The sequence below is a fragment of the Oryzias latipes genome, chromosome 3 (assembly GCF_002234675.1).
Source record: "Oryzias latipes chromosome 3, ASM223467v1".
In the NCBI taxonomy this organism is placed as follows: domain Eukaryota; kingdom Metazoa; phylum Chordata; class Actinopteri; order Beloniformes; family Adrianichthyidae; genus Oryzias; species Oryzias latipes.
Window position 1 is genome coordinate 24,246,579 of NC_019861.2, and position 141,541 is coordinate 24,388,119.

The 141,541-nt window shown below is 38.6% G+C and overlaps 8 protein-coding genes and 1 long non-coding RNA gene across 17 annotated transcripts in view; 5 read left to right on the forward strand and 4 right to left on the reverse strand.

Annotated features, from left to right (window-relative positions):
• tspan15 (tetraspanin 15) overlaps window positions 1-31,246 on the forward strand; it is a 37,276-nt gene extending 6,030 nt beyond the window's left edge. Inside the window, exons 3-8 of the mRNA XM_023953536.1 lie at window positions 3,176-3,250; window positions 6,488-6,583; window positions 19,808-19,924; window positions 20,626-20,676; window positions 20,947-21,054; window positions 29,487-31,246. Coding sequence (XP_023809304.1) covers window positions 3,176-3,250; window positions 6,488-6,583; window positions 19,808-19,924; window positions 20,626-20,676; window positions 20,947-21,054; window positions 29,487-29,615 — 576 coding nt within the window. The 3' untranslated portion in view covers window positions 29,616-31,246. The remainder of the gene's footprint in view (window positions 1-3,175; window positions 3,251-6,487; window positions 6,584-19,807; window positions 19,925-20,625; window positions 20,677-20,946; window positions 21,055-29,486) is intronic.
• Window positions 31,247-50,100: 18,854 nt separating this feature from the next.
• LOC105357354 (kinesin-like protein KIF28P) lies at window positions 50,101-67,501 on the forward strand. The gene is made up of 25 exons (XM_023951120.1): window positions 50,101-50,175; window positions 50,855-51,046; window positions 51,467-51,517; window positions 51,596-51,787; window positions 52,862-52,981; window positions 54,489-54,596; window positions 54,991-55,145; window positions 55,221-55,332; window positions 55,410-55,477; window positions 55,630-55,960; window positions 56,052-56,142; window positions 56,975-57,035; window positions 57,171-57,294; window positions 57,369-57,504; window positions 57,588-57,706; window positions 57,790-57,897; window positions 57,977-58,069; window positions 58,509-58,649; window positions 58,730-58,800; window positions 58,878-59,012; window positions 59,985-60,151; window positions 60,376-60,470; window positions 66,139-66,253; window positions 66,367-66,500; window positions 66,663-67,501. Exons 1-25 carry the CDS (start codon window positions 50,101-50,103, stop codon window positions 66,819-66,821), a joined length of 3,153 nt encoding a protein of 1,050 aa, XP_023806888.1. The 3' UTR covers window positions 66,822-67,501.
• LOC101165135 lies at window positions 54,503-55,477 on the forward strand. The gene is made up of 3 exons (XR_002872978.1): window positions 54,503-54,596; window positions 54,991-55,332; window positions 55,410-55,477. It is a non-coding gene; the product is annotated as an uncharacterized LOC101165135 (long non-coding RNA).
• An 807-nt stretch (window positions 67,502-68,308) lies between the features above and the next one.
• Window positions 68,309-83,155, forward strand: dna2 (DNA replication helicase/nuclease 2). 2 transcript variants are annotated; one of them, XM_020699502.2, is made up of 25 exons: window positions 68,309-68,807; window positions 71,603-71,668; window positions 72,347-73,190; window positions 73,839-73,932; window positions 74,085-74,234; window positions 74,510-74,693; window positions 74,813-74,961; window positions 75,130-75,252; window positions 75,339-75,579; window positions 75,666-75,780; window positions 76,844-77,000; window positions 77,178-77,366; window positions 77,442-77,684; window positions 78,362-78,475; window positions 78,557-78,666; window positions 78,780-78,889; window positions 78,963-79,091; window positions 79,234-79,326; window positions 79,675-79,868; window positions 79,990-80,079; window positions 80,684-80,897; window positions 81,634-81,723; window positions 81,823-82,008; window positions 82,140-82,286; window positions 82,392-83,155. In XM_020699502.2, exons 2-25 carry the CDS (start codon window positions 71,603-71,605, stop codon window positions 82,443-82,445), a joined length of 4,086 nt encoding a protein of 1,361 aa, XP_020555161.1. In that variant the 5' UTR covers window positions 68,309-68,807; the 3' UTR covers window positions 82,446-83,155. The 2 variants fall into 2 exon arrangements, with proteins under 2 accessions (XP_020555161.1, XP_011490514.1); XM_011492212.3 differs by lacking the exon at window positions 68,309-68,807 and adding an exon at window positions 71,035-71,351.
• A 792-nt stretch (window positions 83,156-83,947) lies between these two features.
• Window positions 83,948-89,484, reverse strand: pbld (phenazine biosynthesis like protein domain containing). Its single transcript, XM_023953537.1, has 10 exons — window positions 89,083-89,484; window positions 88,370-88,469; window positions 87,723-87,821; window positions 86,179-86,288; window positions 85,890-85,919; window positions 85,714-85,802; window positions 84,893-84,984; window positions 84,630-84,713; window positions 84,320-84,382; window positions 83,948-84,187 (listed from the first exon to the last, which is right to left on the reverse strand). The coding sequence occupies exons 1-10, from the start codon at window positions 89,164-89,166 to the stop codon at window positions 84,075-84,077; spliced, it is 864 nt and encodes a 287-aa protein (XP_023809305.1). The 5' UTR covers window positions 89,167-89,484; the 3' UTR covers window positions 83,948-84,074.
• Window positions 89,485-90,007: 523 nt separating this feature from the next.
• LOC101157356 (heterogeneous nuclear ribonucleoprotein H) lies at window positions 90,008-97,650 on the forward strand. Of its 3 annotated transcripts, none has more exons than XM_004067246.4 (11): window positions 90,008-90,107; window positions 90,719-90,811; window positions 91,758-91,913; window positions 92,064-92,207; window positions 93,003-93,141; window positions 93,878-94,077; window positions 94,289-94,384; window positions 94,485-94,600; window positions 96,272-96,407; window positions 96,614-96,667; window positions 96,758-97,650. In XM_004067246.4, exons 2-11 carry the CDS (start codon window positions 90,724-90,726, stop codon window positions 96,823-96,825), a joined length of 1,197 nt encoding a protein of 398 aa, XP_004067294.1. In that variant the 5' UTR covers window positions 90,008-90,107; window positions 90,719-90,723; the 3' UTR covers window positions 96,826-97,650. The 3 variants fall into 3 exon arrangements, with proteins under 3 accessions (XP_004067294.1, XP_020555177.1, XP_020555180.1); XM_020699518.2 differs by having other exon boundaries at window positions 91,809-91,913; XM_020699521.1 differs by lacking the exon at window positions 90,008-90,107 and having other exon boundaries at window positions 90,719-90,792.
• Window positions 97,651-97,778: 128 nt separating this feature from the next.
• rufy2 (RUN and FYVE domain containing 2) lies at window positions 97,779-115,106 on the reverse strand. Of its 4 annotated transcripts, none has more exons than XM_011492228.3 (20): window positions 114,812-115,106; window positions 113,575-113,839; window positions 110,260-110,433; window positions 110,020-110,137; window positions 109,240-109,341; window positions 109,033-109,156; window positions 108,249-108,313; window positions 108,097-108,162; window positions 107,934-108,003; window positions 107,742-107,843; window positions 107,541-107,657; window positions 107,360-107,452; window positions 107,152-107,232; window positions 105,682-105,779; window positions 101,438-101,557; window positions 101,147-101,276; window positions 100,973-101,067; window positions 99,847-99,895; window positions 99,686-99,766; window positions 97,779-99,418 (listed from the first exon to the last, which is right to left on the reverse strand). In XM_011492228.3, exons 2-20 carry the CDS (start codon window positions 113,648-113,650, stop codon window positions 99,275-99,277), a joined length of 1,905 nt encoding a protein of 634 aa, XP_011490530.1. In that variant the 5' UTR covers window positions 113,651-113,839; window positions 114,812-115,106; the 3' UTR covers window positions 97,779-99,274. The 4 variants fall into 4 exon arrangements, with proteins under 4 accessions (XP_011490530.1, XP_011490535.1, XP_011490522.1 ...); XM_011492233.3 differs by having other exon boundaries at window positions 107,158-107,232; window positions 114,812-115,105; XM_011492220.3 differs by lacking the exons at window positions 113,575-113,839; window positions 114,812-115,106 and adding an exon at window positions 112,110-112,816.
• Window positions 115,107-118,351: 3,245 nt separating this feature from the next.
• Window positions 118,352-120,767, reverse strand: LOC105357329 (transcription factor Adf-1). 2 transcript variants are annotated; one of them, XM_011492250.3, is made up of 3 exons: window positions 120,334-120,767; window positions 119,437-119,517; window positions 118,352-119,214 (listed from the first exon to the last, which is right to left on the reverse strand). In XM_011492250.3, exons 1-3 carry the CDS (start codon window positions 120,670-120,672, stop codon window positions 118,891-118,893), a joined length of 744 nt encoding a protein of 247 aa, XP_011490552.1. In that variant the 5' UTR covers window positions 120,673-120,767; the 3' UTR covers window positions 118,352-118,890. The 2 variants fall into 2 exon arrangements, with proteins under 2 accessions (XP_011490552.1, XP_023809307.1); XM_023953539.1 differs by lacking the exon at window positions 119,437-119,517.
• A 20,738-nt stretch (window positions 120,768-141,505) lies between these two features.
• Window positions 141,506-141,541, reverse strand: part of fam120b (family with sequence similarity 120B) — a 15,828-nt gene continuing 15,792 nt past the window's right edge. For both annotated transcript variants that reach the window (XM_020699529.2, XM_020699525.2), the window contains one exon: window positions 141,506-141,541. This exon is cut by the window's right edge and continues 1,225 nt beyond it. The gene's annotated coding sequence lies outside the window, so the exon portion shown is untranslated.

The window sequence follows — 141,541 nt, forward strand, 5'->3', positions numbered from 1 at the left end:
TGTTTGTCTTTAATAATTCTTAAATGTCATTATTTCTATTCATTTCAGTAACTGTTTCACCCTAATCATTTGCATTTTCTAAACATTAAAAATCCTTTGGCTTGAGCCTTTTATTAAACAGTTTAATTAAATTTCTTAGTTTTCTAACAGAATTTTGATGAGATGTCTTGTTCATAGCTCTCTTACAGGCTCTCTTACAGGAGTATTAACTTAATCAAATAGTCACAACTTCACCTTTACTACACCCAGCAGGTTCCTTTAAAACAAAATTGCAGGGAAACATTAATTTAATAATATTTACATTCATCTTCAATAAGACAAGTGAATTTAGAAAAGTGAATAGTGAATTTCCCCATCGTGGGATAAAGTTATCTAATCTAATCAAAACAACTCTAAAATTATAAAAATAAAGGTTTTCCTGTGTCAAATACAATGTAAAAAATTGATTTTTTTACTCAGAACTTTTATCCCTTTTTCCCACAAAACTTTTTCAGTAGAAAAGTACTGAGTACTTTTTAACAGAAGGAATTACGGTTTGTAAAATTAGAAAAAACAATTTTTTGTTTTTGTTGGAGAGCATTTAAACAGATGGATGATGGGAAGTAGGGGCGGGCCTACTTCACACCAACAGTCCCACCCACAACTCTGAAGTAAATTTGTAATGAGCTCCTGCCGCTTTGCAGAAACTATGTCTTAGAAAATGACTCAGGTTTTTTGATTTAGCTAAAAACAGCATAATCATAATTAAAACCACTGGGAGCACTTAAAAATAGATCAGAGTGTGACTTTAACAGTGAGTGGAAAAAATAGCTGAAATGTTCTTCTAGTATAATTGTTGATCAGACCTGCCTGACAGTTTAAAAGACATTTCCGTTTCTGTACCCTCAGCATGGAGCAGCCTCAGTGCTGGGATGTTGGCGAGTTTACTTGAGTACAGTTGCTTAAGGCCCTTCCCAAGCATTCCCTTTAGATTAGGGTAACAACTCTGATCTGGTTATCTGAAATGCTTAACTTCAGTCTTGTTTCACTGTTTTCTTGAGTAACAACCTGCATGCTCAGGGCCATTGTCTTGCTACATGACCCACTTTCTTGTGAGATTCACCTCCAGTACAGATGTCCAGCACCAGTAAAGCACACATGGAGCTCTAAGCAGACATCATTTCTGAACTGAGGCCTAATAGAAACAAAGCTAACATTAAACTATAGGAAAGAACACTATATATTTTGCTGCCTATGATGTCAGTGAAGTGATAAAATATTCCAAATATAAAATGGTTGCATAAATCTATAGTTTATATTCATTCATTCATTCATTCATCTTCTTGAACGTTTTTCCCTTTCTGGGTCACGCGGGTTGCCGGAGCCTATCCCGGCCACTCGGGCGTAGGCAAGGGATGCTCTGGACTGGTCGCCAGTCTGTCGCAGGGTAGAATATCCTCAATCACACGTCCATTCACTCTCACAGTCACACCTATGGACAATTTAGAGTTGCCAATCAACCTATGAAGCATGTTTTTGGACAGTGGGAGGAAGCCGGAGATCCCGGAGAGAACCCACGCATGCACGGGGAGAACATGCAAACTCCACACAGAAAGGTCCTCCCTATAGTTTATATGTCAGCATTAAATTTACTGCATTGACTTTGGTTTTAGTGTTCGGGACAGTATGGAGATTGGCACATGAGGATTTGTATTTGCTTTTCACAAGGGCTTCTTGAAGAAATTGAAAGAAAGTAGTTACTCTGATGAGAGACAACACTAAGCAAGCAGGGAGAAGCTGAGGGGAGTTTGTTTATCGTGAACAGCCAGCCTGCAGCTTTAGTCATGGAATCATATAGTTGATTGTCCTCCTATTTCAGCACTGACTTTTAAAGTTTATTAAAAGAGAACATTTTTAGACGGCTTTAATTATGCGTTAATTCTGATAATGCACATGTCAAAGGCCATTAACCCACTTATACCATGGTCACTTACAAAATAAATAAATATTCAATCAGTTTTTAGTGCTTTATTATTGTTATTTTTTCTTTTTGGATCGCTTTTTTCACACAAAAAACTGTTTGTTACATTTAGCTGCGGAGTGGCAACGCACTCTGCCGCTCTGATCTACGATCTTCACTGCAACAGAAAAGGAAAGCGATTTACAAGCTGAACGTCACGATGGTTGTTTTAAATAAGCCAGCGCAGTGATATGGAACATTTAAGCTATGTAATCGGAACTTCTTTTTTAGCCGTGGTATCGCTGTGTTATATCACTTTTTATACCATGGTCCGGGTGAATACTTGATACTGATTGGCTGCTGGGTGTGCATTAAAAAGTGATATTGTACAGTGATAACCGCATGCCTAATAAAGGAGTTCCGGTCACATAGCATAAATGTTCCATATCACTACGCTTGGCTTTTTCTTTAAAACTACCTTTTGCTTCATCATCTGGACAAAAACAAGCAGCAAGAGGTGAACTTTCTCTCTGATCTGATGCTCTATGCTGATCATGACGATCAGCATAGAGCATAGAGATATCGTTTTCTTTGCCGCTGCAGTCGAGGTCCGCGCCGGCTGAGCCGGCAAGGGGCATGTTGTCACAGTTGTCACGGTTGTCACGTGACAATGCGTAACAAATGGTCCGCTTTTTGTGAAAGAAGTGATCCAAACCAAAAAAATAACAAGAATAAAGTACTAACAGCGGAATATTTATTTCATTTGTAAGTGACCATAAGCGGGTCAAAGGAAGAAGGAGGAAAGAAGTCAGATCTGCAGCCCATTGTCATTAATGGGTCGGGTGTGAAGAGAGTACAAAGCTTCAAGGACCTTGGTGGGCACATTGATGAAGTCCTCAGATGGAGCTCAAACACTACAGAGGTAATGAAAAAGGCCCAACAGCGTCTTCACTTCCTGAGGATCCTCAGGAGGGTCAACCTGAAGAAAGAGCTGCTGGTTGCTGGTTCAGGCGTCCACGTCGTGCTTTAATTTCTGTTAATGCAAACTTCGTCGGCCATTAACCCTTACTTAATCCACATCCAGCAGCCAATCAGAATCGAGTATTCATCCAGACCATGATATAGCATTAATTAAGCCAAGTTACTGAAGTGCATGTGTAAAGACCCTCTGTGATGCACCTGTCTGACACATCAAATAATTTCATATATATGTATTCTGTTGTTGTTTTGTTTCAGTTCATGTATACCCTGGCAGTGTGTTTAGTCGTGCAGCTGCTTGGTGGAATCGTGGTATTGGTGCTTCGCACCCAGGTGAGCTCAACTCCTTTATCAGTTCCTGAATCCTCATACCTGAATCCTGCAAAAAAATCTGTTTGTTTGCTTTTTGTTTTTACATTTTACGACATTTTTATAGTAAGCATTTTGAGTAACCTTTTCGAAATTGCACTGTTTGAAACAGCAGATACATGAATCTCTGAGTTTTTTGTTTTGTTTTTAATTTTATTTTTTATTTTCTTAAGCCAGACCATGAACGAACATGAATGAACACAGGTCAGCCAACAGGACCTAAAGGTTACCATTTGCTGATATTGAATACTCAATCCAGTAAACTCAGCTACTATGATCCTTCGCCAATCCATTGTAGAGCTTTATTGCAGATGTTTACACTATTAAACAGCAAATATCTCTATTCTGTAAGGAGTTTTCAACATAAAACAGGATCACTTTAAGAATATGGAACCAAACGGCCATTCCAATTAACTTAGAAAACATTTTTAAGGTGAGCAACAACTTTATCCTTTATTCTACTAGTATTTGAGTGGCAAATCTCTTGATAAATACATCGTTTTGACATGACCACAAACCTCTGAGAATTGGGAGGAATCAGATAAATGTGCTAATCCGATCTGACAAGTTTACACGCACTTTATCTGATGATCACAAAACGTGTCTGTTTTTGTCTGGACAATACTTGTATGTTTGGTGAGGGGTGTTTAAGAGTCTCTTTTGTGAATTTTTATTCTTTTTAAAATGTAGTCCCATCTGCATTATGAAAGAGACCGCTATGATCTTGGAAATACCCTAACATGGAAGCTGATGGGCATGAAGAGTATGTGATATGTGTTAAAAAAGAAGAGATCAGCCCCTTGTCTTTCACTGAAATTGTGATTATGCCCCTTTCAATAGATAAAAAGATACCGTCTATACAAATATCAGATTATTGGGGGAAGATTTTGATGTTTTTATCAGATTTTTCATAATCAGATTATTTCCAATATCTGAAGGGGAAATGGATTCTCTTTTTTTAGGTGATTTATTTAAAAAATCAGATTACTTAAGAAAATAAATTTGGTATTCACTCCCATTGCCAAGCTAAAACTTCTTGTACTTTTACTTGGAATACATTTCAAAGTTGCATACAAAGTACAAATAACACTTCCCCAAAATGTGCCCATTTCTAAAAACAGCTTAGTTTTTTCTTAAATGTTTCATTTTTTTTATTTTTAATCTGTAAAGATCCAACTTCTTTTTTTACCTATAGGCTAATAACACATTTACAAAGTGTCTTAGTTGATAAGGGACTGTGTTGAGCTTCAGTGGTTTTCAAAGGTATCCCAGAGGTTTTTGGATTGCGATGACACGGCAGTCTTTCATGCAGTACCGCCTGAGGTTGTGGAATCACGCACATCCAACTGTGCTTTCTGGTTTCGTTCTTTGTGTTCCCTCAACTCTCTGGATTGCTTAAAATGTCAGTCACTTCAGGTGATAAAAGACTGAATCTCTTGGCAGTTTCGGACTGAGGAGTTTGTTTGTGCTTTATTATTTTCTAGTTAAACCAGTCGATGGTTCTTTTCATAAAGTGCTGAAACCTAACTTCCTCCCTCAGAAAGACAAAGAGCTGCATTTCCTGCGCTTTTGCGCCTGGGGCAGTTAGTCATTATTGCTTTCTATGTAACACAGCAGGCCTGGACTGTGCTGGCCAAATGCTCTGACAACTGTATTGAGGTAAAAGCACAAAGGAAAAAGACCCTCTAACATGAATTGAAACATGATTGTAACATTTGTTTTGATAGTTTTGGTTTATTTTCCACATAAATAAACCAAATACACATAATGAACTGAAAAATGTATTTCTTTTTCCTAATTTATGAGTTTCCTAAAATGGAAACATGCTGACCATTGCCACAAAAAATAGTACTATTGTCAAAAAAACATGTTTAAATAAGTGAAATTAGTTGTTTGTTTGTTTTTTAGTAGGGATGGTTTTTATCAGATTTGCTCCTGTCAGATCTGCAGTGTCCTGGTGAAGTCTTTGTCTAGAGCCATTAGTCTCACAGCTTGAGAAGAGAAAAGGCATTTTCTTCTAATCTGGTAGGAGTCATGTAGTTCATTATTCAGAAGGTTTTGAACAAAAATGTAATTTTATAAAGTGGACAGGAAGCTGGACATGTACATATAAAGATTGAACAGACTTGAGCTATTATCCTTTCTAAAAATGGGTGTGCATTAAGCATAATGCAGAAAAAAAATTCTAAGTCTTTTTGGAAACTGAAAAGCATAATACAGTTAATGGTTTGTAAAATTACTGAATGACGTCTTAACTTTCTATGATTTGAGTCATTCCTGAGAAGTTTTTCATGTATTGTACAATTTTAGATGCGATTATGTTGACATAACTACAATTACCTATTGTCTATTACTGAGAGAAATAAATTTGTCTATAATTAGTCTTTGAGAAGCAGGTCTAATGTCTTAAAACCTAAGCTGTGTCAAAGAGAAAAAAATCAAGTCTTGTTTCTGCCTTTTGTTTTTGTCTAATTATCTCTTTAAATAACTGTTGCTTGTGCAGTAATAAAAGTATCTTGGTAATCATTACTTGTTTTTGTCTTTCAAAGAAAATGACAATTATGTCTATACATGAGAGGGATCATAAAAGTCAAACATAACAAATGATGGTGGCATAAATATTACTCCGTACTACAAAGGAACTTCAGACAAAACTTCAGACAAAAGATGCAAAAGCATTAAAAAAAATGATTCTGTTATAGTTTTAACTACCTGGGTTTAATTCTCCTGATATATATTAACCTGTCCAGCTAACGGCATCTGCCTACAGCAGCAGGAACTATCCAGCCATGTACGATCACAGGGGTTAAGTTACTTTTGCTGTTGTTTTCACTTTTTATTCCCCCATTTCCTTGAGAATAAATTTGAATAAACTCTTAATTCTCATGACGGTTTTACAGTACTGTCAAATAAACTTGCTCTATCAAAAAGTCATTTAGTTCAGTGTTTGGTAATATGCTCAGGTTTTACAATCTGCCGTTAAAAAATGCAGTTTTGGAGACGGACTTCACAGTGACGCCAGAATGAGGCTGCTGGATGTGAGCGTTTTTATGTGCATTGATATTCCAGTTGAGTGTCTCTGGCATCTTCTTCTATCACAGGTCTCGTTTCCGTAGCTTTTAGATTGTATATATTCAGACTTCAGCAGTGGTATAACCTTAGTGCCGTTCAGACAAAATAACACGTTTTCTTTTCTTATAGACAACGGAGGTATTTAGCAAGGTTGCCCGGAAGGGCATGAAGAACTACTATGATGACCTGGACTTCAAAAACATCATGGACTATGTTCAAAAGAAGGTAAGGAGACGCTCCTTTCAATTTCTCTAGTCAATGTAAAGTGGCGAGAACAGAGGAGAACCAGGAGAAGCTACTTGGTATGTCTTTGCATTTAAAACCATATTACTGTCAATATCGATGAAACTCTGTGGTGGTGTCATGGAGTGCCATTACACCTTCTACCCAGTAGGTGGAGATGACCAAAGATGTGTTGTAGCATTTATTTTGTAAGCGGCAGAAGAAGATTAAAGGTGGATCTTGTTAACTGAGCAGGCTTTTTTTTTTTAACAACACAACATATTGGCGACAAGGAATGGCTTGGCTGGGAATTTTGCTGCCCCTGTAGAGCTGTGATGGTGTGGAATTTTTGATCACCGCGGTGATGAACCAACAGTGGGCACTGTGTCGCCGTTAACCGCAGCCCCCCCCCCCAAAAAAAACACACAAAATTCCCTGGCAACCACGTCGTAAATTCTTTATTAACAAATAACAGTAACAACTAACTACTACCTATCTAACTAATGAACTAACTATATAGACTATGACTATGTGTATGTGTGTCAGCACGATGCGTGTGTAGGAGGAAGGAGCGCACACAAGTGTGTTGGGGTGCGTGTTGATTCCTCTGCAGCGGACCGCTCTCGAGCTGCACGCGAGTTTCACCTGTGCTCTCTGGTACAGACATCTTCTCAGAATATTGTATATTGTCCAGTAACAAACAGACTGCAGACACTTTGTCACCTTTCCGGCAGCCATGAGCCTGACACCCATGAAGAACCCCGCCTTTGTTTATACAGAGACGTTGCTGCACAAAATAGTTCTCAAACAAAACATGTAGTTATATTCATCGCACTCTAACAGTGCGTGTTCATGTTTGGTGTTACAGAGTGAAGGAGAACAGTAATAACCCCCCCCCCACACACACACACAAAATCCTCTGGCGGGCGGCCGTGTCGCGCACTCAAGAACGCACGCAGCTTGTAATGGAAATAAATACAATTGAAATGAATAATTAAAATGCAGTAAATTAGTCGTGTTTCCTCGCGAAACGGAAACTTCTGTTGTAGAATGAGGATGTGTGTGTGCTGCTGAAACCCTGAGCGCTGGTGTGTGCAAGTAGAGGGAGCGTGTGCAGCGAGCAGCTCAAGAGGCTAGAGGCGCGGCACAGGGAGTGAAGGAGAACAGTAATAAAAGGTTTCCCCCAGAAGCCCTTGAAGTCTGAACACAGGACTAGCAGAAAAAGTAAATTATCAGCAAAGATGAATGTGTTCAATGTGTTTATTGATGTTCCAATCACGCCCCATATGCAGAACTTTAAAAACAAAAGAAAGTGCGGTGATGCGGTTATCGTCAAACCCCTATGCCTCTGCATTCCTACAGAAAACTGGTGTAATCGAACTGTAATCGAATCGTACTTGTTTAAGAAGAGGACGGAACCAGCCTTAACAGCAGTCTGATGTGCAAAGTCTCTATGCGTGCACCTGAGGGACTTACAATTACTGTTGACCTCCTGGTTGATACTGTATCTGCAGTTTCCATTCTCCCTATGTGCCTGTACCAGAAACATTATTGTCAAATCCCACTTACCACAGCAATAAGAAGATTAGTTACTTACTTAGGAGAGCCTATTTCTGTATTGGGCTGCTTGGAACTGACAGTGACTAATGGGACAAGCTGTGCCATAAACGTGGATATGGTGTCAACTGGAAACCCGTTAAAGGGCTTGGATCTTTTCAATGCTCTGAACCTAGTTATCAAAGATGGCCGGGTCAGTGCAGCAGTGCTTTCTCCAGCTGTGCCTTCTACTTTAACACATTCTTCGGTCTCTGTACAGTACACAGCTTCTGCCAACAACCTCGAGGAATCCCAAAATAGTTCTGACCAACTGGGACTAGTGACAGGTCTTGAGAACGTTGTTGGTTGACTGTTTGTCTGGTTTACCTGTCTCTCCTCCTCCACCACACGACGAGTTGGACATGGTAGCACTGGTGGCTAATGTGGACTTTGCTGCTGTCACCAAAGACCAGTTGATCCAGGCCTGCCTGGACTGTCCTGTGTTGCAACAGGTTATAGTTTATCTTCATGATGGCTGACCACGTAATGCAAAAGCTCTTTTAACCTACAATCGCATCCAAGCAGACCTGCCTGAAAAAGATGCTTACCTGATCCGTGGATCCCATCGTCTTGTCATTCCCACAGCTCTGCGATCTCAGCTTATACAGCTGGCTCACGACACACACCTAGGTATTGTTGGGACCAAACAAATTCTGAGAGCTCTATTGTTGGCCTGGTATGCATGTTGACGTGGAAGCTGCCTTTTTGAAGCATTAATACTTATTAGTATTGACTGTTTTCTCAACAAAGTTTGTGTTTGTTACTTGGAACAAAACATTTTTCTAACCCTGGCACTATAGAAACCATAAAATTTGATTAAAAACTTTTGACATTTTGGGCAATTTTTTTTCTTCACACCTTTCTGGGGAACCCAGTTTTTCTCTTGTGTTGACCTCTTGCTGACAATTTACCAAGAAGGTTGATTGAGAATATCTTCCAAAATTTAATGATAACCTAAAGACTCATGATAGAAAACATGACTTCAGATTTATGGATTTGTGTGTCTAAAGCAGGTTTGTTTGGTTCAAAGCTGAACTCTGAGCCAAAAACTTTATACAGTGATCAAAGACGACTGATCAAACAGCAAACTGAATGGCCTCCACTGACTGGCACTGTCTGAGCAAAGGCTGTTTGCTTTGTATGTGCATGTTATAATGGAACACAAACAGTTCTGTGAGCAGAAAATATATTATTGTAATGGAACATTTCTGATCTGTAAGCTGTTTGATCTTCATATAGCTCAGATAGATCCACGTTCCGGTTTTCAGCTGCTCAATTTGTTGTTGTCATTTCCCTTTTAGCTGCTTCTACAGTAATGTGTGTGCTTGAAGGACTTAGAAGAGGCTGTGTAAAAACACCTTCAATTCATTTAGCTTCAAATGAGGGATATGGATGTTGTGTCCCAGCTGTGCACCGGTTTGCTGGAGTAAACATGGGTTTTGCCACTCTGTCCTAAATTTATTTTCATTGCTCCATAGTACTCTATTTAGTTTCCTGTGGGAAAGAAAACAAATAATGTTACTCAACTGAAATAAAAAATCTGTCCTTTTTTGGTTTAGCTTACAGTACTTATGTGTGTGTGTCGATGCTGAAAGTAGCGTAAAAAAATTATTTACCTTTAAGGTGATGGCACAGGGCTAATCAGCTTAAGCCCCTTTCTCAGTAATGAAAGGACTAAAATTAAAGAACATGACATTTGTACTAAAACTGACTCTGTGATTTAGGGGCCACTAAATCAACTTAAAGCGGAATATGAAAACAAAAATCCTGCTTCTTTAAAGGAACACAACCTTTTATAAAAGATAGCAACATGCATTACTGCTATAGGATAAACTGAGGTGCACTTTGAAAAGGATGATAAATCTGTGTCCTATTGATAGGTGCAACTAATTTAAAGTGACATATGGTCCTTTTCATAATAGAAAAAGTACAAGGGGCCCTCCTCTCATAACCTGCTATACAAGGTAAAATACATTTTTGATGGTCTCTCCAGCATCCCAAAAGATGCAAACGAGAGCTGTGTGCTCCTTCAGGGCGATAGCTTTCCTCTGGCAGATCTCATTCTATGTGTCTTGTGTTTCTGTGCACGAGTTTTGGAAGTAATTACATATCATACAACAAATCATACAGCATCCAGATGATCATTAAATTCAAGTTGCATTTCTGCTTTAATGTAGCAGGTGTTGTAGGTGATACGTGTTCATTAAAAGCATAGGTTTTTGCAGAATGCAGAATCAATTATTTTCCTCTGCTGTGGAAATCTGTGGTTTGAATGTGCTATCGCATTGATGCAGGCTAAAGAGGAGATGTCTGGCTTCAGGCAGAGTGTGTGTTGGAGCAGGGTAAAACTGAAAGCAGATGCACAGTCGCAGTGTTGAACAACTCAATTAGTTTCTTTCCTGCTGTTGAATTTGTCGACTTTTGGTGATTTTTCACTAAAAATAAATCTATACTAGCACAAAGTTCCAACAGACTTTTGAAAATTTTACACAAAGATTTGAAGAGCAGCGGTTGGTCTAAATGGAAATCTTAATACCAGGTTTATGAGTGAAGCTCAAATTAGAAAAATGTTTTCTTCATCAACATTGGGGCATTTAAAGTTTCTCAAAACAAACATCTAGGCCGGTCAGGTGGTCGGTTGGCAGCTGGACTGTCTGGAATCCATAAAAGACCAGAACAGGTTCTGCTGCACACACTGCATCTTTGGGATGCAAAGGAGCACGTCCAGCTAAAGACTTTTGTCCCTGGAATGACAGACTCAGAAGGTCTTTTGTTCCATCTGCAATAAGACTGTCAATTCCTTTGAGGCAGAGGAAAAAAAGAAAGTTCCATCCACTAAGAAGAAAAATGTTTTTGTTTTAAACCACACTAAACGTCTTTTGATCTATTGTACAAGCGTTTCCAGTTGTTTTCTAGGACATAGTTTAGTAGTTCATTAAAAAATCACTGTTTGTATGGAGTAAGCCCACCTCCACTTTCCATTATCCATCTGTTTACACACTCCATCTAGCTTACAGCCCCTCACAACCCCAACCTAACATAATGGTTGCAACAAAAATGGCAAGCAATATTGGAGCTATCCAACCGTAAAGTTTTGAGCCAGATGCCAGTTCAGATGAAGAAAGCAAAGACGTACATGGATCAATTCATCGGAATGGAGAGGAGCAGTAAGCTTGAGGCTTGTCAATTGTAGCTTTTACATAACAGCTACAAGCTTTTTCCAATGGCTTTTTTTTTTCTGTGTGCATCTGATTCACAACGACTATATAGAGAAATACTTTTCTTTATCTATGTCTTCAATCATTGGGAAAATGCCACAAAAACAGGTTAAGAAAACACCAAAAAAACAAGTTTTCATGAGTGTGGATCTTTAAATGTGAATAGTTTGTGTAAACTTTAGGGTCTGCTAATCTATGAGTTATAAGCACTAGCGCTATAAATCTGAATCTAAACCTGACCTAAAACTGGTGCCTGTATAACATAACCGGGATGAACTTTATAGAAGTGTCTTTGTCTCTTCTGAGGCATTCTTTTAAGGTGTCATGTATGAAACCCAGCCTTGATTGTTAAAGTCTGCCTTGAAGTTCGTAAGCCTTGCAATCTTTTTATTGATATATATATATATACATTTACTAGACGATAGCTAAACTTTAGCTTTAGTGAAGTATAAAAAAAAAAAATTAACCCTTGTGCTATCCTAGGGACTTTAACATTGGGAGTTGGGTCATCTAGACCCACTAGACAGGGCGCTGAACCTTTTTTCTTCAATGATTTGTGATCTTCACTGGTGTCCATGGATTACATGAACTCTTTCCACCTTTATCCACCTTTGTCATGGTAGGGAGAACAGGTAACTGTAAGGGTGGGGTCTTCTAAGATAGCATAAGGGTTAACTAATACCCTTTTTTATTCCCTATTGGGGTTTAAGAAAGTATTTTTGAATTTAATTGAAATTGATTTAAAAATATTTTGCCAAAGCTGGTCTTTTTCAACTTTAACATTCATCAAAATCCAATTCAACTGGTAAAAAAATGTATCCCAGCACGTTTTTTTATTTCTATAGGAAAACATTTAAATACTTTGCATTTAACCTTTAAGAGGATGTTAGAAGGGTTTGGATTTTTCTCAAAAATCGGCAAATAAATGGGGAAGAATTTGACTCTAGAAATTACAGTTCCTTTTTAAAAACAAAAAACTTTTAATCCTGCTTTTTCTTACGTTTTCTTTTGTGGTTCGGGGGTTTCAACATCCCAACATTTTAAAACAAACACTATTTTCGATATGATGGAAAACTCTTTGCTAGAATATTTTCTCGTTATCCTCTAAAGCTCCTGGCTGTCTCAAGTGTTATGCAGCAGAATTGAATTTAAGCATTTCCCACACGACTCAGAGGAAACCATATGAGCAGAACTTTGACTAGGAGAGTGGGAATAATGACAGGAATTTCAATGCAGCACTTTGTGTGTTTTGATTAAATTGCAAATATTCAGACAACTAGAAGATGTATTTATTTTCTGCTGAATCCTCACTTGAGTGTTATGATTTGCCGAGTATAAACCATCTATTCAAGTGATTTTCCTAGTTTTTACGTAGGAGTTCCTTCTTGAACTTTTTTTATGTTAATGTGTATTCTATCTCCCATCAAGCTCTAGACAGCCTCAAAGAAAATCATTTTTGGCTATTTGCATTTCATATCAGGTATGTGTCATGTCATCTTTCAGCTGAATCATTTTCTGTGAATAAAATGGGTCAGATTAACATCCTCTGGGAGATGTTAAATAATTACAAAAAAAGTCATCAGGAATAAAATCTCTTTTAATTCTGCCCTAAAAGTAGAATGTGTCTGTTTGATGCTCTGCATAATTAGCAGTGCATGTTTTCTGTCAAGTTCTTAAATAAAACTATTAAGCTTTTGTGTAACACATGATTTTCCCCATAGTAACACTTCATTATTATAGCAACTCTCTCTCTCTCTCTCTCTCTCTCTCTCTCTCTCTCTCTCTCTCTCTCTCTCTCTCTCTCTCTCTCTCTCTCTCTCTCTCTCTCTCTCTCTCTCTCTCTCTCTCTCTCTCTCTCTCTCTCTCTCTCTCTCTCTCTCTCTCTCTCTCTCTCTCTCTCTCTCTCTCTCTCTCTCTCTCTCTCTCTCTCTCTCTCTCTCTCTCTCTCTCTCTCTCTCTCTCTCTCTCTCTCTCTCTCTCTCTCTCTCTCTCTCTCTCTCTCTCTCTCTCTCTCTCTCTCTCTCTCTCTCTCTCTCTCTCTCTCTCTCTCTCTCTTCTCTCTCTCTCTCTCTCTCTCTCTCTCTCTCTCTCTCTCTCTCTCTCTCTCTCTCTCTCTCTCTCTCTCTCTCTCTCTCTCTCTCTCTCTCTCTCTCTCTCTCTCTCTAAAAATAAATAAATCACCTGTTCCCACTATGACAGATAAGGCAATTATTGGTCTGTCTCGTACAGAAACCAGGCACAAGAACAAAGATCCAACATTTTAAATGCTGCCACTGCAACCAACAGCAAAGAGGAAGATTTGAGCACTGAAACTTAGAGGAGGAAGTGTTGATTGAAAAGCACAAATACAGATTTAAACACCAACATCTGAATGTAAGCGGGAACACTTGGAATATGGCAGAAAAGGTTTTTAAGGAAAGCATAATAATAACTGAAATAACGTTAGAGGGAGACGGTGGCTGGATAGCTTAATTGGCTGCATGCAGGACTGATGCACGAGAAACCAGGGTTTGTTTCCCAGGGGGCGTGAGGAGCTGAATCCAGCGTGGGTCCTTAGGCAAGACCCTTCATGCTACTTCCTAACTATGTACCACGAGGGGGCCCGGTTCTGGGTCTCCCTGTGCCGGTCCCCACCCTGGATATAATACAGGGTTGTGTTAGGAAGGGCATTTGGTGTAAAACTCTTTTGAGGTCAGTGAAAGCTGATCTGCTGTGGCGACCGTTGAGGGGATATGCTGAAAGGTGAACAACAATGTTAAAGAGAGATCTCTAAATTTAAAACTACAACACTAAATATAGATAATGATCTCTTCTCATATGTTTGTCAGAAACCTCAATTCTGACCTTTTTATAACATGTCTATTGTTAGACATATAAGATAATTTTGGGTCTCTTTTAAATAATTCACAGTTTTTACAGTTAATTGAAAACAATAAAGGGCTATATTGTTCCTCCTGCAACTAAGGAATAGATTAAATACAGTATTTATTCCCTCCTTGGTACTAAAGAAAGGTTGTCCAGTTATTCTTGAATGGCCATTTAGATCTTTCTGTATTGTTTTCTCAGCCAGAGACTTTTCTCAGAAGTGAAAAATGCAATTTAAAAACAGAAAATTTCTAAACCATAAATGTATAAAAGAAAGGAAGAGAATGCCTCTTGAGAAGAATATCTAGCTGACTAATGGACCTTTTTCTCCAGTGGCCATGCCTGCATCTGTCTTCAGCACAGCGGAAGAGGAGGCTGCCACAATTACAGTGTCAGATTAATCAAACGGGAAATTTTAATAAAGACAAATGTCTTAGTGCACCAAACCAGTTGGTCCATTTTTTTGTTTTTAAATTTGAAAAGATGTTGGTAATGGTTAGTAAGGTGGCACACTGCCTCATAATCATTTTATAGCTGGAGGGTATGCTATTTATTAGTTTATTCTGTTGCTACATGAGTCACTTTTTTTGATATATAGAGCAAGGGATCTTATAGTTCTGCAAAAATCAAAGCCATTGAGACATTTGAACTGACACTTAATTTCCTGTACGGCATGGCTGTTGGACATAAATGTGATCCATTGTTTTTCTAAGTTAATTTTTTGCTTCCTATTTCAAAAGGTGACGTTTTGACAGAACAATATAATGAACAGGACATTTTTTATCAGTGACAAAATGATTGCTTCACATTAAAAGTAGAGGATCAGGTTTAGTGTTTGAAAACAAATTTTTATATACACAGATGAAAAAGATCATAAAGTTTTGAGTCATTAGTTTTGTTTAGAAGAAATGCTTCCCAGCAAGACTTAAATGTAACTAAATCCAATTTAAAGCTCTGCGGTTTGCATTTCAATAAACCACAAGACTTGAGGAAGAATACCTTTTTTGAAATATTACTTGAATGGGTATATTTAATTAATATATATATTCACAACTAGGGATCACCGTTTATTGCAGAAAAGCAAAACCTTTGTACCTGCCAAAGAGTAAACAAATGTACACAGAAATTTAATCTCAATCATGTGCAGTTTTCTTTTCTTTGTCATTCATTGTTAGTTTTGTCTTTCTCTTCGGCTTTTCCCATCAGGGGTCGCCACAGCGAATCATCCTTTTCCACCTCACTCTATCATGGACATCTTCTACCCTAACATTAGCCAACTTCTTGTCCTCTGTTAAGACATCCATATATCTCCTCTTTGGCCGTCCTCTTGCCCTCCTGCCAGGCAGCTCCATCTCCAACATCCTTCTACCAATGTATCCACTGTCCCTCCTCTGAACATGTCCAAACCATCTCAGTCTGGCTTCTCTGACTTTGTCGCTAACACAGGCAACATGAGCCGTCCCTCTGATGTACTCGTTCCTTATCCTGTCTAACCTGGTCACTCCTAAGGAGAACCTCAACATCTTCATCTCCGCTACCTCCATATCAGCCTCTTGTCTCTGTCTCACTGCTACCGTCTCTAACCCATAGAGCAGAGCTGGTCTCACCACTGTCTTGTACACCTTTCCTTTGAGTCTTGCTGACAATCTTCTGTCACACAACACTCCTGACACTTTCCTCCAACCGCTCCAACCTGCCTGCACTCGCCTCTTCACCTCTTTTCCACACTCCCCATCACACTGAACTGTTGACCCCAAGTACTTAAACTCCTGCACCTTCTCCACCTCAGCCCCTTGTAACCTAACGCTTCCACCTTGATCCCTCTCGTTCAGACACATGTATTCTGTCTTACTACGACTGACCTTCATGCCTCTTCTTTCCAGAGCAAACCTCCACCTCTCTAGCTGTTCCTCCACCTGCTCTCTACTCTCACTGCAAATTACAATGTCATCCGCAAACATCATTGTCCAGGGAGATTCCTGTCTTACCTCGTCTGTCAGCCTGTCCATCAGCATAGCAAACAAAAAAGGACTCAAAGCTGATCCTTGGTGTAGTTCCACTTCCACCTTGAACTCCTCTGTCTGACCTACAGCACATCTCACCACCGTCATACTTCTCTCATACATGTCCTGAACTACTCTGACATACTTCTCTGCCACTCCAGACGACCTCATACAGTACCACAGCTCCTCCCTCGGCACCCTGTCATATGCCTTCTCTAAATCTACGAACGCACAATGCAGCTCCTTCTGACCATCTCTGTACTTTTCCATCAACATTCTCAAAGCAAAAATGGCATCAGTGGTGCTCTTACGGGGCATGAAACCATACTGCTGCTCACAAATCTCCACCTTCTTCATAAGCCTGGCTTCCACTACTCTTTCCCACAGCTTCATTGTGTGGCTCATCAACTTTATTCCTCTATAGTTGCTGCAGTTCTGCATGTCACCCTTGTTCTTGAAGATCGGGACCAGAACGCTTCTCCTCCATTCCTCAGGCATCTTCTCACTCTCTAGAACCCTATTGAACAACTTCGTTAGAAACTCCACTGCTGTCTCTCCTAAGCACTTCCATACCTCCACAGGTAGGTCATCAGCTCCACTATATGGGAGGAAAAACTGTTTCAAGGAAGGTCTTACAACCTACGAGCAGAATATAAAAAGTATTTGTACTGGTACCACTGGAATGCAACCAAATCCTATCTTTGAGTGACTTTCAACAGTCTCACAGCTTAATCCAGGAACATCAGTTATAATTTAAAGGGTAAATCCTGTTTGTTTCAAGATCGGTTTTCTGTTCGCCTAATAAGACCTGTAGGATTTTTGCCAGGTCTTTTTTAATGTTGTTAATGGGATGTGATCATCTCTGAAGAATGAGACACTTTATTAGCCTGTTATTAAGCAGTGTTCTCTTCTGAGCCTCATAGGTCCTGATTTATTTGTTTGTTCTACACAACCGTCCATCCATTAGGCAGCAGGTGATTGCAACACTGACAGTCTTTCAGTCAACTGTTGAAATGGATTATCCACTGTGTTACTTTAGATCTTCTGCTATCCTGGCTGACAAGAGCTCTGTTTTGTTGCTAATACTCTAGTCAATTCCAGACCTACACAGTAAGAGTTTCACATCATTTTTCACACAAATATCTACAGTGAACAAGTCTGTCATGTTTATTAAAAACTTCAGCATATATATATATATATATATATATATATATATATATATATATATATATATATATATATATATATATATATATATATATATATATATATATATATATATATATGATGGATTTTTAAAATGATTTTCTGTTGTTTTTGTGGCAACAGGAGTTTATTCTTCGATCTGTCGTCAGTCTGTCAAGTGAAATGAATGCTGAGAAGAAGGGATGCCCACGCTTTGAGCCAGCTGCCCACACAGTCAATCTAACTGACTGATAACCCGTTAATAGCAGGAACCCATGTCATTTGAGCCAATTGTTTTTCATGTTTATTTCTGAGTATTTTCATTTCAAAAAATATTATCAACCAGTTAAGATTAGAGCAAAGAAGGAAAATCTTGAAGATCCACAAGTTTTAGGTCATTTTTTGAGCAGTATCCCCACAACTCTGAAGAAGCCTGAAAATCTAAAATGTCACCATGAAACACTGCTCCTCCTGGTTTTTGATCTTTGTGGTTTCTGTCAAAAGTGTATTGTTTTTGCTGCTTTGTCACTCTTTTTTTTTATTTGACTTCTGACCCATTGCTGTTGGGGTGGGAGGGAAAAGCTCTGCAGACTGCAGACACGAAAGGAACAACATCTTGGCAGACAGGCGTCTTATCAGCATACTGATTACAATGCGTGGTGAAGAGCCACCTCATATTTATTCATTTATTCCTCGTAAGTCTTTATCTCCTGCCTCATCCGATCTTTCTTCCTCACATTCTCCCTCAATAAAATGATTATATGAAAAAGTAACAATCAATCTGAGCCAATACTGTGGAATTGAGGACTTTCTGTAACGCTTTTGCATTCTGATGCGGATTTATAAACAAACTGAAAGAGTACATGTTCTAGTTTTCTGTAGTGGATATTCCATATTTATATGGAATGAGCTGTGCATTGAAATAATTGGTTTGCACAAGTTTGTCACATCTTTACCTTTTCTCCTACTTCCCATTATCTATGTGTAACCCATGGATGTTACTGTAACGCTTAAAGTTCCCCCCTAAAAAGGCAAATCTCCTAAACAAACATGACTAACAAAAATGTTGCTAATCCCAAACCTTAAAGACCGTAACAGAGCAGCAAAATAAAGGGTAAAGCAATACAAATGTATTGATCATTTACGACTTGATTTGAGAAAAGATGAGTTAAAAACAAAGCCAACCATTTTTCTCAAAGAAAAAATCAAAGCTTCTCGTCTTCCATAACTAGTTTTATCTGAGCTCATTTAGTCTTCCCTTAAATAATGATGTTTTCCTTTACCCGAGGGATTGCATCTAATGATGAAAAAGGCAACCAAAAACAATCCTTTGGTGTTATCATTTTGTGGGCTTAGAAACATAAAACAGCCTTAATTTCTTGTTAATGGCTTCAAGGTTTAATGATTTTGGAGGAAACAATTCTTTTTCTATTTTTTTTCTTTTAAATGTTGACTGAGTGTGAAATAAAAGCTTCCCACTGGAAGGATTGGACAGTAGAATCAGGCTTTGTTGTAAACAGTTTGAGATTTGTTATACTTTACAGTGTTCTGTATCAACAAATGAACAACTTGAGTAGTGCATTAAGAGATGCTTAAAATAGAGAATAAAACATGCACACAAGCAATCCCATGCCATGTTTTTTGTTGATTTTATGTTTTTTGTGTTTTTTTTCTCACGATGGAGGACATATATAAAGAAAATTAAGCATAAAACTGCATTTCTGAGTGTGTTTGTTTATTCAAATCATTTTAAATCGCAAGCAGACGAAAAAAATGTGGTGGGAAAAAGCTTGTATCTGTGATGTACAAACTCCAGTTGACAGGCCTCAGGCTCCCTGCTCCGCTCCCTTCTGATGGATCCACTTGCAGACAAATAGATCCATGTATGTCTTCATTTTCCTCGTCTGAGCTGGCATCTGGCTCTAAACTCTAAAGCTGCTGGACAGCAGAGATATTTTTTGTTGCACCGCTAACGTTAGCTCGGAGTTGTGAGTGGTTATAAGCTAGCGAGAGGGGGTGTAAACAAAGGGATGATGGGAAATAAGTTAGGCTTACTCCACCTCCACAACTCGAAGGGCAATTTCTGACGAATTCATGCTGCTCTGCAGAAATGATGTCTTAGAAAATGGCACAGGTTTTTTTTGACTAAAAACTGCATAATCCCAATTAAAAGACCGCTGAGAACGTTTTTACAAAAGATGAAAAGATGATTGTAGTGGGACTTTAAAAATCTTCCATACTTGGTTCCAGCACAGCAAAAATAATGTTTACTGTGCTGTTGTGGATTCACATTTTACCATCTATCCTATCACTTTTGAGCTGTTTCTTTAAACCCTGCTTTGAATTTCTGTCTCTGACAGTTTCGCTGTTGTGGGGCACAAGATTTTAAGGACTGGAAAGTCAATATGTATCACAACTGCTCTGCACCCGGCCCGCTGGCCTGTGGAGTCCCGCACACCTGCTGTTTCACTTCTAAGGTAGGCCTTACCACCACAGCACTACATATATTCAAGGTTTTTTTTTTAGTAATTCTTATAATATTTAACATTTTATAATTTAAAAACACAAACCACTCAAAGGTTTTAAGTTTTACGCTCAAAACAGTGTTGTGCTTAGATTAATGGCACAAAAATCACTCCATAAATGTCTTATTTGAAGCTAGTTAGTAGCTTTCTTGTACAGTGGTCATTTATCGTGTATTACGCTAAAAGAATATCCAGCAAGAGACATAATCTGCAAAGTATACAACTTTATTATTATTTTTGTAATATATCTATTTTACGGTGTAAAACCCTTCAATGCAAACTATATGCACTTTTCTTAGACAAGCATTAACATTTAAACACTTCTTTCGGCTTGAATACTCAATGTTCAAACCTTTATAGAAAAATAAGTCCAGTACAGCCTAGAAATCACATAATTACCAGTATGCAGATTGTAAAGTTTTATTTTTTTTTTAATAAAAAGGCTTCATAAACTGTCGAGTTCACTTGCGATTATGGTGCTTATGGTTTAAACACTTATGGTTGGTTTTTCATGGACAGTCCACCTCCTGTTGTGCTTCTGCAGATAATCTTCCACAAAGTTCCCCTCCTGATAGCTCCATGTTATACAGCACATACACAGTTCTGTTTCTCTTTTAACGCTGTCCTCCTCTGTTGTCTGTTCTTTCTAATAGCCTGGTGAAGTGGTAAACACCTTTTGTGGCTACAAAGCTTTGGAAAAAGAGGTAAGGGCTCAGTCAGCCTCCATACACTCCTTAAAGCAGAACACTTGCTTTAAGAATCTTGAAGATTCTGCCGATGCTTCCCCCTCGTACTGTGGCAGTTGTCTTTGTCACCATAGCCTTACAGAGTATTTTCCAGCATACCAAAGGACAAGTTTAACCTAAAACTGCAGCAAGTTTAATCAATAAATTGAATATAATCCATTTTTGTGAAAGCAAAGCTTTCATTGTCTCTTTTTCCTGTTCATTCCTAAACACATGGCATTCTTGCAGCACCCTGATAACATCTACGTCGTGGGCTGCACTGATGCGTTCCTGTCGTGGGTGAAAGATAACTTCGTACTTGCAGGAGGATTTTTGTTGGGGATCTTAGTGCCTCAGGTACGTCCATCAGTAAATATGAATATGAACTCCTAACATATTTAGCTCTATTATTGAAATGCGATGTCTGACCTTTTTTCAAAAAGCCCTTTTTTCTGTTTTTATTTGAAACATGAGCTGTTAAATTTGTCTTAAAGTACAAATAAAAAAATGTTCTAAAGGATTTTAACCAACTTTTTAAAACTTTTACACAAGTTGGAAGCCACAAACAAGTTGTGGTTTAAATCCAACCGATTGCTTCGATGTTGAGCCCAGAGTGTCTTCTTTAAATCATGTGACTGTCACACAGCAATGCAGAACCTGCTGGCATGTTCACATCTGTGAAAGATTAATTGAGTGCACTAGGACTTTAACAACTTAAGAGCCTCTATATATATCAGTCTGTGATGCCACGCGGGGGACTAAATTTCAAAAGGTGTTAATATCCTCCTCTCGATCATACCTATCAACTTCACACCATCGACAGGGTAAAGTAATAGGTGAAAATCAAAGTGGACCTTTTTTTTTTTTCTAGAAGAAAACAAACAAAAAGCAATTTCTTTAAATGGTCCAAACTCATAAAGAATAATCTATGTCAACGTTGAGTCTCTCCAATCTGAGGTCACCACTGAACATCAAGGCCGTGTCACTACGTACATTTTGCACGTATTCCACTGTTGAAAATTGGTCATACGTGAATATACGTGGAAAAAGTGAGAAATGCTGTGGTCTAAATTTTCCCACTTGTATCACGAATGAGCCATACGAAAATCCCCGGGGGAAGTCCAAATAAACCAAGCAAAGAACTCTTAAATCAATGTAGAACATGAACTGTGCGGGATTATTGCGCTGTTTATTTGGAATTCAGTAGTGATCTGTGCGTCAGTTACGTAATTTTGACATATGTGCGCCGCAAACGTGCATACATGCAGAAAAAGTCTGCTAGATATAAGTGGACGTATGTGGAACGGTTGTGGAAAGCCACAAATTTGTGTATCCATCTTGCAAGAATCACGCAAAGTTGCGTAAGATTTACGTAAGCGTTGCTTATAAACGATGAAAAATATGCATAAACTATGAGGGGCCGTATAAGACATTATTTATTCTGAACCATTCACATTCATACATTCTTGCTCTCACAGTCATATATACTCTCTTTCGCATACATATATTCTCTTACGCATCCATATATTCTCTCTCTCACATTCATACATTCTTGCTCTCACAGTCATATATACTCTCTTTCGCATACATATATTCTCTTACGCATCCATATATTCTCTCTCTCACATTCATACATTCTTGCTCTCACAGTCATATATACTCTCTTTCGCATACATATATTCTCACTTGCACATCCATATATTCTCTCTCTCGCATGCATATATATTCTCTTACGCATTCATATATTCTCACTTGCACATCCATATATTCTCTCTCTCGCATGCATATATATTACTTTACACATACATACATTCTCACTCTCATTGTCACTCTTAAAAAAGAATGTATGTATGTGAAAGACAAGTATATATGAACGTGTGAGGAAGAGTTTATATGTGTGTGAGAGAGGAGTATGCATGAAACGGAAGTTACTTTGCATGAAAAGGAAGGCACTTTGAATGAAAAGGAAGGCACTTTGAATGAAACGGAAGGCAGATGATTTCTCGTACTCTGATTGGACGAGAGGCCGCCACCTCCCATTTTGAACAGACGCTAACACGAACCAATAAGAAGGCCATCGGAACCTTAAGAAATATTTTATCTTCACCTCAAGTGGTCACAAATCTGTCTGCATCTCTAGAGACACAAAGGAATGTCTCAAATACCAATAATGGTAATAGAAGTGCCACCGAAACAGAAAATCCGTATCCACCTTATTCCTAGCCCCCATGAGCCTTAGCGTGAATTATGGGCGACACTTCCTGTAGACGCTGGAACACGCATTTACATTAAAACAAATTCCTCTTGTTTTCGATCCATAACTACATATAAATGTGGGAAAACCAGCTGTCAATCTCATTTTGAAACAGAGAACGGATACTTTGATTATTCCTGCTAGCTGAAAAACATACCTTTCCACAACACAAGTCTGTTAATTTGGGATTTCTTGCTTGTTCATGTTAGCGTCTGCACTGTAATCCCTAGCGAGTTGACTGAACTTAAAAATTATTTTGTAACAGATTACGCAACAGTTAAGTTATATTATTAAAACTTTTAAGTTAACATTTATTAAAATTCATATTGTCAGTTGGCTTACATTTGTATTATTTCATATAAAAAATATTAAGATTCCTCAACTTATAAAAGAGAGATTATTTACTTAAAGTTTTTAATATTTTCCAACTAAAAAACGCTTTAACTAACTATATTTTTATATTACTCAACTCATAAAATATGTAAAATTCACTCAAATGCTTTATAAATTCTTTAACTCATTAAATGTGTAGCATTGAAAATATTTAAAATTCTTCAGCTTAAAATGTATTCTAAACAGAGATATTGATACTGCCCCACTACATTTTAAAGGCTAACATTGATAAAAACCAACAAACGTGAAGGCCACACAATAGTGATTGCTTAATACACTTTTTTTAATTGCTCTTTAAAAAAAAGCACAAATATCAAGAGGATGAAGAAACAATAAGTGCAATAAAACTGCATTATAAGAGTGCCACACAACATATTGACAAAAAGAGTTGGTTTTGTATTTTACGGCAGAAAAAGCAAATGATCACAACAAAACACATTAGTTACATAACACTTAAACCAACAAATAGTCCATTCTGGAAGACTCACTCAACGAAACATTCTTCAGCGTCAATAAATGTCCTTTCAGTGGTTTGCTGTCCTCAAGGCTCAAGACAGCATTCTGAATAAATATGAAGGCAAGTTCAAGTTTTTTGGGGTGCTGTAGGTCCAGAGCATAGATGTCCCCGAAGAGTTAGAAGAGATTAGTCAGCCAGATCTGTGGGACCACTGACGGCAGCATCCGGAGCGTCACCACGACAACTGAAAAGATACCCACAGCAGTGTCTGTGAGGTCTGGTATTCTGGAAAATACAAAACAAAAAACACAGATGAGTTCAGACCCTCAAAGATATTCATCACACTAATGTCCAAAACTGACATTCCTGCCATCTGTCAATAGGAATCTTTTCATGCTAACATTCTGTTAGCTTTTAATCAACTGGCTATGATGTTTTAAGGACCAACTCCAATTAAAATTGTGTTTTTAAAAAGTTCTTTAGCATTTTTCTGAAGGAGGACATTTATAAAATAATTTAAGACTAAAGCTTCATTTTTCTTTATTCAAATAATGATGGATCAGGAGCAGAAAAGATAAACGAAACTCCACTCCTTCCAATCAGGAGTCCCTGATGTTCGCCTTTCATCTTCCGTCTCAGTTTTAAAACCATTTAAAAATATCACTCAGTTTACAAACTACAAACAATTGCCCTATTTATTATGTCACTCAATAAAATCTCAATCAATATTAAAGGATTAGTGAAAACCATTGACAGGGAGTCGTGTGCACTTACTGTACAGGTCTTGAAGAAGTTGGAGGCATCTTCATGCAGATAAACAGGAAGTGCAAGGAGGACAAGTGCCCGTCTCATGTTCACGTCACGCTGGTCCTAAAAGAATAAAAAGAAATATCCATTACCATTGAAGCAAATGCAGAGCAAACACTTCCAATATTTACTTAAGGAACTTTAAGAAATAATAAAATGATACCTTTTCTAGATGTCTATTTCTAGTAAGAGGACAATACAGTGTTTATGTCATGATCCACTTCAGGTCAAAGACCCAAAGTCATTTGAAGGCAAGTTCCACCGTGGCTTCTTACAGCTGTTTACAAATGATTTGTTATCCGTTTTTGAATTATGCACATTAGAAATTCACCTGGAGGTCATAAATCCTAACCAAGCTGGCCAGTTCCTGTCTGTTTTGGTCGACTTAGTCTCAGAAAAGGGCAGCTTTAAGTTACACAAACATGTAAAAACTGCACAATTTCCTCTGACTGCATCTACTCTACATAAATCCATTTCAGATCTTGACAGATGAGTTTTCATGGTTTCAAATGATGGAATGGTGCTAATGCAACATCATTTTATTATTGTAATATACTGTCATAAAGACATGACAATATTCCAAAGTGTCTCCACATACATGGCAGTGGAAACACTTTGGAATATTGGCTATGTAGTACTGCAGTATTATATGTAGTACTGCATAGTGCCAAAGTAACAGAACACAACTTGCACCTCCATTCCATTGTGCCACCTTCAGCCTGCAATCTAAATATGTTTAGTTAAATTGTAAATAATTTCAGCTCTATTTAGACCTTTGGCTAGTTAAAATGTGCATAAATGTTTCCATGCTGCCGTATAAATCTAATAATGGTAATAGTTCAGGATGAATGTATTAAATAAGTATAAAACTCACCCACTGACAGGTCTTTTCTGGTGAAATGGTGACTTTCTGGTGAACTTTCTGAAGTTCAGTATCTGAAAAAGTCCAAAAGAGATTTTTCAATGTTAAAAAATGTTTCAATTATATTCTGATCAAAAAACATTTATTGCACTACACAACCTATTGCATTTTTTGTTTTTTTAAAATAGCTCTAGACAAATAACTGAGACAAGTTACCTGGCTGGCCTTGGCGTCTACCTGGAGGTGAAACACTGAACACTCTGTAGTTCGGTACCTGAACACAACACGAGCACGTTGATTAATTTATTTTTACAAAAACCTTTTTTATAACGGAGATCAGTGATTTATAAAAGCTTAAAGCTGCATTCAAAACCCAATGCTTCCATGTAGCAACCAGGCTTAAAACTGTTGGCGGTAGCTCCTCCCACACAACCGTTAGAGGCTTTGAGTGACATTTTTGGACAAATGTCCAGCAGCAAACTTTAGCCACAGACAGAGGCCTCCAACGCGAATTTCACACGCGGATCATGTTTAGTGTGATTGCAGCATAAAAGATCATTTCTACCTCTGAAAAAAAAAAAACCTCATCACTGTCGTAACTTACGGGCAGAAATGCATTTTGGGTTTGGCTCGCCATACGTCTGCTATGACAAACTAATCATGTATACATTTCCACATTAATCTCTAAAACAATCATAACACACATATGTTTAAACAACAGTAAACCACATTTACGGTAGTATAAGAGCATTTTTAAAGCATTCATTCATAAACCATGAACGATACTTACCAAATTAAATCAGGGCTGAAGACAAGACGGCACCATCAGCGATGAGGCGGATGAAAAAAAAAAACCCGAGGTTGGGGCGTCTTGAAGCGGGACGAAATCGCAACGCTTTGCAGAAAAATAAAATGCTCGACTTTCAATTTCAAACGTCGCATACTCGCATTCGGCAAATCCAACATGGCCACCTGAGCTAACGTAGAGAAAACGAAAGACCCTCCCACCAGTACGTGATGACGTCATAACGCTACTTCACGGATCTTAAAATTTTGAGTGCCAGATACAAATAAGCTTTAAAATATTTAGCACTGTTAAGTTAAATTTGAAAAAATCTTGATAGAGCTTAATACTTTATAGTTGAATCAACTACAAAATGACATTTAAGTTGTGTAACCTTAATAGTTATGAGTCAGTACAAGTGATATGGTTTAGAGTGTGTTCAAAATGGGAGGTGGCGGCCTCTCGTCCAATCAGAGCACGAGAAATCATCTGCCTTCCGTTTCATTCAAAGTGCCTTCCTTTTCATTCAAAGTGCCTTCCTTTTCATGCAAAGTAACTTCCGTTTCATGCATACTCCTCTCTCACACACACATATAAACTCTTCCTCACACGTTCATATATACTTGTCTTTCACATACATACATTCTTTTTTAAGAGTGTCAATGAGAGTGAGAATGTATGTATGTGTAAAGTAATATATATGCATGCGAGAGAGAGAATATATGGATGTGCAAGTGAGAATATATGAATGCGTAAGAGAATATATATGCATGCGAGAGAGAGAATATATGGATGTGCAAGTGAGAATATATGTATGCGAAAGAGAGTATATATGACTGTGAGAGCAAGAATGTATGAATGTGAATGGTTCAGAATAAATAATGTCTTATACGGCCCCTCATAATAAACTGTGTAATTTTCTTCCGACCCAAAATTTTGAACAGCTCAAAATTCACGTAAAGATCCGCTGGCCCAAACCTTCGACAGACGTCTGCGTACATCAACGAATGACGATCGCAAGAAACGCATATGAGTTATGTGTATCACAAAAGACCAAAATTTCATCCATGGACAACGTGCAAAATGTACGTAGTGGCTGTGTGACACGGCCTTTAGTCTGGCTTTAATGACCTTTTCCCAAACTGTCCCTCTGATTTAGTAACTCCCAGAGAGAACGTCTACTTCTTCAAATTTTTCTTCAGTTTCTCTAAACCAGTCATCATCGCTGCCCTTTTCAAAAATATTTTCATGCTTACCGGTGGTGTTGTCCCACCTGACATTTTCAGTTAACCTGCTTTCTTCTCTGTTTTTATCCCACTTCATTTGTTCCTTTGGGTTCTAAAATCCTCCATCTCCCTCAGGCCTTCTTAGAAGCAAACCAACCATTATTTTCTCCAGAGCTTGCCTCTCTGCTGTAGAGTTTCCTCCACTAAAACATTATTCTACATGGAAATCCCTTTCTAACCTCATCTTTCAGTCTGTCCGTCACCACAACAAACAAGAGGGAGCTGCAAGCCGATTGTTGGTGCAGTCTCACCTGCACCCTGAACTCCTCTGTCACACCTGCAGCACATCTCCCCACTGTCTTACAGCTCCCATACATGCCCTGAACTAGGGCTGCACGATATGAGGAAAACTCGTGATATGCGATATTGGTGATTAATATTGCGATAACGATATAATTCGCGGTATGTAAACAAACAGCAAAACAACCAAAAACATCATTTCCATTTCACTGCAACAGTTTAAAAACTCTACTCCAAATGACCCTTGTCGACGTATGAGGCAAACATCAAACATAAAAGGGCTCATCTGATTGATCAACAACGTAAACGGGTCCTTCCGATTGGTTAAATGCATAAAGGGATTTATTTCATTTGTTCAATATTTCAAGATGCCATGAGATTGTTTTAGCACATTTAAGGTAACCATTTATTGCGATATTCGCCGTCTTTTGTGGTATGGATATTGCACAGCTTAATGTCGCGATAACGATAAATTTGCGGTATATTGTGCAGGCCTACCCTGAACAATTCCAACGTACTTCTCTGTCATTCCTCAAATAAACCTCAGCTCCTCAGTACAGTCAAAATCAGTGTTTTTCACCTAATTCTCAAAGCAAGATTTAACAGGTGGTTCTCTTTCTAACTATGCTGCTGCTTAGATGCGCACTCCTGGCCTAAGCTTAAATTTTACTACTCTTTCTTATAACTTCTTTATTTGTAACTATATACAGTTTCTTAAAGTTGGAGAGAATATTTAAAGTAAAACATTTTAATTTAAAAGGTCATTCATCTGTCTTAAAGCTGCTAGATCCCATATCACTATTACATTTTTGTGTTTGGAATATGTCTCGTTTCTAGCTTTTCTTTTTTTTATGTTCCACTCATTTGACGTTGTAGGTAAAGGAGATGGGGATTTTTTTTTTTATTTACATTATAGAGTCATACAACTCTGGAATCAGTTATTTTGAAAGGTGTAAGTGTCTAATGTTGGCTATCTGGACTGTAAGAACTAGAGATGCCACAATTCTCAGTTTAAGTGTTGCACCATAGAATCGAATCATGGGAAAAGTGAATCATTGCATCCCAACTGCATACCAGTATGCTTACGTTGAAAGTCTCAAACAATTGTTGGGATACATTTAAGGAGGATTTACTATTTGTTTTATTGCATTACATCAGGCTTAGTATGAGCCAACTCTAGCTTTTTCTTCAAAGTTGCTTTTTTGCAAATTAAAAAAAAGTTAGTTTTTTGTACAAATCCAATACAACAAATCGATACAACAAATCCTATATCAAACTGGAATAAAACTGTGACCCAAAAAGCAAGGTTTCGACCTATTGCTGGGGAAAGTGAATTGTTGCATTCCTAGTAATAACCCTAGTAAAGACCTGTGCTCAATTTTAGAAAGCATCATAAGGCTATTGGTCCTCTCTTTAGTCCACTTAAAAGATCCTCTCATTTGATTAACATCATGTTCCCTGTTTCCAAAGTAGGTAAAAAAGAGACATTTCCATCACAGATGTATAAGTAAATGAAGCCCTGCTTGTGTATTATACAATATTTATTGGTTTGTTGATGCTTAAGTACTTGTCACGCTGTAAGAGAGATTCTTCAAATTAAAATATTCAAAGATGCGTTCATATGCAGATTGACCACTTTGCCAAAAAAAGAACGTAAAGTCATTCTTATCATATCTATTTACGTGTTTGCTTCTGTTTCTTTGCAGATATTCGGCATTGTTTGCAGCTGGCTTTATATCCCGAAAACCAGGGATTTTGAGTATAGCGGTGATAGAGATCCAAAAGGTATCTTAAAAATGTTCCTCCCAGTTAAGAGTACAAACACTGATCCTTGATATGTTCAGTGTAGAGACAGTGGGGGTTTTGTGAGAGTTTAATATTCTCTCTCTAAATTCTGTGTTTTCTGTTGTATTGATATTTTTCAATTTAAAAGGGCAAATAAAAGTGTGCTTTTCAGCTGCATTTTGCCTTAAACCACCTCAGGGATTTACCAAAAATACCAAAACAACCAATGTCTACCTGTTTGTATACCGTTCCTGTCTATCGACACTATGGTGCCACCTGTGATGCTGTTTTAAAGACCAAAACTTCAAACAACATAGTTTCTGATAAGGTTTTAAACTTTTTCTTCTTTTTTTTTACTTTTTACTGGTGTCGATATGACCATGCTCACAGGGATACGCTGATGCCACTGTATAATCATAAAATCTAATATTCCATAAAAGTATAGTTTCTGGCCTTATATAGAAGATGACTGACAATTTACAAAATAAACTTCTTTATCTGATGAATTTTTATCAGTCTTTGGTTAAAACACACTACAGTGACTATGCAGCAGGAATTCGTTGTTTTGCATGCATAAACAAAAGCATTGCAGGGTTGAGAAGCAAAACTATGCAAAGAAAATGTGTCGTTATAGAAATGTGTCGTCATAGAAACCCATTTGGTGAAACAAACATCATATGTTCTTAACACCTTTAAAAATTATACTTTACAGGTTGCCTTAATATACCTCCTCCTGTATTTTGTAGTAGTTTCATGTTGACGACGTAACTGAAAATGTTAAAGTTTGTGTGTGGGTTTTTTGTTGTTGTTGTTGTTTTTTTACTGTAACCTTTGGGGATTGTGGGGCGTTTGTTGCTTGGATAGATGTAGAAGGGTTACTTGTTTTGGGGATCTTAAGTTTGGTGTAAGTTTTAATCATTTTAAGTTTGATTTTACTTTTCAGTTTTGATGCAAACATTTAACAACAACCTTAAAACAAACTGTGACATACTTTTTTTAAAATTAGACTTCAGTCAAGCATGAGAAGAACTCCTGAATAGTAAGGCTGCATATTGGTGTTGATCATAACATCAATATTTGCTCAACAACTCAACTCGTGTGGTCTGTGAGCAAAACAGCAGTTAACCGTCCTGCTTTAAAACTAAAGAAAATGAATGAAAGTTGTAGATTTTTTTGAAATTCTGCATAAGTATGTCTATTCCCCAAATTAGACTTCTTAATATGACAATATTTAATCTGCTTTTAGATAGACAAATTAAAAAAATAATTTAAAAGAAATGTTTAATTGACATGGAAATATATTAAATATCTATTCTGTAAAAGTTCATATGCAAATGATATGCTTGCTGTGAAATATGCTGAAAATGTGTTTAGAGTATTCTTCTGGTGGTTAAAGCACTTCCATTTGGATCAAATTGTTAGTTTTTATCAATACTTTTCTGACCTGAGTAATTCTGTATATCAACTGTTAAATGACTGTATGTGGAGGAGCTACAGCCTCTTCATCTAGTCATCATCAGTCTGAACATGTAATTAAGTTTTATTTTTACTTTTTATGGTGGAAGATAAAATCATTAAAGCGGTTGAAAATTGCTGTTTTCTTTCTTTGAGTTGTCATTTCTGTAAAAGAATATTTAGTGTTTGGACACAGTAAATAAATGATGGATGACATCACACTGTGTGCTTTGGAGATCCGGCCTCATCTTTGTTTTATAAGAGTTTGTACATTTTTCATGTGAAGGTGCATACCTTGTATGTTGACAAAACTGCAAATGGAAAATAAAAGTAGAAAAAATAAACATAAAATCCTTTAAATGATTCCAGAGCCCCAAATGACTTTTGGGGCTCTGGAATCTTTTCAAACAGCTCTTTTCATAGGAAGATTTTGTAATAATAACCTGCAAAATGATTAAAACTCTTAGTTTAAATCTGGTTTAGGTTGAAGAGAGAGAATTACATTTGCCATCTGTGCTCCATCTCTGCAGTTTTTGGCTCTGAATTAAACATCTTCAATTGTTTTAGTCAGAAGTGCGATGAGCAGGAAGCATCAGTGATTTGGTCTTCATCTTTGTCGCTTCTTTCACTCCTGCTTCTCTGAGGACCTCCTGCTAAATGGGGGCCCATTAAAATTTTACTTTGGCCACCATCAAAAGATTGGAAAAGAAGTTGTTTTCCTCCATCACAAACGGGGAAGGCAGATGCTTTGGTGATCCGTTTTGAAAGAAGTCGTGTCACACTAGCATCCTTTATAAAAGAAGGGACAACTACGAAACTTGTCAACTTTTAGCAGAGAAAAGTCAGGCCATCTTTGAAGAGTACTCCTATGCTGGCACAATAGCTGAAACAGTTTGTGGAGGAAGGAATTGGGAAAACTGAAACTACTTTTGGTTCAGACTGGTCATCGGCTGTACGTGATGCATTGTCTTGTTAGTCCAATTGCTTGATTTTCGTCAATCTAACAACTGTGAAGCATTGATCCCACACAGATAAATATGGACAAACATGATCTTTGTGTGAAGTCTGTTTCTGTCACATTCATTCTGGCACCGTTTTGTGCAACTCTGTCATTTAGAAACATTAACTGCTGTTCTGGCAGTGACAAGCTCCCCGACCGCCGTCTCTTGAGTGGAGAAAAAGTAATCTCAGTTTCTGTAAATCACTTTTTCTTTGCCCATCTCCTGCTCAATCTGACAGAAAGTCCTCTCCTCCACTTTCACCCTTTCTCTGCAGCTGTTCCCCCTAGATTATACCAGCAGACACAATTACGAGAAGGGCGGATCAGAAGAGGGTTCTGCCAGGCGCGTGGGCCACCCTTATATGACTGCACGGTGCACGTTTACAGGAGCACAAAGCGTTCTCTGTAAATCAAACTTTTCACTGGTGGTCGCCACTTTTACAGTTTGCAGGTTTTCTTTTGTGTGGGTCATGTCATCATTTACTTCTCTTGCATTTTCTGCCCAATGAAGTTAGTTTTTAATTGATCTCTAATTAACCTAAGTTTAGAGATTAAAACAATTAAATCTTTTCTAATGTAATATTAAAATTGCGTAAAAAAGATTTAAGAAGCATTTGAAGAAGAACGACCAATTAATTGCTTTTACCTTGAATTACTGGAGAAAATACAGAGGTGTACACTATGCAGCAATAGCCGACATTGTCCTCAGGACATTCTGCTGCAGCTTTGAAATGATTGCTAAGACGGTTTGCTGTCAAACCCCACAGTGCCAATCTCCTCCCACCGCCTTCACCTTTTTAATAGACCTGCTGAATGAAGCTAATGGTCCGAGCAGCGCTTTCTAAATGATTTAATCCCGTTGACAGTGACGATCATTTAAATTCAAATCAGATTAAGGGGATGGGAGTTAAAAAGATCACAGTTGACACATAAAATTGAGCAGTCAATCCGTTTGGCTGGTGAAATACACTGTGAAACAGCCCATAACTCTCAAATGTCACATTTTATAATGGGATGGTAAAGTACATACATAAGATAATGGGCTCTGTAATATCGGCTTGTAGTGGTTGCATTTAATCAGAAGCCTAACAAGGACAATTTCTTTTGTTTGTTTTCTTAGAGAAAGGGAGATTTAGGTACTTCAGGATATTTTTTTTTTCCCAAAATAAATCCTAAAATATTGTGGGGTGGGGGGGTGGGGGGGGGATCATTTTATTCTAGTTTACTCAGGTATTTCTGCAGAGGAATCATGGAGTCTCACCTCAGTCATTTTACTTTGTAAACTGTTAAAGATGTATTTACTGTTTGTAGCTAATATATCCTGAATAAAGCTTTGTCTTTAAAAGTGTTACATGAATGCACAAGTACGCAAAAACTACACTGACCGAAAATATAAACGCAACACTTTTGTTATTGCTCCCATTTTTTATGGTATGAACTCAAAGATGTGAAACATTTTCCACATACACAAAATAACCAGTTCTCTGAAATATTGTTCACAAATCTGTCTAAATCTGTGATAGTGAGCACTTCTCCTTTGCCAAGACAATCCATCCCACCTCACAGGTGTGCCATATCAAGATGCTGATTAGACAGCATGATTATTGCACAGGTGTGCCTTAGACTGGCCACAAGAAAAGGCCACTCTGAAATCTTCAGTTTTGTTTTATTGAGGGGTCAGGGGACTCAGACAACCAGTCAGTATCTGGTGTGACCACCATTTTGCTCATGAAGTGCGACACATCTCCTTCGCATAGAGTTGATCAGGTTGTCTATTGTGGCCTGTGGAATGTTGGTCCACTCTTCTCAAATGGCTGTGCGAAGTTGCTGGATATTGGCAGGAACTGGAACACGCTGTTGTATACGCGGATCCAGAGCATCCCAATCATGCTCAATGGGTGACATCTCCGGTGAGTATGCTGGCCATGCAAGAACTGGGATGTTTTCAGCTACCAAGAATTGTGTACAGATCCTTGCAACATGGGGCCGTGCATTATCATGCTGCAACATGAGGTGATGTTGTTGGATGTACGGCACAACAATGGGCCCCAGGATCTCGTCACGGTATCTCTGTACATTCAAAATGCCATCAATGAAATGTACCTGTGTTCTTCGCCCTTAACATATGCCTGCCCATACCATAACCCCACCACCACCGTGGGCTACTCGATCCACAACATTGACATCAGAAAACCACTCACCCACACGACGCCACACACGCTGTCTGCCATCTGCCCTGAACAGTGTAAACCGGGATTCATCCGTGAAGAGAACACCTCTCCAACGTGCCAGACGCCATTGCATGTGAGCATTTGCCCACTCAAGTCGGTTACGACAAGGAACTGGAGTGAGGTCGAGACCTCGATGAGGACGACGAGCATGCGGATGAGCTTTCCTGAGACGGTTTCTGACAGTTTGTGCAGAAATTCTGTGGTTATGCAAACCCATTGTTTCAGCAGCTGTCCGAGTGGCTGGTCTCAGGCGATCTTGGAGGTGGACATGCTGGATGTGGAGGTCTTGGGCTGGTGTAGTTACACATGGTCTGCGGTTGAGGCAGATTTTTAATGAACTCCTGTCGCTCTGCAGAAAATATGTCCTAGAAAACAAGACAGATTTTTTTTAATTCACCTAAAAACAGCATAATCATAATTAAAAGACCACTGGGAACGCTTTTACAATAGATCAAAAGATGATCAGAGTGGGACTTCAAATTTGTTGACTGTGGATACTTTTTACCCAAAACTACAGGTTGGTTACAGAATCTTGTGCATTAAAAAAGCTTTTCTGAGCATTTTAAAAAAAAATGTAATAGAATATTAAGTATTAAGTAATTCTTTAAACTCGAGATGGTTGCTTTTAAATGAACGCACCACACCTGAGCATCTGTGACTTTATGCAGATTCTCCAGAGGCTCTGAAAATCTGGGGTTTATGGTTAATTCTGACATAATTTGCAGGCAGATCTCTTCAAAAATGTTCGTTTTTTGAATCTGAAATCAGCCAATACAGATATTTGATTTTGTCTGAAATGATGAATGTCCCAACTTCACCAGAGTTCAAAGTGATTCTGTTTCTTTGGATTGTCCTGTCCTTGTCCTATTCTGCAGTTTTCCTGGTTGCTGAGTGTCTGTATTCAGTTCAAACAAGGCATATCTCAAATGTATGCTTTTGCAAAGCTAATGCACAGTTCTGCTTTTGTACACACATACAACTACATACAGTATACTGGACAATGTTTCACACAAGTGTTTTCAGTTGTATGTTAAGCCACAGCCAAGCAGGAAAACCAGCAGCAGAGATTTTGAAAAGCTGTGGTGTCTCTCATCATTCTGGAAACGGCTACAAAGCAATTTTCAAACAATTTAAAGTCTTTGCTTTTACAGAGATGAATATTATCTATGAAAAACATGACAGACAGCTCTAAGTTGTCCCAGGTGGTGCACATCCCTACATATTCATGGCAAGAACTGACAATGCCGTGATCAAAGTACCTGCAAAAACACCCGGGAGCGACACGTCTACCACTCTGCAGGTGTCGTTTAGCATGGCAAATGTTCAGATCTAAATGGTACTGAGAGGGGAGAAAACACCTGAGCAAAGACCGTTCATTTTGAAAGAAACCTTATTCAATTTCTCATAACTTTTGACTGTTGGACTTTTGATGCACAGGGGCCAAAAAGTAAGTGTTGGCTGAAGAGCTGGTTTCAAATGTGTGCCAGAATTATGATGATTTTGACTTATTTTTACTACCAAAAGATGCACTATATGAACTGAAAGACTGTCCACTAAAAACGTATTTATCCTGAAATCTGCGGAAAAAAGCTATAGATTTAATGGACAAATCAATTAATCAATTAAGTAGTTTTAAGCACTTCCCATGCAAAGCAGCTCATTGTGCTTTACAATGAAAAACAAAGAGACAAAAAAATTAAAATGAAAACCAACCCACCCCTTTGCCCTTCCTTCTCCCTTCCATTGACAGATACACCCCATGCCCTCACACACAATGAATGCAGGTGCGAAAGCATCACTATAGTCATAAAAGAGGCATATGGCTTTGCTGTGAGGAGACAGTATATAGGAATTTATTTATACCCGGAGCCAAAGCAGCCACAAAACATGGCCACAGTCCCAACCCGCACCGGACAGCAACAGAGTTCACTCCGCAGCCGGCATGAGGCTAAGTGCTGGAACCACAGACCAAACTGGAAAGTTCTGGTACAAAAGATATTGAAACAATGGAGCTAAAATCATAATAATAATATCAATTTTAAAATGGGTACGTGAAATGAATTTAAATTTCATAAAACTAAAATAAAAATAAAACTAATTATTTATTTATAAGATACAAAGATATTTTTTAGAATATTCTAAATACAGCATCAGTCTTTAGGTCATTTTCTGCTAAATTTGCCCTTTAAATATGCAGAAAAAACAGAAGCATAAAACTTCATAGTCAAACTCTGAATATGTTTGTATATTGTATATGTAATGTTATATGAATGTCACAAGTCATTTTGTGAAAAGCTAAAAACAATCCATAAATTAGCTCTGGTCTTTTACTCACAAAGAAGTTAATAAACACAAGTCACATTCCAAAGGACATTTCCTTTCCTTCAATTCTGCAGAACATAAGTCAGAGTAATAAATATTAGGAAGAAAGTGTAAACATTCAATGCCAAATTAGATTTACTGTGTTGCCTCATTGCTGACCATCTGGCTCTCTCTCTTAGGACCACATCCTCTCCAAAGCCCCGCCCGTCCATATTTGACCCATTACAGTTTGCCTACGGGCCAAAATGCTTCTGCTTTGCACCTGAGCCTGGCACATCTGGAGAAAGTGGGCACCCATGGACCACGCTGTTTGTTGACTTCAGCTGACTGTTTTATACAGCCATGTTGTTCATATAGACTGCCGCTGCATATTTGCCTCCAATCACATCATTGGGTTTACAAAGGAAACAGCTGTCTCATCCTGAACAACAACAGTCTGCCCTACAGGGAAGAGATGAAGCGGGTGGAGGCCTGAGGCATAAATACAGCTAATCCTAACTGCTGAAGCAACCATGTTTGACTTCAGGAGCGACCAGGTCCGTCACACGACACTTGTCGTTGAAGCTGAGGAGGTGGACAGCAGCAGTGGATTTGGTGCATAAATGATCTGCCAGGTGCAGATAACATACTGTTGATTGGTCTCTATACACACATCTCCTCTTGGTAAATGGGGAGTGCTTCTGCACTTTGGTGTGTAATAAGGAGAGTGCACCTTCTTCTCTCATCTTTTTCTCTTCCGATGCTACTCCATCTGGTTTGGCAACGGCAGAAACTCAAACAGGGAATCAGTGCAGAGAGGGGTGAAAGCAGCAGAGGTTATCGTGGCTCCCTTTGCATTAATTAAAAACTTTGCACATAAAAACCTGACTACTGGCTGCTGCTTTCCCAAGGATTTCCCCTACCCTTATCCTGAACTATGCTACCTGCTGCCCTGCGGCAAGAGGATTCATTTGCTTCTTTCCTTTAAAAAACAATGAGATCTCACAGGAGAAGAGATTATTGATGGGAACCTTAAAGTCCCACTCCAATCACCTTCTGATCTATTGTAAAAGTGTTCCAGTGGTCTTTTAATTATGATGAGGCCATTTTTAGCACAAAAAAACTCTGTCAATTTCTATGACATAGTTTCTGCAGGGTAGCTGGAGTGCATTAGTAATTCGCCTCTGGGTTGTGGGCGGGACCGTTGCTGGGGAGAAGGCCTGCGCTCATTTCCTATCATCCATTCGTTTACTTTCTCTTCTGCTAGCTTACAGCCCCTCAGACTCCCAACCTAACATTAATGGTGCAGCAAAAATGTTGAGCAAGGTTGGAGCTATCCAGCTTGACAGTTCTGAGCCAGATGTCAGCTCAGACGAGGAAAACAAAGGCGCACATGGATCTATTTGTCTGCAAGTGGATGCATTAGTATGGATCAGAGCAGGGTGTATGGGTCCGCCTGCTGTAGTTTGTACATAACAACCACAAGCTTTTTCAAATGGCACATTTTCGTCTGCTCCTGAATCGCCACGATTTGAATGAAGAAATACTCAGAAACACAACTTTAATCTTTCAATTCAGCACAAAGCACTCAGTTGGTTTTGTCTATATTTATGTGACAGGAGTTTCTCTGTCCATCTTGGTCAGTTTTCTTCCTCAGAGGCTCCGCTCAAACAAGGTGTGCCCTAGGGCTCAGTTTTAGGCCCTCTTTTATTCTCACTTTCCCTGTTGTCTCTGGGGTCCATTTTTAGGAAGCACACTGTGTCGTTCCACTGCTACGCAGATGACAACCAGATCTAACATCTGGTGGAGCTGGGTGTCTTAGCAATCTATAGAAGTGCTTAGCAGGCATCAAATCTTGGATGGAGCTTAACCTCCTATGTCTAAATGAAAAACTGACCTCCTGACAGGTTGCTGTGGTCGTGTTGGCTCCCTGGACCCTTCAGATGCTCCTTGCATTAGGAATCTCCGGGTACACTTTGACAGGCATTTTAAATTTGACAATCAGGGTCATTGCAGTATTCCAGCCTGTTTTCTATCACGTGAGACTAATCAGCAAAATTAAGCCTTATTTTCCTTGTCGTGCTCTGGAACAAGTGATCCATGCTCTGATCTTTTCCAGGCTGGGCTCCGCTGTCTCCAGCTGGTTCAAAATTCAGCAGCCTGCCTGTTCACGCGGACCAGACGGTGCAAGCATATTACTCATATATTACGCTCTCTTCACGGGCTGCCTGTGTCCTTTAGAATTGATTTTAAGATTTTACTTCTGGTATTTAAATGCTTGAATGATCTGGCATCTCAGTTTCTTTTACGGACCTTTTACATCTTTATCGTCCACGTCAAGTCCTAAGATCTGAAGATCAAATGCTCTTAGCGGTTCCCAGGACTCGGCTTGTGACTCTGGGAGACAGAGCCTTTTTGGCTGCAGCTCCCAAACACTGGAAACACTGCTTTCCCCTTTTCTGTGAGGTCTTCCACTTCCCTTAGTGGTTTTAAGACACTCCAGTGAGCAGATCTAGATGAACAGCTTGTTATTATTATTTATCTTATTTTCATTGTTTTATTGCTTTTATTGTTAAATTGATGTTATTGTTATTGTTTCTTTATTGTTTAATATTTATATTTTATTTTATTTTCAGCACTTTGCTTGCCTCTGCTTTTATAAGTGGTCTACAAATAATAAATTGATTGGTTGAAGTATGTCCTCCATCATGAGAAAAATGATGTGAAAAACACCAAAAACACAATTTTTCATCAGAGTGGTCTTTAAGTGACTTAATGAATAAAATGGGGGGGGGGGGGGGGATTTGAAAAAACTATCACAACATAAAAATACATCTAAATAGAAAAAGTCCAGTCTGAAAGCAAATGAAAACCATGCTAACTAAAGGAGCTTCTGAATAGGAGCAACATGATTCACTAAAACTAAGAATGAACAATAAATCTAGACACCAGAAACTCAAACTATACACTGAATGATGTTTCAGAGCAAACCAAAGGCAAAGCCAGGCTACAACTTGTATAATGAAACAAAAAATATCATAGAATCAGTTCCATTTTCAGAAACTAATGGCTCCTTCTGAGGTCCTGGCCAAGCAGCTTTCACCTGCAACTAGAAACTAGAGTTGCTGAACGAAGATGATAGATGGTAAGGTGTGGATGTTCAGTGTCACTTTGTGTTTCAGACCCAGAGAACTGAAGGATGGAAGCTCTGGGTTGTGATCTAGTCAGCATAAAATGGTCTGTTTAATGTGGATTTACATTTAAATACATTTGGAATATTGCATGTTTTTCCAAAACCTACTTTTTTGCATTGCATGCTGCAAGTGGCTGTTATCAAGATGATTTACAGTTCTTTAAAAGCATCCTTTAATCTGCACGTCTGCTCTGGTGCTCTCATTTTTGCCCCGTGTTTAAAAATATGACACAGTGTTGTGAAAAATTACATCCTGTGAAACACGCCTAGACACTTACTGAAAGTGCTTTATTTAGCTGAGTATGAGTGCAATAGCTGTATTAAAAGGTTATCCCCATTCTTCTATTTTATTTAAACTTTTTCTTGTTTTTTTTTTCCCTTAGAAGTTTAGTTTTGCAAAGGTCCCCTTCCCAGATCATTGTCTGAGGAATGACAGCTATTTCATTAACATTTCTGGTGACATTTTCAGCTCACGAATTGTTTTATCCCACCCTACTCTCCTCAGCTGACATCGGAGAAGCTCTAAATGTGATCATTTCTGATTAAAATACTGAAAAATTAATCCCTTTGATTTTTTGTCCTTTGTGCTCTGCTAGAGAGGTCTGTGCAAAGGGGATTGTTATCTCTGTTCTCCACAAATTTAATGAAACCTCTTTTTGACACTCTTCTCAATTTTAATATCAAATGTAGTTTACATTTTTTTTAAATAACTTCTCATGATAAAAGGCAAACATAGCATGGGACATGCAGAAGTCTGGATGGCCCTGTTACGCAATTTTTCCACTTTAAGAGTAATATAAAACACACAGAAAATGTAGTTTTGAGCTCCTAAAACGATTTTTATTTGTATTTCATCTACTGAAAATGTGCTTTTAAGAGCATTTGCTTCTTTTTTATGTCAAATTAGGAAATAATTTGTTATGGTTGAACAAGAGAATTTCATTTTTAGGATTAAAAAAACATCAGGAATTGCTCCTAAGGTATTATGTGCCATGTTTGTAGTGTACTGCAATGCTTCTTTTTTTTCTAATTCAGTTATTTATAAAGACTCTTTCCAGCTCCTGCTTAAGACACTACATTTCCTGCTTTCCTGTGTCATCCTCTGCCCCACCCTCATGCAGTTCATCCAAGTCCACAAACTTTTTCCTTTGAGACTCACTTTGATTAAGTTTTTGTGTTCATCCTGTACTGTCTTCAGTCAGGTAAGCTCCAAAAAAGCAGTTAGGAGTCGTGCCACAGAGTCCAGAGGTAGCAGGAAATTATGTTTGCTTTCTTTATTACACTCTCACAGTGTTTTGACCCGCCAGACTGCACTTCCTTGCCAAACATGTTCAAGTCATACTGGGTGAAAGGGGCTAAAGAAAAGATTTTCCAATAAATGTGGGAAAAAAATGAATTTTTCATATTAATCTGATAATTTCATGTGTAATTTTTCAAATTGATCTAACTTTTGCTTATATTTTTTCATAATTACTCAAACTCCATCCAGCTTTATTCAATTTAGTTGTTTATCAATTAAAGATCTGGCATTTTGTAGTTACATTTATTTATAACTGTAACTATTGGAAATTTCCTCTTGAGTTGTTACGAGATGTAAAATCGACCCTATTCATAGGAGAACGCCATAATATTTACTCTGAAATTAGCAGAATAAGCATGACCAAATTGATGCTTGTACTCGATAGGAGGCATTTAAAGCAGAAATTAGAGCAGAAATTATCAGCTTCACAAAAGCAAAAAGAAAACAAGAATGAATGGAATTGGAAACAGTTGAGCGACAAATTACACTGCTGGAACAAGAATTGTACTGCAATTATAGTCAGGATAGAGCCTACAAACTACAAATTTGTCCATGGACAAAGTTGCAAAAAAATTAATGTGGTTAAAACAATCCTATTTTGGTTGTTAAGATTTGTCTATTCTCCTTTTTTCTCCTGACATTGAGTTGGAGGTGTGTTCCAGGTAGGATCAACTCAACAGCTGCAGGGGGCAGTATAGAGAGAATGTGAGTCCTACCCTACCAGGCAGGTGGAGGTAGGAAGAAGTATAAAATTAGGTGACAGTGTGCAGGTGAGGGTTTTGTCTGGCAGTCATGCTCCTGAGAAGCAAACATTTCAATGCTTGGATGACTTCGGTGACGCCATTGGAATGTTTAGTTCAATTTCATTTTTATTTTCTGATATTTGTGGGAACAGTATTCAACAAGTAAAATAGTTAAATGGCACAATATTGGTAAGTTTAAAATAACAGTATTCTCTTAACATACATTTCTGATATCTGTTTAATTATGTTCTGTTTAATTTAAGGTTATCAATCTCTCATCCATTCTTTGTGGAAAATAGAATAAGTTAAATGAGTGGAGTTGTCCAGCGTCATCTGTTGTCTCCTGAGCCATTTGAGTTAGACAGGCATTGAAAATGAGAAGAAATAACTCGACATTGATCAAGAGGAAGAATTTGAAATACTATTGGCTTGGCGAATCAGGAAAAGGCAATCAGACAGAGCCATCAACTGCATCACAACATCTGGAGGTGACATAAGTACAAATCCAACAGAGATTAATAGGAGTTTTTATGACCTTTTATAACAGGGTTCACCAACCTTTTTGAGACCGAGGGCTATTTTGTGGGCACCAAGTGGTATGAAGGGCGCCACTAAAAACCTCCTAGCCCCCCCCCCCCCCCCCCCAAAAAAAAAAAAACACAATTTGAGGACTTCCTTTTGTGTGCCCTATTTTTATTTGCTCATTTTACACACAAAAACATGCATGAATTTTCTAGTCTCGTATTACAGGGGGGGGTCAAACTCAGTTGCAGAGGGAGCCTAATTTCAAAACAGACTTTAGGTTGCAGCCGAACAAGATAAATATTTATTGAACACACTAAAGCTAAACTTTTAAACCTTTAAAACTTTAACTTAATTTTAACTTTTTAAACATAAATGTAAATAAAAACAGACAGGAATATTAATCCTCACATTAATGAATTACTCAACCACCTCAACCTATTCTCAAAATCTTTACATTACATGAATCATAAGAATGTCCAGAAATTGTGTAATTTATTTGATCTATTTAAACTTTTGTAATAGACCCTTACTTTTAGTGATTATTTTTTAAGTTATATTTGTTTACATATTTGGGTTTTCTTTGTCTACCTTTATCTCAGAATTGATATTGTTGTCATTGACAGACATGCCGTGGTTGTTTGTTGAATATTTGCTTCAATAAAAAAAAAAAAGATTTTTTTTTTGGGTGCATTCCCTGAGGGCGCCATAAGGGGTGCTCGCGGGCGCACTGGCGCCCGCGGGCACAGGGTTGGTGACCCCTGTTTTATAAACATTTGAATGTTCAAATAACTGGCCAAATCAAAACTCTTTTCTAAATAATTTTAAATTCCAAACTTTAACAAAACATGCAGAGTGGTAACGCACTTGGGCCAAGTGGCTTCCCTGTTGAATTCTACAAGAAGTTTGGAGAAAAACTTCTGGCCCCTTTATTGGCAATGTATGAAGATTCTTACACTAAAGGTACTCTGCCTCCATCCCTGAGACTCGCAATTATGACTTTAATTTTAAAACAGAATAAACCACCACTTTTTAGATGTATAAGCTTGATGGGCTCTGACATCAAAAGAGTTTGCCAGGCTTTGGCCAGAAGTTTGGAGTCACATCTTACAGACATTACTGATAATGACCAGAATGGTTTCATTAAAAATAGATATTGATTTCATAACATTTGCTGCGTCCTAAACATAATGCACAGCAAATAAGACTAAACATACAGCTATATTGTCATTAGATGCACGTCAAGCATTTGATAGGCTTAAGTGGGGATTTCTTTTTAATGTACTTCCGTGGTACAGAATTGTGGAAAACTTTCTGAAATGGATGAGGCTTTTATATATAAAGATCCTACTGCTGAGATATTGACCAATAATATTATCTCCCAACCATTTGCCGTTTGTTTGGCTATTGAGTTCCTAGCTATGGCCATAAGAACTCACAAAGGAAGTCAATCTAATTAAATTAATTGAATTCTTTGAACATATATCGAAGTATAAAATAAACAACATAGATAAAATATGTGGCATTTTTCTTACTCTCTGCTTCCATGCACCACATTGGTCCAATCTAGACACAATCTCTGAAAATAAGCAAAAACCAGCAGTTTTTCTTTGTCCAAAGTTGACTTCCAGAAGTTGTATGTTTTATCCTGTTTGCGAAAATACAGACTTCAACAGCAACACACTTCACACACAATCATGTTGGCAAATCTTGCCAATAAATATGCTGAAAGGGATCAGGAGGTCAGTTTTTTCAGGTATGCAGGACCTTTACAAATGGAGCCACTAACGAGTATGCAAAGATCTAATTATCTCCCTGTCTTTCCATCTTCCCCCTTTTTCTTTCTTTAATTCAGTAATTTGGTGCTGACCTTTTGCAGGGAATAGTGATGCAATGCTTCTGCATTTGTAAAGCAACAAAAAAAAACTGAAAAGTTGATGAAAGGCAGGGTCTTATTGTGTCATATAAACAAAGCAATACAGCTTGGTAATTGCAGCCCTTTAGATCATACTCCATGCATCGCATTGGTTGGTGAAAAGTAAATTAAAGGTTCTTGTAATCTGTGTGAGATGCAGCATCCACTCTTTGGCAAGATGGAGGAGTATCATCAGCAGCAACCTGCCTTCTCTGCAGCAAATTCATTATCAGAGGGCCGAGAAGACGGTCGGTTACCCTCTGAAATTCAGGCTCTGTTATTAATGAGGCTCTTGAAAGAACAGGACCAATCTTCTGCAACGATATATACAGATGCTTCCAACCGACAAACGCTAAGGTAGTGAAAATAAATTATTTGGATTGTTCAATAAAACAAACACTAATCAGTCATTCATTATCAGTCAGAGGTATAGACTCTAATCATGTTCAATCACTTCAGATTGAAATGAGACAAAATCAAGTATGGTTCTGGACATGCGACTTCATTTTTTTTTGCCTGAGCCTTTGAACTTCAAAAGACATGACACCATTCTAAGTTCAGCATTTGAGCTCATAGCTCTTGAGGAGTAGGAGTGTAGCTTCCACCCTGCAGAGCATCTTTCCTTTTTCTGTCTTCCCTTTTTCTCCACATATGTTTGCTCCATGTATTTGATCTTTTTCTCTTGCCTGAGACATGTTAGCATCTGCTACATTGAAGATTGTTTCCAAAACAGGGCCTCGCTGAGCAGAAAGTCAATTTTGTTTTTTCACACACAGTGCCTCAACGATTATCAATCTGCTGGAGCCACTGGTGTTTTGGAGACAAAGCCGTGGGGACCACCAGGATTAAACCACTCAGGGCATTTTGATGTTGATCTCACACCTGAACCCAGTCGTGTCCATTTTGTAACCTGCTTGAATTTAACACCTTGAGCAGAAATCTGCAGGCACGTTAGCCTCCTGCATCCTTCAGATGAGGATTTTTAAATCAATTTCAAACTCACTTTGGGTTTCCAAAAAAAATAAGGCAGTCTGGCGTTTCAACCATGACTGATTGAGTCTATCATGAGTCAATTTTGGCAGCCAGTAAGCCTAGAATTGGGAATTATTGTACTGGATTGTTACATTTTCTTTTTATAACTTTCAACTTGTGGCACTATTTTTTTCTGTGGTTTGATCTTCACTACATTTGACTTTATGTGATACATTTTGAAAAACTTGCTGAATCATCAAAGATGATTTACTCACTTTGATGCAATTACAGACCTGCACCCATCCTATCCTATCATGCACCGACTGTCTGTCCTCATCTGTTTTCACTATAGAATGCCCTCAACTCCAAGTCAAATCTTACGGCTGTGGTCAGAAGCTTAAGGTTTCTAATTTGAAGTGAGAATTTATCGTTCCAAATGTCACAATAAGGCAAAGCCAATAATGGGTTAGTGCAATTCCCATTTTTATGCTTTACACGATTTCCTGTCCTTTCTGCCAGATGACATGACAGGTCATCTCAGAGGCATCTCTGCTTGAATGACAGGAAAACATCTTAACTTTATCTTTCAAGGACAGAAATCTGAACCTCTCTTGTCAGCACTTCTGTGCATCTCAACTTTAGCATCAGCTTGGAATCTTCAAGAGTTTTATTGATTTTTACCCATCTTCTACAAATACCATCTTACCTTTCCGGACATTCAGGCATATCTGAACTGTCATGGTTGTGCTCCAGCCTCATTAGTAATTCACATCAGCTGTGACACCTCCTATTTATTCTGTCTCTGACCCTTGTGCAAGAGTGTATTGAGCCACAGCCTTTAGTGGTAGCCTTGCTGTTATCATGAGTTAGACCCTGTTTGGATTTTTTTTTTTTTTTTTTTACTAAAACTTGTTTTTGAGACATGGCCTGTGTTAGCTTTGCCCTATTCCTGGATGGGGTTTATTGTGCTTCATTCCTGAACATATCATCTGCATTGGATTCCTTGTGGATGGTTTGTCCCTGACCTATTGTTGATCATCTGTTATCAGCCTCTCTCATCACCTCCTTCATGGCCCTGCTTCTCTGCCTTTTGGAGCTACTAAAGTCCCTCTTTTCCATTTCTGAGGCTGCCCTATGCTTATTGGAGGAACTTCCTGCTGTTCTCCAAGCTCAACTAGATGCTTTGTATTTGCCTGAGCCATTAAAACTTTTCAATCTTATCAGGTGTTTCTCGTAACTTTGGGAGTTAGACATGCGTTACAAGAATGTACCTATCAATGTATCAATCTAAACTCTTGGCTTGATTGTCCTATTTTTATTTTTCTAAATGCCCAGGTGAGCTGACTGATTACCAGCACACTTTAGGTAGCTGCTCTTATCCGGTTTAAAACGCCCTGTCAGGTTCCTTCAGAGTGGTCAACTCAACAGCACAACTTTCTTGCCGACCACCCTCTTCCATGTCTTTAACTCCTTGTACTCTGGGGGTCCCTTTGCCACACAGAAAACAATCACAATGGTGGAATCATCCGTGCCGCTCTACACTCTAGATGTCTGCTGTGACATTTCTTATGAAAAAAAAAAATTCTGAAAGGATTCAAATTTAAAGGACTTGATCCTGACTTTTTATGCAGTTTAAGTTTGAGTCACTTTGGATAAAAACATTTAATAAATGACTTAATGTAATTGTAAGCCCCTGAAGGTCAGTTGTTCTGGTCCAAGTCTCACTCTCTGTGCTCCATTACCTACAAATATGTATAAAATTTCTGCAGTCTTTGATTTGTTTTAATTTTTTAAAATCTGAGTGCATTTGTGTTTTTTCTGTCTTCTCTGTACCCCAAGTTTTTAGGTGGCATGACCAATGACTGATATTTATTCTGTCACTGCAGGTTTCCTCCTGTTAGCAGACAGTCTTCTCCACAGTCCTGTATGTGAATGCTTTACCAAAAACCAAAAAAGGAAAAACTTGATTGATGCATTTCGTTTGTACTTAGCCTATAACACACATGATGACATCAACGTAACAGAACATCAGAAATGTGTTCTGTGGTCTACTTGGTTAGTGGTGCCAGAACCTGTAGATGTTGTCATTTCTTTTAATCCATTTGCTTTTTTATTTTAAATAGCACCTTGTTAGGAATTTGGCTCTAAATCTTTAACAAATGATAATTACATAAAGTAAGTTTTCATGGAAATGTGTTTGTTGCTTTACTAACAATTGTGTTTTTAGTAAACAATCACCAAACTGCACCGAATCCAGAAGAGGAGGTATCCCACTTCTGGCAGCTTGTCTAAGATTTACACGGCCTCTCACTCGCCGACATCTGTTACATTCTCCAGACCCCTGCAACCCTGAACAGGATGAAGCGTGGAAATAAATGAATTTCCACTAAACATTATGTATATCCTGGAGCATCCCAGGTGACGCTCGACACAGCAGAAACAGACCTGTTCCTGCCCTCGTTGAAACGTGACATGAGTGATCAGACATTCTTGTTTCATTCACATAGTTTCACTTGAATGTTTACCTTTTATATTACATGTAATGCTAGCTCCCTCTGTTTAAAGAAAGATGATAAAACCCCAAAACCCATCAGAGGGGTAACATCAAACCCTGTCCTGAGTACCTGACATTAAAGAGCCCATGGATTTAACACTGCATTAATAAAATAATATTCCTGTCACATATTCATGCATAAAATAACTGATATGTATAAAAAAAAGCAAATTAAGAAGTACCTGACAGAAATACAGAAGAACCTTTTTGATTTTGCTGTAGTGTTTTACACCAAAGAAACCTGGTAAAATAACAAATATGAAGGTTAAAAGTAAAGGTCTGTGTGTTTAGCGTGTGAACGGACAAATTCTTTTTATACAGTAAAAAATTGAAAAACAGATTCAGTGGATTTTCAGTAGAAGAGTCTGTCAGACTGGCATTTGAGGTTTACATGGTGACAGTCATGGAGTCTGTTCTCCTGTGTGTGGGCCCCTCACCTAAATGTTATTGTGTGGCAGCACAGAAATAGAGGGCTTTTTATCCTCTTGTCTAAACAGAAAGTCTGTGCGTTGACTTTCTGGGGTTTTTCAGAGGTTTGCAGAATTAAAAGGGAATCCAGCTTCACCACTCAACAATCAAACAGCTGTTTCTTCAAAATTCATAATCTTTTTTATTTTGTCATTATTTTTACTAATTTTATAAATAAAATGATGTTAAATGTTTACTTTTGCAACAATTTTTTTTTTATACCTGACAGTTTATCTGTTGCTACAGTTACTGTTCCTCATAATGGGAATATGACAAATGATTTAAAAAGGAGGGGGAGAAACAAGCCTCCCACACAGACTTTGGTTTAACTCGTGTATATACTGCCATCATCTGTTCTGCCTCTGCAAATGCCACTTCATTCTGTTTCTGCTGTGGCACACTTGACAGATTTATAGTCACTATAGAAAGCAGACATATAAAATGAATTCAAAGATTTTGAGCTAAAACATATTTCTAAAGAATAACTGTACATTATCTGAACACAGAGTATGACATTAAGACTTGTCCTGTTTCCTTTCTGAGGGACCACATCACCCCACATTCAAACTTGTGTAGATTTGTTCCCCATGCATTTCGGAATTCATTAGAATATCCTTTACTTGTTTATAAAAGCTGATGTGGCCTTGCTTCCTCCCAAGAGTTTTTGTGATCTTGCTGTTTCTTATAGCTTCTCAGGTATTTAGACTCCTGGTCAAGGACACCTGAACCTCCCCACATGTTTTAATCTCTTATTTTTTTTAAACTCAAATATATTTATATAATTATGAGCATGGTTTTGAATTGGCAGGTGGGTGGACCAAACTTTACTTGTTGACAAATTGTTTGGTTGCTTGTTAACCAAAGTGGCAGTAAAAAATGTTAAGGTGGATGGTGCAAACTCTTGTCAATATGACTATCCCAAAGCATGCTACTGTTTTTGTCCTGAAAAATCCAAAAGGTGATAAGATTATCCAAATATGCAAAAAACCCCTTAGGCTCCAAAATAACCATAATTTTTGGGTTTGTAACAATTTATTTTACTAACAATTTGATTCGTTTGTGGTTGTTGATACAACTCACTTTACTATAGTAAAAATAACCTTCTTACCGAAGTGGATTATGATCTATTTCTTTAATTTTGAAACAAATTTTTTTTTTTTTTGAAACAAAATTTTAAATCAATCGTCACACCCTTATTGATTTAGCAATTACTCGAAAGCAAAAACACAAATTATTTTTTTTTTTATATTGGAAATAAATTCAGGCATCAAGTGGTTAAAAGTGCAGGAATTGTGCATTATGGCTAAAAGATATCTGGTTAGTCACAACAGTACCTAACACTTTTTGAGTCAAAATGATTAAATATAATTTAAACAGCTGTGGTCGCTTCTAAATTACTCCACTTTTGCTGCTACTTTTCTTAAACGTGTTTTGAAGTGTAGTGGGAAATGTTTCAATCGTTGAACAGACATGAAGCTGTAAGTGTCTTTCTTACAGGGATCTGTTTCTCTTCCATAATTTATAGCCTTAGAGAGGGTGAAAGTGAAACCATCACATCTGCAATGCTTCACTCAGGAAAAGGAGAAAGTGAACATATTCAGAAGTGATAATTGATTTTTCTTGTGTGTTTTTTATTTGCATTGGAGTTAACTGTTTGTGGGTCTTTTTCTGCTGAGATTTCCAGCAGAAGTTGGTATAAAAGCAAGGCTTTGAGCGAACTGACCTGCTCTCAGTTTGTTCCCTGTGAGTGGGTTTGCACCAGCCTTCCTGTCATTCAGCTGCAGCGGCTCCGTGGCAACCTGACGCAGGGTTGTGTGTCTCTTTGTGAGGAAGCTGACCTCTTTCTGCCCGTCTGATGTGCTGAAGCCTGCCAGTGGAATCATGAGAGCTAAAGACCCAAACAAACACAGTAATGACTGTGTAAAAGTGGCCGTCAGAGTCCGCCCATTCAACAAGGTCAGTGGGTTGTATTTTTGCTGTGGGAAGTTATTTTTTAACTGTCAGATTTATAGTTTTATAGTATGTACAGTTAGATTTCTGATATGTAAAACTGCGGGATGCAGAAAGATGATCTTTTTACCTTGAAAACAATAAAATAATAACATATTGACAACTTGTTAAAAAAGAAACTTTAAAAAAAAACTATTTACCTCTTTTATTTTGGTCTTCCAAACCTTTTCCAAGTCAGGGGCTTTTAAGACCCTTTTTTGTATTTTAATGAGCATAAAGATGTTGTTCTCCTAAAACAAAAGTCAAGTAGTCATTAAGCAGCAGATGTTTTATCATGATGAAACTCAGTTATCGTTTACTGCCCAAGTTACCTTTAGCTGCTCCAGTGTTAAACATCACACCACACCTCGCTTAAGTATCAATATTCCTCTTCCTCTTTTGTGAGCCTAGGGGATTAAAGGGGATGATAAATTTAAAATACAAGCAAATAACCTAAAAGTTATTTGCTTTACCGTTGAAATTTAACTCTATGAACTGCACTTTTCACGTAACAAAATGCAATATACCTCCCAGTTCTTTCAGTATCTCAGATGTTGAAAGTGAGGATAATATTTACTGAAATGTTTGGTTAAATCAAACCAAAATCTTTAATTAAATGCTGTTCATTGACAACTTTTCCTAACAGAGGGAGAGGGATGCAGGCAGTCGCTGCATCATCTCCATGGTGTCCACCTCCATCAGCATCCAGGACCCGCGGGATTCTCAGAACCAGCGCTCATTCAGTTTTGATTATACCTACTGGTCTCACAGCGGCTTCATTAGAGATTACAGCGGCCTGTATGTTCCTGAGGAGCTGGGGGGGCGATACGCTGACCAGGTCAGTTTCAACACAACCTGGAAACATCAGTCTCAGGGTCATACAGAAAACACGTCAAAACTATTTGATTGATTATAATATTTAATTTAAAAAATACTCTATAAAAATGAGGTTTCTGCTTTTTTTTCTGACCAACACAAAACCAAATATAAGATAGAGATTAGATATAATAAGATTTATTTTAAAAAGTCCTCATAATAATAATAATTTAGAGCTGAAATGGCAGTAACAGGGTAAATTTAAGTGCTCAGATTATGGACAACATTGCAAAACAGAACTGAAACTTAAAAAACTATTTGGGGTGAATTAAAAACAAAACTAAAATTTATTTAATGTACTGAACAGATAGGGTAATTATTAACAGATTCATATTACATGCAAAAGTTTAGAAACATTAATTCAATACTTCCCTTCTTCCAGGACAGGGTGTTTCAGGACTTGGGACAGGGAATACTGGAAAATGCACTGCAGGTAGGAACCACTGAGTGTTTTAAATGATGATCTGTGGAGCAGATTGCTCAAACTAATAGAATAAAATAATTCCTGCAGGGATACAACTCCACCTTGTTGGCTTACGGGCAGACCGGCTCTGGAAAGAGTTATTCGATGATGGGGTATGGGCCCAACAAAGGCCTGGTTCCTAAACTCTGTGATCGTCTGTTTCAGGCATTTGGAGAAACCCAAGACAGTAGACAATGTCAGGTACTAAACACTGTGGTGGAAACAGAAATCTTAAAGTCCCACTCCAATCATCTTTTGATCTATTTTAAACGCATTCCCAGTGGTCTTTTAGTTACAAATATGTTTTTTTAGGCAAAATCCTAAAAACTGTCATCTTCTAGGACATAGTTTCTGCAGAGCGGCAGTAGTTCAATAGAAATTTACCTCTGAGTTTTGGGCGTGACTGTTGGTGCGGAGTAAGCCTGCCTTGACTTCCCATCATCCATGTGTTTATACACTCTTCTGCTAGCTTACAGCCCCTCACAACCCCAGCCTAACAACAAAAATGGCGAGCAATATCTGAGCTATCAAGCTCTCCAGATGCCAGCTCAGACGAGGAAAATGAAGGCGTACATGGATGTATTTGTCTACCAGCATATGTATCAGAATGGAGCAGAGCAGGGAGCTTGTGGCTCACTGACTGTAGCACCTACATCACCGCTACAAGCTTCTTCCAACTGCATTTTTCGTCTCCTCCTGATTCACAACAATTTGAATAAAAAAATCCTCAGAATCGCAATTTTAAGCTTAATTTTCTTTATAGATGTCCTTCATCATGAGAAAAATGGCTTAACCCTTGTGCTATCCTATGACCCCACCCTTAAATTGACGTGTTATTCCGACCATGACAAAGGCGGATAAAGGTGGAAAGATTTCATGTAATCCATGGACACCAGTGAAGATCACAAATCACTGAAGAAAAAAGGTTCAGAGCAATTTCTAGTGGGTCTAGATGACCCAACTCCTAATGTTAAAGTGCCCAGGATGGCACAAGGGAACACGTTCAAAACACCAAAAGCACAATTTTCGTTGGAGTGGGTCTTTAAAGGAGGCTCTCTCGAACTGACTTGTAATAGTTGCTCATAAAAAAGTGTTGTTTTTGGTTCTTACAGGTCTTTTTCAGTATGTTGGAAATTTATAATGAGCAGGTACGGATGCAGATTCTTTTCTGTTGTCATTCTGGCTTAGTACAAAAAATGCTTGTGCTGCATTGTCACTTCCCTTTGTGGCCTCCCCTTTTCAGTGGCTTCATTTTTCTTACATTCCTTCTAGTGATAGTTATCTGGCCAATGATCCCTTCCTCTTTCTGTCCAGGTGGTTGACTTGCTGTCTCGTGGCTCTAGAACTCCAGGCGGGCTGAGAGTGAGAGAAGAACAGCAGAGAGGTTTCTATGTGGAAGGGCTTCGTAAAATTCCCTGTGAGAGTGCAACGCAGGTGCACAAGAAGAAAGAAGTATTTAGACATGGGGTGGGCAAACTACAGCCTGGGGGCCACAAATAAACTATTTTATCTGATACACCAGACGGAAAAAAATTAAACAAATTATTCACAACCCTTGTTAGTGTTTTTGTTCCCCTGTATTTCTGGTGTCTCCCCATAGATGGAGCTCTACGAATACATTGACCTTTGTTTAGCTGCAGAGACTTATTCTGCATTCATGGGGAGTTGGAAGATTTGTTGTTTTTCTGAAATTCATGTGTGTTTTCTGAGTTTGACAGACATTTCTTTAAAATGATTTCTACACCTCTAGAACGCAGCATTTCTCTAAATTTGCGTTTTTCCCTAAACAACATCAACCCAATGGGGCAATTGGCACTAAAATGAGAAGAAGAGTCAAAGTTTTAAAATAGAAACTCTAAAATGTTCTAATTTAAAACATACATATATTAATTTCTAATAACATTAAACATGTTTTCTTCCAGATTCCTTGGTGCTTCTTTTCTCTTATGAGTTGGGCTACCAAAACATAAATCTGCTCCTGGTCTGGTCATTCTGTCAGAACTTTTTGTGGCCAACAAGTAAAAAGGTTACCCTTGATTTAGACATTTAATTGAACATAGGGCAGTTATCAAATATAAATATCCGTCTTTTAGTTCAATTGCAGCTTGGTCAGCTGTACAAAAATTTAAGAAGGCAGATTTAAGTCACCTGCTCAGTCTACATTTTTTCTGAGCAAAAACAAGTATACCTACAGGCTGGGTTTAGCTTTGCAGGAGTTTTTTTCTGTTGAAAATGTGAGGATTGTGCTCTTTTGTTTTCTTGGTGTTTTTTGGTTGTATTTTCTTGGTTTTTCTTCTTGTTTTATGTTCCCCCTAGTCACTCCAGATTCAAGTTTTTTATTATCCACTGCTGTTTTCACTGAAGTTAATGATCTTTAGTCTATTTAAGTGTCTTGTTTTTCACGTAATGCTTGTCAAGTCACCCGCTTTGTCACAAATTTTGCTTCTTTCTTGGTTCACAATTTGTTCTTGTTCTATTGTTACACATTTAAGTTCCAGGCATGAGCCTGATCTCATACATTTTGGGCCCTACTCCCCCTCTTCCACCAGTTTGGTCTGTGTTGTTTCTTTGCCCAAATTTCTGTTTTGTATTGTGGCTTGCAAACACAAAAGGATCAACAGTTTGTATGCAGAAGTATAAAATCCAATTTAAAGTGAGAGCTAAATGTTGTTGGAAAAAAAACATTTGTCAACAAAGCATTATTTTTTTATTAAATAATCAAGAGGACTGACTTTATTTTTAATAAGCTAAGCATATTTGCTCAGTGCTGTGTTGTGTATGATCTGGCTTTTTGTCAATTTTCTTTTTTCTCTGGAGACTTTAACTTTAAACTTAAAAAAGCTAACAACCACCTTTCTTTGTTCTCATAAGAAATGGTTTAAACTCATTGACAGTTATGTCTTAAATTGTGATAACAGACACGACTAACATGTTTCTGTAGGTGGAGCAGTTAATGGAACAGGGGACCAGGACTAGAACCACGGCAGCCACACATATGAATGCCAACAGCAGTCGCTCTCATATGCTCATTATTCTCCAGCTAAAACAGGTAAAGTTTCAATTTCATTTTTCATTTTTACAACAAAAGGCCTGTCAGAAACGGAGTAATAATCAGAGGATGTTTATGTTTTTATCTCCTTATTTTTTTTATCCTCTTGGATAAAAGGTGTAATTTCTTAAACATAAAAAACTAAGACCACATGAATCTTTTAAAATACTTTTTCTGTTATGGAACCATCCTTGATGAGAGTCTTCACAGAGTTCTGCTAACAGTTTGAGAAGGTGGCTGGATACTAACAAGGAAGAAATCCCTTTACATACGTTTGAAATTCTTTAAAAAGTGTTGATCCTCTTCTTTTCCTGATTTTCTAGTTATTTTGCATGTTTGTGAAGGTTGTATCATAATGAACAATACTGAAAAAAATGACCGAAACTCTTGCCAGATCTTCTCCAAAGAGAGTATCACGAAGCAGTCCAATGTTAACCTGGTGGACTTGGCCGGCAGTGAACGGCAGCGGTCATCTGGGTCAGAAGCTGACAGGCTCAAAGAGGGCACAGCCATCAACCTGAGCCTCACCACCCTGGGCAACGTCATCAGGTTGGTCCTCTGTTTGATCCTATGAAATGAAACTCGGGGTTTCAGCATAGTTCACACTCTTTGTTGTTCCTCCAGTGCTCTGGCTGACCTGGCGGTGGGAAAGAAGGTTGTCCACATTCCTTACAGAGACTCAGTCCTTACTAAGCTGTTGCAGTCCGCACTGGGAGGCAACAGTCGGACTGTCATGGTACTGTAAAGGAAATATTCATAGCTTTAAAAAAGATCATCAATAGACTTAAATTGTTTGTTCTGTTCCCCTTGAAGATTGCTACTTTGAGCCCAGCTGATATTTGCTATGATGAGTCCCTCTCCACCCTGCGCTATGCAGAGAGGTACAAACATCATCCACACTCCTCAGACTTCAGTGTTTTATAGGAATCATTCATTTTCCACCTTTTTTGCCTCACTTTTAAACATTTGGGTTTATCCTTAACTTCATTGTCTGTGTTTATCTTCATTTCATCACTACACCCCTTCACTTTAGAGCAAAGCGTATCCAGAACCGGGCAGTGGTGAATGAAAGCCCCACTGAGCGCATCATTAAGGAGCTGAAGGCCGAGAACGCCAGACTGCTCCAGCGACTGAGCCGGATGGACCACGAGGGGCGCCGAGGCAGCGACGAAACCAGTAAGAGGCGAAGTCAGAAGACGGCAGGTGGAGGTGTGGAAGGTCTTCATGCATGTTTGTCCTTAGAGGAGCTTCGCCAGCTGCTGACCCACAATGAGCTTCAGATCAGAGCCATTCAGACTCTGTGGGAACAACACCTGCAGGAGGCGCTGAAAGACTGGGAGCAACAATATGCTAACATCACACAGGTACTCTTTTCACCCTTAAAATGTTGGCCCTCTTTGCAAGAGTTGTCAATGTAAAATAAAGATTGTCCACTTTTCCTTTTTGAACTGCCAGGAAAGGCGGATGATGCAGATGCATCCTTACATCCTAAACATCAATGAGGATGCTCAGCTGTCAGGAGTTGTGAAGCTTTTCATCCAAGAGGGTTCGTCCCACCTGCTATTCATTTTAATTTGAGGCAATGGGATGTCAAGTAATGCATGCTGTGATTAACGTGTGCAATCAGCTGGCCCTTTGAATATACACTCTGCAAAAGACAGATCACAGGAAATGCATAGTTGTCTTAAAAAAAAAAAGTTTTTTAGCGGAAATAGTATTTAATGACTCCATCACCCGAATGGATCACTCTATTACAAAGCTAATTACTAAAAACTCAATATTTTGGTGTAATTAAAAAGGAACACTAATCTATATTTTAAAATAGGCAAAGTATTTGACAAAAACAATCCTCAATGCAAGAATAAGCACATGCTGGTATGACTTCAAGAGTCATTTGACCCTGTGCTTGAAATATACAAAGCACTCTCTGTGTTGCGTCGTAGACTAGCCCTTGTGAAATCGAACCGATTCTATTTTAAAAGACAATGACATCTCTATCCTCTTATCCAACATGTTTGCACAGATATAAGTCACATATTTGTAGTGCAGTAAGGCTATGGTGGCTCAATACTAATACATGATTTTTTTGTGCATCAGTGTCACACTATACAGCATAGAAAACGCAACGCTTAAGTCTAATGACAAAACGTTCTTGACAAATACAGCAAATTTTTGACTTAATGTTCAACTGTCCATCAATATTCTGCCATATCATCTGATTTAGCAAAAAGTAGATGTTTACATGTAAACTAAATCGGCAACAGCCTTCAAGTCACCCATCCATGTCATAGGAGGGTCTGTTGATTTTGGTAATTTAGTGTTAAGTCCACTTCTCGCATTGCACCCCTGCTACAGTTAAAGAGTTTTTGTACTTTTAGGCGAATGGGAAATTGGTCTGAGTGACTCCTCTTCAAGATCCATCTCCATCAAGGGCTTGGGGTTGGTTTATTTAATTACCAAAGCAAAAGCTGAATGTGTTTGTTTTTAAATTAACTGATGAAATTGAAAACGGTTTGAGCAAGGATTATTTTCTTTTCTTTTTTTTTCTATGTACACACTTTCACTTTGACTCAGGATCCAAGATCGCCATGCCATATTCAGAAATGAGCTGCGCCATGTAACCTTGACTCCACTGGCAGGGGCAAAGGTTATCGTCAATGGGAGTGCCATCTCACAGACAACTGAGCTGCAGCACCTGGTGAATCTTTAAACCTTGGGATTTTTATGTGACTCCACTATCAAACAGCTGGTTAACACACACTATCTTTTCAGGACCGCCTCATTCTAGGGTCCAACTGTACATATTTGTTCATTGGTTATCCATCTGAGAGAGGCGGGGATGACTGGAGCCGCTACGATTATGAATACTTCCAGTCTGAACTGGCTGCTGCTGAGGGGATCTGCTTAGGTGAGTCAGGATGGATGATCTGGTAGTGGAGCTGACCTGTAACAGGACATTTCCAGAGGTGTAGACCATTTGTCGGTGTAAAGGTGAATCCAGCGTTGGATCTGCTCAAACTGATCCCAGCCTCTTGGCTGTCTTCTACGACTACATCAAACTCATGCCCATGGTGGCGGAGGCCAATCAGATGAGCAAAGAACTTGGCAAGGTTTCCCTTCACCATCCCATACAAAACATTTAACAATTCCAGTGGACAGATATTTCTGGATAAAGCCAATATTGTGTTCCCAGGGAGTGGATTTCAAGCTGGAAATAAAAAATCTGGCACTGTCAGACCCTAAAGGTCATGATTTGCAGAAAGACATTGTTGTCAAAGTGACATCTTTGGCAAGCAAACAGGTAGGTCCGTTTGTTTTTTTTATCGTCTATTTTGAACTTTATCAATGTGTTTTCAGTCCCTGCATTTGCTTCCTTTCAGGTGTGGATATGGTCCAAAACCAAGTTTGTCAACCGAAAATTCCTGATGGAGGATGTCTACCAGCGATACCAGTCGGAGCAGAGTGATGGCCGAGTACGTGGGGGAAAAGATCGCTTTGAGCGTCTGGAAAAGCGCAGATTAACCCAATCCATTATTACTGATATTATTATTATTATTATTATTATTATTATTATTATTATTATTATCAACATTCTTCAGTTTTGAGGAACCTGCAATTTTTTAGATTTATTTTTATGGATTCTACTTATGTTGGCTTTCTTTCATTTAAGGAACTCAGACTGAAATTAATTCAAAACACTCAAGAACAACACAAAAAAGTATGACTTGGACAAAGATACAGTCACAGCTCAAATTTTGTAATACAGTATACATCATCTTTCAATGCTACAATTCTTTTTCATTGTAGCAGCTGCACTTTGGTTATTGTGACTCTCGTCTAGTCACAGAATCATTTTGTAGCGGTGATGAAAGACTTTCAGAAAGGTGCCTCTGCTCTGTTTTCTGCCGTCAGGGAGCACAGGGTCTGCTAGCTGTTGCATTACCCAGAGATAAAGACCCGTTCTGGGATCCTGTTGAGCCACTTCTCCTGGGCACTGCTCACCTCTGGCTTCAGTCTTTGGCTTTCCGCATCCCTTTGGAAGAACAGCTAGAGGTGCCTACACACACCCTAAACACTGATGTACGTCCAAAATTACATTCACACGGTGATCAACTGGTAATCTGTATGTGCAGGTGTTGGGGTCAGAGGGCACGGAGGAGGCCATTCTACAAGCGCAGTTGGTCCCCTGCACCTCCACTGGAATGTATTATGCACAAAAACACACAATTTGATCGCATGTTTAGACGAACAAAAGTAACTAAAGCCAATTCCACTTTCCAGCCCTCTCGGTGAGGATGACATCCTGATCGACCCGTCTGAAGCACTGGGTCGACGACTAGATTTCCACCTGGTCTTGGACCAGTGTTGTGGCGTTAGATGGATCAGAGAGGTCCACAATAGAGGGGTTCAGATCGGGTAACACACCAGGGACCTTGTGTATAACAAATGAAGACATTTGAATGGTAATGTGCAAGATATAAGAATTTTCTTCTGACAGCATGTAGAAATGGACTTTGGGCCTAACCACAGCAGAAAGGTTTGGCCATGCCAGATTCCATCTAGGCCCAAATACAGTTTTTTTGATGCAGTGCATGCCCTGGTGCCTGCCCCATGCACTGATCACTGCCTTCCCTTGTAGAAATGTGGCACAGCACCGGCCTCTGGTCTCAAGAATGGGATAATGGTGCTGTGAGCACAAGCTGTGACGGAAGTTGTAGCCAATAGGAGTAACAATTGGCTACGGTACTTCCTTTTGAATAGGGGTTAGCTGTGAGCACAGACAGTAAAGAGAAAAAGAGTGGAGCCAGGGACACTCTTGCTCCTTTGACACTATGAGCACATCCCTACCCAACTGTTGTGCCGTGAGTTGGCGTGTAGTCATGTGATAAGTTGGTTTGTCTCCAGTCAAAACCCATATTTTTGACTTTGTGGTTGACTCCATCTAGATCGGACATGACAACTTTCTAAAATAGAGCTATTGTGTGGAACAAATCAAGCTGATAACTGTCAGTCTCTTCTATAAAGACCAGACCCCCATTTCAAATACTACATGTATACAAATGATTGGGTTAATTAAAAAAAGCCCTAGAATTGTTGTTTTGGTATTTCTTGAGGCCACAGTGATCAAAACCTTTTGGAAGCAGACTGTAAATATATTTACAACTGTTGAGAAGTTGAGCTGTTTTACCTAGTTATTGGAACTGATGTATGTCTTAAACAATCCAGCTATTATGAGCTGACCTCACTGCTGTAATTGTCATTTTCAAACCTCCTTCAAACTGGAAGTCAAAGTGTTCCTCTTTGTTTGAATCAAACAGATTTTGATTTAAGAGTTTTAACGCTTTCGAATCTGCTCATAGAACCTTCTCTCTTTCTCCACCCTGACAGTTTCAGGTTGTTTGACTGCAGCCAACCTTTCTACACTCCGACTGTGTGGCACAACGTTAATCCCCTTTTAGATCACAGGGTTCACTTTGCCTCTCTCCACACCTCACAACGTCTGCTAGACTACCTCCAGAGCAGTGCTGTGGTGCTCGAACTCTGGGGACTTCAAGGTAAAGATGAATTATGCATGAATGCTGGAAGTAAACACTACTGATTTTTCTACTGCAGTAATGTAATAGCAACAAAGTTTTTTTTAAGTTAGATTAAAAGCAATTGGTGAGGCTGTGCACTGATTTAGTTTTTCTTTGTAACCACTTAGTAGAGAAATAATCTACCCATTTAATGAAGAAGGTCCTATCAAGAAAAGCTGCTTAAAGTTGGTTTTCTGTTCCAGAGGGATGCTCTGAGCTAAGGTGCTCTATAGAAGCACTGAAGATGACGGCTGAGGGTATCACACTTATTGATCAAAACAGTCCACCTCAAGCTACAGTAAGCAAAAAGCCCAGAACAACAAACAGAAAGATAAAAAAGCCAGACTGTACTAAATGAAAGTTAAGATTTCCTTCCGTGTGAATTTACCCTAAGACTTCATTCAGTACAGAAACAGACAGGGAAAGTTCATCGTTTTTTGAAGCTGAAGTTTGAGCCTCTGACTAAATTCTCCACAATTTTCTTTCCAATCTCCTGAGAAACTCTTCTTTGCTGTCTGTGGTTCTGTGAATGAGCTTTACTCTTTTAAGTCCCACTCAAATCATCATTTGATCTATTGTAAAAGTGTTCCAGGTGGTCTTTTAATAATATTGTGCAGTTTTTAGGCAAAATAAAAAAAACTGTGTTTCAAGGACATAGCTTCTTTAGCGGCTGGGTAGCTCGGTTGGTAAGGTGAGAGACTACCACGGAGGAAACCAGGGTTCGATTGAACAATGGTACTGGGGCAATTACCATATCAATGGCAAGCAATTAACATCACCCAGTGAGGACCCTTGGGCAAGACCGGTGATTGTGAGAGGGACTGCAGGCGCGAACTGGCAGCCACGCCTCTACCATCAACAAGTATGAGTGAATGAATAATGGACACAATGGAAGCGCTTTGAGTGTATTGAAAAGCCCAGATAAATCTAATCTTTTTTATTTTTAAATTTTATTTTATTAGAGCGGCAGTGTATTTGAAATTTGCCTCTGGCTTGTGGGCGGGACTTTTGGTGTAGAGCAACCCCTTCCCGTCCCGTCCCTTCCCTTCCCTTCCCTTCCCCATTGCTGAGACCTCTCTGTTTGAATTCTCTCCCGCTCGCTCCATTCTGATCTGGAAAGATCAGAATGGAGCGAAGCAGGGATCTTGGGGCCTACCCATAACATTCTCTACATCACAATACAATCTTTCTCAAGTGGCAGTTTTTCGTCTGCTCCTGATTCACAATGATTTGAATGAGGAAATACTCCAAAATGTGATTTTAAGCTTAATTTTTCCTCATATTTCAACACCCATCAACAGAAGAAATGCCACAAGATCATGTTAAAACACCAAAACAAGGCACGGCCTTCCTACAAGCTGAGTGGTAATGTTGATTCAGACTGACTTGGTCCAATCATTGCTATCTAATGTTGTCTGGTTTCAACGTGGCGAAGTCCATATCACAGAAAACTGGCAGCTGAATTGACTTTATTAGGTTGGAACTAGGCAAGGCAAGGCAAGGCAAGGCAAGTTTATTTGTATAGCACAATTCGTACACAAAGTAATTCAAGGTGCTTCACAAAACAGAAAAATGCATTAAAATCACAATACATCATAGAAATAATCAACGTAAAATTTACTTTAAAAGAAAATAAAATAAATAAATAAATAAATAATAATAATTTAAAATTGATTTAAAAATAAAGGAAGGAAAGGAAAAAAAAAAGTGCAGATAGGACCTTTCAGTCATATACACGGCTAAACAGAAATGTTTTAAGTCTAGATTTGAACATGAACACAGAAGAGGCCTGTCTTACGACTTCAGGGAGGCTGTTCCAGATTTTAGCTGCAGAATATTGAAACGCTGATTTCACTTGTTTAGTTCTGACTCTGGGAATCAACAGGAGGCCGGCCCCTGTGGTCCTTAGAGTACGAGATGGTTCATATGGCACTAACATGTCAGAGATGTACTTTGGTGCTCGGCCATGGAGAGACTTGTACACAAGCAGAGCTGCTTTGAAGTCTATTCTTTCAGGTACAGGGAGCCAGTGCAGAGACCTGAGCACAGGACTAATGTGATCATACTTCCTGGTTCTGGTCAGGACTCGAGCAGCAGCATTCTGGATGTACTGAAGCTGTTTTACAGCTCGTTTGGAGAGGCCGGTGAGCAGGCCGTTACAGTAGTCTAACCTACTGGAGACAAATGCATGAATAAGTATCTCCAGGTCTGGCTTTGACACTATGTTTTTGATTTTGGCGATGTTTTTCAGATGGTAAAATGCCGCTGATGTTACTGACTTGATATGGCTGTTAAAGTTCAGGTCAGAGTCCATGATTACCCCTAGATTTCTGACTTGATTTGAGGGTTTTAGAGACAGAGAATGAAGGTAGCTGCTGACACTTTCTCTTTGTTTCTGTGGGCCAAAAATAATAACTTCGGTCTTGTTTGAGTTTAGCTGGAGAAAGTTGTTCTGCATCCACGCACTGATCTGTTGGAGGCAGTGGCTGAGTGAATCCACCGGGCCATATTCACCTGTTGTCAGTGACACATAGATCTGAGTATCATCTGCATAGTTGTGATAAGATATGTTATTACTGCGTATTAACTGCCCTAGTGGCAGCATGTAGAGGTTGAACAGAAGGGGTCCCAGGATCGATCCCTGGGGCACACCACAAGTCAAGGCCATGTAGTCTGAGACACAACTCCCAATTTCAACAAAATATTTCCTGTCTTCCAGATAAGACTTGAGCCAACTTAGGGCAGATCCAGAGATGCCAACCCAGTCTTGGAGTCTGTGCAAAAGGATCCCATGATCAACAGTATCAAAGGCAGCACTCAGGTCTAGCAGGATTAAGACAGTGACTTTGCCATCATCAGTGTTCAGGCGGATGTCGTTGGTTACCTTGATAAGAGCAGTTTCTGTGCTATGATGGGGTCTAAAACCTGACTGGAAAACATCAAATGAATTGTTTAATAAGAGAAAATCAGTGAGCTGTTGGTAGACAACTTTTTCAAGGACTTTTCCTAAAAATGGCAGATTAGAGATAGGTCTGTAATTATTCAGTACAGTGGGATCAAGACCGCTTTTCTTCAGGAGAGGTTTAATGACTGCAGTTTTTAAGGCCTCTGGAAATATTCCAGATTGAAGAGACATGTTAACTACTTGAGTAATTGATGGCAACACACTGTTCAGGACAGACTTTAGAAATCTAGTGGGTAACACATCAAGGCAGCATGTAGACGAGCTCAGACGGGTGATGGTCTCTTGGACAGTTTGGTCAGTGACAGGTACAAAGTGAGTCATCTTAGAGTGAGTAGGTGGCCGTTGGATAGTTATATGTGTTGTGGAGTACATACATATATGCCCTGAACCTTGTCATTAAAAAATACAGCAAACTCATTACATTTAGGTGTGCAAACCAGTTCTATTGGTAGCTGGGTTGGAGGGTTAGTTAATCTGTTTACTGTTGTGAACAGGACACGAGAGTTGCTGCTGCAACTTCCAATGATTTCAGAGAAGTACCTTTCCCTTGTTCTGCATAAGATCTGGTTGTAAGCGTACAACTCCCCCTTATACATTTCATAATGAACCTGGAGTTTTGACTTGCGCCAGTTTCGCTCAGCTCTGCGGCACTGTTGTTTCTGTGCCCTGACTAGATCATCGTTCCTCCAGGGAGCTTTCTGTCTATGTTTTCTCAATTTAACCTTCATAGGGGCAATGGCATCCAGAATATTCAAGATGCTAGAAGTAACAGAATTCAGCATTTCATCAACATTGGCACCAGAGGCGTTTTCAGGGTTAATCATTTCTACAAACTGTGCCCTAGTGCTCTCATTTATTTGTCTCCTTTGGACAACTGCAGGGCCAGGCGGTGGTTTCGGAGCAACAGACAGGTCAAAGAATACACAGAAATGATCAGAGAGGGCGACATCAACCACACTGACATTGTAAATATTAACCCCCTTTGTGATGAGCAGGTCCAGAGTGTGCCCTCTGCTGTGGGTGGGGCAACATACATGCTGAATTAGATCAAAGGTTTCAAGGACAGCATTGAGCTCTTTTGCATTTCTGTCATTGACATTATCAACATGAACATTAAAATCACCTGTAATGACTAGACCATCAAAGTCTGTGCACACAACTGAGAGCATTTCAGTGAAATCATCAATGAAACTTTGGCTGTGCTGAGGAGGTTTGTACATGACTATGCAGAGTAAGGGAGGAGTTTGTTTTAACTCAATCTTAAAGGACACATACTCAAATGATGAAAACACACCAAATGATAGTCTGCGGGTTGCAATATTATTACTACGTGGTGCAACTACAGGTATAGCACCAGAAGGAAGCTGTTCATCACAGGGCCCCAGTTTGACATAACCTTTCCTAGGACACTGGGGGCCCGTTTCATCCTAGCTCTGGGGGATAGCACGTCTAGAGGCGCGCAGGAGAGGTCGAGTTGAGGGTAGTTTGGGTGATGGACCAGGAGGAGCGGGAGCTGGATGGGATTTGGGTGAACGACGGAGGGGGCGTGTTGGAGGGGCTTTGGATGAAGGACGTGTTGGAGGGACTTTGGGTGAAGGATAAGGAGGGGGCGCTGGAGGGGTAGGAGAGCTCCTGTGTGGTGTGAGGCTCACAGGTGTTAGGGGAGCCATCTTAATTCCTGACTTAATGAGGCTATCAAAATGGCTAGGTAGGGCCATGGGTGAAAGTGGGGGGGGACGAAAAGGAAAGTGAGTCTTCACTGGGAGTAGATGTAGCAGGGGGCGCCCACAGCTGGTCAGATGGTGGTATTTCTGGGGCCAAATCTGGTGGTTGTTGTTGTGGTTCTGCGGTTGGGTCCTTAGCTGGCGGTGGTTGTTGTGATGCTGGTGCAGCTGAGTCCTTAGATGGAGGTGGTTGTGGTGCTGGTGCTACCGGATCCAAGTCTTTGACCGGTGGTGGTGGTGGAGGTAGTTGTTGTTGCCGTTGTGCTGTGGTTCCTGGGACACTGGCTCGGTCCTTCCTTACTGCCTTTTCAGGGCCTTGGCCTCTTTGCCCCAGAGCGTGGAGGAGGTTCTTCACTAACTCTCTTGCTCCACCTCTGTTCAGGTGTGGGCCTCTTCCCATGAATAGGTCCTTTCGTTTCCAGAATGTATTGAAGTTCTCAATGTAATGGAATCCTCTGGAAGCACACTCTCTGGAGAGCCAATTGTTCAGCTGAAACAGACGGCTGAACTTGAGTGACACCCCATCGATGTTAGGAAGAGGTCCACTGATGAATGCTTCAACCTCTACCTTGTCAATCTCTTAAAATAACTTGATGAAGTCTTTTTTCAAACGTTCAGATTGATGTCTGTATGTCATTTATTTCTCACAGGTTACAGGAGCAAGATTGATCCTGAAGCTGCTCTGTCAAAATACAGAGTGGGCAACAAAACCAAGACCAGGAACAGTTTGGCCTTGGATGGAACCTTATCAATAAAAACAATTAAAATAGCAGGCCTTGAGCCATTTTTCAAGTGTGAGCCATCCACTGAAATTCTCAAAGCTTCAAAGCTACAAGTCATTTATACAAGGGACACTGTTTTACTTTTTTGTTTCTAATTGCCTTGCGTCTTGTCTTAGTATGTCGTTTAGTTTGTTTGTTTCTCATGTTATTGAGGTATGATATTTTTTTGTGTTGCTCTTTAGAAAGTCTTTTTTTTCATTACAATTAGTCTCTTTTTTACCTCATGGTGCTTTATTTCACAATTTCCCTTTCACAAAACTACACTTGCCTCATCTTATGACTTGCCACCGTAAAGAGTGACTTATTTTTTCTGAATCTCATCCAAGCTTTTATGAAAAGTTGGCAGTCCTGCCAAAAACACAATTTTCATCGGAAGAAGGCAAACTGACTGATTTGAAGACACCCACCAGAGGACCCACCTTAGTGTGCTAATGGGTTTTCTTTCATTACCAGAAAAGTGTTGTCCTAATGTGGAGTTATGTGTGAATGTTGCAGCCTGTGGACTCAATGAGAGCTCTACAGGAGGACTTAGAGGAGCTGAAGAGCATCAACGCTTCTCTGAAGAAAGAGAATAACAATCTACGAGAACAGCTCAACTCAGCTAGGAGCGGTAACTCAAATATAACATTTGCGTTTGCCTTATTTTTACAGAACAATAAAAAAATAAATGAAATATGATTGCTAAACGCTGGTCCCTCATGCACCCTCACTCTCTTCCTTTAGGTTTGGAGGGTGTTCGCAGTCGATCGTTGCGCCCCAGTTGTGATGCAGAGTTTGCACGCGCTCTTAAGGTTTTCTACCACAGTATGACCTCAGTGAGAGGTCAGCTGCAGCGTCTGCGCAGGCACAGACCCAGTGTATGTATTTATGGCTTACTGCTGCCTACTCGAAGGTGCAACATCACAGACAAAGAAAGTTCTTGGAATTGTAACATTTAAATTTTACTTTTCGTTTAAACGAGTCATCACCTGTTTTTACACATGTTATGATTACATTAAAAAACATAATGTTTTTTGCAGGAGGAGTCCGACCTCTTGGGCCTCAGACTGTTTGTGGACGAACAGAGTCGTCTTCTGAGGGACTTCTCAGAGCAGCTTGAGCTGATTGTTTTCACCCTCAAACAAGATGTAGCCGCTATTGTCCGCCGCAAACGGGAACGCTCTGGGGTCTGGTCATGACTCCATGCTTCCTGGTTTTCTAACTTATCAAGATCCTTGGATCTCCTGTTAGATTTTACTCTGCAGTTTCTGCCTTTTTATAGTGCTTGAAGCGAAGAGGCCCTAAAATGACTGCTTTAAAACTTTCACTGATGCAGCATGCAGCCCTCTCGGAATGCCCATTTCACCAGAATTAACCCTTTTGTTGATTCAGCTTTCTTTGGAATACACCATTCCAAAATAATTGAGTTCCTCCCCAGAGAAACAGATGCCATCTGATAATCACCTGTCCACATGGATTTAAAGTCCCACTCCAGCTGTATTTTTTGTAAACACGTTCCCGGTGGTCTTTTAATTATGAGTATGCAGTTTTTTAGCCGAATTCAAAAAGCCTATTTCTCTGATATCCCATCGCTCCTTTGTTTACACACTCTCCCTTTAGCTTACAGCCCTTCACAATCCCAACCTAACATTGGCAGTGCAACAAAAATGGCAAGCAATATCATAGTTATCCAGCTGTACAGTTTTGATCCAGATGCCAGCTCAGACGAGGAAAACAAAGACGTTCATGGATCTATTTGTCAGAGCAGGAAGACTTTGGCCTGCCGATTTCAGTTGATGCATCACAAACCTGAGCTTTTTCAAACGAATGATTTGTATCTTCTCCTGATCCATCACGATTTGAATAAAGAAATAGTCAGAAATGCTATTTTAATCTTAAATTCTTTTATATGTGTCCTTCATCATGAGAAAATGCTACAAGAATATGATAAAAAACACCAAGAACACTATTTTCATTGGTGTGGGTCTTTGAAACCCAACCTTTTGGTCAACCCCAAAAATAGTTGGTGAATACACAACCCAACTCTGTTGTCCCTTTGCATGGGCTTTAAAGAAACCCTCTTTTCAGTCACAAGAAGATCTCCACTCCAATGTAGAAATTTACTATGGGAGATGGTGAAACCCCAGTGGATGATACAATGTGAACTCACTTCAACCCTTCCACATTTGAAGACACAGAGAACAATAGTTTCCAATTGTGAACTCAAAGTTGTAAAATTTGTATTCACAGCGTCAAGAATATATAAACTCAACGAGTTCATCTTTTTATGAGTTCATAATAACCTGAAAGGTGACCTTAACTCTGCTTTTCCAGGGAAAGAGTTTCAATTCCTTTGACAATAAAAACAAGGAATTTTTGAAATATTCATTTGATGGTCCATCTTATGTGAGTTGTGAAGCATTTTATCTTGTCACATACAGGAATCGTCACATACATAAAAGTGTGATCCAAATCCACACCTTTATTTAATCAAGTTTGATTTAAAACTGTAAACAGTCTCCGAGGCCAGAGTTAGAGCACGCCCTAGAAATTTGCATGTCCAAATTCATTGGAACATGGACACCAGGTCATAAAGTCTCCAAATCGAGTACTGATTGGTTCAACTTGTCCCTCCCTATGGGTTTTAAAGGCCCCTGCTCAAGCAAATCAGTTTTCTCGTGTTTTCTGTTGTCTTTTGTATTTTAGTCTTTGAGTTTATTTCTTTGAAACTTTGAGGAGAAACTAAGTTTTGTCTTTGTTCAAGTCTCAAGATTGAGCCAGAGTTTTGCCCACAAGGATATTTTTCATTTTAATTGAATTCTTTCTTTCTTTTTAAAAACTTTGTCTCCAACCAATTTCAAACACAGACTAACATTTTTATTTGTTTTATTTTACTATTTTTTTGAAAACTGATTTTTTTCTTTCATTGATAAGTTTTGTCAGCCAGTGAGCTCTGCAACTTATTCATTTTGGTCACAAACGCCTCACAGGCACTGAGTTAAAGAAGTCACTCCACCACTGCAGATGCCAAGTGACCTGAATTGAGCGAGCCAGCAGGCTTTACTTGTGAAGAAACCTTAATTCGTCCTACACCTGCCTGAAGATCACAATCAAAGTCCCCTCTAGATCACCCTCTCACTCCTTCTCAACGGATCGATCCAGACAAGGGGACTTCAGACCACTTGGTGAGGATCAGCCTTTCGCTCACTCAGTCACTGCTGAATGGTCAGAGTAAAAATGTATTTTATCATTACAAATGTCGAGTCTTTGCCCTCAGTTTTCACCATTTCTGAGGATCCATTGTCAACTCATCACTTAAACACCTTTTATGGAACACACAATTAGTACCTCTACACACACTATTGGTACACTACTAATTTCAGTATTTTATTAACATCACTTTTGTTGTCGTTTTCTTTTACTTCTAGTTACCGGTAATTTGTTAATTAATTAGTTAATTTGCATAAATTGATTGATTTTCAATAATTTTCTATTACATCCAGTATTTCATGGCTTTTTAACCTAATTTTATTCAACTAATATTCAAAGGATTGTTGCTCATATTATGAGTAATGTTTTACCTTAATTACAAAGGTGGTTCTCCAAAGATAGTTTTATTAAATATCCAGTTCATTAAAATATATAATTTTCAACTTACTTTAGGGAAGAATATTATCCATATTTATCCCTTTAATACAAGAATGTGACTTTGATGAGAAATCCATAGGACCCATCGTTTTATATATGTTTTTTTTTTATAGAATTACCAGTTCTTATTCTTCTTTTGTGGATTTGTACTGTTATGAAATTTATTTTAGTGCAAATTTGTATTACCGTTAACATATACCAAATACTACTCTTTCTTTATTGGGATAAATGCTACATAGACAGCATGTTTCATCCATATACACATTAAAAACGTGAAATTCTGATTCATTAAAGTTTTTCTCAAAATTGCGCATACCATTAAGAGGAAAATACGGATGAGCAGCAACATGTCATCTATGAAAAAACTTTTTCGACAATAAGGAATCCATCAAATGTTAAAGAAACCCTAGAACGTAAGAATTTAATATATATTTACTGTTAATCTTACTAGAAAACAATATCTTAAGTAGTGTTACCCAAAGCATACTTTAGTAGTCAGTATTCTAATGACATAATACATGAGATATTCCAAATATTTCTAACCTCTTCAACTATTTCCAAGATCACATCCGTTGGGGAAGCTAAGCACTGAGGGCTTGCTGTGGACAAGATGGAGTGTTGGAACACAGTGATGGAAGAAACAGGGTCCAGTTCTGTGATTAATCCAACTGATATTAGGACATTGCAGTCTGTGGATAACATTTCTTGTGAGCCTAACTAAAACAAATACTTACAGAAAAAATAAATAAACCTGCTTAAAATAATAAATACTAACCTAAACGCCAACCAAGAGTGAGATTAAAAGCAGAAACCTCTTCATGAAAACAAATATAAACTAAACCTGCCTATAAATCCGATAAACGACGCTCCTCTGCATTTTACAAATATGCATTAGTACAGTAGGGAACAACAGCGACCTTTGCTGGTCTCTCTCTCTCTCTCTCTCTTTTTCTCTCTCTAGACCAGAGGTGTCAAAATCATTTTCACAAAGGGCCACTTCAGCATAGTGGATGTCCTCAAAGGGCCAGATATAACTTATACATGTAACTAAATGTAATGAAAAATAAATGTAAATACTCCTTAATGTTAAATAACTCATTTGCTTATTTATTATAATATTTTAAAGTGACAATTGCAGTTGCATGGAAAACACATGTTTACTTGTTACTCTAGCATTAATCCTTTTAAATTTGATTCTGTCAGGTTAGGCTAAATGGACAGTGTTTAAGTAATGTATAGTTGCCCAATCTGATATTTCAAGTCCGATTCCCACTAGATAGGAATAATTACACACCAATTTTTTATTTTTATGTGAAGAAATTAAAAACTTTTTTTTTTTTTTAAATTAAAAACTTTTATGCTATCGCGGGCCACATAAAATGACATGGAGGGCCACATTTGGCCCCCGGGCCTTGAGTTTGACACAGACAGACAGACAGACAGACAGATAGACGGATATATAGATGGATAAATAGATAGATAGATGTATATACATACACATCTATCTATCTATCTATCTAACTATCTATCTATCTATCTATCTATCTATCTATCTATCTATCTATCTATCTATCTATCTATCTATCTATCTATCTATCTATCTATCTATCTATCTATCTATCTATCTATCTATCTATCTATCTATCTATCTATCTATCTATCTATCAATAAAATGTCTGGGTTTTCTTTTATTTCTTTTACTTTGACGTACATTTCCGTGACTTGGCGATTACGGAAGTGAGCTCAGATCACTTCCGCTGACCCAATATCCGTTCCGCGAAACCGAAAATTTGGCGCCACTTAGTTCAACTAAAATTGAAAGAAGAATTTATGCGATTTTAACTTTGATCGATCTCGATAAATATGCCGTTATTTAAGCTGCGTATTCGCGTATATGCGGAGCGTTTTCTCTTTGTTTGTCCAGACTTCTGTTCTTAGAAACGCTCCGACTGAACTGATAAAAACAAACTCTTCTTATTATAATGTCCTTATTGCCGTACAGACATATCGAAACTGTATTTCAAACAGCAGCCCGCTGCTTATTCTAATTCATAATGAAAAGGACCAAAATGAAGAACATGGTGAGTCTGCTTTACCAAACGAACGATAACCGTTTTATTCATTGTTAGTTTTCCAGCTGCATCTACTGTCTTTGATTAACGCATCTGAACACGCGACTGAACTCCAAATGTTAGAGTCAACTATTAAAAATAAATCAACTAATGTGTTTTTGTCGTGAGCAAAACATCAGCTATCACGATGTTTGTCATCTTTACACCTGCTGTATGACTGTATATATAAGATGTATAAGTGGTCAAGTTGTTTCTGACAGATGCCTGCAGGGACGCCTGGAGGGCAACAAAACATCTCAGCCTTTTTTTCTTTAAAGGGCCAGAAGGTAAGCTGTTATTCTTCTCGAGTTTAATTCAAGTTATTATTAGTTTTTGTCTCCCTTCTCTACCTCTGCCGGTTCCAAGCCCGGTTAGAGAAGGTTGCGTCAGGAAGGGCATCCGGCGTAAAACATTGCCAAATTTACCATGCGACTTGTTCGATGTGGCGACCCCTGATGGGAGAAGCCGAAAGTGGAAGAAGATTAGTTTTTGTCTGAATCAAAAAGATGAAGTCAAATCTCAGAAGAAGGGGATTTTCAGCAAACACCAATATACAGTTAGGCTTCAAAAAAGATCAGATTTTAACTGTCAAACAGTAAATAATGTTACTACTACTTTCTGTGTATTAACCTATCGATATCAATTTAAGTCATAAAAATGTTTAAAATACATCTTTTTTAATGCATTTCTTAAATATTAAAAACTAACTACTCATCATATGTGTAAGTCGGCAGGACTGATCAAATCTTATTATTTACTTAGTTAAAAATACCTTTAATTCTCTTTTTGTATGTTGTTTAGTTAAAAAAATGTTTTCCTAAGATTCTGTGTGTTAACTTGAACAACAAACTGAGTTTTCTAGATGTTTAAATGTGTATTTGAACATTTGTTTTCTCCTCTTTATAATGCCTAATATTGAATTTGTGTTTGGTTTTTAAAAAATCTCTTAACATTTTCATTTTCAGTTCTCTCCCTGTTCCTTAAAAGCATACGGCTCTGTCTGTGCACTCGTGAAGACCGGACCCCAAAACCCAGATAATAAAAGTTCCCTGTTGAGACATAACTCTCCATCAAAGAGAAACATGCTTGGAGATCTTGAAAACATGCTTCCTTCCTCACCAGACCTTCTGCTTTTGGTACCTGAGACCCCCAATAGTCAGATCAGGTCTACGTCCTCTTCTTCCTCCAGAGAGGAAAACCAGGATCCCGGAAGAAAGGTGGCAAACGTCGGCCAACTGTCTCCCATCTGTCGCAGCCCCAGCTCCAAAGGTCAGAGAATAAAGAGATCGAGGAATGGAAAGGGTGAATCAACAAAGTTAGGTGGGAGATTGTCCAGCTCTTTGAAGAGACTCTTCAGTCCTCCTGAGGACTCTTACATGGCAAAGAAAGCAAGAATCGACTCGCTGCAAGAAGCTGCAGTCCAGGCCCCAGGTAGCAGCCAGGAGGAGTTGCAGCCTTTAAGGCCCTTTGTGAAGGCCCTCTCTGGTGATCAACCCAACAAATCCCCTTTGCAGATGAGTTCTGATCATGTCATGGTGGAACAGCGAGAACATCAGGAGGAGCAGGACAGGAGAGAGTCCAATTTTACTGTGATAACAGAAATGAAAACGGCAGAAGTTCAAACGAGCAGAAACCTTCACCGTGGCCTGCAGAATGTATGCTCTCCCTTCACTGCTGGGCAGGAATCTTCTGCCAATACCCCATTCCCAGTGAAGGACCCAAAAGAAAAAGAGACTACAAGAATGCAGGAGACGGATGGAGATCAAAACAACAAGCAGCCAACAGATGAAGAACACGCTGGAGCTGCAGGTGCTTTCTAAGTATTCATCTTACATGACTCATGAAAATCAGCCTTTTATGCATCAAATATTGCAGAATTGGATTTTGTTGGCAGGCTGCTCAATGGTGTGTCGGTTAGCACTCTCTCCTCACAGTGAGAAGGCCCTGGTTCGAATCCTGAATGGTCCTTTCTGTGTGGATAATGCATGTTCTTCTTCCCGTGGGTTTTCTCCGTGTACTCCAGCTTCCTCCCATAGTCCAAAAACATGCTTCATTGGTTAACTGAAGGCTCTAAATTGTCCCTAGATGTGAATGTGAGTGTGCTTGTGAGGCCCTGCCACAGAGTGACTACCTGTTCAAGCCGTACCCCACCTTCACCCAACAGTAGCTGGGTCAGAGTCAGTGACTCCAAAAGGGACTTGACGGGTCCAGAAGATGGATGAATGATACTATTTATCAGCTAAAGCAAGCTGATGAGGTTTAAATCAAAAATCCAAATTTTTGTTTTAATCCACTGAAAAATGCCAACAGTCACTGGAGCTAAATGGAAAAGTTCTCTTTATCCAAATTTTCTGTTATTTTTCTCTTAATATCATCGTCCACATCTTAAAGTCACTTTGTCCATTATCTGATTTGGATACATTTTTGTAATTTTTCTTTATCCTCCTGATAATCAAGATGCAGCATCTGCACATCCCGCAGAGGATGACTTTGATGACAGTTGGTTTATGGATCAAATGGAACACATGGAGGATAAACCTAAAAAACCTTGGTAAGAAAGAAACACCTGAACATATTAGCCAAGAAATATTCTGTTGAAGGTACCCTGGTGTAGCAAGAAGTACCCGTCTGTTGAACTAAAACACCTTACTGATAAAGAAACTATTTATTTTCATGGTTGGGTCAAAACGTGTGGTTTTACAGCAAGTTACCCGACCACGTCATCCTTTCTGGAGGTCCAAACAATCGCTACTGGGTTGTGGATGTTGAGGATGGTCCAGGCTACAAAAAGCTCATCATCTCATGTTCCAGGACGCTGCATCCAACTGAGACGTGTCTGCTAAAAGATGGATGGTAGTGTTTCTGTTTTATGTCCATTAATTTGTCCAAAAAAACACTTTTGTAGCAGAAACATAAAACGTTCCAACTTATTACCTTTTTTATAAATGAGAAAGGACAAGATTTCTTTTTTTCTTTCACTTTTTATGACATCATAGATATTTTTCCATGTTAAAAAATAGTATGACATGTGGATGCTGCATTTCTGTGTCTTTTCCTTTTTTTGTTGTTGAATGTCTGATGACCTTTCATTGGTATTGACTTTCATTCTTTGCTCCTGCTGTTTCCAGGGAGACGACGCCTGTGAGGCGGGGCGACGTGGTGCATCTGGAGGGTCGCTCAGATGCTGGGACCTGGTTAGTGGAACGGGATCAGGGCCTCCTGGTTTTACAACCTGACAGTCTCATTTCAGGAACCAGCATTTCCAACTCCATTCGTTGCATGAGGCGCGCAGTTCTGGGAGAAATGTTCAAGGTGAACAGATTTACCGAAAATCACTTCCTGGCAAACAATATTTCTGGTCATTATTGTAAATTTCATCAGTTAAATGATTGTGTTTTTGTTTGACAGATTTTTTATTCTTCTCTTTCTAGAGTTTTGATGGTGGCTCCAAGCAAATGCTGAATGGGACCATGGTCCATGAAGTCTTCCAGGGAGCTGCCAAAGCCAAGGATTTTTCTTCTGAGAAACTTTTCAAGCTGGCTGATGAAGCCCTCCACAGTCCTCGATACTTGGGAGACATGTAAGTTACACTACAGTGCAGGAAGCTGCATTTATTGTGTGTGCAAACACAACCAGCCTAGAATGTGTTGAAGATTTCTTGAGATGTTGAAGTTGAGGCTTGCTGAACTATCTAGAAATTTTTAAAACCCGATTAGTCTTTTTTTGTCATTAATATTGATGTGCACAGGTACACTCTGGGTGTGAGTCAGGAGGAGATGAAGCAGGAACTGCTCGATTATCTGCCCTCACTGGAAAACTGGGCCAGCGAATACCTCAGCTCCTCAAAGCCAAAGTCCATCGGCCTTAAAATGTAGGTTTAGGTACGTAAAGCTTAAACGTTATTAAAAACGAAACGTGTTTCAAACTGTGTGTTGTCATTTGTCGTCTTGGTCTCAGTCTGAACCCCAGCCGAGCTCCGGGTGGCTGCCAGGAATCAAACGCCGTTGTCACGGTGACTGACTTGACAGATATAGAGGAGAACGTGTGGTCTCCGAGGTTTGGCCTCAAAGGGAAAATTGATGTGACGGCTCAAGTTCAAATCCAAAGGCCACGAACCAGCAGAAGTCCAGAAGAGAAGACTTTTCCCCTGGAGTTAAAAACCGGAAGGGAGTCCAACTCGATAGAGCATCGCAGTCAGGTTGGTGGACTGCTCTCATAACCGGATGGAATCGATCACTGTGATACTTATTTAGATGTTTTCATGGATTTTTGCTTTGTTTTTAGGTGATTTTGTACACGCTGATGAGCATGGAGAGATACAACCCTGAAGCCGGTCTGCTGCTTTATCTCAAGACTGGCAGCATGCACCCTGTAGCACCCAGCCACATGGACCGCAGAGGTACACCCACTAGTGATGTTTCGCTGGAACGGGCAGCTTTATTTTGTATCGACCTTTCAAAACGGAAGTGCCACTAGTGACGCACTCGCTTCACATTTGTACTGTCCTGCAACTTACCAAATCAAGCTCTGTTTCATCACTTGCACATTGTCATCCATTAACGCCAGTTTTGAAATCAAGCTGGGGTTATGGATATGTCAGCTTTTACAAAGAGGCAGAACTCCTCCTGCCTTTGTGGGTTTTGGCAGAGGAGGAGACTTAGCGTTACAAACAAGGAGAAGGATTTAGGTGAGTTTGGGACAACATTTAATCTACGAACGTTTGGAATCAAACTTTGGTTTACGAACATAGCCTTCTTACATATGAATACATCCATACACACACATTAGTGGTTAGGGTGTAGTGAATGTGAGAATGTTGCTGAGATGATTCTTTTCCCTAAATAAAGACGTGTGAATCCCTTATGTACCACAAAACCTTTTCATTTTTCCCTGTAGCAAAAGAGTTTCACAGTTCTATTTATTTTGTAAAATTGGATATTTTATTTTGAAGATCTTAAACCTTGATGAACAGTCACTCTATTACGCAACCACTATGATTATTTTTTGAAGTGTTTTTGCTACACATAACTTGACGCACATAATTTTATGATGCACTGGCCTTTTTTGTTCTACGATAATGCAAAGGTGAAATCTGGCCAGTAGATGTCATCATTTTGATGTGTCAAATGCTTCACAACTTTGAACCATTTGAACTGGGTTGATTCGTATGGGTTCAGTGCTTTATAAGTTTTGGTTTCTCCATCGCTGACCGTTGCCTCCCACCTGCTAAGCCACAACCAGCTTCAGCTGTAGACCAGAGCTGCAGTGAATGAGTCACGGTCTCGCTTCTCTTTAGTGCTTGTTGCAGTTACCTGGTTTCTGCTGCTGCTTTGCATCTGAAAAAGTAGTTTGGACGATGAGACAAGTTAGTTTTAAAATGACTTTTCTGCTGGACTCGACAGAAAGGAATTCTGTTGCCGCTGCTTCTTCATGTCTTCTTCGTGGCTCTGTTCTTTTGTCAGAGCTTCTGAAGCTGAGGAACACTTTGGCTCATCACCTTCACAACAGTGTGGAGAAAGGGGCAGACCTGAGCAACCTCCAAAGACTTCCCGACATCCTTACAAGCAGACAGACCTGCCAGTACTGTCCTCAGAAGCTCAACTGTGCTTTATATGAGAGGTGCTTATTTTTCAGTGCCGTTTGTTAAAACAATCAGAAGTTTCTAAAAAGTTCAAAGCAATGCTGGTAATAAATTGGAACAATTAAGCAGTCTCATCAAAGTTTTACCTTGTGCTCCAGTTAATCACTCACCGTTTGTCCTCTTCCTCTGTCTCATCGTCTTCATCGTTCGCTCAGAGCACTGGATCCCAGCTCTGCAGATCCGAGCGACGACGTTCGTGACTTTTTGCAGCAGGAGTGCGGCCACCTCGCCCAGCAGCATCTGAATTATTTTTCTCATTGGCTGCTGCTCTGCATTCTGGAAGCGGTCACCATGGAAACCAAGAACAGTCGGAAGCACATCTGGCTTCAGTCAATTGAGAGCAGGTATGACTCTATTATTTCGGTCAGACAGCAAAGCTATTACACCTTTTAAAGCAGATGTTTCCTTCCTGACATTAGTGAGAAGAATGGCAGCTGCGTGGGGAATCTGCAGCTTAAAGATGCTGTTGCAGCTCAGGCAGAAGATGTCTTCCTGCATCGGTTCCAGCGGACCGGATCTGCTCCTTCACAGAGTGCAACCAACTGTGGACTGACCAATGGAGATCGTATTGTGGTGAGCGACCAAGATGGTCGCCTTGTCGGCTTGGCAACAGGGTACCTGTGCGAGGTGGATAAGACATCAGTCAGTTGTACTCTTAGCAGGTGAGATCGGGTTCCTCTAAATGCCTGTATAAAGACTAAAGCTATGTACACACTAGCATTTGAAATGTTTAAAAATGCGCTAAAAGTGCGTTGGTGTTCACACTGGACAAACAGGGATGGGCTTCTTTTTATCCATTTTACTAGCACCTATCCTTCACCTACATTTGGAAGGAGCTTGGTGCAAAATGTTGAGGTGGTGAAAACCTCTCAATTTGGACATGAAATGGAAACATTTCGAGTTCATTGCTAGCATCCTTGCAATGACATATGTGGATCATCATCATGTCAGGAGAGTGGCCTTGGTTCATCTTTATTAAACAAATGTGGAGGTCGCCGTGTCCGGATTCATCAGATAAACCAAATCCATACGTCACTATCAAATCAGAGTCCCTAATAGGTCAAAGTTTGACCTGGTTTAAATGGGAACACGCGTTCAGTGGCCACGTGATTTGTAAGTAGAGCATGAAAATGGTCGTAAAGACTTGCACAGTTACACGTAAACACAAGAGTTTTGTACACAGAAACCAGAAACGTACACTTACACGTGTTTACATCAACTTTTCATTGGAAGTGGCTGCTTTACTGCGCATTGTTGGGCGGTCTGAATGTAGCTTCAGAAGAGGACTTTTTAGGAGCGATTCCCTGTTTGTTAATTTTTTCTTTTTGTGGTTTTACAGGGATTTGTCCAAATTCCGGGATGTGCTGTTTCGACTGGATGCTGACGAAGGTGTGGTCGGTATGAGCACTCACCTGACCAACCTCTCCAGACTGATGGAAAACTGTCAAGACAGGTAGAAGCCATGTTTGTTCTCCAAATGCGTAACACATTAGAATGTTGTTATGGTGTTTTTCATTGATACCTCTCTTTGCAGTGAGCGTCTGAGGAAGCTGATTGTGGACCTTCGTCCTCCAGAGTTCATCTTTAACCTCAGTTCTGTTTTGCCCAGAGATGCCAAAGAAACGGTGGCGGAGATCCTCAAAGGTGCTGCAGCTTTGCCTTCACGCTCTTAATTTGACTGTTTTTGTAACCATCTGTGTGGAACAAACTGCTGTATAGCAGATATAAAGCCTCAGTTCTTTTCTGCTTGTCTTTAGGTCTCAACAAACCCCAGAAACAGGCTATGAAGAAGGTGTTGCTATCAAAGGACTACACACTTATTGTTGGCATGCCGGGCACAGGCAAGACCACAACCATCTGCACCCTGGTAACCTGCTGTGTTTTTATGTTCAAACAAAGAAGAAAAAGAACTCTCCCATGGTTACACTTTCTGCTTTCAGGTCCGTATCCTGCAAGCATGCGGCTTTAGTGTGTTGTTGACCAGCTACACTCACTCTGCTGTGGACAACATCCTCCTGAAGCTGAAACGCTTCCGGGTCGGTTTTCTGCGCCTCGGACAAGGCCAAAAGGTAAGTTATTGTCTATACTATATTTTACTTTTTTTTTCTTCTTCAAAACCAATAAAACTTTATTCTGATGGTGTTGGATTGACAAAAAAAAGTACAAAGTACTCAATTTCTTTTTCTCTTACATTGCTGCTCTGTTCTCCAGATTCATCCTGACATTCTGCCATACACAGAGGAGAACGTGAGGAAGAAAGGGGTTCACACCCTGCTGGATCTGGAGCAGCTCTATAACAAAGAGGTGAGGTTCATCCAGATGTCTGAACATCTCACTATAGCTGCGTGTATGCATCGATGAATAAAGGATACTGTTGGTTTGGCTGATTTTAAAGCCAGTTTTACAGCCTGCTGTCTTCATTTTGCCCAGATATCATGTCACAGAGCAAGCTTTTCCAAAAAAAGGGGAATAGGGTGGGCAAAAAAAAAACATTTTAAAGCAAGGGTACTTGGTCACCTGCCAATTAGAACACAATATCACTAATTTTGAATTCAAATATCAAATAAAATGAAGAGGCTGAGGGAAATTTTAACCTCTCTGAATATTTTCCTTTTATATGAATCAACGTATAAATGTGTGGTTTGCTTTCAGCTCGTGGTAGCCACCACCTGTATGGGCATCAAGCATCCGATCTTCACGCGTCGCCGTTTTGACTACTGCATCGTAGATGAAGCATCACAGATCAGCCAGCCCATCTGCCTGGGACCCTTGTTCTATGCCCACAGATTTGTGCTGGTTGGAGACCATCAGCAGCTGCCACCCATAGTCCAGAACAAGGAAGCTCGGTCAGAAAGATGCTGCTGGTCCAGCAGGGAGCTGAAATAAAATACTGTTTGAAGGAAATCAGTGTAAAAGAAGCGTAAGTGGTTCAGTGCAGCTCAAATGCATCTCCGTGTTTCCCTGTAGATCTCTCGGGATGGATGAAAGTCTGTTTAAGCGACTGGAGGTTCATGGTGAGGCAGTGGTGCAGCTCAACGTACAGTACCGCATGAACAGGTGAGCAGCGGAGTCTGTAATGGAATTCCAACAAACGTATGAATAAAGACGTAGACTTTTTGTCTGATGATCTCACTGACTGCACATGGGAACTGGACTCAGTTACCCCTCCCCCCTGGCGTTCCAAACAGGAAGTACCTGCTGGCTCCAAGAAGCCAAAATCCCACAGACTTCTAATGAGAAATAAACAGCTGTTACTCAGTCATTCTATTTGTCAAAATAACAATTCTTACTCCTTTTTTTTAACATAATCTTGCTAATCTTAATTTATTTTCCTGATATTTTTTCTTTATTGCAAGTTATTCAAGTAATAAACTGACCAATCAGATGTTTCAATGCAAGCATGTGGTGCCCGCTTGCCCCCATCTTGAATGTTCGAATCTGTTGATCTGTTCACTCATTCCAGTTCTCGTACCCAGTCAATAAATGAGCTACAGCTAAAGCAAAGCTTTTCAAAATAAAATAAAATCAAGTAGCCGTTTAATATATATGTATATACCGGAAGTGGAGCTTGTTTCTTCTGTCTTTGAAAAGGATTTTTGAAGGATTTGTGAGAAGCGTCTGAAAATATGCCTCAGTGTTGAATTCTATGTGATGTTTTCAGGCAGATCATGTCTCTGAGTAACTCTTTGATGTACGACGGGCGTTTGGAGTGTGGATCAGAGAGGACAGCTGCGGCTCTGCTCACCTTGCCCTCCCTGGCCTCGGTTCAGTCGGAGCTTCGCTCCCACTCTGAGACTCACCCACAGCATGACCTGTCCTGGGTGCAGTTCACTCTGCTGCCCAGCAACCCTGTCTGCTTCCTGGACTGTTCATTGGTGGGCGGTACATCCACTTCATTACAGATGCAATTACTTTGTAAAAAATCAATGATTTGGGTTGACTTTAAAAAAAATACCCTTACTCTGAATCAGGGGTGGGCAAACTGTTTCACTTATGGGCCACAAAGGTTCTCTTAAATGTGACAGAAGGGCTGGACGGGTGTTTCAGTAATCCATCTCAATACAGAAATAAATAACATCTGGGTGAAAATGTGCTTTAATTTTGATTGAAAATGAATCTGCTCATTTTAAAACAGAACATTTAAGAGTCTTTATTTCAAAATTTGTGGATTTTGTTCCCAATTTTAGTTCTAATTGCACCAATGGGTGGATGACATGAAGACACGGAGAAATGCTGCATTCAAGTGGTGTTTGAATCATTGGAAAAAGGACTGTCTGATTCAGACAACACACATAAACGTCAGAAAAACGACAAACCTTCCAACAACACATGAATGCAGGATAACTTTCTGCATCTAAACGAAGATCAATGTATATGTAAAGATGCCAGAATTACAGGAAAAATAAATAAATGATCCATATTTAAGTCTAAACATTAAGGATTATCAATATAACCTCTTATAGTTTGGTGAGCCTGACTGACAAATTTAATGTTTTGCATGTGACCCCTACTGCTGTAGTTTGCCCACCCCTGCTCTAAACGATAGATAACCATTGACCTGAGTGTGTTTGTAAGGTGTGCTCTGTCTGATGTTCTGTTGGTTCTGTTCAGGTGCCAGCGCTGGAGTCGGTGGAGCAGGGAGGCGTGAGCAATCACACAGAGGCTGCCCTCATTCATATGCTGCTCTCTCTTCTCATCAAGGTTTATTCTCTTTAAAATAAAAGGCACCATTTAAGTTTAAAGCTGACGACATCACACTTTTTTGTTGTGTAATGTGTTTATCTTGTTCCTGTCTTTCAGGCGGGGTGCAGGCCCAGTGATGTGGGTGTCATAGCGCCTTACAGGCAACAGCTTAAGACCATCCAGGCTCTTCTCCAGTCTCCCACTTTCAGCGGTGTGGAGGTGAACACTGTGGACAAATACCAGGGCCGGGATAAAAGTTTGATTGTTTTGTCTTTTGTCAGGAGCAACACAGAGGAAGGACACGTAAGGCTTTTTTTGTCTTGGTTTTCTACTTTCACACTTTTTTCTATTCTTTTATCCCTTTCTCTTCATGAATAAACAAACGACAGAACAAAGTGACCTGACCCAATTCATTCCCGTCTATCCATGCAAAGTTAGGAGAACTGTTGAAGGACTGGCGGCGCCTCAATGTGGCCATTACCAGGGCGAAGCACAAACTACTGATGGTGGGCTCTGCCGTGACGCTGCGACGCTTTCCACCAGTGGAGAAACTGCTCAACCATCTTCAGCAGGAGAACATGATATCCTTTGAAAGAATTAGCTGGATCTGGTTTCATTTTAAAAATGGCATCTGTTACTGCACTGACATTTCTGTGAGAGTTTTTCGCTTTAACCATTTTCCTCACATTGTCCAGCTTCCACCGGCTGCTCACAGATCTTTATCCAGCATGTTTCTGTGAATGCAGGCTTACAGCTTCGGTCAACAGAGGAAGAAACAGTGACCACACTTATTTTTGTGGAGTCTCCATTAAAATGTATTAGTTTTAGCTGAATAATTTCAAATGACAATACAGACATATGAACAACTTGTGAGATGATATATGTCATAGCGGTGATGGTAATTCCTATTTTGAGGGCGGAAAGAAAATCTTACATACATTTTAAATGTGTCATTATTCCTGTATGTTTGTATTTGGTGTAAAACCTTGAAAATGTCTCCAAATTTAAAGATTTATTAAATAAGATTATAAAATAATATCCTATGGTACAGAAACACCAAACCAATTAACCTCATTTACAGCTGAGTTTTTTCATTAAATACCTCCATTAATACACTGATTCTAAACATTTATTTGAAACTGTTATTTCTCTGCAGCTTGACATTTGTTTTATACTTGATGCTCTATTACCTGAGTGTGTTAACACTGGACATGTTTTTAACCTCAATTTACTTTATTTCACCTGAAGAAGAAAACAGTCAAATAAGCTCAAAAATGTCTCAAAAAATGATTTTATTAATGAATAAAGGAGTAAACTGCTAAATGTCCACGCTTAAAAGAAATTGTTTTTTTCCTTCAATAATTATTTAAAGGTTCACTGCTTACTTTTTGAAATTTGATGTGATTTTGTTTGTTTTGTTTTTATATAGTGAAACAGAATCTCAATAAAATGTTTTTTCTACATTCACTGCTCTAAACATGTCTTATTTTACAGCAATAGCCATGTGTAATGAAAAAGTTTTGGATTTTTTCTTTCCAATTTTTTAAGCTCGAGTTGAAAGCAACTGTTGGCCCAGAGCAACCCCACCCCCTCTTCCCCTCCCTGTGCTGAGAAGTTGGGGCAGGGAGCCTGTGACCTGTCTAGCATATTTTCTATGTCACAAATACGATCATTTCCACACAGTGTTTTTTTGTCTGCTCCTGATTCACATGAATTTAAATGAAGAAATGCAACTTTTTTACAGTAATTTCCTTTGTCAAATGTAGATTTTACATCACAGCTAAAAGCTTTTTTCGGGTTGTGTTTTTTTTCCCCATCTGCATCTAATTCACAACATTTGAATAAAGAAATAGATGTACTCAGATAATTTTTTTTCAAATGACCACAATCATAAGAAAAACGCCACAAAAACATGTTAAAAAATCACCAAAAAACGATTTTCATCAGAGTGGTTGTTTAAACTGAGATTTTTTTTAAACAGCCTTTGAAATTTCACAAGTAAACCTTGATATTTTCAGAAAAGATTTTGGTCTGTTTCTTATTTCAAATGGCTAAAATTAGATCAGTCCTAAACAAATGGCTAACATGCATTGAACTTTAAACTGGCTTGGCAAATTCCTATTTTTTAGTGTACCTGTACTTATTTGAGTAATTTTGATCTTCTCATTTGTATTTGTTGGTATTTGTGATATGGATAAATATTGCCTAAAAAAGAATGCTGTTACCATTACAGTATTCCAGGTTTGTTGGGATTTTTTTTAATATTTCTTGTATAGATGAAGCAGTTAATGTAGGAGTCCATTTTTTGTTGTTGGTTTTTTCTTTTTAATCATCTCATTGACAGTCTGAGCATGTTTTTTTCTTATTGCCTACAGTCTGATAGTTCCCTGTAGTATGCTGGTAACTTTTCCACTAATGTTGACTCTGCCATCATCTCTCACTTCAAGCTCCAGCTTCCCACCTCGGCTGGAGCACTGGTACGCTAAGCAAACACAAATGCATGTGTCAAGTTTCACTCGTTTAGCGTTTAGCAGGAAGCACAAACAAGTAACTTTTTATGTTAAATAAGAGAATTTACCAACAGAATTAATAAGAAACTTATGAAACTTGTTACCAGTCATGATCTTTTTTCCCAGTACTTTGGACCAGTAAGCAGCCAGAACAGTGTGGGCTGATCCTGGAAGAGAAGAAAATGACTACAGCTGGATATCTGGACAATCAAGGTTTTTGTGGGTTCTAACAGTTTTAATTTACTAACTGTTGACCTAATCTAGAAAGTCTAGTTTATAGTAAAAAAAAAGCCCAGTTTTTTCTGCAGTTAAAACAAACAAAAATGTAATCGCATCATAAATACATATATATATATATATATATATATATATATATATATATATATTAATAAAAAAAAATACTTTTCTTCCTACCGGTTACAGGATCCTCTGGGATACCAGACCATGGAGCAAAAACTCTGGAGTAGAAGTCATAGCCAGGTTGACTTTCTGGTGATCCTGTTAGAAATACAAAGGCAAAAGCCGAAAGATGAACAACGTTTTATTTCAGCTGAATTTGAAGAATCTTTTTTTTTTTTTACAAATATCTGACTGATGAATTCCCTTTTTGTTCTAATCTTGCTACCTGATGAGAGAAAACTCAGTGTGGCCTACATGGAGTCTGGATCCCCAGTTACCTTTCATGGTGATGAGTAGTGATTTGACTCTTCCGCTGTTGTCAGCGTTCAGAAGAGCAACAGGGTCCACTTTGAGATTGGTTAGCACTGACCTGAAGGACAAACAAGAAGCGCACACGCCAATCGAAGCATTATGATTTTCACAGCTGAGAATCTGATTTGGTTCATTCCATAGAGCTACATTTTTTGCTATGATGATATACATTTAACCCTTGTGCTATCTTATGGGGTCCAGATGACCCCACCCATACATTGATGTGTTCTCCCTGCCAGGACAAAAGTGGATAAAGATGAAGAGGATTTCATATAATCCATGGACAACAGTGAAGATTACAAATCATTGAAGAAAAAAGGTTCAGCGCACTGTCTTGTGGGTCTAGATGACTCAACTCCCAATGTTGAAGTACCTTGGATTGCACAAGGGTTAAGAACAGTGACAGGATACCAGGCAGCAGTGTCAGTCAATATATATGAGCTTTTTACTGCGAAGAAGGGGCTAAGGGCAGGGATGCAAGTTTAGTTTAGTCTGTTTAGTTAAGTTTAGTATTATCCTATTGAATTCTATGCATTTATGATCCTTTTGATTGTATGTTTACCTTACAATTACCGGTACGAAGCCCATTGAGACGACTGTTGTTGTGAATTTGGGCTATATAAATAAAATTGAATTTTATTAGTACCAACACAAAAATGATGGTTATTGCAAAGTGAAACATGTAATGGGAGAACTGCCAGTCACATAATTAGAGGCATTTAAAGTGAACTAACAGGGTGCAGATACATGTCCTGTTACCTATGTATGTGAGTGTGTTTCTAGTAACCTGTCACAGCTGTCAGCCAGCCGAATCATCAGCTTTTTGGTTACAGAGCTCAACACTACATCCTGAACTGGATTGTTTCCAACAGCTGCCTGTAGAAGAAAACGAAATGGGGATAATAGAACCTGTGGCAGTTTGTAATCACACTATAATTAATGCTTCTAGCGGATCTTACTGACCTGAACAAGATCTGTGAACTCATTAGGCTCCTGAAATAAAGAAAATTAATATAATAGTTTTAGCATTTAAATATTTTTCATTTACACACTTTTTTTAGACAAATTAATCACATTACCTATATGTATATGATCAAATTCTGCTTTTACAGATCGAGTTTTATGTAATATATGTTGTAAATTGTTTTAGGCTTACTTTTGTGTTTTATAGAGAAAAAAATGTAAAAAAAATTGTTCAGACAAATATACTGTTTTATGCTTTTTTTGTCCTGCACTTTTCTACATTCTGTACCTGTTTGGTAGGTGGATTGAGAGGAAAGTCCATGAGGTATCCATCCTTCTGCTGGGTGACGGCCAGAAGTCCACTCCTGGTCTCAAACATCAGAGTCGAATTTATGTTCTCTGAGGAAACATACACACTACTTGTCTATGAAAACTCTCATTCATCCAGGTAAATTCCATCATAAACACACTACTATGATACACACTACTTGCAATTTTTGCTCACTAACATTGATTGATTGGAATAAAACTTGGACATATAGGAATAAAACCACAAGCAGGCACAATCCAGTGCTTTTGTGTGCTGGTCCCAAGTCCAGGTAAATCAAGGGAGGTTGTGTTGAAAACCGTCAGGAGATAACATATTTAACTTCTGTACAGAATTGGCCGTGGCCCCCTTTCTCAACACCTACCACTGTGTGCCCAAGGACACAACAATAGTTGACTGGAGGGAGCAGGGACTGAACCACCAACCCTTTGATCGTTGGCCGACCTGTTTAACTGCCTGAGCCAGTGCTGCCCAGGGGAAAATAGTAAAAAGATGGATATACTGTCTATTCAAGACTAGATGGAAAGGGAAAAGGCTTATGGGTTATGAAGGTTTAAGCTGTTTAACCATTGGCTGGATAGAGAGAAGAATTTGAAGAGCTGATGAATGAGAAAAATGTTAGAGAACAAAGAGTGGAGGAGGTGGCTGTTGTGGAACGGGAAGTAGCAAATGAGTCCTGACAATATACCTGCAGAAAAATGGAGCTGTTTAAGAGAGGTGGCAGTAGAGTTCCTAATATTTACTTAAGATGCTTCTGGAGAAGTACAGAAAAGGTCAGAAGAAGTTGCAGTGTGTCTTTGTAGATTTAGAGGAAGTTGAAGACACTAAGAGAGGGGCTGTGGTTTGATTGAGGAAGTCTGGAATGCCAGAAAATTACTTGTTGAGATGTGCTCTATAGGTGGGACAGTACAGGGTGGAGGTGGGACTGCAGCAAAGATCAAATTTGAGCTCCTTGTTTTTATGGTGATGCCTAAAAGGACTGATGAGGTTAGACGGGAATCTCTGTGGACAGTGATGTTGCAAAGAATTTTGGGATGTGTTGTGGAAGCAGGGGGCAGGTGGAAGAACATCTAGAAAGGTAGAGGTTTGCGCTGGAAAGGAGAGGAATGAAGGTCAGTCGCAGCTAGACAGAATATCCTTGTTTAAATGGTAGGAACTCAAGTGGAACACAAGAAGCAGAGGAGGAAAAATAAATCTGTGTTAGATATTTTGCAGATAAACAGGGAAGCCAGGTTGAGATGGATAGGACATATTGAGAGGGCGGACAGTGATTTACTCATGTTGGTAAAAGGATGCTAAGGTTGGAGCTCCCATGAAAAAAGCCTTGTGGGACTAAATGTACTGAAGAAGGATATGAGGGTGGCTGGTGTGTGCAAGGAGGATCCAGGGGACAGAGTTAGGTGGAGGCAGATGGTTCACTGTGGTGACCCCTAAAGGGAGCAGCCAAAAAAAAGAGACAAAAACGAAGATTTGGTTTGGGAAGAGTAGTGTGTGATGTGGCTTACTCTCAAAGAGGAACAGCGCCGCTGCAGAAGCCAGAGTTGCGTGACCACAAAGATTCACTTCAGTTGTTGGAGTGAACCATCTGAGGTGGAACTTTGATCCTGTTAATTACAACAGCTAAAATTAGACAGGTATCCTTCTATCACAGAAACCTGCCTGTGCATTGTGTACATCTATAGAGCCAATATTTTATATTTACAATTTTTCAAATTGTTCTTTTCTACAGTGCAGAAAAACATTCGCTGTTTCACATGGAAATCTACTTTTTCAAAGTAAAGTTTTTAGTTCTGAAAATATTTAAATTGTCAAGTGTTTTCCTATTGAGACAAGAGTTCAAAGCAGACAAATAAGGGACTATTATTATTTTTTTAATTGTTATTCCGAGTTGTAATGTGTTATTTGGATCCTATAAAGAAGTTTCAGGACTTTTCAAAACTTTTCTGATGTGTTTTTAAAGTGTATTGACTGCAGTCTATTATATCAGGTTCCTTTCAATTATGCTCAATCAAATTCAAAGATAAAAATGTGTTAGCCTGCAGGGGAACTAAAATCCACCATCTGAGGGCTTTGATCCATTGAAGGCTGTCTGCTGATATCATGCTTAGTCTCAATCAGCATATGTGATCACTTGTGATAATTGTTGACAAACCAGTAGCAAACGTGTCAGAGGGGTTGGTCCTTGTGATGAAAGCTGTTTCTGAGAGGTTCATCTCTGCTGCTATCTTCTGATACAAACTGTCATCCAGCTCCTGTCGAAAAAATGGTACAAATGTGTAAAAACGCTGTAATTACCAGAAAGATTTTATGATTGATTTCCTCCGAACTTGTGTGTTTTTCCAGTGAGTCTTGATCAACTCAAACCATGATGGTTCTTTACATGATGCAGCGTTCAAAGATGCTGCAAGTATAAGCGTTACAATTACCACTTCACTATACCACATTCTCATTTAGCAGAAACCTTTATCTGAAGCAAGTTGCAAAAAAAGGTACAAAACAAACAAAACTCAGGTTCACGTCCTTCTAAAACCCAGTGGATGAATTACTTTTTCCAGAGGTCATATTGTAAACCAAACTGGACATCTGAAAGCTATTATCTGGAGTTAAAAAAAGGTTCAAATCACTTCTGTGCTCACAGCATTGCCAACTTATATGAGTGACTTAAACCCTAATACTTGGGCTCACTTGTTAAAAACTGTGTATTCAATCCATGTTACCATAATATGGAAACGTTATGAGTAATTACAAGGTCCAATTTTTCTGCTAAATGTTAAAAGTAAAGTTTTTAATGTTTAACTTAAGTATGGTGGATTCCATATCAGATCATACATAGACGGTCAAAAGTCGGATCAATTGAATACTTACTTGCATTAGTGGACAGACAGCCGCGGGATTCCCTTTGAAGGCTACATTTGTGAAGGCATCCAGAACGAACACTGGGATCTCCATGATTTCTGGTATACAAGCAGAGGCGATCTGCAGTTGACAGCAGGGTCCAGTGAAAGAGCACGCGGACTTTGGCACGAGCCGGTTGAGTTTTTGCGGACTGAGCCCAGCGTCACCTCGTCATGTGACAGCGACCGTTGCATACTTTATTTGTTACTATTATGTAAGTATGTAATGTTCAAGTTTAATCCAAAGTTGATTCAAGTTATCTGACAGGTTGAGGTTCGAGTACTTCTCTAAAAGCCTTTTTAGCTACTGAATCTCAAACTTACTACATCATGCATATATTTATATGTCGGAGGTGTGGGAAGAAATGAGGATGCCTGATATCAGCCAACTTGTACTTTTATTTTTCAGTAAACGTTCGATGCATAGTGGGAATATAGAACAGTCAAAGAGAGTCTTGCACAGAATATTCTGAACGTAAAATAAAGCATCTGGTGTCTCACAGTGCTATCTAGTGGAACATAACAGAAGTGCTTTGACTAACAACATCTATGTTGTCTCTTTACATTTTGACTCACTTAACTTAATAATACTATGACAACATAAACAACACAATTCTGGCATGAACAGTAGTTCCCATCACATATACATTCAGAAATCTGACTAAATGTATATGACTAAATAGAATTGAGTTTGAGCAAGGTAGCCCAGATTTCCATTTAGTTTCTGAGAAACAAAACACGCATGTGTATGCCTCAAAATTTCTTAAAACAAAGAAGATGTTCATTAATCATCCTGTTTGAACTCATTTTAATTGATCAATCTAATCCACTGATTTGCGACATAGTTTTCCTCGATTAAAACCGAAATTCAAGTTGGTTGCAGCAACCAGCGGAAAAAAATCGAAATCTCGCGATAACATACCTAAGCGCGTCTGCTGTCACTGTCACTTGAGGCTTGGGAGAGGAGTAGGAGAGCGCCGGGGATAAGAACCGCATGTAAGATAATGGCACCGGGTTAAAGTCGTTTTAAGGGGTTTATTTACAATAGGGATATATATAGCGATGTTTGCTTGCAGTGTACAGCCTTTAGTTTTGTAACTAGTCTATGTTAAACGTTTGACCGCTGTCGCCGTCCTCCTGTGTTAGCCTAGACGATAGCGTTGCTTGCTAGCATCTCAACTAGAGTTTGCCTGTAAATTAATAACCGACAGCTTAAATGAAGATCCCTAGAACCAGAATTACTAACAAATCCGTAGGAATTATTCAATTAGTGTTCAATATTTTAACATTTGAAATGCAATTTTCATAAATGTAAGCTAAATCATGTTTTCCTTAGCAAGAAGAAAACCTTGACTGACAGTTAAGGAAGTGACAAACGCTTAGCTGTCAACTGTTTCATTTACCGTTGCAGTTGTTGGAAATGATCACCCATTGGATTATTTTACAACGTTCATGTTTGTCTTATTTAGAATAAGCAAATACATAGAATAGTTTTGGTCCCCTGAAGGATAGTTGGCATTAAAGACGGCGTTGTTCTAGGCTGTTCTTTACTCATTCTATCGATTGCTGTTTAATGCCTTGCTGCTGGGCTTTGTTTTCTGTGGCAGTGAGGATGTCTTTGAGTGAAGAGGGGTATGTGGTCCGGATCAGAGGACTGCCTTGGTCCTGCACACAAGAGGAGGTGGCCAGTTTCTTCTCTGGTGTGAAAACACATAAACTAACACATATTTGTGCTTATTTTACCCTATATAGTGTACAGTTTCATATGTCATGTGTTTATCAAACACTTGGTGGATTGACTTCCATGATGATTATTAAGAAAATAATTGAAAAGGCTTTAAATATTACTCATACATTGAATTTGCTTTTTTCTTTTAAAGTGGCACTCTGATTTGGATCCATCTTCCAGGCATTCTCAGTGCCCATTTAATTATGATTATAACGTTTTCAGGAAAATTAAAAACAAAAAAACCTATGTAGTTTTCTAGGACATAGTTTCTTCAGGGTGGCAGGAGTTCATCAGAAATTTGCCTCTTAGTTGTGGTGGGACTGCTGAGTAAGCCTTCTTCCACTTCCCATCATCCCTTTCTTTACACACTCTCCCACTGGCTTACAGCTACTCACACCCCCCAACCTAGCATTAGCAGTGCAACAAAAATTGCGAGCAATATTAGAGCTATCCAGCCGTACAGTTTTAAACCAGCTCAGCTCAAACTAGAAAAACAAAGATCTATTTGTCTGCAAGCGGATGCATCACAACAGAGCCGAGCACAGGCGAGCTTGTAGCTTTCTGTTTTAGGTTCTACGTCTTACCTACAAGCTTTTTTCACCTGAACTTTTTTATCTGATCCTGATTCACAATGATCTGAATAACAAAATAAAAATAAACACTTAGAAATGCAATTTTAAGCTTATTTTTTAAACACATGCGGTCCATGATCAGAAAAATGCCACAAGACAATGTTAAAAACACCAAGAACAGATTTTTTCATTAGAGTGGGTCTTGAATGTTTGTGAATTGCAGTATTGTACAGTTATCCTGATGAAAAAGTGTTTAAGTACTATTTTTGCTTGCTACATTATAGTTTTACATTCTGATGTGAACAAAAAATATTTAAAGACTTTTAAAATCTAATTGAAATGCAGACTGTGACATCATGGGGAAAATAAATGGAGTGTGTTTCACCTACTCTAAAGAAGGCCGACCCAGCGGCGAGGCATTTCTTGAGTTGAAAACAGCAGAGGACTTCAAGAATGCTCTCGCCAAGGACCGTAAATATATGGGACATAGATACATAGAAGGTAAGTGATTTGAAGGGAAAAATTCTGTTTTTCCATTTGTCATTACTTTTTTATTTTTATAGTTTCTGTTCCCACTTTGAAGAGTGTTAGAGTAACATGTATGTAATTCCAAACGTCAATTTCACATATGGTGGTTTTTGTCTGAATCAGTTTTCAAGTCCAACCGCAGTGAGATGGACTGGGTACTGAAACGAAATGGTCCTGCTGACTATGACAGCTGCAGCGGCTGCATGCTGAGGTTAAGAGGACTGCCCTTTGGCTGCAGCAAGGAGGAAATTGTCCAGTTTTTCTCAGGTACATGACTACTGAACACTAGTGTTTGCTGTAATGTATCATTTATAACACTGCAAACCCAATTTTTCATCCAAAAAATTGTTTCATTTTGTCTGCTTAGACAATCATTTTAAAAGGGACTGATTAGATAAAGTCCCACAAATGAAGTTTTATTTTAAACATCCATTATGCAAGGTAGAATATTTCACATAGCCATATGTTGTACTGCCCTGCACTTTCAATTTCTCAATACTGTTAAAAGGCTGAATTTTTTCAGGTAAAACTTGATTAAGAAGGACTCTCTTATTAAGTTTTTACTTAAAAGAAAAATCTCCAAAGTCTCAATAATTGAAGTTAGAATGTTTGTGTGTGTTATGCTGCAACAAAAGCAGTATTTTTGTATGTTGATTCTTTCTTAAACAATGCCATTTAAAGTAAGAAATAACTTAGATTTTATGTTAAAATTAGTGAAAGTCTATCTTTCACCTGACAAATAAAGCTGGTTGTCTTTATTTGATCATAAAAAAGCAGTTTAATCTAGTTATGCATCTAATCTCTTTTATTTATATATAATTGCATATTTTGTTGTCAAAATTGTTACTTTTTCCTTCACCGTTGTCATTTTGACATGAAACCTTAATGTAGTGTAGAAATGTGAAATAAATGTCAAATCAGGGTAATCCCTCCAGAGTTTAGTCAGCTTATTTGTTGTCATGATATTTCTACTCTAAAAACCTGAACAGATGAAGTGGGTGTTGTTCTCTCTCTTTGATCCGTCTGCCTACCGACCTATGTATTTGTGTGCTTGGGTTGAAGGGTTGAGAATCGTGCCAAATGGGATAACTCTTCCAGTGGACTACCAGGGGCGGAGCACAGGGGAAGCCTTCGTGCAGTTTGCCTCAAAGGAGATAGCAGAAAAGGCTCTGGGGAAACACAAGGAAAGAATAGGGCACAGGTGGGACGGATGGGAGAGGGACGGGCTGGACTGGGTTTGGCTTCAATTCTAGCACTCTGTGGGTGATCAAAACAATTGGGATGTATTTAAAAGAATGATGGCTTTAATGGATGGATGCCTTCTGCTGGTTGAATGATCAGTAATGGAGTGGTTTGCTATGATAATTCTGGTTAAACTATATGAAACTCTTTTTCATTGAATGGGTCATGTAAAAGACAGACATTTAAAAGAGATGGGATAACAGAAAACGTACACTAAATGTTTAAGTTGGTTTCATTTGTTTTTTATATCATAATGTTTGTGTGGTGGTCATTCCAAAAATGAATATTTGGCTTAATTCAATGATTTATTGGTGCCGTCTTGATATCCTTTCATAATCTGGAGATGGTTTTAGATGGATGGAAGGAATTGTTAGGAATGGCTGCAGCTTCTACCATCAAAGCTCTCTGTGATGCTAAATCAGTAAAAAAAATACATAAATAAATAACATTGAAGCAACACCATTTGCACACCAAGGACTTTCTTTATAGTAAGTTGCAGTGGGAACGTTGATTTGGTGCAGCCCTAAGCCCAGCCAATGAAGGATATTTTGTCAAGGTTGTTCAATCATTCAGACAGTTTTTGTCGTTTGTGTGTTTTATCTTCATAACTAAGCCTGTAACCAGACCTGATCCCACTCCTGCATCTTAACCGTGTCCTCTACTCCATTTTATCCCGTGGGCCTCTCATGTTGCAGGTACATAGAGATTTTTAAAAGCAGTCGTAATGAGATCCGAGCCTACTACGATGTTCCCCGGCGGGGACTGGGGGGCCAGAGACCCGGTCCCTATGACAGACCAATGATGTCGGGGCCCAGAGGAGGATACTATGGGCCAGGATCTGCCCGCAGTGGAGTTCTGATGGACAATATAAGGACTGGAGGAGGTTATGGAGGAGGTATGTGAAGATTTGTATTTTATACATTTTTTGTCCTAAAATGTTAGAAATACATTCACCTAACTTTGTTTTTGATCAACCTTTGTAATAACCGCTCTTTTTATCATCAGCCATCCTTTCCTGTTTTAATGTTAAAACAGAAGCTCTCCTTTTTGTCTTTTTGATGCATCACACTGCAGTCTCAGTTTTCCTGTTTATGATTGGTATCCAGGTTACAGTAACTTTGACAACTACAATGGTTTCAACAACTACTGCTTTGGGAATGGGATGTATGATGAGCGAGTTAGAGGAGAGAGGACAGGAAGAGGTAAGGTTTAAACCCTAAGGTTCGCAGATGATGAGAAGGCTTTCCCAAAATGCACTCTTCCTATACTAGTGTAAGATAATTATTTTGTTTTTCCCCAAAGGAATGGGTAGCCATGGTTATGGGGGCCAGGTTGAAGGGGGCTCAGGTTATCACAACGGTCATTTTGTCCATATGAGAGGATTGCCTTTCCGGGCTTCAGAAGGAGACGTGGCCAAGGTAAGAAAACAGTAGACAACACGGTCCCAAGTTAAAAGCATACATTTGAATAAATAAATTACCACATAAAAGGGATCCAGAATGAAGGTGATCAGCAGATACAGAGTTCCCATTAGGGTTCACCTTTTGCTGTTTGGCAGTTTTTTTTTAAACAGCACATCCATATTGGCTGCGAGAGCCAGTTTAGCTCGTGCTGGTTTGCGGCGCCTTCCGTGCGTGAAACCCGGGTTCGACTCCGGGCTCCTCCGTGTTCCCTTCTCTACCTCTGCCGGTTCCAAGCCCGGTTTGAGAAGGTTGCGTCAGGAAGGGCATCCGGCGTAAAACATTGCCAAATTTACCATGCGACTCGTTCGCTGTGGCGACCCCTGATGGGAGAAGCCGAAAGTGGAAGATCCATATTGGCTGCTGATCTTGTCAATAAATCTCTTCCGTGCCGTGTTTCCTGTACAGAGACAAGGCACGGAAGAGATTTTGATTAGATCTTTGTTTTCATTCTAGAAAACTGGACTTATTCTCCTGCAAAGGTTTAAACTTTGAGAGTTTAAACAAAATGAGGGTGAAACTGAGAAAGTGTGTGATGTGGAGTTTTACAGCCTTAAAATCCTGTCTGGGGAACACTGTACAGTTGATCCTGGATCCAAATGTTTAGGACTTGAATTTCACTAGAATTCCAGAGGTGCACATATTTCTTTTTTTTCAATTGTTTTAATATTAACTACTAACATTAGTTTATGGTTTCCATGTCTTTGGTCAGCTTGTTTTCAAAGTGGAAGATTTGAGAATCTGATTGTATGAATGTAGTTGTTACTGGTAACATCCAAGTTATAAACAAATGTCAGCAACAGTGGAGTCAGTCTCAGGGGGCATGTACCTCATTCTGGGAGCAAAAGGGGCCCAAAGGTCTCAAATCAAACATATTTCAGGTTTTTTTAGTTGCATAATTAACGTAATTTGCCTGCAACCGGATGCACACACGACACATTGGGCGGCAGTTTAGCTCAGGCGGTAGAGCAGGTCGTCCATCAACCGAAGGGTTGGCGGAGCGATCCCTGCTCTCCCCAGCCAGCTGCCCCCCCCAACCCCCCGAGCGTGGCTAGCCTGCAGCTCACCGCTCCCCCCAGGGGATGGGTCAAATGCGGAGAGAGAATTTCCCCATCGTGGGGTAAATAAAGTGTTATATTTTTATTATTATATATACATTTACTAGACAATAGCTAAACTTTAGCTTTAGTGAAGTATAAAAATAATAATAATTAACAAGACCAATAAGTATCTAAAAGTACTTATAAAGTCTTTTATTTTTTCTAAATTGGCTACACAGCAGTGAAGACCTCAATATTAGGTGCTACCTAATGCTCATAACATTGAATTTGAATAATTTAGTCTGAGCACAGAAAACATGATGTGAACTAAGGAGACCGCGTTCTGCAGGCAAACCTGTAACCAAATGTTCCAGTTTCATTTACATGTACTCTCAATGCCTCATTATCCTCACAGACATTGATCATCCAGTGTTGGTAACGTTTGGTCTGTTATAGTAAAATGTTTTAGGAAGTTTGTAGTCCTATTTGTTGAACTAGATAAAATAGTGGATCAAATGTATCTGCAGCAACCTTTCTGTAAAGGTTCCTCGATTTGTTGCATTCTGGATGACTCATTGCTCTTTTTCAGTTTTTCTCCCCTTTAATTCCACTGCGGGTTCACATTGACGTGGCTCCTAACGGCAAGTCGACCGGAGAGGCAGACGTCGAGTTCCGCTCTCATGAAGATGCAGTGGCAGCCATGTCCAAAGACAAAAACCACATGCGTATGTTCTTCTTCTTCGATTGGGGTTCAAGTTTATCTTTTTATCTGACATTTAGTTTATAAAAAGCAGAGTAAAAATAAAAATACTCATCCACTGTACTGTAGTAGACTTCTGGCTGCAGCCTTTTCTAATGGTAAATCTTCAGAATTTCATAAAAGGTTGATGCTGAGTAGTGCAGGTTTGTAATGGAACTGTGTTCTCCACAGAGCATCGCTATATTGAACTGTTCCTAAACTCTACAGCCAGTGGAGCTCAAACTAGTAAGTTTCCCTTCGGACCTTGAAATCCATCAGGCCTGTCACAGGTTGCAGCTCTTATGTGGGACATTTACACTTTTTCATTTCTTTCAGGTCGCAGTGAACGTTACTACGGTAGCACAGGAGGCTCACGCAGCAGTGGACTGCGAGGTGCATACTGAAGACCTCATCCCTCATCCGATCCATTCTGGTGTTTGTTAGCACCTTTTGAGGCTACATTTACTCAGTTAATTCCAAACAGGAAAACTAAAGGAAAGCTATTATTTGTTTTTGTTTTTCAATTGCTGGTTTTCTTTCAAACCTCACCCACCACAGGCTTATCAGATGTATCAGCAGCAGCTCCATTTCCACACTACACCTGAAAGACTAGACAAACAAATTTGCCTCATTCATTTAGAAGCTTGGAGCCAAGTAATTGAATAGTCTTTTCTTATCATTTAAGACATTGTACAACCATTTTTCTCAAGTCAAAATTCAGATTTTTTTTAAACAAGCTATTAAGAAAAACAGTTTTTTTTCTTTAAGTAACATGGATTTGTGAAATGCTCAACTTAACAGAAGGCATTGCTTGCATGCACAACAAAAACATTTATTGTATGGTGCTGTAAAACCAGAACGGAGTGTAGTAAACTGGAATCTGGTTGTTTAATAGCTGAGGAAGACATGGGGAGATGAAGAATTACAAGTTTTTTCTCCTTACAGGACTTTACTTTTATTGGTATGATGTAGTTTTAAGGTTTACCGAACATAAAGATTTGAATTGAATTTCAGATCAGCTTTCCTTGTTTGAAAGGTTTTATAAATGTGAGCCTGTGTGGTGTGTATGTTGGGGTTTTTTATCAATGTTTTCACTCTTCATTACAGATTTTAAGTTTATTTCAAAAGAAAGTTCCACGTTTAATGAGTGGAAGTTAAATTTCTATATTTGAGCTGTAAGATTGTTTATGCAGCTGTTGTACATTTTGCCTAATAAATTTTATATTCAATTCTTGGCCTTTTTAAATCTCATTGTTAGTGCTAAAAGTTATTTATGCTGGGATGTTCTGTGTTGAGAGGAAGTTCTGGCAGGGATTAATTCAACTGTAAAAAAATGATACAAGACAAAGTTCACAAATTGTCTGAACAAGTTTAGAAGTTAAATTAACTAATTTAGGAGCTATACATGTACAAGATCAACGTTACACAAGCAAAAGAAGTATTTCCCTTGTCATTATTTTTATGTAATTAACACAAAAAACAACATAAGGAATAATTTTAGTTTTGAGAGTTGGGTTGTAAACAGTGTTCACCCAAACCCTTCATTCAAACTTTTGGCAAGAAAAAAAAACTTTAAAGAAAAAAAAATAGAAAATTTCTATTCATTTACATTGCTCTTAGCATTGGACCAGCAGGAAAAGAAATGATTTTCACAATTGTGATTTTAATCTGCAAAAAAAACAATATAAAGTTTAGAAAACTGCTTTAAAGGACTTATGTGAAATTTAAACAGGACCGCTAAACCTTCTTTTTGTTTGGCAATAATTAGTGCAATGATGAATAGAACGCAGACGAAGATCTTGAATCCACAGGAACTGGATTGTGTTTCTATTTCAAAATTTTATGGGCAATTATTTCCAAAAGATATTTCTGTTACTAGTGTTCATTATGGCAGTAAAAAACAAAAGTAATATCGTATTTACACTATTACATGGCACTGTTTGAAAAAATAAAAGGGGGTAGATTCTGCATCATCGTTGTCATGGTAACTTGTTACAGATTCTCCAGTGTTGAAGGTACACTGGGATTTGTAAAATTCCCAACACATCAGTCTTTACAGCGAAATATATTTAGAAAATATATAAATCGTATCAACAACTGTGCAAGAAATTGAGACTAAGTGTTATCGTGAAACAGTTCTGGTTTTCTTGGACCTAAATAGAAATATAAACTAAATCTTTCACTAGAGTTTCTGGATAATCTGGATTTCCTTTTTTAAGATTGCTGAGTAAACACTGCTTCATCCAATAATACGTTTCAGTCCCTGAAGAAACATTAGAAACGAGACTTTGAGTGCAAACTATAAAAATTGTAAAGAGAAATACTTTTGTACAATGTGCCATTTGCATCAGGAGACATTAAGAACGGTTGAGAGACATTTGGCAGAAGCAGACAGGTGCCGTTCCATTTTCACTTCTTTAGGAAGTTCCTTGTTCCTTCTTTCATTACCCATCTCCACGTTCTCCAAACTGCTGTTCACCATCAGACAACCTTTACAATCCTCTGATCATTTTCTACCCAGTTATCACATAAATAAATCTTTTTTCATATTTGAGACATTCCAAATCATAAATTCTAGCTCACTTCTTTATAAGTGGGACATTTTACAGCAGGTCAACTCTCGGATTGCTGGAAAAGAAGGCCGGTGAAAGCCCAGCTTCTGTGAAGGGACTTCCTTTGAGCCACAAAAACCTAACAAATGGGACAAATTGTTGTGCATCATTTCATTTAGTCCCTGCAGCAAATCCTGCTGCTGTCAGCTGGAAAAAATGCTCCTCCAGAGAAGCAAGAAATCCCTTCTTCAAGTAAGCATGTAGGTCTCTTGAGTAGTTTTGGCAGTGTTGTGCTTTTCCCTCACGTTGGATTGGAGGAGCATCGCTGGAGGAGTAAAGCGTGGCAGGTGTCACACACTCTCACAGGTTTGGGAGATGCGGGCAGAGGAAGCTCATTGTCGGAGCAGCTGTTACAGAAAATCTCCCCACAGTTCCTGCAGTGGTGCTGTGGACAGTCAGAAACTTACAGTCTCTTAAAGCAGTTATAGGAAGAGGGAATTTGGATTAAGAAATGATGTGCTGCCATTTTGTTCTAAGTAAACAACTGTAGAGTTAGTCTTTTCACTCACACAATTGAGTATTTTAATTCTTTTCTGAGACTTTATTTTACTAATTATCCAGAGGTTAATGTGTAAAATCAGGCTGTTGTGGAAACTTAATTACAAAAATGGCAACTTTCTTTTTCATAACCTGAATTTGTCCATGTACTGACCTTTCGTCTTGAGATGGAGAACTCCTTTTCACACATTTTGCAGTGAGTGGCATCTTTGTCCTTCAACCAAACCTGTCCCCCCTGAAACAAACAATCTTAAGTAAAAATAAATAAAAAAGCAGTGGCTTTCCCCTTAGTCTGTCTCTGACTGAATCGTTTACCTGCAGGGCTTTGTTGGCTTCTTTGATGTCCTCAATTTTCAGTTTGGATCTGAAGAACAAAGGAATGATGGATATATGAAACAAAAAATAAATACATTAAATTAAATATATTTTTATTTTGCAATGACAGCTAGATTACTGTATTTTATTAATTAATTATAAAAAATTATTTAGAATAAAATAAGTATGATATGTTCACAAAAATGTATCTTTGAATATAGAGTAACTTCTAAAAACAGCAAATTTAAATTAACAAATTTCAAAAAGGAGTGAACAAAAGTAGATTGCTTGATTAGATTACTGAATGAATGCCTTTCCCTATGAGGTAATAGATATAGTTGCCATGGTGACAGAGTTAAAATAAAGTTCCTTATTTCTCTAGAATATGACTATTACTGGTACATATTATAGGAAAACATAAGAAATTTAAAGAAAAACACAAAAACAAACTCGTGTTTTGTGAATTTTAGCAAGAAAAATTTTACCTTTTTGTTAAATATTTTTTATAAGTTTCTCTACATAATTAGATCAATGCTTCAAAGAAAAAAATTAAGAATTATTAAAAAAAATCAATTTTGTGGAGGAGAAAGAGGTTCAAAACCTTTTTGTTGTACAGTGCAAATCACTAAAAAATGCAGTAAGAAAATCAAATGTTGAAAAGTTTTTCCAAGTTATATCTGTGTGTGTTAACTTAAACTAAAGAATTACTACATGACAGAAAATTGTTTATTTTTATTCTGTTGCTTTCAAAACCTGAAATTCCAAACATTACTGTCATAAAGAAAATCTCACATTCATGTAACCACAGCTTACACGAATATGTCAGCTTTAGATTTTTAAGATTGTGCAAAAATTCTGCAGTATTAACATTTTATTTGATCAATCCATGTATTATTGCACTTTTGAAACCAGAACAACAATATTAGCATGAAAAATGCTAATTCTAAAGTTTTTGGTATCATTTAAACTCTTCTGGTCAAATGATGAAGAGATGATTGTCCACACAAAGAAAACATAGCTAGCAGCTGTAGGTAAAGGGTGTTGTCTTCAGGAAAACAACAAAAACAGAAACCAGCATGTTTAAAACTGGGAAGTTGTACAAAAATGATGCTTCAATGGAACATACTCGCTGAGTTTAGAGCCAAGTTCCTCCAAAGCTTGTTCTTGGTCTTCACAGATGTTTTTCAACTGAATGTTTTCGTCCTGTAGACGATGGAACTCCTGCAAAATTCACAACCAGCGGTCATGGTTCCGATCCATCACACGAGTGCTTCTCAGCCATTTCCTTGCCTTTCCTCACCTTTTTAAGTCCGTTAATCTGCAGCGCCTCCGTGCCGAGCTGTGCCACCGTGTCTTTCTCTCTGTGCAGATCGTTTTGTAACGTCTGTCTCCACTCCCTTTCTATCTTCAGGTCTGTCTCCAGCTGCTGGCTGCAGGTTCAGGGAAGGATACAGAGAAAAAAATAGATAGAAGAGGATTGAGTTTGGTATATAGTTTATTGCTGTATGGCGTGTAATATGTGCTATATGGGCATTTGTATGTGTACATGTGTGTCTACCAGTGTGTCTGTCTCTGTAGGCGGTTTGCTTACAGCAGTTTCTCCTTGTGTTCAATCTGCCGCTGCAGGCTGTCGGCCTTGTTGGCAAAGTCCAGCTTGAAGCGACGGGTTCCTTCCTCGGCTGAGGTGCGGTGCCTCTCTGCCTCCTGTAATCTGCACCATTATAACCAGGAACAAACTCAGGACCATGGAGAGACAAAACTAGGAGGCGTGTGTAGGAAGAGGAGAGAGGGAAAAAAAAACAGAAGATGGAAGGGACAATGGATGGGCAGGAGACAGGACTCTGAAGACTAAAGCTCCTAGGGTTAATTATGAAGGAGGCAGTGCTAAAGTGGCAATGAACAAAGGTGGTGTAGTGTGTAACATTATAATGGCAGAACAAGCCACAGTGGAAAAACGTGAAGAAAAAAAATCAGGAGGACAGGGATGACCTCCAAAAAAAGGATTATAATAAAATCTGTTGAGAAAGCAACGCAATTTAAAACAGCCTGTGTGTGTCATTAACAGAAGGCCTGCAAATTCTCCACATTTTCAAACATCAATGTAAACTTTGTGCAAAGCAGAGAGCACAAATGGTCCATTTTCAACATAAAAACAAGCAGGACATCACTAAAAACTCCAGTCACATCCAGCAGGTTCAAAACATTCAACTTTATTGATCCATGTTGGTGTAAGACAGGAGCTGTGAGTTCCAAAAAGCTGCACTGGCTATTTATCCCTAAAGGTTAACACTAGTAATGACCACGGAATTAAAATAGGCAGAAAGATTACCACCTAATACATTACCACAAAAGTCAGTAAGTAAGACACAGTTCCTTAGTGCTTTCACCTGGTTCCTACGCCTGACAAAGCAGACTGTTCCACACAAAGAGAATACACAAACTGTGGAACAGCTGCTGGTCCCTCTGAAAACATTTACCATGACAGTGCACTAGGTTTACTCTTCAATGTGTTTATTTGGAGATTGTACCGGTAAAAGAAAGATTTATTCTCACCGCACCTGAATAAAGTTTTGCACAATGACCCATTGCCATGGCAACATAACATCTGTGGCCAATTGAAATGCTCACAAGTCACTGTGAAGGATGAAGGAGGACACACCGGGGGTCACGGGAGCAGCTGCAACACTCGTCTGCCTAATCCGTCAATGACAATATCAGGTTGGCCACTTGAAGGAGCAGATCAACGTCCTTTTTTTTTGTTTTTTTGTTTTTTTGCACAGAGGATATGAGGACGGTAGTGCCGTCACTGGTTTTATTGCATGTGAAACAGCAGGTTTTAGTGAGTCAGCAAAACTACAGAAACATGCCGGTTTTCACATCCACCCTCAAATCATTTCTTTTCAACAAATGCTGTTTAAATATTTCAGTGATCAAACTCAATAGGTTCGCTTTCAGTTAATCAATTAAAAAAAAGACCCAACGGTTATATCTGAGGGGCCAAATCTTAGTGGGTCTGACTGACCACTGCAGAAGAGTGGGCTGAATTTGGATGGGCGTCCCAGAACATGGGAGGGAATCTATAATGTCTTCTGCTTCTCAACTGCTGGTACTGCCAAATTACTGAGTCTGACAGAAAAATCTGACAAAGAATAAATATCCAGAAATTATATAACCAAATATCAAAAAATGTTAAAAGATCTGGAGATGTTATACAAATATCACGGGTTCTTGGGTCCTAAAAATACCAAGAGTGTCCTTTTAAGTTTTGTCAAATAATCTCAGCGCCTGTCCTCAGAAAGAGATGTCTTTGACTAGTTTGTACTGGTGCTCTGTGTCCGTGCTGGCACACTTTACAAACGACATGGCAAGAGTTCTGGTCTGACTGAGCAGGTCCTGATCACTGCACGGGGGAGAAGGAGAAACACAACCAAACACATGCAGATTTGATGGATGGATGGATGGATGGATGGTGGGATTGATGGCATGACAGAGAAACAGAAGGGAGGAAGTAGAAAAGAAAGGAAGGAAGAAAGGATGTCATTACATCAACATTCTAAGTCATTGTCTGAACATTTTGTGTCCCCACATTTCGTTAATAAAAGCCAACCAAGAAGTATTAATGAGACACTAAAACACAATAAATCAGATTTCAGACTATGAGGTTCTCCAGGTTTTCTATGTCAGAGTACACGTTCTTCATAAGGAGAATGAACAATGTGAAGAAGCTGGGAGGATGAGGGAACTAGGAGGTAACAAACACAATGATCGTGACTTCATGACAGAAAGCATACAGTAAAACAAAAAAAAAAAGGTTATTTTCTTATTATAAAAACTTTTCCAACTAATTGAGTTTTTTAAGAACAAAGTTTAAAGATCCACTCCGCTGAAAATTGTGTTTTTAACTTGTTCTTATGGCATTTTCTAATAGGGGACATGTATGCAGAAAATTAAGGCTTAAAACTGCATTTCTAAGTATTTCTTTTTTCAAAGCATTTGAAAAAGATCGTATTTGTTACCTAGAAAATTAGGCTACAAGCTCCCTGGTCCACTCCATTTTGATTCATTCCCTTGCAGACAAATAGATCCACGCAGGTCTTTGTTTTCCCCGTCTGAGCTGGCGTCTGGCTACAAACTGTAAAGGTGGATAGCTCCAATATTGATTGCTGTTTTTGTTGCACCGGTAATGTTGGGTTGGGGTGTGAGGGGCTATAAGCTGGTGGGAGAGACTAAACAGAAGCTCAGTTATGGTTGACAGGAAGGGGGCGGGGTTACTCCGCGCCAAAAATCCCACAACTCGGAGGCGAATTTTTCTGAACTCCTGCAGCTCTGCAGAAACTATGTCCTAGAAAATGACAAGGATTTTTCATTTTGGCTAAAATCGGCATGACTATAATTAAAAGACCTCTGAGAACACTTTGAAAATAGATCAAAAGATGGTCTGAGGAGATCTTTAAGCCACTGAATATGTGACTGGAGTGCAACTGCATCCTTCATCACTAAGCACCAAGATGAGATCTAAAGAACACCAGCATCCAAACATCTGACCAGCTGGAAACTCTGAATCACAAGCCAGGCTTCAACCCAACAAACACCAAGGCCAGATCTTAAAGTAGCTGCACAAAAACAGTACTCAAAAAACCAAAATGTAACAAAAAACAATGTCAAAGATAAACACTTCATTTGAAAGCTGGTACTTTGAATTTTATCTTAAGGTGGATCAACTTTCTGTGGATCATCCAACTTAGTTTTTGTTTTCATGAAGTTATTACTGGCACTATAAAAAAGGTTTAATTTGTCCATCAACTGTCTAGATAATATGAATACTGTGGTATTTTTCAGACAGATATGCAAACACAAAAATAAAAAAAAAGCACTAAGTGTATATGAAATTCAAAATATTACACAAAATCAGGATCTTTGTGTCTTGGAAACCTAATCTGGTAGATTTTAACCAGTGAAAATTTAATTCAATTTAAAACCTACAAAAAGTTCACCTGTAAATGATCACATGGCCTGCAGTTTTTATCATAAATAAACATAACAGTTAAAAATAAGATTGTTTTTCCACAACACAGCAAACGGAAAAAGCCCAGTGTGCACCATATGACAGAACCTGTTGAGGCCACAACAAAACAGGAGCGTTTAAATTAACCACAGCTTAAGATGGAACGGCTCTAAACAAATGGAAGAGATGGAACAGATAGATCGTGTTGACTGAGGGATGAATGGGCAGGGAGGGGGTCACACAGGGTCAATGAGCCGGCAGGACAAGTATATCAAGCATATTTTCATGCAAACAAATACTTGTGGATTTCAGTTTAATGAGCTAGGATACAATGTTGAGATTGACTCTGGAATTAGATCTGCACTAGATTCATTGTTCCTAAAAGTTATTTTTGTTTTTTTCAATATCTGGACTTTTTTGTTTTGTTTTTACTTTCTATGAATATAAAATCAAAGCCATGTTTGGTAGGTGCCTGAGTCACACAAACACAGAATGATCTAGGATTAAATAATTAAAGGTCCAATTGTAAAGTCAGGACAGACCAACATTTTCCTACAAAAATACAGATTTAGACTGGTTTCCTCAAAGTCTTCCCAAACACAAAGGGGATAAATTATTTTAAAAATATAACTATTAGTGGCTAAAGAAACAAGTACAAACAAAAAGAAAAACCTAATTTAATCTTAGAAACTCAAGTTGTTTTTTTGGAGGGGACCTGAAATGTACTGTAGTTGTAGTTCTCATGCAGAAAAGTGTCAGCAGTGTGGTTTTACATGGTATGATGACCTGTGTGAAGTCTGGTGAACTGGGTTTTAGGTGGTGTAGCTAACCTCTGCTCCAGCTGCTTCATGGTGGCAGTGATCTGGTTGGTTTTCTCCTCCAGGCGACTGATCATGTCATTCTTCTTCTTCATCTCCTCGCTGGATGACTGCAATGAGAATGGCTGGTTTTCAGACACAGCAGTGAGTATTGAAAACATAATCTCTGCTTCGCAACTGTCCACCGTATGCTTTCGGATTCTGTACATCACGCTTTTTGGTAGCAACTACCATCAGTCTCTTAAAGTCCCACTCTGATCATCTTTATAACAATTGTAAAAGTGTTCCCAGTACTCTTTCAATTATGATTATGCTGTCATTTTCTAGGACATAGTTTCTGCAGAGCGGCAGGAGTTCATTAGAAATTAGCCTGAGAGTAGTGGGCAGGACCTTTGGCATGGAGCCACCCCCCTCCCTCCCCCGTTGCTGAGACCTTTACGTTCTCTTCTGCTAGCTTAAAGCCCCTCACAACACCAACCTAGCATAAGCGGTGCAACAAAAATGACAAGAAGAATTGGAGCAATCCAGCTGCACACTTTCCAAACAAATGCCAACTAAGACGAGGAAAAGGAAGACGTTCATGGATCTATTTGTCTGCAAGTGGATGCATCAGAATGGAGCGGAGCAGAGAGCTTAATTGCCTACCCATTGTAGTTTATACAACCACAATCTTTTTCAAACTCCATTTTTTTATCTGCTTTTGATGCACCACAATTTGAATACAGAGATACTCAGGAATGCAATTTTATAACATATTAGAAACACCAAAAATGTGATTTTCATTGGAGTGGGTCTTCCCAGCTTCAGATTCATCGCTGCTTCTGCTTTCAGAGTTTCTGCTTGTGGTCTCTTAAATCACTGTCACACAAAAAGTGCCAGCCAACAGAATGACAGACATGACAGTGAAGTCACAGTTTCCTCATTTTGCCTGAAACCCTGCCTTAAGGTCATTTGTCCTTCACTTCAACGGTTGTTCTTTTTAAAAGCCCTTATTTATCATCTACCACTTAGTTCAAGTCTGACGATGGCAAAACTTCTGTTTGAGGAATGTTATTGTTTTAAACTTGCATGGGTTCAGTCCAGAGTTCATACTGGTTAGCCATTTGCTGAGGTCCTTAGACTCTGCAGCTTCTGGAAGTGACTGAGAGAATAAAGCTGAGGGGGAGGAGAAGATTTTTGAAGCGCTGTGTCACATAACTCCATCTATTAGTTAAAGGTATTTAAACAGAGCCTTTTATTAACAACTCAAAAGTAAGATGGAAAATGTGAGGAGTATCTTTAGAGAGAGAAAAGATAGCAAAAGTAAAATAACCATCAGTAGTTAAGCATAAAGGAATAAGAATTTATAACAACGATTTTGTTATGAAGGAAAAAGGAGAAACATTTTTAGTCTTGATCTAAATACAGATGCAAAAACTAATGTTTTTAAATTGAACAGAATGAAAGCCGTATATTTGGAAAATAAGGTAGAAGGAATCGTGCCTTCACCTGCATCTTCTGGTACATCTCCACATTGATGGCTTTAACTTCGTCCAGCTGCTGTCTCAGTCCGATCAGTGTGTCCTGTTAATCAATAAAGATGAACAGAATTTTTTATATTTATTTAAATGGCACAGATTCATAACATCAAAGTCCTTTTTTTGCCAGGTTTCCCCTCACAAATAAGAAGCTCCATTCCAAAAATGCTGACCTGCTTTTCATGAATGTCCTTCTCCAAAAGCTTCATGGCCAGTTCCATTTCCTGTTTCATGGACACCTGGACAACCAACTCATTCTCCACATCCTGGAAATAGAAAGAATGTTTGTGATCACACAGATTTTGTGTATGTAAATGTTTTCCAAACATGCTCCACACATGTGCATCGTATGACCTGTCTGAGCTGGCACTCCTCCTTCAGCTGTCTCCTGGCCTCATTGTACATCTCATCCAACCCCTGACGGGACTGTTTGTACGTGTCCCTCTCCAACGACACGTCTCCTTGTGTTACCTACATCAACAAGCAAACGGGAATGAATCCTGGATGGCTTCTGTTTCAGCTCCTCTGAGGAGCTTTGAGACTGTGCACCGGCACCTCTAAGTGTTGTTGTGCTTTGAGCAGAATCAGATTGTTTTCACTCCTCAGCTGCTGGTTTTCCTCTTGCAGTTTGATGATGTTATTCTTTGCTATGGCCAACTGCAGACACAGATTTAAACAGAAAAAAATAATCATGTTCTTTGTCAGCTGTGTTTAAACGGATCTCTGGAGGATCTCTGAAAGTCTCACCTCCTCGATGAGTTTGGAGTTGGACTTCTCTAAAGAATCCACTCTACCTTGAAGACCATGAACTGTGGAGCTTCAAAGATGAATCAATCACTTATTACTTGTTTCCCAATGTTTTTATCACCTAAATGATAAATGTTGCATTAAAGCATAACTGGGGTCTCACTTCAGCTGGCGGTTTAATTCCTCCACATAGTTCTTCTGATCCAAAATGGATGCTATTTGGCTGTTCCTGTTGTCATGGAAATGAACAAGAATAGGAAAGAGTAAAAGGCAGATCTCATGACAAATGGAGGGAGGAAATATTAAAAGTCTTACCTCTCCTCACTTCTGTAGTCATCAATGTCATTTTTCAGGTACATGGAGAAGTCAATCACCCCAACCTCAAATTAGAAGAGGGAGAAGATTACATCACAGGAAAATGTGAGAAATGACCATTTATTTAATGAAAATCTTTAATATGTGAAGGGTTTTTCATGATCAAACAAATATTGCTTGAATGCTTTTTTTTTTGAAAATATATCAATAATTAATTGCATTGGCTGATTGCAATGTGTGAAAACGTTTAAAGCAATCAGGAAAACATACGGCTACACCACAGGTCTTTCCAAAACTAAACTGATATGGCATTTCCTGAAGCTCGATGAACAGTTTCAGTCCAGTGATCAGGTTATCAACTGGGCTGTTTTAGTTGCTATGTTGAGGGAAAAAAACCACTAAGAAGCTGCACAACACTAAAATTGTAAAAAAAACAAAAGGTATTTTCAGTTTTAACCCTTTATCGGGCAAAAACTGTATATGTAGTTTCTGTCTTTACCGTGAAACTTGGCAGTTTTATTAGAAATATTAAGTATGTTAGTTAATGAGTGTCAACTTTGCTGTTAATGAGTGTTGCATATGCACAACATAAGGTGTTGTAAAAAAAAAAAAAAAGCGGTTGGGATCATACAAGATTTTTCTTCTACCCACTCCTTTTCAAGCACACTGTTTTGTTTTATCTGTCTATTATAGACTCAATTGTTTATTTTCATTTTGTGTTTGAAATAAAAAAAACAGAAAACGGGTAGTTTATCATATATATCGTACATCGTATATTATTTACCTGGGAGTCCAGGTCCTCTCCTTTGACGCACAGGTTAGCATCAATAACATTAAGGCCCACCAACAAGCCCACAATCACTGCTCCCTCTTCCTCAAGCATCAGGGCTGAAGTCTCATAGAAATCACTGAAGCAGAGACAATTTTTTCCTAATGCAGCTGTGATTCCAACTCCAGAAAGGATATTGAGGTGCGCTGTGTCTGGGTTTACCTCAGCAGGTCTTTTCGAGTGATGAGCAAGCGCAGGTAATCGGCCAGCCGTTTCTGCATCAGAGCCAGGCGCAGCCATGCTCTGGCTCTGCCTAATGGAGTCCTGGCGTGCACAAACATGCACACGAGAGACGAGGTCAGATGACTGCAGAAGTCAAGCTCACCCTTCTGTTTATAAGATTAAAGTTTCAAACATAAAATGATCAATCCTACATTTTGTAGCAATGTTGTTTATCATTTATTGCTTGTATTTTTTATTTGTCCACTTGTATAAATCTGCACCTTTCATTTGCTCAGTTTTGCATCTAGCCTCCAAAGTGCATCTGCCGAGTCAGCAGCAGCAAAGGAAAAACACAAAGCGCTCCGCCTGATTCAACACAAATGTTTGTCAGTTTCCTGAAGGAAACAAATTTGTCACTTCACTCTCTGCGCATAAAGTTTGTCATCCACACATGGATTATTTTTTTTATACTTTGCACGGCACTCTCAACAAGAAAAAAACAGGACAGTTATGCAAAACTGCACATTTTCTTATCCATATACTAAACAAAAGTATCCAAAGTCACATCCAAAAACATGACAGATAAGAGTGAATGAAAAATGAGTTAGCTGGTGTGGAAAGATGAAGTGAAAGTAAACAACGCTGAGGTATTTCCCTGATACGGCTCAGGTCACATCCTCATGTTACACCTGTTTGTAATCGTGTGACTGTTATGGCTCATGTTCCTCCACTCGTAGTTTCAGCCTCAGAGCAAATGGGTGGGAGGGGGATGGTTCTTACTTAAGTCCTGGTAGATCTCTAACTGAGGCGGAGATCTCAGCAGCTTCAGGGCAAAGTTTCTCCACCAGCTCCAGAGGCCCCCATAGTGACTTGTTATAACCCAGGAAGGACTTCTTCACTGAGAGACATAAGACAAAAAAGAGAGCACTTAAAAATAAGTAATAGTAACATCATATAAACAGGAAGAACACACGTTGTACAGTAAATATAAGACAGCAGGAAAAAAAAACTATTTCTAACCTTTGAGGCCGTGTTTTAGACAGTGCTCCATGACCACAAAAAACTGCTGGAGAGGTGGATAGTCTGAATCCAGAGTTCGTCCGAAGCTCAGTGCTGACTCGATCAGGCCTTTGATGCTGAGTTTGGCCATGTTCAGCAGGTTGGTGCGCTCCATGGCCATGGGGTCTCGCAAAGCTGCAAGACAAAAGCTTCAGTCAGGCCTGTCAGCATGTTAGGACTCATCAGAAAGAGCTCATTTGATTAACTTGTGAGTCACTCAGCTTCTTCTTTACACTGAAAAGGCCCAGGATGGGATGTAACCCCGATACATTTCTACAGGCAAAGTGAATGTCCCGTTTTTTTCCTTACAGATCTGTGGACATTGGTTAAGACATTTCATCTTTCAACAGAAATGTTAAGAGCACTGGAACGTCTCCTCCAGATAAAAGCACTCTAAAAATCTGTGAGGTACAACTTTTAAGTTTACCCTCAGTAGTCCAGAGACGTTTTGGCTTCGTTTTTTTTTACTTTCCATTTTTCTCTATTTATTTATCTTTTAAAAAGTGGGTTTTTTTTGCAATGCTAAATATCCATATTTTTAGTAAAATCCCAGCTTCTTTTATTATATTACACAATGATTTCATAATGAACCTGAAAATGTCAAAATAAATCATCTCTTAGTGGTAAATGTATTTACTTTTCTACTGCTAAAGTCACAAAAATTGGGAACAGTTTGTATGTTTTACAACAAAAGATGAAACATTGTAGAAACAAATTTAAAATGTATGAATCCACAAACAAAACAAGGACAAAGTCAAAGTAATGTTAAAAATATCTGTAAAACCAGGGGAAACTCCAATGAAATAAATACAAACTTCCCAAGGATTTGTTGCAAAGGGTATCACAGTTATGTGTCGTAACTCTAACCCTTGTTTTAAACCAAAAATGTTCAAAGTTAAAAACTTGTAGAATCATTCATGTTAAAATTTGAACGAAAAGCTCACTAATGGGTGGGTGGCGGTTTCATTCCTGTGTCACTGTAAACAGCCAATGTTGGTTAATAAGTTTCCAAACGCCAGTACAGAGCAATTTTCAGCAGGTGGGTGACAATAACTGAAAACGTGTTTCTGAAAAAATAATAATAATAAAATAAAGGCGGATCCTTTTTCTCTGAGTGTGGAAACCAACTAAAACTAAAACATTAGGAACTTTAAAGTTAAATAAGCCCTTTAGGAAATAACACAAAGCAGGGATTTAAGTGTCCTAGACACTTTCAAAAGATGTTTGTTTTTAATAAATACAAACCGGTAACTAGCCCTGTTTGACTCAAAAGGATACTGAATGTGTGGCAATACAGAGAGAATAAAAGCCAGAAGTTGCAGGATCTTTGGCTTTTGAGCCAAAAAAACATAAACTGATCAAGCAAGTTTGTTAAAAACACGTGACAATAATGAGACTATTATATTGAGCAGAGGGTTTTGAAAGGATTATTTTGAGAGGACACAGATTTTCTCTATTCGCTTCCATTTGGCCTCCACAGTTAATCCAATGTACATGCAGGACAGCCAGCAGCATCACCGAATAGGGCAAACAATGTAAACCCGGGAGGGAGGGATTTCCACTTGCATCTGCAGCATGTGATGCCTCATGCCCCACAGTTGTGTTGGTGTAACAAACAACACAATTCACCCAGGGAGAGATCAATGGGTCTCACATTAACTAGCATGAGAATCGAAGAAAGGGGGAAAATGTGTCCTACAACACCAATTAAAGTGACCAAATTTCTAATTTAGTGAATGCAACAAGCATTATAAATACTTCAGATTTTCTCTAAACAACTTAATGTCTACGCTGTGCTGTTTTTACTCCACCTTGAACGGTCCAGTCCCCGGGCAGAGACGTCCTGTGTTCCGACACTTTGGGCAGGACGTGAATGCTTCCCGAAATAGTCTCGGACGCTTTCCTAGCCAAAGCGAAGATAGGAGCCTGCCATCGCCCGTCTCCTCCTCCACTTCCTCCACCCCTCACCGTGCTGCTACTAGCCTTCTCCCCGCCGGCCGTCTTGTCCTCTTGCAGCCTCAAAACCCCGAAAACATGAGTTTTCTCCCTGCTGCTGTCCGCCTCAGACAGAGCCAGGTCATGCTCCGCGCTCGATGCCATGTTCAAGTCGTCGGAAATTATTATTATCAACTTTGGAGCTCGACACGTAGATCAAATTCATACGTTTTGCTAACCGATGAGTTTGAACGAATAAAAAAACTAGACGTGCATTGCGTTAATATTAAATACGAGTCCTTTCAGGGCGAAATAACAGACACCAAAATATGACAGGTAGAGAGAGAGATCACTGCCAACAACAATCAAATGACCTGACGCTACCTGTCTATCAAGCCAAACATCGACGTCATTCTTACGGCTTGATTAGCGTTACTGTGCAACTAAAAGGGGAAAAAAATGCCTCCGAGAAAAGAAGATTTTCATCGTATAGTGGAATGGTTCAGATTTGTTTACCGGCAGAAAACCCAACCGATAGTCTCGCTGCACCCTCAGAGGGGCGGTGTCACAAGGCCCACAAAGGCAGCACTACGTCATTACTTTAAAGCTCCTCAGCTGGAAATGTGCTCGCCCCCTGCCGCTGAAATGGGGAACTGCAGGACAGCAAGTGATGCTGCAGTGTTGACAGGTACATAGAATAGACTGCGTCTTATTAATAGATTTTTTGGACTTAAGTTATTTTACCATGTGTTTATGTTTAATAATAAAACATATCTAATACCTTTTAGATGTCTGAGGCTTTACACTTTTAAAAGTTCAAAGCAATCTATTGATTACTGAAAATTACACATTTTGTAATTCAACATGGTACTCATGGCAATATTTTAATTACACTGAGGCATTCAATGCTTAAAAACAGTGTGCATCACTACTAAATTCCGTATTACATTAACAGTGTTGGGAGTATGGCTACATAATAGGGGTCACAGCAGAAAACACATACGGAATAGCAGCAAACCATCATTCCAGTTCAATTTGTGGAAACACTGAATTTTGCAAAGTCGTGTGATCATATAGTGTGGTAGAATGCTCTAATAATGTCCCGTTTGTATTATTTTGATAACCGGCTCAACTTTTTGAAACTAAGATGTGAATGAATTTTCTATTAATTCTTGTTTACTTGTTTGATTGTACACATATTTAATTGACATTTCAATGTCTGTTAAGAAATACAAGGACTCTGGAAAACTTCACCTGCACTGTTCAGTCAGATAGTTATTTCTGAGTCACACTGGTTAAACTTTTTTTTTTAAATGGGTCTGTCCGTCATTCATACGATACCTTGGCTGTAGGCTAACCGTTCCATGCTCTCACTGTGAGTGATGCCCCAGCGATGAAGACTCTGAGGGGAGTACATGTTAAGTTGGACTCCAGGCCAAAGAAAAAGATGCTTGGTTCTTTAATTATTTCTTGCAACTAGCTGAAGCGGTTTTCCAGTTTGTCTCGATCTTGGAATATCCTCTTTTCTACACGATGGTGGACTGTATGATGTGCTTCAGTCTGCTCAGGGTAGGCCTCTGCTTTAGGATGTGATGAACAGTGATGCCTGTGTCATAGAGAGCAGACAGAACAGAAGGATTTTAAAGGGAAAAGAATTAAATCGACTTCTTCTAAACCCGTTAATGACAGCCTGCTACATTAGGAATCAGGTGTTGTTCTATGTTCATTTTTTGTGACTTTTACTTTCAATCTAATCAAACTATATCTGAAAATCACAATTTAAAAAGATCTTCATTTGAATATGGAGCTTAATTCTCTAAATAAATAAAAAACAAGGTAACTAAAACATATCTTTTACTCACCATCAACATGTGTTAAATTTTTGTTCTTTTGATGAAGATAAATGCATCCAGCTGTTCTGGATGGTGTAGTATATAGCAGTCGTGTTAGAAAACACGTTGCTTTTCTTCCTCTTGTGTGGTTTTTGCATTCTCCCCTTCCCTAATCACTTAAGGCTGACCAAGGCTGACCAAGGCTCACATGACTTGCTCTTTCTCAGTGGTGATTCACTGAAATGTTCTTATTTCAGAGACCACATATGCTGCTGTGCAGAAATGTCCACATATTTCCATGACAAAAATAAACTATTAGAGCTAATAATCCTACATCCTAATTATTCTTTTTTGTGCTTTTCGCTGGTTTATCAAATTTAAAAATAAAATGTGGCAGAGGAATTTGTATAAAACAACAACAGATTTTCACTTTTTTATATAACTGAAGGCTGCATACATGCTTTTAATTAGATGCTACAAACAGTCAATCAATATGCTTCAAAATATCTCTCCACCAATGGTAGCCTGCTGTCCAACAGACTTGCAATGTAGTACTGCTGCTTTTTCATAGATGAACAGTCATTTGAGATAGTTTGCTTAAAAAGTAATAGCTTCATGCATTTCAGTACAACTGTTCGTCAGTTGCAAGACTGTTGGTTAACATTATACCCCTGGATTGTGAATATACCATTTCCGGCCATCAAATGGGCAGTTGTAAGATAAGTTTTGAAATGACAGCATCTCACCTCAGCATGAAGATGCACGGTGTTGATCCTCTGCCGGTTAGCTTGCCTTCAATCTGTTGGCTCTGCAGCCGGGACTCGATGGAGATCTTCAGGGCTGCAGTTCATTCAGCCACAGACTGCACGCACCTCTCAGATCAAGCAGCATTACAGAGTGCGGATGTCTGTTTGCGTGATCATTCAGCAGACACTGCATGCCTGATGTGTCAGCATCTACGGTTTGAAAGCAGGAAGCTTGAGAACGCTCTGGGGATATCTCCGACAGAAACCACAACTATCACCCCATACAGCACCCAATGGCAGGCGAGCAAGAGAGGCTGAGAGAGAGAGGGAGCAAGGAGGGGGGTTTGGAGAAAAGGCAGGAGAGAAAAGGAGGGATGCTCTGCAGGAGGAAGAGGAGGAGCTGATAACATGTGCAAGAAGAACACTGCAGACCATTTGCTGCTTTTTTTTAGGGCAAAACCCTAGAGCAGAGAAACGAGAAGAATGCTTGAATGACATGCAAAAGATAGTAAAAGCACACGTCAGGACTGCTGCTGTCCAATCAGGAGGCAGACTGAGGGAGGATCCCACAAAGGCATTAAATGAATGACTGTGCGGATGTGAGAGCAAACCTTCAGACTGCAGATGTAAAGTGATCGAAATATGAGATAAGAAACCAATCATTAATAAGTAATAAGCTCATCTATCAATGTTTACCCGAGAGTTTATTTATTCATTTATTTTCTTACTATTGCTGTAATATTTTTAACAGAAAACATTTCGTAACCTATTGTTACTGATATAATATTTTTCCTATTTGGAAGTGACAGAAATAAACAAAAACAAAGAAATAAAAAACTGAAAAGATCATGTTTTGTTTTGTTTTTTTGACCTACAACAGTCATCCACCTCCTTCACCTTTGCTCCATGCAACCTCATCATTCCACTTGTAGTCTTCCCATTTACACTAAGCCCCCACTTTCTGTTCATGATTTCTATGTTAAAAAGTTCAACTTCAGACCCAAACTATGTCCAGCCTGGGTTCATAACTTTTATTTATTTATTTATCTTTTGCTATTTACTGCATTTTCTTTTTTGAAAATATTAATGTTAACTATGATGACGATTTTTAAAATAAACTTTTTGATAGTATTAGGGCTCTCTTTAAATATATTTTTTGCCAAGCAGAATCCAACAGGTGATGTCAAAAACCATTTGTCCAATATGAAGTATGACAATGTGTGTGTAAATGCGTGACACACATCCCCTGTCTTGCTCCACCTTTGCTCCATCCACCTTCTCTATCCGCAAATGACAGCATCATCTGCAAACACCATGAACCACACAGTCCTGTCTGACACAAAAAAACATTTTCCTTTTTATTTTATTAATTTAACCAGGTAAAACCTATTGAGGTTAAAACTTTCAATGTACATCAGAGAAAAAATTTGGGCTTGATGTAACTGATCCACAATCCATAAAAGGAGAGATCGATCTTTTCTACCTTTCCTTTCCTAGTGACCTAACGCATAACAGCAGTAAAGCCAAAGTCTGCTAGCTTGATGCTTACGTATAATGGAATTTCCCATAGGATGGCTAATGCTAACAAACTTAACATCAATTTCCAACTAAATGAACAGCTTTATTTACTCACAGTCATGAATTTTCCAATCTCTTTTTTCTCAAAAATAACCATTTGTGGTCTCAAGTGCCGTTTTTTCCCCACAAATCTTCTTAAATAAAGCGTAATCACCTGGGAGAGGATCCCTCCGTCATGTGCACATCCCTGAGGTTTCCTTTTTTTTTTTTTTTTTTTACCCTGGAATTGTTTTTCCTTACCAAAAAGAAGAGTAACCCTTGTGCTATCCTAGGCACTTTAACGTTGGGAGTTGGGTCATCTAGACCCACTAGACAGTACTCTGTACCTTTTTTCTTCAATGATTTGTGATCTTCACTGGTGTCCATGGATAACATGAAATCTTTCCACCTTTATCCACCTTTATCATGGTAGGAAGAACATGTCAAAGTAAGGGTGGGGTCATCTAAGATAGTACAATTAAGGGCAGGAATGCCCAGTTTATTTGGTCTGTTTAGTTGAGTTTAGCAATCAGCTGTTGTATTTTATAACTACTTTAATGTTTTGGACAATTAGTGAAGCCTGTTGTAATGTTGGGCTATATCAGGGATCGGGAACCTTTGTGGCCGAGAGAGCCATAAACACCACATATTTTTAAATGTAATTTGGTGAGAGCCATACAATATTGTAGCGTCTCTTTCCCACAGTGAGGCACGGATACTTAACCTCTTTTAAGGTTCTTTATTCTGGTTACTGAAGGCCGTAACCAATGCCGTACAACTTATTCAGCAACTCTTAAATCCCTCCCGCTGAGAGCGCTTCTCCCAACTTTTTATTCCCCTGCTCCCGCACCACCCCTCCTATTTCTCTTATTTAGCCCATAGCTGAACCCCATTGGTCCAAACTCCCCAACGACAGGCTGAGTGACATAACTAAGCCACATGTGGCCATCAACAGAGCCAGATATGGCTCACAAGCCATAGGTTCGCGACCCCTGGGCTATATAAATAAAACTGAACTGAATTGAATTAATGCTATGGTGTGAGCTTCACTTGGTGGCCAACCTGAGACGCCCTCCAGGCAGAACATTTATTTTTGTTATAGGATCCAGTTTAGAGCCTTTATAATGTGGATGATCTGCACATTTTTGTTGGAGCTTCTCCATTTGAGAAACCATGTAACATTGTATGGTGTTAACAATCTCATTGGTTTATAATTTCACTAATAAATTCACAGTGGGTGAACTGTATCAGATGAATCTGAATATCTTCAAAACACAGATTATTAATGTACTTCTACACAAATATGTCTAAATGTGTTAACCATGTAAATTCAAAATTGAATTAAATATAATCGAGTAAATCGAAAGAAATCAAAATGGAATCGATCTAAGCTCTGATAAATTGAATTGAATCGATTCTATTAATTATTGGTGATACCCGGCCCTAGTTATAAATTATACAACATTTTTACAACATGTAAGATAAATTTGAAATATTTCTATTCAAACATTTACAGAGATACAAAACAATTAAATAAATAGAGATTTCTTTTATATATATATATTTTAATGTTATCAAAATAACCCCAACTTACAGTGGCCCGGAAGTGCAAACCATTCAACAAATCACTGGATACAAAAACATTAAAAATTTTAAAGCAAAAACTGAATTAAATGTTTGCCTGTTTGCCAAAATACAGTTTACAGATTATTTCTTGGTGATGAAAATGAAGATATTATACTGCACACAAGTTAGAATAAATTTCTCAATTAATCTTTAGAACTCTCACAAAATATTCTCCCTTTTTAATATTACTTTTAAGCATTTAAGGCTTCAAATACCAGTCCTTTTGAAAATGCTATTTGTTTCAAAAAGTAGACAAGAAAATGTTGTTTTATTTTATATTAAAATATTATTAACCAACTTCTGATTTAGTGATGTGAAAAAATATTTATTGTGCAAATTACAATAAAATAAAAGATATACATAAAAGAATATATGGTTTTATTTTGAAATAAGTGAAAAATACATTACTTCAGTAAATCAGATGAACAGATTTCATTGGTTACGTTCAGAAAAATTCCTGCAAAAATATCCTTCTTACCTAATCAAAAAGAATTTTTGCTTCTTTTCATTTTCAGCCTGTTTACATCCAAAAATTACAATTCTGGGAAATCACATTTTCAGTTAATGATGACTTGACTTAACTTGTTTCAACCAATTGTCCACTTTACTGTGAAATTTGACCCTAGAAGTGTCCTTATTATCCCTGTTTTCAAGGGAAGGAGCAGGCTCCTCATAGGGATTTTTTAATTTAATGAATTTGAAAACAAAATGTCTTCAACATAAAAGTATATAATGCTAACAACCTTTGTGAGAAATAAGAAAATAATCTAATCCTGCAAATGTTTAAAACGACCAAATATGCAAATAATAATAATTTCTGATAGGTGAAACCTATTTATAAGAATCCAAATGTGATGCAGTGACTTCCTGCAGCCTTATGGGGTTTCTCGTATGTTCTAGTCGTCAAACTCTGCAGCATACAGAACCTGCTGGAACTTCATGCGCACCTCCATTCTTTTTTTAGTGGTTAGTCTTTTAAGTGAGGGCAGCAGGCTCAACAGAAAGAGTTCATCTTCATCTCTGTAGCTGCTGATAGGATCTGCACCGGTTTTCTCTTCTTCTGTGGTTTTCTGCTTTTTGGCTCTAATATCCTGAGGCCTGCTTAAAGAGGACTCTGTGAGGGAAAAACTAGTGTTGATGACAGGCAGCGGTGTGTGGTGGTCTTCCTTCTCTTGTCCTTTATCACACCGTTCCTCCAGGTCATGAGTTCTGTCAGATGCCTGTGTGATAAACAAAATGCATGGTTACTTTTTTAAATCAGAGAATTTTGTTTTGAGTTTACAACCATATTTTTTTCTTGACAATAACTAGAGCAGCCAATAGCTAACTTTTGTAATTAAGTTCAGCAACTTCTGACAAACAGACAGTCATAGAGATTCTGCAACTCAGGAATGTGGTGAGTTTGTTGCATTGCTCTAAAAACTGTAAACTAACTGACAGACCCAGATGATGGGCAGGGCACCATGTTCCTCCTCTTTGTCTTTTACCCACTGGTGGTCCAGCCCATCTGTTTTTTCAACTACCTGTGTGCACAAAAACACCATTGTTGCTCTTTTAACAAAAAACAAAACATATATTTAAAAGTTTCTGGCATTTCAAACAGAGAACAAAGAATTATCATTTAGAATGTGGATCTTTCAGACATTATTTTCCTTTTTTTTCAACAGATGTGACCAAAAACAGTGTAGACATTTCAAAAAAAATTTTTAAAAGATGTTGAATAGCAAAACCAAATGCATCTTGGGTATTTGTAATCATAAAAAATGACAAACATCACTCTGTAACTGCCATTGTGAAAGTACTAAATAATATGCAAACTTCTGAAATGTCACTTATTTGAGGCAGTAAAGCATTTTTATGTTTTTAAAAAAAAATATATATAGACCTTTTATTGTTTCCACAACAACGAAAGATTATTCAACACTTGTGAGAAAGCATGTCTCTTAATTAAATTTTTTAAAATACAGAATTTTGGGTCGTTTGAAGTGTGCTAAACTTACAAATTACATATTATATATATATATATATATATATATATATATATATATATATATATATATATATATATATATATATATATATATATATATATATATATATATATATATATAAATTTTAATTAACTTATTCAGTTACAGTAGGTCCCCATCTTAACCAGTTTAGTTTCATTAACAATCAATTTGCAATTGTTTTATTATTTGATTGAAGGGCATTTTAATAATTTCTCATCCTTGAAAAGTATTTGTATCTTATACGTTGGAACATTTGTTTGTTTTTATGCCAGAAGCTGCGCGAAAATTCTTGAAGGTGTCTAACTAAACAGGCGGGAACACACACACCTCCTTTAACTCGTCTACTGATTTTAATCTGACATATTCGTCCAGCCAGGGCAGCTGCATATAAATCCATGGAAGACGCGTTTCTTTCAGGATGTTCACGCCAGGCTCGGAAATCCGTGACATGTTCTTCAACACCACGCGGCGCTTCGCTTTGCAGAACTTGTCGCGTATGTTTTTCCATTTCGTCTTCACTTCTGCTTCCGACATTCCCATGCGGTCGGCGATTTCTAGCCACGAAATGTGTGTTTTTGCGATATCTTTGTAGTCTCGCTGCGATGAGTCGTACAGGTGTGGGTATTTCTGTACCAACCCCGCGAGCTTATTCTCCGTATTATCCATTGTCTCATCGAGCGAAGTCTTTTCTGTCTTTTCGGGGGCAGAAGCGACCTCGGTTCGCGTTTCTCTTCGACGTCTTGTCGAACGACGCAGCCCAGAGGAAGAAGGAAACTCGATATTTTCAAAATAAAAGTCATGTCTTTTCTTTGGTCCTAAATACAGCGGGTGTTAACAGGGAAAGATTTCCAGTGTTTCAAAAGAAAAAATATGAATAAATATTTTCAGAAATTATTTTATAGTTCAAAAATAAACATAAATGTTACATGTCTACCAGCAAACTGTTAAAAATATACATTTTTAAAATCCAAATATTAGTTATATATTTCATAAATTGGATTGGTTATGTGATTTCAATGATTAAAATAGGTCTATTATTGTGAGTTACCATCATAATGTAAATACAAAATTATACATTTTGGAAAAAAAATATTTGACATTATGAGCTGAGGTTAATTTATTGAAGTTTTATTTAAAAAAAGTTGTAAGTGTGTTTGTCTGCTCTTCTTGTTAGACCGGGGTTTAGAGCCACACACAGCTCTTTCATCCCTCAAGTGTGGCTCTTTGGCTAGGAAGAAAGAATGCAAATAATTTGAAAAAAGAATGGTTTCGTAGTTTTGAATCTTTTGTTTTAGTTTATTAAGTTTGTCGTGTTTTTTTTGTTGGAATAACATCAAAGCACATATCCCTATCTTCTGCTGCAGTTTAGTGTATAGTTGCTGTTCAGAGGCAAAGTTCTGAAAGAATGGAAATGCATTTACATGTGGGGATAAACGTGGTCATGTTTATGTTGGATAGCATAAATAGATAACTGAAGTAAATCTGCTCTTGCTGGAGGATGTCGTTTGGCAGGACTAATTTTATCTTGAAAGGAACTTTTATGTCAAAAGTAAAAGAAATGTAAGAGTTTATGTAAGAAAATACTTGTGATTCAATTATTGTAAATATCTTAAAGCCACATTTATAAACAAATGAGTTAATGACCTTAAAAACAAAAATAAAAGTCTACTTTTTCAAAACGTGAAGTGGAAATTTAAAGCTCTTGCTGGGTTTTGGCCCATAAGAAACTGCCCCAAATTGCCCTTACAGTATCCCTTGTGCTATCCTAGGCACTTTAACGTTGGGAGTTGGGTCATCTAGACCCACTAGAAAGTGCTCTGAACCTTTTTTCTTCAATGATTTGTGATCTTCACTGGTGTCCATGGATTACATGAAATCTTTCCACCTTTATCCACCTTTGTCATGGTGGGAGAACATGTCAAAGTAAGGGTGGGGTCATCTATGATAGCACAAGGGGTATTGAAGGTTGCTGAACCCGTCGTTAGACCAGAGAAGTCAACTGAAGCCAATCACAAGTTTAACCATGCTTCCTTTCTGTCTCCGCTAGATGGCGTATTTGCTCTTTCTTTATTTATAGCTGGACTTGTAAAAATAAACACTTGAATGCCTTTTCTTTTAAAGTTTTTGTAATTGATTAAAATATTTGAGTAATATAACACTACATTTATACTAGCATTAATGATGCATGTGACTGCTCGTTAGTTCTCGTCTGTGTTCTATTTTGTCTTTTGCTCCTGCTGTGCCTGTTTTTTCATCATGTCTCCAACTGCTATGAAAAAGTGTTTTGGTACAAACTCGTTTGACTCCAGGCATTGAGCACAAAAGCAAATCAGGAAGTAAATAGATCTCTAAGTGTGTGTTTATAGGCCGAGAACAATATTCTAAATAAATCATTAAATTTGAATGTGAGTGTGTAAGATGCAGCCAAGAGTGCTTCATGTTTGCACCTAACGATGATGAAAGCAAGCATGTTCTGCGCTAAACCTTAGTTTTATTTACATTTAGCCATTTGTGCAGGCTTTTAAAGCGGGGTTTTGATCTCTTCCTGCAGGACAGCATGATCTCATCAAAGACCAGAACTTGGAGATGGCTTACGTAAATGATTTCAAGTGGAAACCACATTGTAACCACAGGTGTGGTGAGTGCTTACAGCACAGGTTTAATTTCGATTACACGTGAAGGTACGGCGCAGAATTAGGACAGATCAAACGTCTTCTCTGCTGGGGGTGTTTTGTCCTCCTATTGGGCTGTAAAGATTACAGGGAACTCTCAAGGAATAACAGCAATTACAAGAACATCATATGATCATTGGGATGTCACATTTGCACACCAAGACACAGAGCGCAGTAGATAACTGTTTAGACTACCTGAATAGGTCTTAGAAGAGGACGTAGCTTGTTATTAAAAGGGATTGAGAAAAGTCAAGACAGCTTCATTTAAGCCAACAACAGTTATTATGCAGACGGGCCAAAAGATACTCACCAGTTTTATTCAAATAAGTGATAGGCATGTGGTGTTCTGCTTGATATGATTCAAACTTTTAAACATCTGTTTATAGCTGCATAACTATACACTGTCACAGCATCAGCACACTCACTAACAGCAGCATCAGTCACGGTGGAACCCTTCATGTCAGCAAAGTAAACAGTTTTGTTCATGGATGAGCAGCAAGCAGCAAGTTTTCCTCTTAAGATCACATCAGAGCACAAACAGAACGATTCCACAAACTACAGCTGCATAATCTCAACACGCCAACAAAGTCAGTCCTCTAGAGCAGCAGTTCTTGGCCATTTCGCAACAATGCACCCTTTATAAATAAAAATAATAATGCAATCCACACAATATAATCCATACAATTTAAACCAAGTTAAAAATAAAAAATTCTATTTGAAAACTTCTCAATAGCATTGGGAGCTTGAAAACATTATTTTTAAACTAAATATAGGAACATGTAAAAAAAAACAACAAACGTTTTGTTTATTTTAATAACTATGGCCCATATGGATCAGATTTTTATAAACTTTCTTCAGTGTAAACATTTTTTTAAGTTTTTCTTGAGAAATTTGGAAAATTTAAAAGAAAGGAATGCAAACAAACTTGTTAAGAATGAATGACTAATACATGGAAAAAATACTGCAGATAAAGATGCTTCGGAAATGAATGATGACTCTGTTGTTTAAATTCTTAAAGCAGCAGTGAAAAATCTATTTTAGATATGAAATCAATTGTATGTTGCTTTCTAGGCAAACATGTGTCAAAAAACAAATTTGGCTTGATTTAATTTGAGAAATAGTGCTCTAGAGTGACCTTTGAAGGAAAAAAATAGGTAAAACTGTAAACTCTAAAATAAAAGTGCTGATTGGCTTTATTAAATGGGATGTTTAGCACTAACTACTGCAGCCATTTTGCAATCAAAAGCAGCCACTAAGCTCGCTACCAACATTGTGAGTTAAAAAATAAAGCTGTTCTAAAAAATTATTACACAACAAAGAAACTATCTACACACTATTAAATTTTGTTTTGCTAAAAGCTTTTAATACGTTGTTTGAAGGCACACCCAGATGAGGAAATCAGGATGCTCTGGGGTTGCCAGTTTATAGTAGTTTTAACAGGAAATACCTGGAACAGATCTGCCCAGGGTGTACCAAGCCTTCAGCTGGGATAGGCTCCAGTGACCCCAAAAGTGATAATTTGGCAGGTTTGAAAATGGATGGATCGATGGATGGAATTTGAAAATGCTAACTAAACAAAGGAAACAGTGCTTTTTAAAATAACTTTATGCTGCAGATTATGGAACAATAAAACAGGATGATAAAAAAGATGTAAAGACAACATAAAAGGTATCTTATTTTATTTTTATCTTCACACTGATGATCAAAAGCTCTTGCCTCTGACATTCCCCCATTAATGAATGTATTTTAGATTCCTTTCAGGAGCTTCAGTACTTGTGGAAACTGGTTAATGGTCATGAACAGCAGGAAGAGCAGGAACCTGATCAGACATTGTTGGTTTTCACAGATGTCTCCACAAATTATTCCCTCATATGCAGAACCGTTGAAACCAGGATAGAAGCACAACATGATAATTTGCCCTAACTTTTCCTACACCAGTGTTTACTAAAGGGGCTTCTGCATCGTCGCACCCCTCATGGCCTACCATGCATTTGAGGAATGCAAACTGCTGACCCTCTGGTCACAAGGTCACTTTGACTGACATTTGGTAACTGTCCTCCACAAATGTTTTATTTTTTGCTCTCCCCAGACTTGGCTTTTAGGACCAATTAACTGCAGAGTGAACTGAAATGTGACCTTTTACTGAGTCCACCAGAGTGAAAAGAGTCAAAAAGTTTTCATCTAGAGTCAGTCTGTTTGCTGCGCGACCAGGCAGTTTGAGCCTCAGATTGTCTTAACACACACTCCTTGAGCCACACACAGTGTGACTGACACATTTATCTTCAGAGGAAAGGAGGAGACAGACTTGAGCGAGATAGATAACCTAAAAACAGACTCAAGTCAGGTAGTCAGAGATAAATCTGTGAGATTGTGTCAGTGTTATCACTCTGGTCTAGTGTGAGTCAAATGATAAACATCAGCATGAAGCTGGTGTCTCTAAATGGGCAGTTTAATGGGCCAAATCTAAAGGTAACAGTTTTCTTGGTAGCTAAGGTGTTGCCAAGCAAACACAGCCGATTTACCACCCTTGTCTAGACCTGATAATCTTCATATCTGGTGAGAAGGAGACACTTTTTCCAACGTGAGTCATCCTCTGTTATCTGTGAGTGTTGTTGCAGAGCAGAGCTCTTTGCCAGACCTGTGATAAATGTCACCTCAGTGGGGGCTTTGACACCTGAGCTGGTGTAAATGTGCAGCACAGGGGGTGGGGCGTGAAAAGTCAGGGATTCACACCTCACTGACATTAGGAGATGATCCTGGAACTAACCTTTTAATGCCCAATACACAAGAATCCACAGAAAGAAGGGACGTCCCACCAGCAGTTCAAACCTCTTGTGTTCACATTATGCAAGTTTTTGAAGACTGTTTTAGGGCTCAACGTGCAAAACGCGCATCCACTGAACATGCAGTTGAACCTTGACCAGTCAGGGACTCAGATTTGGTAGAGACATATGGAAAGCCTCTTTTTCAATTTACGCAAGTGCCCAATGTTTGAAAACTGATCACGGAGGAGAAATTAATAATTGCTGTTTGTGCCCAGCTAGTTTAGCATGACACCAAGTCTTTCATATATCGGGATAGAGCTGTGAAACCTGAAGCAAGATCCGCAAGATTTGCACCGCTTTGACATTTTGCACCAAGCCTCTTCCTAGGTGCACGCACTGGTAACAACAGTGTGAACACCATATGCTGAAATTGCTTTCAAGAACAGGGGTCTGATGTGAACGTTTATGTTCTTACTGTTATCAAAAAGTTTTCATTTTCAAGGGCCATTTCAAAATTTGTCTTTTTTGTAAATGCTGCAAACAAATGAAACATGCAGCCGTCTCGTAGGATGATGTTAATAAAACCTTATTTAGGTAGTGTTTTTATTCATTTTCTGAGTTTACATTGCACAACTATGCATTATAATGTAGTGTTAAACAGATAAACACAGACGAGTTGTTGGCATTTACATGGCATACATTTTATTTCTTCATGGTTCATGCTTGGGTGCAATGTTACTAAAGTGCATTAAAACAATGTTGTCAAATGTGTTTTTATTGATATTTTACTTGGCACTCAATTGAGCAAATAGCTTCTGAAAGCAAAGCAGAATATTTTCTGAAGGGTCATGTCAACTGTGACAGTCAAAGGAAGAAAAAATGGACGTAAAGTCACAGAAACTGCAGTGTTTTGGCATATAAATAAAGCTATTGTCCAAAAAAAGCTTAAAACTTTTCAGAATAAACTTTAGGACTTAGTTAGGATTTCTTTCTGTTAAGTTTTTTTTAGAGCTTCTCTGAACTGAATGAACAAAAGTTTAGAAATAAGGATCTGCAGTGTGTCTCTAAACTTCTATAGCTTCTCTTAAGCTCACACACACAATCCTTTCCTTTTGACAGACACATGCTAAAGACACACTGGGACTCATTTGCACTATTTAAGGCCTCTGTGAGACTTCCATCTTCCTTTCTTGTGTTTGCTCTAAATCTTGCTCACCGTCTGGGTGCTGAACAAAACTATCAAAGTCTCTCATTACCCCAGGCTCTCTGTTGCACACACCCATAATGCCTTCATATTGTGAATGCTCTCATACAAGCTGCAAACAAGCAGTTACTCAGGATAATCTTGTCATTATCACTCACAGTAAATTGAGCAGCAAATGTCTCTTTGATTGATCCCGGACTTTTTTGTTTTCTTTCACATGGCTGGTCATTGTTTTACAACAAAGAAAGGAAATATGAATTCAAAATAACTTGTCAAATTAAAAAGACGATTCAAAGATACTGTATGCTATATTTGTGAGGGGTGAAAAACCCCATCTCAAAGTGACTTGAAGGCTTAAATGCAGTTTTAAATTGGGCAGCTTGTCACAAAGCTTAACTGCATGACAGTAAAAAAAAAAAGGGATGAAGAAAGAGGAAAAAGCGTTTGTCAGTCACATGCTAAAGGGAAGTGTCTGCTAATCAAAGAGCAGGCTGTGCTGACATGTACCTGCTGAGAAGCTATAGCAGCCTTTACTGAGCTGTGACGCCTTCATTGCCACACAAGCTGCGAGTCTGTTGTTTAAAATCCTCCCCAGATAGACAGTCCATCACAATGATGTCAATTGCTTCTTTTTTGTGTTTTTCAGAGTTATTTATTATCCAGCTGTGGTTTTAAATAAAGATATGGTTTCAAGGTAATTTCCCCTTTGTAGGATCAATAAAGTTTTTGTGTTTTACAATGCTCCACTTTTGAATCCTGAAATTCTTTTCTAAAAATGCTCATATTCAGGTGGGAGTAACCTCTCACTCAAGGCACAGACACTAGCCTCAGACATGTTTTTCCTCCTCTCAGTGATCAAAGGTTTTTAAGCCATAACTTTGATTTACACAGAGGAAGTCTCCAACCCTCCTATGATATCCTTCCCAATTTTATGGTAGCTGTCCCAGTTTCTTCCTAGATTGATTTCCAATTCTCCGGTTTTCCAGGCTTCCCCCTTTTCACTTGATTCACTTAAATGATGTAAAAGAGAATTTGTCAATGAGCAATAAATTCTTCCAAAGACATCCTTCTAAAAAAATAAATAAAAAGGGGCAAGATTTTCCCCGTCACACTTCAGAATTTTTAACTGAAGTGTATCCACATTTTAATGGAGGTTATGTTTAGTTTGGAAACTCGTTCCAAACTGGTTTTGTGGTTGCTTTCTATTTTGTTGTTGTTGTTTTGTTCCTTCCTTTGCATGTTTTGCAGTTTGCTGTGCTCTGTTTCTTAAACATGTCAAAGGCTCCGCTGAAAACAGAGGGGGTCAAGCAGAAGCCAAAGCCAAGAGATACCTGAGGAAAATGTCAATTATGTGTGCACTTTTCTACTTCAAACTTATTAGTGTGTTCAAAGAATTGCACATTTTAATGTTATTATGACTGAATAAAAACATCTGTTACTGACAGTCTTGGGAGCTTGATTGTAATTTTATTTACTCTCTGAAAAAAGATGCAGGAAACGACAAGAAATTAAAAAAAAAAAACGAACAAAGGAAGCAATAGTGGTGAAATTTGGTAATGAAATAACAACATTTACCTCATCATTTGTAGCTGTTTTAAAGGAAGTGATGTCTACATGAGATAAGAGCACAGATGACCAGCTCTGCAGTGAGCTTTGGGATTTCCCTATTATCCTGACCTTTGACCGTGAACCCCTTATCCCCGCCTCCTCAACCTGACTGCATGTTAACCTGGGCGTCATGCATGTGATCCATCAGCACTTCAGAGGAAGTCTCAACCAAAAGTCATCTGAGAGGAGTTAAAGCATTACCGAAAGGAAGAGTGTGACAGAAGGCTGTGAAAGGGAAGGAAAGGAAGAAGAAAGTACAAAGTGCTATCATTCATACAGTAACCCAACTGAAACAGATAAAACAGTAAGATATTTTATAAAACGTTTATTACAATAAATTAATATGGAAATAAATTCCAATATTGTCAGATTACAAATTAAATTAAATTAAAACAGAATGTAATAAATTATTAGGTTAAATTTGATTCTGCTTTTTTTTTACTAAAAAAAGAGGAAAAATTGATTGCACTTCCATGCACTCATGCTAAAAGCTGTATTTCACAAAAGCAGACAACTAATTTTACAAACCATGAGCAAAAGTCAAGAGCTGGAAGGGAAAGGAAACAGGCAGTTTACCTCTGTCCACAGCTTCTAATAAAAGGTAACATTCCCATCAATACCAGAAAAATTGAGAGGAAATCCCTGTTTTCACTGCTGGGCAATTCGACCGTGAATCGTTGTAGCCTTCTGCTATGATCCCCAGGTCAGTTTGAACACATTAACTGGAGAAATCAAGTTTTTCAGAAATGTTCAGGGGAGGCTGTAAGTGTTGTTATTAAGACCTGCGGGGGTCATTTCTGATGAAGTTCTGCTGAGGTTTTCCAGTCACGTTTAATAGGAGGGTCAGAATATGTTGGCACCAACATGTGATTACAAATAAAGGAGGGTGCAGTGTGAGGTACGCTGATGCCTACAACTCTTTTCTGCTGACCTGCATGTCGCTTTCTCTGCCAATAACACCCTATATATCATAATAAGAGAGATTGTGATCTGTTTACTTTTCAACACAACACAACCCTTGAATTTCCAGTCATGTCGTGTTCATTAGGGAAATAGTATTGTTTCAATATGTTACACACAACTACCATTCTATCCTTTATAGCTTCCCTTTTTACCTTTAATCTTCTGTAGTCCTGACTTCAGTTCTCAGAAATAAATGCAGAATATCTGTAGAGTTCTTTGTAAACTGTCACCACTGATATATTGTACCTTTGAGTCATTTCTATATTTTACTTACAGCCTATGACTGCTCCATGTGAAACTCTATGGACCCAAAAAGTAACTGAATGGACCAAATGAGACAAATGTCAAATGACACACAATCTTAATATCATCAGTTCAATATAACAAACATATATGTTTGGTTTTCTGTTTTTTTTTTTTTTTAAATCTGGGTTGCAAATAGTCCTGCAAACAAATAAAATTGCAAAATTAATTGTGATTGCAATATCAGTCTGTGTAAAATGCCAATCGCAAAAGAGCGTAAATTGCAATCAATAGCTACCTTAATTATTTACACAAATGCCAAAACAATCTTACAGTATTTAATGCATCAAATGGAGCTTTTTAACCATTTGAACCAATTGGTTCAAATGGTTAAAAATGATTGTTCGATCAAATGGAGCTCTTTCATGTAGATGAGGGTCATTTGAAATAGAATTAGAATCATGTTGACTTCCATTTAAATAAAACTGTTGCAGCGAAACTAAAATAATGTATTAGTTGTTTTATTATTTGTTAATTGCTTATGTATCGCAAATCATATCCTCATTACTAATATGGCACATTGCAAGTAACGTACAAGTCGTCAATGTTTTTGAGAGTGTTTAAAACTACAAAATAATAAATAAACACAAAATTCTAGCTATATTAAGAGTTCTTGTTTTTTAATACCTTCTATTCAAACATTATAATTTGTGCTTTTTTTTTTCTTTGCCAAGTGAAACGTAAATTATCTGAATATATTTTTCAATGGAGATTCATGAGCTTTTAATGTTGATGTTTTACAAAGCCATAAACAAAACTGTCTGAGTGTTTCAGTGAATCCTTGTAACCCAAAGCAGAGCACTTTCACACAGACGAAAGCCAAAGATAAAAGCGGACAGTGGATGATGAGAGGAGAGATACTTTAAATGTGCAAACAAAGAAACACACAACAGTTGGAAAGTGGTCTGGGGCCCATTTTAGATGGTAGTTTGCCAAAGTACACATTCACCCAGATGTGGTACTCTGCTAAAATTTGCATTTATTCATCCTGAATGAAAAGAGACATTTTGGTTAACCATAACTAGTAGAAAATGCCAAAAGTTATAATGACATGTTTGCTGAGTGTTTTCTGTGAATCTTCTATTGTTGCATGGTCCTCTACACATCATCTTCATCACGTCTGTATTTTTGCTTCACTCTTTTCACAAATCTTAAGCATTTATCCTTGATTCACTCAAAAAAAGGAAATCACCAGCCAATTAAGTTTACGAAAAAGTAACTTGTCATTTCAACCAGAAAATTTTGTTTGTAAATCTTACGTGAATGAATCATGTCGATTGTACATAAAAATAATCCATTTAAAAGTTACTAATTTCAATCATGTTGATCCAACATGATACCATTAAATTGGATACATTAGTAATCGCAAGCAATTGTGACATACCATTTCCTTTGTCTATCTGGGCAGATTGGGGTCTAAATGTGAGTTTTTGTCCATGAGTTTTATTGTCTAGCTGTTTTACTCTGTTATAACTAGTGATTTAAACTGTTATGTTTATTTTTTTTTTGCACCAATACTTAACACAGAGTTTGCGGTATTTGAGCTCCCGTCTTGTGATGTGGGACTTTGCTGGATAATTCATGTCTTTGATGTGAAAATTAAAAGATCCATTGGTTGTAACTTTGAAACAACATCAAGTACAGATGTATAAATAAAATTAAAGAAAAAAATAGAAATTTAAGTTAAATAAACTTAATTTACTTAGGTGTGACCAATTGAAGTGATTCAATTAAGTTGGATCAACTTTTTTCTTTTTAGAGTGTGAAACAATATTAATTTAAAGTTGGGTGCAACTGCTCTATTTAAATAGAATCAACTTAAATTTATTAGTTTGAACCTAAATACATTAAGTTGACCCAACCTAAATACATTAAGTAGGACCAATATGATTCATTTTTGTTCAAGTAACGCAATCTAATCATGTGGAAATCCTTTCCATAATTTTTTTATGTTCATTCAAAGTAAACGTTTTTTGAGTGCATGCGACAACAATTAGTTAATGATCACATTTTTTAGACAATAGATTACTTCAAAGTATTTGTCGCAGAGGCAAAAAGAAGCATGATAACGGAGAAAAAAATCTAAGCCTACTAAAAAACTTTATAGTGCGGGACTATCTGGTGCCCCGGATTTTAAAAGCAATTCGGACACCATGCTGACTAGTTGTTTCTTTTTTTTTTAAACGGGAATTATGACTTTGCCGATTTCACAGAGTGAAAGATCAAATACTTATAAGTCGCATCCTTGGCCAGACTGCAACTTTTAATACCAAAAACTATAGTATGACTATTTGCCAAACCGGTCATGTTGGATGATGTTGTAGGCAGCAGAACATTCTCCACGGCGTCTCCAGACTCTGTCATGTCTGTCACATGTGCTCAGTGTGAACCTACTTTCATCCGTGAAGAGCACAGGGAACCAGTTGTGAATAAGCAAATCTTGGTGTTTCTAGCAAATGCCTAACATCTTGCACTGTGTTGGGCTGTGAGCACAACTCCCACCTGTGGATGTCTGGCTCTCATACCACACTTATGGAGTCTAACAGTTTGAGCAGACACATGCACATTTGTGGCCTGCTGGAGGTCCTTTTGCAGGGCTCTGGCAGTGTTCCTCCAAGTTCTCCTTACAGAAAGGAGGAGTGAGCAGTCCTGATGCAGCGTTGTTGCCGTCCTACGGCCTCCTTCAGATCTCTTGATGTACTGGCATGTCACCTCCATGCTCTGGACACTACCTGACACATACAGCAAACCTTCCTGCCACAATTTGCATTGATGTGCCGTCCTGGATGAGTTGCACTACCTGGGCCACTTGTGTGGGTTGTAGACGTCGTCTCATGGTACCGCTGGAGTGACAAGACTGTTTGCATTCAGAAGTCACCAAAACATCAAAAGGACAGAGAAGTTGTCTGTGGTCTCCAATTGCAGAACCACTCCTTGTTTGTCAGTCAGTATTGCTTCCTAATTGGATAGTTTGTTTTCATAGAAGTGGGATTGACTTGGAGTAACATTGAGTTGTTTAGGTGTTTATTTTTTTAAGCAGTGTGAAAGTTATTCACTTGAGGAACAACTAATCAGAAATGTCACATGAGGCGCACATGTGTGTGTCTAAGCATGTTCCCTTGTGTGTTTGGGGGTGTTGGGGTCAGGGAGGAATGTCAACGTTACAATTTGTGACAGAGGGGTGTATCAACATCCAGCGATCTCTTCTACCCCTGACAATGTGCTTTTTATCTCAGTATCCTTGGGTTGTTTTTTTTTTTTATTTGGCCCAGTGAGGCTCTCTCCACATTACAGTGTTTTATGTTTGGGCTCAAGCTCTGATCCAACCACCCAAATTTTCCCCATTATGTTGGCCTCTTACCACCACTGTCTCCACTCAGCTGAATTTTTCTGATCTAACATCAGAATTACCACAAGTTATCCTTTTTTTTTTTGGTATATGTTTCATGCTGATCACACAGAGATTTAGTTTCCTGATCCCACAGCCACACTGTTTGATTCTGTGAAATACGTTTTTGTTTTGTTTTTGGAGATCTAATAAGTATAACATAAATCACAATCAAAATTAAATGAGTTGGGCATGTTAACTGTTTACTCTGTTTGAGTTTACTTTACCAACATAAATGGCATTAGGAAAATTGGAAATTGGTCAGGACAAGTTTTGAGTCCTCCCTCCAGTGGATAAGAAAAACACACCCTTAATTATGCACAAATTTGAACTCTAATAAAATCCCAACAGCTCTTTAAAAATTAACCTGTTCTGCAATTGTAATAAACAAAATCAAACATCAATATACTATAGTTTTTTTATTTTGATTTGTGCAAAATGTATTCATTTATTGATTGATTTTGGTTGTAAATTTTGACTTTTTAAATCAAAATCAATAGGAATAATTTCAATCTTAAACCAGTCTCTAGCTGTGATTTGACCGAACAGTAACATTTAGTACAGCTACGCTACTATACATTATGACAGACATTTAATAAACAACCATGGTTTAAAAAACACACTTTTGCTGCATAAACTCACTGTTTTTACCTTTTAATTGCAATACTTGCTGAAATAGAAACTAAATTTTCACTGCTTGAAACTGCAACAGTGACAACAGTTTAGTCACCTATCATTCCTAACATCGAGTTCTTGGAGATGGAGAAACTTCACAGAACAAGCCACCAATTACGTTTTCAGGGACTGTAATTTGTGGGATTTGAATGTTGTCCTCCTCTCTCAGAATGGCCAGTTGTAAGTCAGTTTTCTCCCCGAGTGTGAAAACTACTCATTTTAAATGTCCGCGTTTATCTGAGCCGTCCTATCCAGGCTGAGAATCAGACAGTGTGGTAGATTTCTGTTGTAGGTTTAGTGTGATCGTCCTGTTTCTTTTTAGTTTTTCTAGGGTCTCCTCATACTAACAATCTTGGTTTAGGTAAATAAAGATTATATAAATAAAGACTGATTTCATTTGGTTTGGGCAACTTTGGTTTTATTTGGTCATTATAGGAGTTCATGTGGTGTTTTAGTAGAGCTCCATGGTTCTCCATGACTCCTGGACTATAGTTGTTAGATCTTGCACACTAATAACATTTGACATCATAGTCATGCAGACGAAACCCAACTTTATGTACCTCTGTCACCAAACCTCTGTGGTCCAATAGACCAGTGTTTTTCAACCAGTGTGCCGCGGCACACTAGTGTGCCGTGGGAGATGGTCAAGTGTGCCGTGGGAAATTGCCCTCATTAACTGATCTTAAAACATTTCCCATCTCCAGGATTTCAGCTCTGTGTTCATCCAAACAGGCCCTGATAAAACACTGAGGAGTTAGGAATATGAAAGATCATAAAATACTTTTTCTTTGCGTTTATTTTATTTTATTAAAGACGTTTTGATAAGAATGACGGTACCGCGATTCAGCTGCACCTTTGGCTGTATTTTGGAAAAGTCCCGCCCCTTTAACTGTCTCCACCAATCATTCTTGGGGGGCTTAATCACATGTCATCAGTCTGACCAATCAGAAGTGGTTAAAGTCTTCACTTCCTTGTCCCGATTTAGCTCGTAAAGTCGCTCAGTTCTAACAAAAATACCAGCTAAAGCTCGTCTTTGGCGGTGTAGCTATGCACAGAATCCGGTATCAGACCGTGGAACAAGTGAACAAAACAATGAAGCTCCGAAAACCGATCTCCGGCCGTTTTATGCACTACATCTCCCATGATGCATTGGGTTGTGAGAGTGACGGCGCACAAGGAGATCTGTTGTTAAACGTCTTGAGACCAACGAACACACATCAAACTGTTTTTAAATCTTCTAACTCAACTTTTATTGCATCTTTTAGAAAAAAACAGCTGCAGTTTCCAGCTTTTTCTGTAACAATTATCTCAAAAACGTATGTGAGATTGTGGAGGGGCTGTAGATCAATACAGACTATGAGTTTCTCCTTTTTTTTTAATTTTTGGATGCTGGTGTGCCGCGGAATTCTTTTCAAGGTTAAAGTGTGCCATGGCTCAGAAAAGGTTGAAAAACACTGCAATAGACTATTTGCTGCAGTTCAAAGCAGCTGAACTCCTGGATGCTCTAAACTTCCTCCAGTTGAACAAAAGACAATTTTTTGGAAGCAAGACAGAAAGAGAGAAAGGAACTGAAAAGCCGACTTCCAGAGAAATAAAAACCAGAAGCCAATTTACAAATCTTGGCGCATGTTCACACGAAAGTCATAACTAAATAAGCTTTCTACTGTCGTAATCATGTAGGGGGAGTCAGAGATCTCGAGTCCAGACTTGAATTAGAGGAGATGATTCATGTCTTCTTCTTCTGGCTGGACAACTGCTACAGATTTCTGTCTGCTCTTCCAAGAAAGGCTGTTAAAAAGCTGCATCTAATTCCAAATGCTGCTTATGGAGTTTTACCAGAACCAAAAGAAAAGATGTCATTACTTTGGTTCTCAAGGCCCTATGTCCACCAGTGAAAAATTGATCCTAAAGTGCTGCTAAATAAACCCCTTACTGCTGTGGGAACCAACTACTTGACAGATATATTTGTGGTTCCCCTATCTAGCAGAGTTGGAAGATTTGCTAAAGCAATCAGTTGGAAGAACCCAGAGTCAGAACCAAACAGCTTCACACAGATGGACTCCAGTTGCCTGATGAACTCAGGTGTTCTTCAGATGTGTATATATATGTATACAGTATGTCTGGCTTCCCGTCAGACGTTAATTTCTGATAATGCATACTTTGTCGGCCATTCACCCTTACTTAATCCACACCCAGCAGCCAATCAGAATCGAGTGTTTACCCGGATCATTGTAGTAAATAATAACAATTATTAAAATATCAACAATCTTCCCAGAAAGCAAATGTGAGAAGAAATCGTGTGGAAACAAAGAGCACTTGTGTACTTGACTTTCCGAGTATTAGTGAGAGGACTGTTTCAGCTTTCTGATGTTTCTAAGCTGCTCTGTTTGAGAGGGACACCCACACACAGATACACCACGACGACAACGCACTGACACACAAGTTCAGAATTTACAGTGTTGTCTCTGGAAATCAACGTCAGAGATGCCCTGCAGAAAAACAAGCCGCAGTGACGCGTCACTGACTGCAGGTTCAGATTTAAATGCATTCACTACATTCTCTGTTTTTTGTTCACATAAGTATGATCAGAAAATGGACTATATTAAACAATGACAAGCTAATGCACTCTTTGCATTTCACTTCGTCAGATCGAGATAAAGAAGAGATGGTAAACACAGTAGGAGTCACACAAACATGCTCTAAAGAAAATGGGGTCCCAGGAGAGGTGTCTCAGAGGAGAGGGGGCTGACATATGGCCAGCAGACCACTGCACTGGGTGGGGCAGAGAAGCGTGTGTGTGCGTGTGTGGGTGGGGCTGCAGAATGGTCTGATGAGGGTGTAGATGAATAGACCAGTGGTTGGAGACAGTTGAAATTCAATATTCATTTTCACTCTTTCCCGCCGGCTGCTGTTTAGGGTGTGCCTGATCGAGTTCTTAGAGGTTTGTTTTTTTAACTTATGATTATTTTCATTGAGAGACAAACAACAAAGCAGAACTGCATTTATAATTATTTGAAATGAAAAAAACAAAAAGATTAAAAGTAAAGTATTTGGCCTGATATATTTTGCTTTTTAATTTTGACTTAGGGTTTTTTCCTCAGTGATGGGCACAGTATCCTCAGCTAATCTCTGTGATGGTGGAGACCAGGGTCAGCTTCACTTCATCACATGTGGGAATTCCTCCACTCTGCCAGCCAATTCCTAAACATACACACATACAAACGCACGGACAAACACACAAACACAGAGCAAGAGGTTGTTTGATGGGCTTTTTGACTGAATGGCCTATCGTCATGGTTACAGGAGTACTCCATCAGTCCATTCAAGGAACAGATGGCCGATGTGCAACAGGAGGCATATGTTTCAATGAACACACATGCACGCACCCACACTGACTTGTATTCACTGGAGGACAGACACACACAAACCGACAGTGTCCTCTAAGCATGCACACACACACACAGACACATACACACACGGATGCACCCCTGCTCAGAAGGAGGGTATTGAACAACCAGCAGCATATGTTCCACTAGTCAGAGAGCATTCATTCAGGGACAGAAGGGGGTGGTGATTGGGTTGAGGGCTGTGAGGAGATGGAGGGAGGCAAAAGAAAGAGGGTGAGACAGGAGAGAAATGAGCTGATTGGAGAACGGAGGGAGGGAATAGAGTAAGACAGGTAACAGTATTTCTGACCACCACTGGACTTGAAGTGAGTGGGGAGACCTTTGTTTATTAGTTCTGAGCGAAAATCTTCCAGCTTCTAGTTCATGCAGATTCATGTTCTTTCACACTGGGCTGTTTGGTCTGCACCAGAGTTTGTTTTCATAGATAGTCTGAACACAACAGGCGTGAAAGATTTTCTGAACTTTGGCTGCACTGAAAAGAGAACTTTGACTTGTTTGCAAGTGAACACTGGTATGGTTTAAAGCAAACCAAAATGAGTGAATGACGAGCATTTTGAAAAGATATGTTTGGATTTGGCGTTAATTCGATAAGGAAGATCTACGTCACTTACAGGTACACTGGATGGTTACATTATCAATTAAGCCTTCGCTGTGAACCAATAAATAAACAGCCCACTTCCTTCTCAGCCAATCACAATCATATTTTGGCCTTTAAATTCATGAATGGTAAACAACCATAAAAACCATAAACAGTGAACAACTCATTTTCCATCCTCTTACAGGTGGCAGTGGTGCAGCGGTAGGGCGGTCGACCCATGATCGTAATATTGCAGGTTTGATTCCCGCCTTGCACGCCCATGAGTTGAAGTGTCCTTGGGCAAGACACTGAACCCTACCTTGCCTCTGGTGGTAGGCGGGCGCCTGTGTTTGGCAGCGGAGCGGCCACCTGTGTGTGAATGTGTGTGACTGGGTGAATGGGTCTGTGACTGTAAAGCGCTTTGTCCTTGTAGGTAGAAAAGGGCTATATAAGTATACGCCATTTACGCCATCTTATAATAAAAACAGTCAAACTCATTTATTTGGCGTTTAAAGCTTTCCAATAATTAAAACAGAAATTAAGATCAACCATAAATAAAGTTGGGGGGAAAATGAATTAAAACTAAAATAAATCAATAAAAAAAGCAGAAACAATCAGTAAAGAACATTTCAAAAAAGTCCCAAGAGGCATGTGACCACATTGTTCCCTTCCTGTGTTTCTTCTCAAGCTGGTGGCAGCAGAAGAACTGAGCATGTGGGTGTTTCAGGGTTATAAGTGTGGTAAGTGGAGTGGGTGTGTGTGGGAGGAGGAGGCTTAAGGGTGGAGCAGGCAACACATACACAACCCCAGTTCAGTTGCCCCTTCTGAGGATAACAATAACAGGAGAAGGGATGTTTTCTGTGGTGAGGAGGAAATGAGGGATGGAAGGTTAAACTGCGAGGGGGGAAAAAGGGAAGAAAGCGTGCATCAGAGAAATAGATGAGTTCCCAGAAGAAAGAAGGGAATGTTGAGCAACAAAGAAAGAAGACAAATGGATGTGAGAAGTGAAAGACTGAAAACAGAGGAGAAAAACAAAACAGGAAGAGGGTGAAGAGAGCATTGAGAGCACAAGCAGTCTGAGAGTTGTTAATCTCAGGCAGAGGAAACGCTACTGGACAGATCAGCTTCCTGTCTGTGTGTGGTGGAAGTAAAGGCGTGGTCCCTCCAGCAGCAGAGACAGAGACACAGTCTACCCTCTTTTGTGGCCTCCTTCCTCTTTGATGGAGGTCATTCAGCAGGTTCTTTCCGAGTCTCACACTTTATCTTATCTGAAGCTGTTGAGACTTTCTTCTCACAAGACCAACCAGCCAATAGTTAGCCTGAGTAACAGGATTGACTTCCGGTAGATTAAAGCCCTTGTAACACTGGGTGGAGGTCTCTGACTGACAGGTGAAACAGGCCGGGTTTGATCTATGAAAGGTTAAATTATAATGTAAATGTTCATTTTTGAACTTTATTCAGATAGCGGAATTCACAAAGTCTATAAGTTCATTTAATATTTCAGGAAACATTTTTGGGTTTGGCAAACTTAACTTGAATTTGGTGTCATAAAAACTTTTTTTTTTAAACAAACGTTTCAAATTATAAGGAGCTGCTTTACTATATTAATACTAGATTTGTGAAAAGGGTGACAATTATACCAATTTAAAGTCAAAGAAACACAAGATTGCAAGTACTTCCACACCTTAAACATGTTGTAAAACTTGCTCCTGTTAGGAAAATGAAAAGTACATACAGGACAGCACTCACAAAATGTGCTCACATTAAATGGTAGATTGTGACATTTTATGGTTTTTATCCATTCATTCATCTTCTTAACCCACTATATCCCTTTCGGGGTCACAGGGTTACTGGTACCTGTCACGCCTGCTGCTGGGTGCAGGCAGGGTACACCCTGGTCAGGTCAGTTTAGATCAAAATATATACATTTAGAAGAAATGTATCATTATAGTTATGCTACAAATGTGAAATATTGTGAAAAGTATGTCTTGTTGAAATAACTTTAGGACAAATAATAATTTAGCTTAAAAGGAACCAGGCAGAGTGCTCAGTGGTTTGGGGCTGTCATCTCACGGTGAGAAGGCCCTGTTTCAATTCCCAGCTTGGACCTTTCTGTGTGAAGTTTGCATGTTCTCCTCATCCAAAACATGCTTCATAGGTTATTTGGTTACACTAAATTGTCCCTAGGCTGGTGTGTGATTGTGTGGCTATGCAACAGACTGGCGACCTGTCCAGGGAGTACTCTGCCTTCGCCTAACAGTAGCCGGGCAAACCCGTGACCCCAAAAGGGATACAGTAGGGTTAAGAAAATGAATGGAAGATCCCTGTTAAAATGTACCAATCAATCACATTTGACAGTAATCAAACACATACCAGCACAAAACCTTTCTCTCAATGAAATTTAAAATAAGAAGTTGCTGCAAACTCTTAAATACAGCTTTCTAATCTGAAGTGAACTAACCTTTTTAATTGTGTTAAATAAATGACATGGTTCAATGTGTAGCTTTTACTTATCTAATTATATTTAGTGAATGTTAGAACTGGTAGGACTAAATGATTTGTGTCTTTAGTAAAATCAAGACAATGTGTTATTTTAATGTAAAAAGCCCACACACATAATGGAAGGGTAAGTGCTGTACAAACCCCAAACATGAGATTCAAAGGTGCGTTTTAAGCGTGAACCTTTTTATCTGTGCATCACTGCAGTGAGTCTGAAAACGTGCCTGTTCTTTGCAGAATTTTCTTTCTTAATTGTGCATGTGTGTGCATGTGTTTTGAGCAAAATGAATCCTGCTGACAGAAAGGCTCTGTTATTTTTTTTGTTTTTGTTTTTTAAACCGAAGAGAAACAGGCATCCAGAAATACCCTGAGCCATAATAGAGAACAAATATAACCCTTCGTGTATTTCCAACAGTCTATAAATATAAACTACTTCCTTTCACCGAGGCCTAAGCAGAAAGGGAACAACTTCCAGGCTTATGTGCAAGACAGGATCATGCAGTTCTGTAATACTGCTAAATGATTTTATGTGCCTAATATTGTGTGGTCAGTGAAACTGAACATACAACTAACAGGGAAACAATGACAGCACTTATTAAGCAGGAATATAAAATATGGTGCGCGCAGTGGTTAGTACTCTTGCCAGTTCAAGTCCTGGCTGGGGGACCTGAAGCACAACACCAAAGGGGGGCCTTTCTGTGTAAATGTAAAGTTGTGCATGTTCTCCCCGTGCATGCGTGGATTTTCTCCGGGGACTCCGGCTTCTTCCCACCATCAAAAAATATACTTCCAACTCTAAATTGTCACTAGGTGTGAATGTGTGTGTGGTTTGCATCCCTGCAACAACCTGTAGAGGGTGTCCCCTGCCATCCCCCACAAGGAGACAGGATAGGCTCCAGCAGCCCCGGGACCCCGAAAGGGATAAAACTAGTTTAGAAGAATATATATATATATATATATATATATATATATATATATATATATATATATATATATATATATATATATATATATATATATATATATATATATATATATATATATATATATATATTTTTTTTTTTTTTCTTGAAAAAGCTTTCTTTTGAAGAGAATTCATGTTTTACATTAAGGGGTTTTAAATGTATTACCTCTACAAGTCATTAGGGAACAGTAAAAAAAATATGTTTCAACTTCCTCTCTTCAGTCAAAGTTTAAGGGCTGGGATTTCAAGAAAGGACAACACAGAAGCAAGCTGGAAGTTTTATGGTAATTTGAAAAAACCATGATGGCAATAATTTGTGAAATGTACTCATAATCACTGCTTTTTTTTCCTTACCAGACATGAAACGTTGGTATAAAGTAGTTTTATAAAAAAAAAAGAAAGAAAAAAAATAACCAAATACAAAGCCTCTGAGCTATGAAATTATAAAAACAACTGACAACAAAAAAACAAGTCAAATTTAGCAGATGTTTCTTTAGCTTTATTATCAAC

What these genes read in the sequence shown, in the direction of transcription:
- LOC105357354 (XM_023951120.1), top strand. Translation starts at nt 50,101, where the DNA reads ATGAGAGCTAAAGACCCAAACAAACACAGTAATGACTGTGTAAAAGTG. An exon ending in ACCCTGCGCTATGCAGAGAG is followed by an intron (nt 55,478 to 55,629) that starts GTACAAACATCA and finishes CCTTCACTTTAG; the next exon opens with AGCAAAGCGTATCCAGAACC. An exon ending in AATAGAGGGGTTCAGATCGG is followed by an intron (nt 59,013 to 59,984) that starts GTAACACACCAG and finishes CCACCCTGACAG; the next exon opens with TTTCAGGTTGTTTGACTGCA.
- rufy2 (XM_011492220.3), bottom strand. Translation starts at nt 112,398, where the DNA reads ATGGCATCGAGCGCGGAGCATGACCTGGCTCTGTCTGAGGCGGACAGC. An exon ending in CGGGGACTGGACCGTTCAAG is followed by an intron (nt 110,434 to 112,109) that starts GTGGAGTAAAAA and finishes TTTGTCTTGCAG; the next exon opens with CTTTGCGAGACCCCATGGCC. An exon ending in AGGAGTGCCAGCTCAGACAG is followed by an intron (nt 107,453 to 107,540) that starts GTCATACGATGC and finishes TTCTATTTCCAG; the next exon opens with GATGTGGAGAATGAGTTGGT.
- LOC105357329 (XM_011492250.3), bottom strand. Translation starts at nt 120,672, where the DNA reads ATGGATAATACGGAGAATAAGCTCGCGGGGTTGGTACAGAAATACCCA. An exon ending in CAGTAGACGAGTTAAAGGAG is followed by an intron (nt 119,518 to 120,333) that starts GTGTGTGTGTTC and finishes TTGTGCACACAG; the next exon opens with GTAGTTGAAAAAACAGATGG. An exon ending in GTGCCCTGCCCATCATCTGG is followed by an intron (nt 119,215 to 119,436) that starts GTCTGTCAGTTA and finishes TTTATCACACAG; the next exon opens with GCATCTGACAGAACTCATGA.
- dna2 (XM_011492212.3), top strand. Translation starts at nt 71,325, where the DNA reads ATGAAAAGGACCAAAATGAAGAACATG. An exon ending in GTCAGTTGTACTCTTAGCAG is followed by an intron (nt 77,685 to 78,361) that starts GTGAGATCGGGT and finishes GTGGTTTTACAG; the next exon opens with GGATTTGTCCAAATTCCGGG. An exon ending in GGTGGCGGAGATCCTCAAAG is followed by an intron (nt 78,667 to 78,779) that starts GTGCTGCAGCTT and finishes GCTTGTCTTTAG; the next exon opens with GTCTCAACAAACCCCAGAAA.
- pbld (XM_023953537.1), bottom strand. Translation starts at nt 89,166, where the DNA reads ATGGAGATCCCAGTGTTCGTTCTGGATGCCTTCACAAATGTAGCCTTC. An exon ending in CCCAGAGGATCCTGTAACCG is followed by an intron (nt 84,383 to 84,629) that starts GTAGGAAGAAAA and finishes CTTCTCTTCCAG; the next exon opens with GATCAGCCCACACTGTTCTG. An exon ending in GGGAAAAAAGATCATGACTG is followed by an intron (nt 84,188 to 84,319) that starts GTAACAAGTTTC and finishes GTGTTTGCTTAG; the next exon opens with CGTACCAGTGCTCCAGCCGA.
- LOC101157356 (XM_004067246.4), top strand. Translation starts at nt 90,724, where the DNA reads ATGTCTTTGAGTGAAGAGGGGTATGTGGTCCGGATCAGAGGACTGCCT. An exon ending in TGGAGGAGGTTATGGAGGAG is followed by an intron (nt 94,078 to 94,288) that starts GTATGTGAAGAT and finishes ATTGGTATCCAG; the next exon opens with GTTACAGTAACTTTGACAAC. An exon ending in CAAAGACAAAAACCACATGC is followed by an intron (nt 96,408 to 96,613) that starts GTATGTTCTTCT and finishes TGTTCTCCACAG; the next exon opens with AGCATCGCTATATTGAACTG.